Raw genomic sequence first — 144179 nt, forward strand, 5'->3', positions numbered from 1 at the left:
ATTCTTTTAATCTTTTTTTTTCTTCTTCTTTTATTTTCCTTGTTTTAATACCAGGAATCATCTTCACACTCTTCCCTCCTCTCTCCCTAGATGTTTTATGACGGGTGGATCATAAGATTCTTAACTTAGGTTCATCTTTCTACAACTTTTAAGTAGGTTACTATTTAATTCTTCTATTCTGTGATAGTACAAATTACTAATATATAATATTTTTAAAAAATACTGTGATAATAATCTTAATAAATTAATAACAATAATAATAATTTTCTTTATTACTCAAAACTTATGACTTAAGCTTTATTATTGGGCTTTATAAATTATTCTGAATCTTTAACCTTTTTAAAATATTTACATTCTTACCCCAACATATTTATAGTTTATTAAAATGTTAGTATATATATTATAATTACTAAAATAACCTTGAATCTTTTATAAAATATCTATTTTATCCTTGAACTTCTCAATTATTATCCAAAATACCCCAAACACATATATAATTACAAAACTAACTTCAATTTTTATTAAATTACTATTTCAATCTCAAATATAAATCTTAATTCCTTGATTATAACCGTATCAAAGGACTGAATCTCATTTCCAAAATTCTTCAAGTTTTTAGCTTGAGTTTTAAGTCCGTTTTTAAACTTCACTATTACTAATTTTTCACTGCTTTTTATTTAATCTCTCGGATATCAAACCTCATCAATTTTAGTCAATAATTCTCATTCACAACAGTCCCAAAATCATTAACTCCAGTTGTGCTGTTCTTCATGGTCAAACCACAATTCACAAGCAACAACAATAATTCAACAAAATTTCAACATAAAACTCAATCAAACTCAACAATAATCAATCAAACCAACATTTACTTATAAAATTCACACTTAATCATTATAAAGTTACCAAACCCTACCTCCGTATGAAATCAAACTAACGGGACCTCAGGAGAAGTTTTCTGACCGAGCTGTTGAAGAAGAAAACGTTAGGAATCGTTTGTGCCTCCTAGAACTCCGATTGGCCGAACTCAAGGAGAAGAGGAGCTACGACACCGTCAACTTCTACTGGACAAAAGTAATGCCAACGTGTAGCAGAAGAGAATACAAACACTTTTATCAGATTAGATTTTTTATTGGAGTTACAGATCTCAAGAAATCGAGTGCCGAAGGTTCATGGCTCATGAAGTTCCACATGGCCTTCTCTCTCCTTTTTTTCTTTCTTCTTGGTTCGGTTAAGGAGAGGAAATGAGATGTTGATAGTGAAGATTAATGAATAGGGGGGTTGTTTAGGTGTCAAGCTAGGCCACGTGTCAGTTTTTGAAGCTGCTGAGCCAGTGATTCAAGTTATAAATATGCTATACGAATAATTATGAAAATTGGATATATTAAAATACAAGTAATAATATATATGAGTTACTAATATAAATGACATTAGTAATATACGGTGAAGTATTAGCAAAGCTAAGTTCACCGAAGAGTACCGATATTTATCCATATCGGTGGATATCTAGCTCGATAATAAATTATTAACTAAACTTTACTTTTAAATTAAAAATATTAATTACTCAAATTAAAATATATATAATTTTTATTATTTATAAATTACTAAAATTATACTCTTAATTATGTAAAATATTTTATCATAATAAAAATATATATAAAAATCTGAATTTAATTGAGTTCAAATAGTTATAAAATTAATTTAATTACTTTTAATAAAATAATTTCTAAAAATAAGGAACTCCAATTAATAAAATAAATTATAACTTGTTTATATTTAGATTTTTAAAAAATGTGGGTCGTTACATTCTACCAACCTTACAAAAATTTTTGCCTAAAAAATTGATACAATAAAATAAATTCAAACTCTACTAAAAGAAAACAGGAATCACGAAGAATGATACAGGCAATGTCTAGAATGAATATTCGAAAAGATTCAAGTGAACATATACGATTATAATCAGGCAAAGATATACATGAATGATAAGGTATGGCTGAAAGAAACATTCAAATCACATTTTAAGGACAGAATATGAAACAAAGTATTCAAAATAAATCAATGAAAGAAGAGATGACACCAAGTCACACAACACAAATAAAGAGTATACGTCGAAACGAATCCTTAAAACTTAACTTCTAACGTTCCCAAATCCCGTAATTTGCGTTACCTATTGCTTCTATTTCGTCTATGATAATCCATTAGTGTTTTCATATATATATATATATATATATATATATATATATATGAATCATTAGTATTAAGTTGACCAGACCAAATACCATGAGGAATGCAATGGTCGACAAACAGCATTAATCAATAGACAGTCATACATCTAAAACTCAAACTCTTGTCATTAGGACAAGTCCTATTGCATGACAGACACTCAGAGTATGCAGGGAAGCATAGTCAGTCCATTCCCAAGGCTCTAACAGGAATGAACTGCTCTGATACCATAATGTAATACCCTAACTTTTAGCACCTCACGATCGTACTAAAGCTTAGGCGTTGCGTCATGTACCTCTAAAACTTTTTATTATATACTTCTTTATTTAATATTGAGCCTTCGAGAATACGAACTGATACTTTAATTAAGAAATCGAAAGGAGACTTTATTTTAAATCACCTAACCATAAAAGTATATATTCACATAGCTTTATATACATAGACTTATGTCAAAGAACCTTAATCACAAATTCTACCCCTCTAAAAACTAAAAACAATATAAGATGAGGGGAAAATAAATTCTAATAATTCAACCCGTGAATATAATCTGCTATGCTCTTGTAGCTCCACACTAAACCTTCACACCTGTAGCTGAAAGGGGTGGAAATAGGGGGTAAGAACTGGGGAGTTCTTAGTAGGGTCGGGGTTAGAAGTTAACTTTATTTTAATACCATAGCCGATAACAATGGGCAACAGAATATATTTAGACTTAACAAATAAAGGACACAAAAATCAAGCAATCATATAGCACACCCACAATCACAAGAAACACACTCACAAAAAAATATGCGCAAACAAGTATGATGCTTGTCTATCCCTAGTGCAGATAATGAGCTCATTTGTCAGTTTCGACCCACTCCCGACGTAACTTAGCAACCTTTGTCTGAGCTTGGTTTCCAGTGACATAACCTCTTGTTGAGTTAAGAAATTAGCTAATTATAATTGATGATGACAAACATTATTTTATTGGGTTAATCATCCAATTAGTTTTTAATTATATTTGATAAAGTGATGCAGGCCAAAATTAAAACAAACATCAGCCCAAATGCAAGAAATCAAAATAATTGCTGGTGGGTCTTTCTAACCGACGAAGCCATAGAAAATAATGCAATGAAAATAGTTGGGCTAAATAAAACAAATCCAACCCAAGCCTATGAAGACTCCATCAAGTTAAAGATCTCCAAAGCCAAAGTCACTTGTTTGCTTCACTAAAAGAACTAGAGAGAGAGAGAGAGAGAGAGAGAGAGAGAGAGAGAGAGAGAGAGAGAGAGAGAGAGAGAGAGAGAGAGAGAGAGAGCTTTGTTCCACTTGCTCATTTCATCAAAGAAGAAAGAAAGAGAAAGCTTAATCAAAGAAAGCAAATGTCTAATCACCCAAATCAAACTACAGTAAGCTAAGTCAAAAGTTAAAGGTGATTTATTTCCATTTGCATGCATGTTAATTTCTTCACTCCTTCTCCAACTTTCTATGATACCATCTTTGGTTAAATGTAGAAAGAAGTCTTTGATCTCTGCTGCTATAAATCAATGGTTCACAAAGTTTCTTGGAGCCAAAGAACATTCTTAATGGTTTGAATTTAGGTTTACCACTAAACAACTTTCTCTTTGCTATTCTGATGTCTTCGGTCAAGCAAAAAGAACTAACTTTGAAATCCCTAATTTGGGGGTTAATTGAAGGAAGTGAAATGACAAGCTTGGAAGCACACAGCTCGAGGAGTTGACTGAAAGAAAGCAACTCATCAACATGCAAGGAGATACAAAAAGAAAAATTTTCATCCTTCTAAAGGTAAGGAGAGAGAACCAGGGTTTGAAGTTTTTGTTCTGAGAAATTTTCTCTAAAGAGTTCATCAACTTCGGCAGTGCTCTTTAGTTTAAGAAACATTCCGCCAGAATGAGGAACTCAATCAGAGTCAAGTGAATCTGGTTCAACCTATAGCAACTGAGACTATTGAAGTATCAATCTCCTTCATGTGTTACAGATTGTAGTTTTATTTTCAATGTACATCTTTATGTAATTTCTTGAGTGGTAAAAGGCTGAAAGAGAGAGATTATGAAAAAGCCAATGAGTGATAAAAGGCTGAGTGATACTCTTGAGAGAAAAGCCTAGAGTGATTTCAGATTTCTTTAGGTTATTTCTTGTGTCTTGTATCTTGTACCAGTGAGGTACCCCTTTCTTAGTTAGGTAAGCACTAAGAGTGAAGAGTTAGGTATTAGCATAGCCAGGTCAAGTTAGGTTAGAACTTGAGAAGGAAAGGATTGTGTCAATCTTGTGGAATTGGTGTATGTAATACTTTAACTATAGTGAAAATTTCACCACTGTTGTGGTGGAGACTGGATGTAGGTTACATTGTACAAGAAAACTGAACCAGGATACATGATGGTGTCAGGTTCTCTCTTCCCTTCTCTGTTTTGTTTTCTAATATTCATGAGACAAAATAAAATGGTTTTATAAATTTTCCATTGCCGAGTTCAATCAGATTCAGATTGAATGTTTGTAATTAAAGGGTTATTTCATTAAAGAAAAAGAAAGCCATAGATTCAACACCCTCTTCTCTAAGCCTTCTACAACCTTCAATTGGTATCAAGAGCCTTGGTCTCAAGAATCAAGCTTCACCGCTTGGAGCAATGGTCCAATGGCGAACAACTTGGGCACAACCACAGTTGCCTACACTCTAACTGAAGGCCAGTCAAACAATAGGCTCCTCATCTTCAACGAGAAGAACTATGCCTACTGGAAAGAAAGGATGAGGATCTTCATCCAATCCATTGACTACGACATATGGAAGATTGTTGTAAGCGGTCCCAAGATTCCAAGAAAAACAAGTGCTGATGGAGTGGTGATTCTAAAAGAAGAAACTGAATGGAACGATGATGACAAGAAGAAAGTAGAGCTGAATGCTAAAGCCATCAACCTTCTTCACTGTGCTATCAGCTTTAAAAAGTACCGAAAGGTATCTAGATGCAAGACAGCTAAAGAAATCCGGGAGAAACTCCAAGTTACACATGAAGGCACTAAACAGGTCAAAGAAACGAGGATTGATATGCTGCGAAAAGATTACGAGATGTTCAAAATGAAGGATGGAGAAAGTATTGATGAAGTGTTTGAGAGATTCTCAATCATAATCAACAACCTCGATGCTATGGGTACAACCTACTCAGAACAAATCCTAGTGAGAAAACTACTTAGAAGCCTCACAAAGGAATGGAAAACAACAGCTACCATCCTAGCCAAGAGTAACAACCTAAGTCACATAACCTATGATGAGCTGAGAGGAAAACTCCTTGCCTATGAAGCAACACACACAAACCCGGACTCAAAGAAAAAGGGAATAACCATTAAGTCAAAAATAGAATCAAAAGAGAGTGAGTCTAGTGATGGTTTTTGAGATGATGAACTTGTATTTTTTGCTAGGAGACTTAGAAGTTTAATGAGGAACAAAGGCAAGTACAAAGGTTCAAGCTCAAAGGAGTACAAGAAGAACATGAGTAAAGTGATTTGCCACCATTGCAAGGAGGCTGGACATTTCAAGCACAATTGTCTGAAACTCAAAAAGGAGGATAAAGGAAAGAAAGAAAAGAAGAGAGTGCTCATGGCATCTTGGGAGGATCTTGAGAATGATTCGAATGAAGAAGAAGACTCCGAATGTGAAGATAAAATCTGCTTCATGGCTGGTGAGGATCAACTTGATGAGGTAAATTATTATGACTTGTCAATAGATGATTTACATGTTATCATTGATGATCTCACCCTCAACTCTAAAAAATTGTTGAATAAATATAATAAATGCAAATCTAAAAAAGAAATGCTTAAAGATGAAAATAATTTTTTGAGAGAAAAGGTGAAGGAAACTGAATGTGCTTTGGATATTATTGAAGAAAACAGATTTCTGAAATCTGAACTTGAAAAACTAAAAGGAAAGTACATTGTAGATCCTTCTCAAGAGCTTATTGCTGAAATAAAAGATTAAATGAAATGATTAAAAAGCTGAATGGTGATTTAGCAAAATTTGCTCAAAGATCTAGCAACTTGGATGAATTGCTTGCAAGTCAAAGACCATTATTTGAAAAATCTGGTCTAGGATATGTGACAAATGATGACGCTATTTTTGATAGATCTCCTACAATATTTCTGGCCTCTTCATAAAAAACTAAGTCCAACATGGACAAATCTGTTTTGGGACATGTTCCCATATATGAAGAGAAATTTGGAAGTTCCTTTTCAAATGAAAATGCTTTGTCTTCAAGAACCGAAACTGTTTCTAAAAAGTCGGGTATAGGCTATGTTCTAACCAATGAGGTTACATTAAAAAAACTAACATTTAACAATAGAACCTTATCTTCAAAAAGCCAAAACACTTTCGAAAATTCTGGTTGGAATGCGTTTACAAAAAGGAATAATCATAACAAAAATCATTATATCAAAAGAAATGCACCTCTTCCAAAAACTAGAAAATTTCAGTCCTTTAATCATTTTCAGCATCATAACTCACCTCAATTTCAGCAACATGCATAAGGAAATCATTGTTTTAATTGTAAGAAATTTGGTCACTCACACTCACAATGCTTCATTGAAAAAAGAATAGTAGGAAACCAAATTTACAATGTTGTCTGTGATTTCAATGCACTTGGGCAACCAAGGTGGATTAACTTCAAAGGATCCAAATTAATTTGGATACCTAAGGTTGATTGAAATCTCATGCAGATTTGCCTAGCATCCAAGAACAAGAAAGACATGTGGTATTTGGATAGTGGGTGTTCTAGGTACATGACTGGAAGGTCAACCTTCTTCATCAAACTAACAAGTATGATGGAGGTTTTGTGACCTTTGGAGATGATGGAAAAGGTAAAATTGTGGCTGTTGGAAAAGTAGATAATGATCATTCTACTTTCATTGATGATGTTTTTTTGGTTAATGGTTTAAGGCATAACTTGTTGAGCATAAGTCAATTGTGTGATTTGGATTATTTGGTGATATTTAAAAGATTGGAATGCTGTGTTGTAAATGAAAAGACCAATGAAGTATTGTTTATTGATAAGCGTTATAATAATGTGTATGGACTTAACCTTGATGAACTAAAGGATCAAAATGTAACTTGTTTTCATTCTAAAGAATCTGAAAAGTGGCTATGGCACAAGAGATTGGGCCATGCAAATATGTTTCAAATAAACAAGCTTGTCAAGAAAGGATTAGTAAGAGGCCTTCCTTTGATAAGGTTTGACAAAGACATCACTTGTGATGCTTGCCAAATGGGAAAACAAACAAAGAGTTCATTTAAATGAAAGGAAGATATCTCTACTAAAAGACCACTTGAATTACTACATATTGATTTATTTGATCTAACAAGAACTCAAAGCTTAGGTGGTAAACATTATGGTTTAGTAATTGTGGATGACTACTCTAGGTTTGGTTGGGTTTTATTTCTTGTACACAAAAATAAAGCCTTTTCGGCCTTTGAAATTTTTAGCAAGAAAGTTCAAAATGAAAAGGATTTAAAGATCTCTTCTATAAGAAGTGATCATGGAACTGAATTTGAAAACCAATTATTTGAATCCTTTTGTGAGGATTTTGGAATATCTCACAACTTCTCTTGTCCAAGGACACCATAACAAAATGGTGTCGTAGAAAGAAGAAATAGAAGTATTCATGAAATGACAAGAGCCATGCTTTGTGAGAGTAATGTTCCAAAATTCCTTTGGGCTGAAGCGGTTAACACAGCTTGCCACATTTTGAATAGAACTATCATAAAGAAATTTTTGAAGAAAACACCTTATGAACTTTGGAAAGGTCACCCACCGAATTTAAATTACTTGCATATCTTTGGATGCAAATATTTTGTTCTAAATAACAAAGATAATTTGGAAAAATTTGATCCAAAGGCATATGAGTATTTATTTGTAGGATATTTCACAACTAGTAAAGCATATAGAGTTTATCATCAAGATGCTAGAATAATTGAGGAGTCCATACATGTTATATTTTGTGATACTAACTTGGTTCAAAGTATTTTGGAGGACTATGATGCAGGAAATCAGGTTCAAAAGGACGATGAAAAAGCACAAAATCATGAAAATGAAAATTCTGGGCAAACTGAACTAGAAACTGCAGCTGCTGTAGATTCAGCAAGAGACAATTCTGTTTTATCTCATGAATATGGAGAAAATTCTGAAACCACCAGTTCCTTGAATCTCTTAGTGACTGAATCTGCGTCCAAGTCTACTAGACCTTATGAATGAAGATTCTTAAAGAATTATCCTGAGGAATTTGTCATTGAGGATGTCTCACATGGTTTCAAAACTCGTTTCTCTATTAGAAAGGCAAATGAATAATCTAACATTGCTTTTCTATCTCAAATGGAGCATTAAAATGTCAAGGAAGCCCTTGATGACCCCAAAAAGACAATGGAGGATGAGCTTCATAAGTTTAAGAAGAACCAAGTTTGGACATTGGTTCCAAAGCCAAGTGGAAAGAAAGTAACAGGCACCAAATGGATATTTCGGAACAAGCTTGGTGAAGATTGAAACATTGCTAGAAATAAAGCAAGATTGGTGGCACAAGGATATGACCAAGAAGAGGGAATAGATTTTGATGAATCCTTTGCCCCTGTTACCCGAATGGAAGCCATAAGACTTCTTCTAGCTTATGCTGCTTTTGTGGTTTTAAATTATTTCAAATGGATGTGAACTATGCATTCTTGAATGGTGTGTTAGATAGAGAAGTGTATGTGGCTCAGCCACCTGGTTTTGAAAATAAAAAATTTCCTAACCATATTTTGAAACTATCAAAAGCTCTCTATGGTTTAAGACAAGCTCCTAGAGCTTGGTATGAGAGACTTAGCTCTTTTCTTTTGAAAAATGGTTTTCAAAGAAGCACCACAGACACTACTCTATTTATTAAGAATTCTAATGATTCTTTCATTCTAGTCCAAATCTATGTTGATGACATTATTTTTGAATCATCCAATGAATCCCTTTGTATTGAATTTGGAAAACTCATGATAAGTGAATTTGACATGAGCATGATGGGTGAACTTAAATTTTTTTCTTGGACTTCAAATTAAGTAAACTGAAAATGGTATTTTTATTCATCAAGAGAAGTATGCCAAGGAACTAGTTAAGAAATTTGGTATGGAAAATGCCAAACTCATGGGAACTCCCATGCACCCTAATTCAAAATTAGAAAAGGGAGAAACTGAGAAAGATGTTGATGAGACTAGGTATAGAGGAATGATTGGATCTCTCATGTACCTAACTTCCTCTAGACCTGACATTGTTTAAAATGTTAGAATGTGTTCTAGATTCCAATCAAAACCAAAAGAATCACATCTTTTAGCAGTTAAGAGGATCATTAGATATGTTCATGGCACATCCAATTTTGGTCTATGGTATCCTAAGATTGATGATTTTTCTGCAGTTGGTTATTGTGATGCAGATTTTGCTGGAGATAGAGTTGATAGAAGAAGCACATCAGGCATTTGTTGCTTCCTTGGAAAGTCTCTAAACGTATGGTCAAGTAAGAAGTAGTCCACAGTGGCTTTATCCACTGCAGAGGCTGAGTATATAGCTGCTTCTTCTTGCTGTTCTCAGCTTATTTGGTTGAAAACTCAACTTGCTGATTATAAATTAAATGCTGAAAATATTCCTTTGATGTGTGACAATATGAGTGCCATTAATATTTCAAAAAATCCGGTTTTGCACTCTAGAACTAAACATATTGAAGTGAGATTTCACTCAATAAGAGAACATGTTCAAAAAGGAAATATTAGTATTCAATTTGTAAAATCAGAGGACCAATTAGCAGATATTTTCACCAAACCACTAGCTGAGGACATATTCTGCATGCTTAGAACTAATCTAAGGATTTTAAGTCATGATTAATTATTTACGCATTGCTAATGTGTTTGTTGAGGTTTTTGTCTCACAGGATGGGATGAGACAATTCTGGGCAAATGAAGAACCATCTTTCTGAACTTCATTTTTTGGGCTTTTATGCACGTGCTAAATCATCTGGGCCAACCTTAAAATTCAGATTCTGAGTGGTCCAACATGTTTCCTTAAACTAAACCCCTCTGGGCCCAAATGAGTGTTACATTATCCATATGTTATATCTTACTTTTGTCCTTTAGTCAAAAGTTTTCAATTTTAAAATAATTTTTGTTTTACATAATTTTTTAAATAAAATCAAATCACTTTTTGTGATGTCTAGTCTTTTCAATGTCTATTCACAGTGATGCAGTTGCATGGGAACAAGAAACCTCTTATTTTTGGTAGTTTCTAAACCTCTCTCATCATAAAGAGCCTTCCATAGACCCTTTTGCACACAAAGCTCACTTCATGACCTCCCACTCAAACTACAATCCTCATCGTTTTCGATCTGCCATGAATAATGATTTCTATGAGGTGTCATTGCTCACCGTACCTTATGTCCCACCTTTTTGGTTGATTTACCAAATATGAAAAAGAAAGGTTTTGAGTTTGTTGATAATCTTATTTTTCTGGACTGGAACCATCTTTTTAAAATAAAAAACCAGTTTACCCAGTGTTAGTCAAGGAATTTCATGCAAACATGAATTACCTTGAAGGGACTGATCATTCCTATGTAAAAGGCTGTGACATAATTCTGAATAATGAAACCATCAGTGATTCTCTGAAATACACTGATGTTGGTGCATGTGCCTATACATCGGATAAGTGGGATGAAGGGGTAGGTCTTTCTTTTCATGATTCTCTGGCCTTTGTATGTGAACATATTTCTTTGATTGATGGCATCACTTCAACTCACAAAGCCCTGGGTCACTCTCGTGCTCAGTTGCACCGCATAGTGAACCATATCATCCTTCCTCAAATTGGTTCATATCACAGGGTGTCGTACTGTGATACTCTTGTTTTGTATGCCATTCTCATAAAAACAGAAATATCTTTTGCATATTTAATGGTGAGATATATGTTTGATTGTATTAGAAGTGAGAAGAAGGATAAAGCTCTTCCTTATGGCATGTTCTTAACCTGTATTTTTGAGCATTTTGATGTTGACTTATCAAATGAGTCATATGAAAGTAGGCACTCATATCTAAAAGGAGGTGGTTTAGTGAAACAGCAGAAAAAGGGACCCACTCGTTCTGAAAGGGTGGTTCTTGATGATAATGACGATGATATCATTCTTGAGGAATCTCCTCCTCCATTCACCACGAGAACTTCAGCCTCCACTGGACACAAAACTATTCTGTATGAAATTGTTAAGGATGTGGTGCAGGAATTTGTTTCTCATCCATCTATCTGATTGCTATGAGCAAAGAAAAGAGGAAGCTTGCTGTGAAACATGAGAACTTCCTCAGAAAATCAAGAGATAGAGTGGCAGTTTTCATAAAGTTCATTGAAAATCTCCAAGAGGATGACAATACTGCCACTGATCCTGAAGAAGAGGCAGGTTCTGATGAAGGTGGTTCTGATGCCTAAAATTGTCTCATAAAGCTGCTACTCTTTGCTTTGTTTCTTGACTCATGAACACTATTGTTGTTTACTTTTGAAATTCTCTCTGTTTTGTTTCGGATGACTGTAATACCTTTAACAACTGTTGCACTTCATTTAAGTTACTTACTTGCTTTGAAATCTGAACTAACATTTTGTTGCAGATTTTTTGTTAACATTAAGTTTCACTTTTGTTATTTCAACCCTTGATGACAAAAGGGGGAGTAGTAGCATATGAATTTGAATTTGGGTTATTTTAATTTGGGTTATTTTGCTGCTGCTGTGATCATTGGCATGAGAATTTGAAATTGATGTTGCAGTTTTGCCATTGTTATATTAGTTTTTACTGCCGATATGGTTTTTCAGTTTTGGGATGGACATTTAGATGTCAATCTGTTCAAATACCAGCTGTTTGCTACATTTATGAATAACAGGTTGTGCATAGTCCAACTGTTGTGCTTCTTATGAGAATATCCAAACAGGAAACAAGAGAAGAATATAAATCTAGGGGGAACAACTCTTGAAAAGGAAAGGGGGAGCAACACAAAAGCAAGTGACATCACTTAAAAGGGAAGTTTCTTAACCTTATTTAAATTCAATCCCTTTGATTATTGTCACAATTATGTTTGTCATCAATTGGAAAATTGTTGGGTTAAGAAATTAACTAATTATAATTGATGATGACAAACTTTATTTTATTGGGTTAATCATCCAATTAGTTTTTAATTATGTTTGATAAAGTGATGCAGGCCAAAATTAAAATAAACAGCAGCCCAAATGCAAGAAATCAAAATCATTGCTGGTGGGTCTTTCTAACCAACGAAGCCCATAGAAAATAATGCAATAAAAATAGCTGGGCTAAATAAAACAAATCCAACCCAATCCCATGAAGACTCCATCAAGCTGAAGATCTCCAAAGCCAAAGTCACATGTTTGCTTCAATAAAAGAACCAGAAAGAAAAGAGAGAGAGAGAGAGAGAGAGAGAGAGAGAGAGAGAGAGAGCTTTGTTCCACTTGCTCATTTCATCAAAGAAGAAAGAAAGAGAAAGCTTAATCAAAGAAAGCAAATGTCTAATCACCCAAATCAAACCACAGTAAGCTAAGTCAAAAGTTAAAGGTGATTTATTTCCATTTGCATACATGTTAATTTCTTCACTCCTTCTCCAACTTTCTACGATACCATTTTTGGTTACATGAAGAAAGAAGTCTTTGATCTCTGCTACTGTAAATCAATGGTTCACAAAGTTTTTTGGAGCCAAAGCACATTCTTAATTGTTCGAATTTAGGTTTACCACTAAACAACTTTCTCTTTGCTACTCTGATGTCTTCGGTCAAGCAAAAAGAACCAGCTTTGAAATCCCTAATTTGGGGGTTAATTGAACAAAGTGAAATGACAAGCTTGGAAGCACACAGCTCGAAGAGTTGACTCTGAAAGAAAACAACTCAGCAACATGTAAGGAGATACAAAAAGAAAATTTTTCATCCTTCTGAAGGTAAGGAGAGAGAACCAGGGTTTGAAGTTTTTGTTCTAAGAAGTTTTCTGTGAAGAGTTCATCAACTTGGACAGTGCTCTCTAGTTAAAGAAGCATTCTGCCAGAATGAGAAACTCAATCAGAGTCAAGTGAATCCGGTTCAACCTATAGCAACTGAGGCTATTGAAGCATCAATCTCCTTCATGTGTTACAGATTGTAATTTTATTTTCAATGTATATCTTTATGTAATTTCTTGAGTGGTAAAAGGCTGAAAAAGAGAGATTATGAAAAAGCCAATGATTGATAAAAGGCTGAGTGATACATTTGAGTGAAAAGCCTTGAGTGATTTCAGATTTCTTTAGGTTATTTTTTGTGTCTTGTATCTTGTACCAGTGAGGTACCCCTTTCTTAGTTAGGTAAGCACTAAGAGTGAAGAGTTAGGTATTAGCATAGCCAAGTCAAGTTAGGTTAGAACTTGAGAAGGAAATGATTGTGTCAATCTTGGGAATTGGTGTATGTAATACTTTAACTATAGTGGAAATTCCACCACTGTTGTGGTGGAGACTGGATGTAGGTTGCAATGCACAAGGCAACTAAACCAAGATACATGATGGTGTCAGGTTCTCTCTTCCTTTCTCTATTTTGTTTTCTGATATTCATGAGAGAAAATGAAATTATCTCATAAATTTTCTGCTACTGAATTCAAACAGATTCAGATTGAAAGTTTGTAATTAAAGTGTTATTTCATTCAAGTAAAAGAAGGCCATAGATTCAACCCTCCCTTCTCTAAGCCTTCTACAACCTTCACCTCTGTAAGCAACATCTATCTTACAGGTGCGACTCTCTTGAGCCGATATATGCAAACATAACCTCTATAAGCAACCTCAGTTTTACAGGTGAGGCTCTCTCTAGCCAATGTATGTATCGATAACCTCTGTAAGTAACCTCTGTCTTACAGGTGCGACCATCCCCTGGATTGAACGATGTATCTCTGGAAAAGAATCTTAGTGGACTCACTACTATATCTCTGCTTGTTTTCAGCAGGTAAACAATCATCTCAGCTAGTTCTCAGTGCCAACCAATATCTCTGCTTATCTCCTTTTCTTTTTGTTCTTTCTTTCTTTTCTTTTCTTTTCTCTGCTCTCTTGTGGCAAAGGTTCTTTAGATTCTTTTAATCTTTTCTTTTCTTCTTCTTTTATTTTTCTTGTTTTAATACCACAAATCATCTTTATACTCTTCCCTCCTCTCTCTCTCTAGATGTTTTATGAAGAGTGAATCATAAGATTCTTAATTTAGATTCGTCTTTCTACAGCTTTTAAGCAGGTTACTATTTAACTCTTTTATTCTGTTATAGTACAAATTACTAATGTATAGTATATTTCAAAAATACTGTGATAATAATCTTAATAAATTAATAAGAATTATAATAATTTTTTTTATTACTGAAAACTTATAACTTAAGCTTTATTATTAAGCTTTATAAATTATTCTGAATCTTTGACCTTTTTAAAATATTTACATTCTTACCCCCAACATATTTTATAGTTTATTAAAATATTTGTATATATTATAATTACTAAAATAACCTTGAATATTTTATAAAATATCCATTATACCCTTGAACTTTTCAATTATTATCCAAAATACCCCCAAAACATATATAATTACAAAACTAACTTCAATTTTTATTAAATTACTATTTCAATCTCAAATATAAATCTTAATTCCTTGATTATAACTTTATCAAAAGACTGAATCTCATTTCGAAAATTATTCAAGTTTTCAGCTTGAGTTTTAAGTTCATTTTTTTTAACTTTACTATTACCAATTTTTTCACTGCTTTTCATTTAATCTCTCGGCCATCAAACCTCATCAATTTTAGTCAATAATTCTCATTCACAACAGTCCCAAAATCATCAAAATAACTCCAGTTGAGTTGTTCTTCATGGCCGAACCATAATTCACAAGCAACAACATAATTCAACAAAATTTCAACATAAACTCAATCAAACTCAACAATAATCAATCAAACCAACCAATATTTACTTATAAAATTCACACTTAATCATTATAAAGTTATCAAATCCTACCTCCGTACGAAATCAAACTAACGGGACCTCAGGAGAAGTTTTCTGACCAAGCTGCTAAAGAAGAAAATGTCAGGAATTGTCTATGCCTCCTAGAACTCCAATTGGCCGAACTCAAGGGACAAAAGTAATGTCAACATGTAGAGGAAGAGGATACAAACACTTTTACCGGATTAAATTTTTTATTGGAGTTACAGATCTCAAGAAATCAAGTGTCAAAGGTTCATGGCCCATGAAGTTCCACACGACCTTCTCTCTCCTTTTTTTTTTCTTTCTTCTTGGTTCGGTTAATGAGAGGAAATGAGATGTTGATGGTGAGGATTAATGGATAAGGGGGTGTTTAGGTGTCAAGCTAGGCCACTTGTCAATTTTTGAAGCTGTTGAGTTAGTGATTCAAGTTATAAATATCCTAAACGAATAATTATGAAAACTGAATATATTAAAACATAAGTAATAATATATATGAGTTACTAATATAAATGACATTAGTAACATAATGATAAAAGATATACGGAGAAGCATTAGCAAAGCTAAATTCACCAAAGAGTACCGATATTTATCCATATCGGCGGATATCTAGCTCGATAAGAAATTATTAACTAAACTTTATTTTTAAATTAAAAATATCAATTACTCAAATTAATATATATATATATATATATATATATATATATATATATATATAATTTTCATTATTTATAAATTACTAAAATTATACTTTTAATTATGTAAAATATTTCATCATAATAAAAATATATATAAGAATCTGAATTTAATTAAACTCAAATAGTTATAAAATTAATTTAATTACTTTTAATAAAATAATTTTTAAAAATAAGGAACTCCAATTAATAAAATAAATTATAACTTATTTATATTTATATTTTTCAAAATTGTGGGTCGATACATTTTCTTTATCTCTTCATTGCACATAATATCATGCCTCTTATTCTTTTATTTCTTCCATTTTTATTAATATTTTACACAAGTATTTGAAAAATTCGGTTGCTGACCACATTTTTTTTATTTGCTAAATATATGTATTAGGTAATAAATTTCTAAAACACTAGACTTGTAACACCTAGAACTTTTGAAAATCCTATTTTTAACTAATTTTAAATCATATATTTAATTTCAGTTTTAATTTCAGAAACTATTTTATTGAGAATAATCAAAGGCAATTTTGATTAATTGAATTTGAAATAAATTAAGGTTTTTATCCAAACCCTAATTCTATTAACACACACTTTTTTCCTATTCCTAAGTGAAACCCTAGCCATCCTTCCTCCTCACCATCACACATACACCAACACACACACAAGCCAACACACACACACCCCTTCAGCTGAAAAAAAAAAAGAAACAGAAAGGGAAGAGAGGAGGGGGATCCGCAAAGAAGAAAGGGAGAGGGAAAGAAGGAAAGGGGGAGGAAGAGAGGGAGATCCGAGGGTGAGGGAGGGCCGGAGCTGGTGGGCCTCACCGTCGCGTCGCCTTGGTCGTCGTCGGGGGAGCAAAGACGCGCGCAGGAGAGAAGCCATCACCTCCAGCCCGCGTCGCCGCCGTTCGCGCCGTCACCTGCAGCCCGCGTCGCCGTTGTTTGCGCGGTCACCTCCAGCCCGCGTGTAATACCCTCACTATCAGAAGTCACGCTTCCGGCTGCGTTACTCTGATAGCAAGAAGTATTACGACTACTTTACATACTAAATAATAAAATAGGAGCCTGTGACTCGACACTGTATCGCTGAATTCTTTGAAAACCAGAAATAAATACTTTATCTTAAGAAAAATACAAGCAGGCATAGATTCATATACTAGACTCCTTACATAATGACTCAATATATTATACATATAAAACATACAATTCTTATCCCTCTTACAAACTTGTAATAACAAAGACGAGGGAAGAAAATAATCTAATTAATACAGCAACATATATAAACTAAACGCAGTATAACTCTCCATAATGCTTCCTTATTCGGTTCCTGAAATGGTAAAGCTGTAGGGGGTGAGAACCTAACCACACGGTCTCACCATGGAATTTCAAAGTTGTCATAAAAATATATTTTATAAGAAAACTGTTCTCAAGCTCAGTGATTATCAATGCCTTATGAATCTTTTAAAAACCAATAGGAAATCGTTCAAAACCTTTTCAAAGAAACAATGTTTAATCTTTTAGAAATCTGAAACCTTTCATTTCTTATAAGAAAAATCTCAATCAGAAACTAACCACACAATCAAACAACACCATCATTAATTCAGCATCAAAGTTCATTCTCAAATGTAGTACACCAGGACAAACACAGGCAAGACAGACAAGGAAAGCACAAGTAGGTAGCAGTTACAGCAAATAGTTCAAGTAGCAGTTAAGGACAGTTTAGCAATTAGGCAAACCAAAACAAGTTCAAACCCAAACAAAACATACAAATGCATATGATGCATGCCTGTCCTATGGCTGATGAGGCTCATCTGTCGGTTATCCAGCCAACCCGACAAGTCTGAATTGTCCTTAGACTGTCCCCCGACGTGCATCCCCAAGAGTCTATGCATAGCTTTTTCTCAAATAATCAATATTGCTCAATGGGGGTAACATTCCGGGAATTTATGTAGTTCCCGGTCACACTTACGTCGTAGGGTCAACAGAGTATCGAGTTTTCAACCTGGTACACGTGGTGGCAAGCCACGACACTTAATCCAGGGAATCTCGTATCTCAGATATATCAAATTCATAAGCCATATGAATAATTCAAAGATCATATCTCAATATTCTCAACATCATAATCATTCATCAATCCAAATCTCATTTCCAAATTCATTCAAAAACCATATTTCAGAAAAAATTCTCAATCATCCTTTTTTCCATTCTGTTCACTAACAATTTCCAATCCAAAACATAACTCTTCCTTTGATAGATGAGGTAGTTTTAAATCATATAATACTTAAAACCTTTTTAAAATAACTACTTTCAATGAAACTTCTAATTTTATAAAATTTCGGCAGCATCTCCTCTAAAACTCGGATACTGCCACCCTTTTCGGGTCCCATCCAAACATTTCTCAAACCATTTCCAAATCTCAATCACTTTCCAAAATTCAACCAATTCCAGTATCAAATTATTTTCAAACCAGACCAATTCCAATAATAAAACTCTTTTTAAAGTCAAACCAGCTCAAGTATTAAATCATTTATAAAATCAGACCGACTCAAAATCAAACCGCTTTAACTTCAAACCAAGAAAAATCACTTTTCCTAATAATCAAGTAAATAACTTTTCAAATCCACTTCTTATCAACAACCGTACTTCACTCAAGCACCCAATAATCCAGTCCAACAAACCATCACATCTACAAGACAAATATAATCACAGAAATATATCTTTTTGCATCAATATCTATTTATCACAACTCTGTAATATAAAATAGATTTTAAGAAAAACCCTACCTCGATGTCCCAATCGCAGAATTTAACTCAATAATCCCCTTTATCCCCAATTCATGGCAGCAGTAGCGATCTTAGCAGCTCCATTATTAATTATGAATTTGCAATAGATAAATCGACAGTGGCTAAAATGGAAACATATTTCTGTAATTAGAGTAAGGGTAGCACAAGGAAACCAAATAGCAGTAGGATAAAGGCAGAAACATTATAAATTTTAGAATTAAAGGAGTTGAAATCAAAATAGGAAGAATAGTGCTACCGGAGACAACAACATTCAGTAGTTCCAAACAAGGGCGGCAGCACCGAGATATGACGATAGTGACTCTGGTAAATTAAACATATCAAAACTAGCTGCGTAAATAAAATGGCACAAAGAAGAATAAAAGTGATCTTACCCACGAACTTACCAAGATGAAAAGTAGTGGCTACAACGTCTCTCACTACAATCAATCAGCAGCAAGGACACAACCGGGTTCATCACCAAAAACGGTAGTAACTGCAAGCTCCGGAACACCGATAGTAACAGCAGTAGCAGCGGAGGTATCCATCACCACCTCCTTTCTTTTCTTGCTCGGACTCCTCCCTGCGGCGAACCCGACAGCAGCAACAACTCTCACGATAAAGGTAAACTTAACGGATGAAGTTGAAGCAGGGTTAGGGCTTACCAACAGATACAGGCTTGAAAGACGGTTTTCGGCGGCAACGTGGCGTGGTGCGGTGCAGTGGACGGTGGCGGATCTGCTGCGGTGAAAGGCGGTGGAGGCACGGCCGCTCGAACAGAAAACCCCTTCGTTGATCTTTCTCTCTCCTCAAGCTTCTCTCTCTTTGAATCTTGCCAGCGGCAACCATGGAGCTCGGTGACGGCAATAACACACGGCGGGACAGTTTTTACGCAGCGGGTCGCGCTTCTCCTCGCGGCGGTGGCCCGCGTCTTCTCCTTCCCCTATTCGTGATTCCAGCGGCGGCGGTAAGAACGGGTTCGGCGGCGGCAAGCTACTTCCTCCCCAACGCTCTCCCTCATCGGTTTGACACGGCGGCGCGGCAGCAAGAACGTCCGCCGGCGCCGTCCTTCTCTCCCCTTCTTTCCTTTTTCCCGCATCCCCCACTCCTCTCTTCCTTTTCTTCTTTTCTTTCTTTCCTTCTCTTGGGATTCTTTGTGGGTAAGTGAGGGTAGGGAAAGGGTGTGGCTGTGGGTGCATGTGGGCTGAGAGATGTGAGTGTGAGTGTTTATGAAATTAGGATTAGGGTTTTGTTTTAGCAATTTAGGGTTTAATTTGGATTTTGGTTATTTTTAATCAAATTAGGGTATAGAGTGTTAATTTGAAATCTAATTTAATCTTCAAAATTATTTTAAAATATTATTTGTTGTATTAAAATACTAATTGGTTTAAAATCAAAATCTCTAATTGAATTCAAAAAATAATAAGATTAATTTTCTTTATTCCTAAAATTTGAGGTATTAAATCATAAAAATATCAATTATTTTATTTAAGTCACATAAATATTCTTGTCATTTCGTAACTACTAATTTTGTAATTTAAATATAGAAAATAATTCAAAAATTATAATATTAGGTAAAATTCTAATTAATTATCAAAACCTGATTTAATTTTTGATTTAATTAGCTTTAATAAAATAATTTCTGAAGATAAAATTTCTAATGAATTAAATGAATTGAAATTAATTCATAATAAGATTTATTCGAAAATTCTGGGTCTTACATCGCGTCGTCGCTGTTCATGCTTGCTCTGCCGCCGTAGGGTGCGTCGCCGTCAAGAGCAAGAATGCGAGAGAAAAGGAGTTTGATTTTCCATACTTTACTAGACCACAACATGAAAGCAGTTACCTACGCGGTATAAATGATCATCATGTTCCAAGTATAGGTTCATTAAGTCTATGCTGAACCAATCAAATACTTTATACAGAACTAGACCTCAAACAAACCAATCACAGCCTTAGGCCCATCCATCCAACACGGGCTCCGACCCAAACAACTCAATCATCAACCAATTCATCACAAACCAACCAATCAAACACAATCACAATTAATGTAGTTCAAGCACAATCAAGAACAATTACAACAAGTATAACAGTTAGCAGTTAAAATAAGTATTCACATAAGCAAACCAGTTACAATATGCACACCCAAAAAATGTCACATAGATGCAAATGATGAATGCCTGTCCTACTGGATGTGATATCACATTTTCGGTTCAATTGCCAACCCGACACATTCCCATGAGAATGTCGCCTTTTGATCACGAATATAGATATGGGAACCCCCCACGGATATAGTGTCGGGCACACTCCTGTGATCCGAAAGGATGTGAGTGGGATTAACCACCGTCCTTACGCGGGCGCCGCAACCTCGACAAGTAGGATTAACCACCGTCCTTCCCAGGTGCAAGCGACTTATCAACAATCTCATCAATATCAAATCTCTCAGCATAAGCGAGACGAACCCGGCCTTTATGCCTACAACTCAGCGCAAGCGGGATAAACCTGGCCCTTACGCCTACCCAACAATATCTCATCAATACCAATAATATCAACAATCAATCAGGCTCAATATCTTTTTTTTTTAAATCATTCATCCTAAATCAGGATTTGGCCAAAAGATTCCTCAACAGAGTCTCAAGACTTTAGGAGAAAATAACCTAACTCATTATCTTAAATTCATTAAAAACCTCTAAAACCCCAGCTTCTTGATTTAAATAAGTAAAATAGAATTTAAACTAAAACCAAATTATGTATCCAAACATTTCAAACCAATTTCAAAACCAACTTACTTGCTTAAACCAAAACCAAATCCTTTTAAACCGAAAACCAATTTTCAATTTCATTCTTAAACCTGTTTCCAAAGGCTCAGAAATTGTTTCAGTTTTACTAAATCAAAGTTTTAGAGAATATTTCAAACTTTTCCTAAAACATCGTCAAGTGAAATTAGTTACTCAAAATTCAAGTTTCTTTTAAATCCACTAAAACTCCTTCGAATTTGTTTACTTAAATTAAATTCCAAAACATAAGAATTTTCTTCTTTAAATCGACTTTAAAACATAATTCTTTTCTTAAATAAATTACATTCAAAAGATAAAAATTTTCGTATTAAAATAAGTTCAAACATAAATCATTTATCAATAATTCAATTCAAAGCATAATTCATTATTTTTAAAATAACGTTTGAAATAAAGTCTCGAATTTTATAGAAATTTCGGCAGCATCTCCCTTGAAAGATGGACTTTGCTACCCTTTTTGGGTCCCAACCATACCAATCCTCAACTCTTTTCAACAGGTTCAAGACCAAATCAGTTTCCAATAAAACCAAATCCAGACTTTTAAATATAAAGATCATTTCAAATCAATCCAATCAGAAATATCAATTTTAACAAAATTAGACATTATTTAAATCAAACAGACAATCATATTCATCCAAGACAAATCAGACAATTCATAAGACTTACTTAATCACCAAAATTTACATTTTGCACATCATATCTATTTATCACAATTCTAATTTAAAATGAATTAGGTCCAGTTTGGGTAAGCAACTTAAATAAGCTCTTTTAGAAAAAGAGCTTAAAGTATAAGGACTTTTATTAATAGTAGCTTATAATTAAGTTATTTTGTATTTGGATTTTTAGTTATAGAAGTACTTATTTTAAAGTTGTAGCATTTTGATAAATAACTCAAAAAATACAATTTTTTTACACAAGAAAATAGAAATTAAAATAATGATGATAACAAATACTTTTCAGTATTGAACGTTGATTTTACATAACCTAATCACTAAGATTACAATCGTTTAGGCAATTAATTCTTTATTTGCTCTCTTATTAGTTTCATTTTCTAGATAATTGATTCTTTCCATCATTAGAAATTGGTTTTTCTACTTCACTTTAACCTATAACGGTGTTCTTGTATGTGGTAAATAGTAATAAAATTTTAATTCACAATCATCTTGATGGCAATGCCAAAGAAATTATTGTGTAGTTAGTGTTTACTGTTTTATTGTGTATGATATGGTAGGTGAAAATAAAAAATAAATATAAAATGTGTGTCAATGTATATTTTGTTGCTGTTTTTTATTTTTTATTTTTACTCCTATTTGCCTCCTCTTTTATTGGGATTAAGAACTTGTTATAACTTATAACTAACTATAAAAACAATAGAAAGCTATATAAAAATAAAATCACATGTGAAAAAAATAAAATTAAAACTAAAATTTTATACGACACACAATGTTAAATAAACAATTAATAATAAAAATAGAATGGTAAAATGATAAAAAAAAAATAACTGGAAAGAATATATGCAGTAGGTGGTTTAGATGGAACATTGTTTTAAAATAGTGGTGGAGGGTCAATACTTTCAGCAGATGAATCATTAGGTGAAAATGCTGGTGGAAGGCCAATACTTCCCGCAGATTGAACATTGCGTGAAAATAATGGTGGAAGGCCAATGCTTCTAACAGATGGAGCCTTGCGTAAAAATGGTGGTGGAGGACCAGTATTTCCAGTAGAAATAGGAAACATTTTTATAGAGCCAAAAATGAAAGTAGATCTTTTTTGTTTTGAAGTCAATTTTATTGGGAAGTGATAGAATAACTTATCGAGAAGGAGAAGTCTTATATTTCTACTTCTCCAAAAAGTTGTAAATTAACTTTTCAGGAATTTAAAAGCTTTTTTTTAAATGGTGCCAAACATGCGTATTGTGACTTTTCATAATTCAAAAGTAAAAAAAAAAAAGTAACTTCAGCGGTTTCCTAAACGGGCTCTTAGTTTTTATAAAATAAACCCTACCTCGACAAATCGAAACTATAACCCAAAACACGTCAACGGAACATTTTCTCTCAATCTGAAACCAACGGCAACCACAAACTTAGCCCTTGATCACTTTCGTAGCATTCACAGCAAATTAAAATCGACATGCAACGCTCAGAACACGACCCTACGTTACCAGAACCTCAGAGTTTATAATCGAACATAACAGAATACTAACGTAGGGATTTTTAAAACATAAACACTTACTGAAATAAGAAAAACGAAATAGCCACGGTCTTTGAATTGATCTGGCAGCAGCCCCGGCAGCCACCCCAAGCGGCAGCGGCGACCTGAACAACATGCAACGACAATGATGTTCCCGAAAACTCAACGGAAAGGAAAACCAACTTAAAACCTTTACCGGCAGTAGGTCTCGGTGGTAGCAGCGGCGTTTCCGGTGGCAGAGGCTCGGCCAAAAGCTTCGGCAGCAGCGGATCTAGCAGCTGTTCGGACGAAGATGGCGCTGGTGACAAGAACGGCGACTGGGCGCGACAGTTGGACGGGTCGTGGTCCTCCCTTCCTCGCGGATCTCTCTCCTCTGCTTCACCCGTGGACGATGGCGATGCTGGCTCCCTTCGGCGATGACGTCGGCGTGGACAGCTGCAGCAACGGCGACGGACTTCACGGCGAGGACGACGGCAGACATGACACGGCGGTGGTTCGCGAGGCTGGCGCGAGCTCCTTCCTCCTCCGCTGGCGCTCTCCTTCTCTCTCAGATCTCCTCTCTCCCTCTGTCAACAGCGGTAGCGACGGTGGCAGTGACACCCATCGCACTGCCTCCCTCTTCTTCTTCCCCCTCTCTTTCTCGGGGTCCCCCTTTTTTTCTTTCCCTTTCTTTCTTTCATTCTGTGAGCGTGAGTGTGGGGACTGGATGTGTGTGTTTGTGCTGAGTGTGGTGGCTAGGGTTTGGAATTTGGAAATAGGAAAAAAGTGTATATTAATAGAATTAGGGTTTGTATATAAAATTGGGATTTTTGGTTTAATTAGAATAAGGTCATTTTTAATAAAATTGGAGTATAGAATATAAATTTTGAAATCTAATTAAATCTCTAAAACTACTTTAAAATATTATTTCTTATATCAAAATACTAATTTGACTCTCAATCAAATACTTTAATCGAAAATATAAGATAATAGAATTAATTTTATTTAATTCCAAAACATAAGTTTTAAATTGTAAAAATATTAATTCTTTAGCAAAGATCATATAAAATTCTTATTATTTCATAATTATCAAATTTATAATTTAAATATAGAAAATAATCCAATAATTGTGAAATTAGATAAAATTATAATTTAAATTGCTAAACCTCGTTATTTTTTAACTTCGGAAACTTTAAATTGTAAATAGAAAAATAATCTATAATTATAGAGTTTGGATAAAAACCTTAACTAATTTCAAATCCAATTAATCAAAGCTGCCTTTGATTATCTTCAATAAAATAATTTTAAAAATTAAAACTTTAAATAAATATATAATTTGAAATTAGTTTATAATAAGACTTTTTAAAAGTTTTGGGTCTTTCACCGGGCATGCCCCTTTTACCGGTGAACGAAGCTGTTGTCGCCAATAGCTACTACCGGTAAGGGTTTTAAGTTGGTTTTCATTCCTTTTGAGTTTTCGGAAGCTTTATCATCGATGCATGTTTGTTACAATCGCCATTGCTGGAGTTCGGGTCGCCACTGTCACTTGGGATGTCTGTCAGGACTGCCACCAAACCGGTTCAGCGACCGCCGTTATTTTGTTTTCTTATTGCAGTAAGGGTTCATGTTTCGAAAATTCCTGTGTTAGTATTCTGTTATGTTTGGTTATAAATTTTGAAGTTCTGGTAACGTAGGATCATTTTGAGTGTTGCATGTCGCTTTTATGTTGCTGTGATTCCTGCGAAAATGATCAGGGGCTGAGGTTGCGGTTGCTATTAGTTTTGGATTGAGAGAAAAGGTTTCGTTGACGTGTTTTAGGTTATAGTTTCGACTTGTCGAGGTAGGGGTTTTTTATAAAAATTCAATTCATATAAATTGGAGTTGTTATAAATAGATATGATGTGCGAACTGTATTTCTGGTGATTATGCGAGTCTTATGAATTGTCTGAATTGTCTTGGATGAACATGGCTGTCTGTTGGATTGAAATAATGTCTGATTTTGTTAAAATGGAGATTTCTGATTGTTTTGAATTGAAATAATTTTAATATTTGAAAGTCTGAATTTTACTTATTGAAAATTGATTTGGTCTTGAATCCCTTGGAAAGGGTTGAGGATTGGTTTAGTTGGGATCCGAAAAGGGTGGCAAAGTCCAAGTTTTAGGGGAGGTGCTGCCGAATTTTCTATAAAATCTTAAACTTTGTTTGAAATGTTATTTAGAAAAGTTTTGAATATGAGAAATCGTATTATCTGATTTATTAAGAAAATGGTTATGTTTCGAATTTAATTTATTTGAGAACAAATATATAATGTCTTGAGTTCGATTTATTCAGAAAATGATTACTTTACGATTTTAAATTGTCTAAGAAAAGTATTATGTTCTAAGATCGATTTTATATTAAAAGGGATTATGTTTTGAGTTGGACTTAAGGATTTCATCCAGATGAGCTTTAATGAATTTACAAGAAATTGGACTTTGATTGAATGATACCGTTTTGTGATGTTTTGGAAAAAGTTGAAAGAATTGGTTTCAAGAATGAAATTGAGATCGGACCTTGGATTCTAAATTGGTTTGCAACTTTTAATTCGTATGATTTAGTTTTGATTTGGTTTAGAAATTTCCTTTGCATAATTCAAATTAAGAACACAATGAATTTTAAGAATTTTTATTGAATGTAAGAAAATAGGGTCAGTTGTTTTCTCCTAAAAAGTCTTGAGACTCTGCTAAGAAATTTTATGGCCATATCCTGATTTAGAATGAATGATTTTGAAGTTATTTGTGAGTTTCAGAAAGAGGTTGCTAAAAGTGGCTCTATTTTAAAAAGAAAATTTGATTTGAGAAAAATTGGTTCTTAGCGTGATGTGGACTGAATACGCTTATTATTTGAAAGTAAATGGGTCAAGAATGATTTTTTAAATAAGACATTGAGCCTGATTGATTGTGGATATTATCGAGATTGATGAGATATTGTTTGGTAGGCGTGAGGGTCGGGTTCGTCCCGCTTGTGCTGAGTTGTAGGCATAAATGTAAGCTAGCACGATATTGTCCGCTTTGACACACAAGGCCTCACGGTTTTGCCTTTGACGATATGGATGATAGCCGAAGCTCCCCACACTCGCTCGTCAAAACGCGTCATGCTAGGGAGAGGTATCCACACTCTTATAAGGCATGCTTCGTTCCCCTCCCCAACCAATGTGGGACCTTACAATCTACCCCCCTAAGGGAGTCCAGCGCCCTCGCTGGCACATTGATCCGGACTCCAGCTCTGATACCATCTGTAACAGCCCAGACCACCCGCTAGCACGATATTGTCCGCTTTGGCACACAATGCCTCACGGTTTTGCCTTTGACGATAGGGATGATAGCCGAAGCCCTCCACACTCACTCGTCAAAATGCGCCATGCTAGGGAGAGGTATCCACACACTTATAAGGCATGCTTTGTTCCCCTCCCCAACCGATGTGAGACCTTACAAGATAACAATATGGTATTTAGTTACCACATGAGTATTTTTATATATAGAATTATCAATCAATTATGTATGGCATCTGATGAAAATAATATATTCAACATAGATATTGTTTGTTAGGTAAAACATAACAGATTGACAAAGAAAATTAATTACAATAGGTATATTTATTTTAAAAAATATTTTTTTATATAATACTATAAAAAATAGCATGGTCACCCTGAATTACTACAGGTTCAACTTCTATCGACAGCGGTAGAATGCCTAAAATTGAGACATTTTCAGACTATAATATTTATCAAAAAAATAATTAATGAAACACTCATCCATATCTTCTTATTTTTAGTATATTTATACATAAAAAAAAGAGTTAAAATAGTAAAAATGATAAAAATAATGATTTTTTTAATTTTGTGTGGCTTTCTATATATAGAAGACTAGAAGACTATAATTATCTAACAAAATTAATTTTATTTATTGCATTCAATTTGAATAAGTAAAAAATCATCTTATTTTATTTTAGTCCTTAATTCACATGATTTAAATTTAGCTCAATATATATGATTTGATTTGATTTAATTATTAGTGAAAAATATATTAAGAACCTATTGTATGCATAGATTTGTTATTTTAATGATTAATTAATTAATCTAATTAATTAATTAATATAAATAATTAGTATAATTAATTTGATTTAATAAATTAAAAAAATAAATTAAAAATACTAACAAAACATTAAAAGAAATAAATTAAAAAGTACTACCAAATTAATTTGATATAAACTATAATAAATTATGTGATATTTAAATATCTAATCAAATCAATTAGTTGATATAGTTGATTTATCATAATAAATCGTATTTAATGAGTTAAAAGAAACAAATCGCTAAACACTCTCATAAGCATGTATGTCACGTCAACTCCATCATTAAGGGCAGAAACTTGATTTTTATATAATAGAATAGATAATAAATAGAATATATGAAAATAAGATATGAGACATATTTTAATTATGAAATTGGTATTATATAATAGATTTTTTCTAAATTTTTATTGCTTGTTCGTTGCTAATTTTTACGTAATTATTTAATAATTTTCGCCTATACAATTATCAACTACCTAATATTATGATTTAATTAATAAGAATGATGACATTAATATTTTTCATAATTAAGTCTTGTTATTATTTATAATTAGGAAATAGCCATAAATAAATTTATTTTCTTAATGAGTGTTAAATTTGTTGTCAAATTCTATATTACCTTTAAAATTTTAGCGTAATTGAGTCTAATTTCTACATTTTATATTCCCTTCGAGTTCTTACCAGGTTTGCTTAGATAGAAACGTAGAGCTCCGATTGACGAGCTGTTTGCGACCATGCGAAGCTCTCGTCGAGCTCTACGTTTCTATCTAAGCAAACCTGGTAAGAACTCAAAGCTCAACTCCCAGTTTACTGTCCTAAGTTTCTGCGCGTTTTGGGTTTAGTTTTTGAGCAAGTTTTGTAGTTTTACTTGTTTAGGTGATCTTTAGTAGCGGGTAATTGATGGATTTTACCCTTACTCTCGTTGGATAAGGTAAGGTTCCACTAAACCCTTGTGTTTAGTTGTTTTGTATATCTTAGGTTTTGATTTGGTATATGTATGTGGTGTTAAATTGAGTTTTGATGTTTGTTGGAGTTGGTTGAGGCTTTGGATCGAGCTTGGTGGCCTCTTTTTGATGTTTGGAATGTTTTGGGAATCGGCCAAGGTATGGTTTCGGTTTTCTTTATGTAATATGTAATGTTCATGGACACTTAGGCTAGTTGACCCTAAGATAGGATTGAATGTTATTGGTGTATGAATGATTATATATGAATTGATGTTAATGGTTGGTAGTATTGGATTATTGTGGTTGATGATGATTATTAGAAATTGTTGTTGTTAATGAGCATTGATAATTGGTATTGTTGATGTGGAAGGGTTGGTGTTGGAGTGGTGTTGTGTGGAAGGAATTGGAATAATAATGATAATGATTATATGATTTGAGGATGATTGTTGGCATTTTAATGATTATGAAGGTTGATAATGAATGTGAGATTTATTGTTATTGATGAGGGTCGGTTGATATGGTTGATGATTGATGATGAATATTAATGTTGTTGGTAATTGGAGATGAGTGTTTAAGGAGTTGATAAATTGAGATATTAAATGTTGATATTTGTTATGGTTGTTGAGAGTTGTTGGTATTGTTGATGATTATTGATGATGTTGATGTATGATGTGGGAATTGGAAAATGATGATTTTTGAGAATTGTTAATAATTGATGGGGTTTATTGATGTTGATAGAGTATGGTGGGATAATAGTTTGTGATGTAAATTGTTGAGATTTGAGTTTACAAGTAGAAATTAGTTTATGGAATTGATGATCATTATGTGTTGCTAAGTTATGGATTGAAGGGAAGGTATATGAATATGGTTTAGGTACCTTGAGACTATTTTGAATGTGGGATAAGTGATTTTGGATTGGAGTTGGTATGGTTTTGGTTTGATTTTGGTTAAAATATCTTGAAAGTTGAGGTTTGGCAAAATTCTGCATAATCTATTTTCTGGCAGCAGCTTTGGACGCTTTTTGGGAACAATCTAACCATCACAATTGAATGGGATTAATTTCTCTGGAATCTTTGTGATGTGTAGAAAAATCCTGAATATTTTTTGAAGTTTGTTACTTTAAAACTGATTTTTCTGCTGCTACATAATTAAACCAGCAACTTTCCAAGCCTATATCTCCCAATCCTGACCATAATTTTGAGTGGGACCAAAAGGACATTAATACTTGAACTATTTTTTTGTTTGTGTCAAAATTTTAGACTATTATAAATTTTGTAGAAGGAGTTGTGCTCGTTTTAAAAATAGAGCTCTTAGCTATTTTGACAGCAAAACTAGTTTTTGAAAGTAAATTTGTAACCAGTATAACTCTCTCCAGAAAAATAATTTTCCTATGAGACTTTGACTGATTTAAATCCCTATGAGTCTAGTTTAATTCTAAAAAATTTCATATACATCAAATGAAAATATGATTTTTGATGGATTTTCTAAGAACAGGGTAGCTTGCTGTCTTGGTGCAGAGATTTTAAACTTAAAATCAGTTTTCGCAAGAGAAATGGTTTTTCCTTTTTATTGTATTCAACTAAACTATTTTAACTGGGTTCGAATCCATAGGATACTTCCATTTGAGTCTAGAGATGGAGAATTAGGTTTGTAATCTTTTGTGACACCATTTTACGACTATTGGGCTTATTTTCGGGTATCAGAACATAGGAAAGGTCCTAGGAGGTTTAATTTGAGTTTTACTTTGAAAAGTTAGCATACGGAGGTTTAGGTTTCTGGTGTAATGAGGATGGGTTTGGTGGAGTGAGAAAGGAGAATGATACTGGAATTGAGGATTGATGAACTATGAGTTCGGAATGGAAATCATGAATTGATGATGGTTGTGATGAGTTGAGGACTTGAAAAGAAATGATGATTCTGGATGGATGTTGAGAGTATGCGGGGCATATATCCCCGGCGTAGCAGATTTTCTCTGCTGTATGACTGGTTGTTATTAAGAGTGTGCAGAGCCTATATCTCCGGCATGGCAGATGTTTCTGTCGCATGACTTGTTGAATGTTGAGAGTGTGCGGGGCCTATATCCCCGACGTAGCAGATTGTTCTACTGCATGATTTTGTTGTGGTTATTTCCTTCTCTACTGCATGAAGTGTGCGGGGCCTATATCCCTGGCTTAGTAGACTCCCTACTACATGAGTGTGCATGGCACTATATCCCTAGCCTAGCAGAAGAGCTGCTGCATGAGTGTGCAGGGAACTATATCCCTGGCATGGCAGAAAAGGCTACATTCGGGAGGATGTGTCGGGTTGGCATTTACGGACCGACAAGTGATATCACGAGCCAATAGGATAGGCATTCATCATATGCATTTCTTATGTGCTTGTTTGCTTTGACTACTTGGGTTTGACTAATTGTATAACATGTCTACTTGCTTCTTGAATTACCTGTTATATATATGAATATTACTTGTGATTTCCTTGCTTGCATTATCTGTGTTTGTTTGGCGCTGAGGAGGTTAGGTAGGCGGTGGCGATGGGATCGCACGGAGGGTAGGTTGGTGAAGGCTGTGGGATATAGCGGTGTGATTAGTTAGAAGAATTCCCCTAAGTTTAGATAACCCTGGTTTATGGTTTAAGTTCTTTTATCTATTTTGTTCTAAGCTTGAATATCCCTATGTGATGTGAAGTTCTAGGATTGCCTACGGCGTCCCGGAGCCTTACATCTTACATCATTGGGTACTGTTACCATACTGAGAACCTCCGGTTATCATTTCATACTTTGTTGTTATTTTTCAGATGCAGGTCGTAATCTACTTCGGTGAGATTGCGGATATGGTGACAGAGCGGAGTTGGGATTCCTCCTTGGTTTATTTTTATTTACTTTGTTATAGTTACTCTCACATCTCTTTGTATTTTATCCTTATGGCCTTAGAGGCTTATTTGAGAGAATAGTTGTATAAGCTATTTTTAACTCCAAAACTCTGTATGTCTGTATATATACTGGTCGGCTTAAACTCCGCAAGTTGCGACTAGTTTCCTATGGTTATTGTATTCTCATATTTATATATGTTTTATTCACTTGTATCTATACCTTGTATCTTGTGCGTTAGCTTCGTGTGAACGTTCCATGCTTTTGTAATTCTGTCTTTGAGTTTAATCCTTCATCGGGCTTCTAGAATATATTATTTTCTTCGATATAAATATGTATAAGCCTTAGAACTGTCATAACCTCTGATTAACCTTTGCTTTACGGCTAGAGGTAAAGCTTAGGGTAATTGGGGTGTTACAATAAAGGCCGGCTTCGTCCCGCTTATGCTTAGAAATGTGAGGTTTGTGGTAGAGTATCCTGCTCGCATCCTTTTGGAATCACAAGAGTGTGCCGAGGACTATATCCTTGGATCGTGTACCAAGAACGATATCCCTGGGGGTACCTATTTTATTCATGATTGAAAGGAGACATCCCGAGGGGATGTGTTGGGTTGGAAACTTGTATCGACAATGTGATATCACAATAGGATAGACATTCATCATTTGCATTTATGTGATATTGTTTGGGTGTGTATATTGTAATTGGTTTGCCTATGTGAATACTTATGTTAATTGTTAATTGTTATACTTGTTGTAATTGCTTTTGATTGTGCTTGAAATACATTAATTGTGATTGTGTTTGATTGGTTGGTTTGTGATGAATTTGTTGATGATTGAGTTGTTTGGGTCGGGTCCCGTGTTGGATTTGGATGGGCCTGAGGCCATGATTGGTATGTTTGAGGTCTAGTTCTGTATAAAGTATCTGACTGGTTCAGCATAGACTTAATGAACCTATACTTGGAATATGATGATCATTTATACCGCGTAGGTAACTGCTTTTATGTTGTGGTCTAGTAAAGTATGGAAAATCAAACTCTTACAGAATAGACTTAATTGAATCTATGCTTAAGACATGTTGGTCATTCATACTGTCTAGGAAAAACTATTGAGATTTTACAAGAAAGGAAAAAGGTTTTTTATTTTGAGAAATTTATCAAGTTCTTTTTAAAAAGGTTTTTTGGATTTTTGGATGTGAACCTAAGTGCTTTGAGAATATACATAAGACGAACAATGATCACTGTACTGTAAAAATAGTTTTATTTTACGTATCTTATTTTAGCAATTGTGTAACCCTATAGTGAGAACTAGCGAGGACGATGTTCTCACTCCCCTACAGGTTTTTCCTTTTCAGCATATGGACGACGAAGTTTCAAAGGAGTTTATTAGTTTTTCTGTTATTCGGTATTTTTGTATTATCTTAGTTATTATTTTTTCCTCGCCTTTATTTTTATCAATTTTTACCAAGAGAGATAGGAGTTTTGATATGTGAAGTTTGTACATTGGTATGATGTGTGTATATATATATATTATTTGTAAGTATTGTAATTTGTATTGTAAAGTATGGATGTATGTTTTGAAAATTCGGTTTAAGTTTTAAACAGGCTCATATTTTAGTATTAAATATTTTAAGAGTCGTTGTAATACCAGAGCTATCAGAGTAGTGCAGCCGAAAGTGTGACTTTTGATAGTTAGGGTGTTACAAGACTTTTATAATTTTTTTAGTTTTTTTTATTTTTGATCTAATTATATTCATTAATTATATCATCCATATATCATTTTTTTTTCTTCAATCATTTATATTTTTTAATACCATTTAGTTATAATATGTTAAAAATATATGGTACTATTGTGAGTCATGAAAAATAAAAATTAAAAAATTGAATGTTAATTTCAATTATATATCATGTTTTTTATAATTTTTATAATTTTTTTATTTTTAGTCTAACTGTATTTATTAATTATATCATTCATATATCACTTCTTTTTTCTTTCAACTATTTACATTTTTTAATATCATTTAGTTGTAATATGATTGAAAATATATAATATTATCGTTAGTCATAAAAAATAAAAATAGAAAATTAAATGTTAATTTTGACTATTAAAATATTACATTCAAAATTGTATTTCATCTAATAATTTTATATTTATATTATAATACATAAATTTAATCTAAAAAATAAATAAAAATGGCTACCTTAAAGAATAAAAATAAAGATAATAATATAAAATTAAATAAATAAATTTAAATGAAGTATTTTTATAATTTTACTTAAAGTGAAACTTATATATAAGTTTTTAATTATATAATATTAAATTTTAAATTAATCTATACATTATATACAATATATATCTATTTTATTTTTGCTCAAATCACAACCCTAAATCTAGTTACTTTATAATTGTCACATTTCATACATCAATATTGTATTGCCATGTCAACATTTTCGTATTAGTCATGAGGCATGGGTATAATTACAATATATTTAAAACACTATAACACAATTAAATGTTATATATAATTTTAAAATTATTCGAAAATATTGAAAACAAAAACATGTTTTATCTTTAAAATAATATCAGGTAACAGGTATGTCAAAATATGCAAGTTTTCTGTTAAGAAAATGTTGTTAGATTAAGGGCAATTTCCGAAATAAATTATTTAGAGAAGAATTTTATCTAAATACAACTTTTAAAATGGTAAGACACAAATACAATTTTTTACATCTTTATAGAAATCGCTACTGGTAGTAACAGTTTATAGAAATACATAAACTACTACTAGCAGCCGCAGTTTACGTGAAAAATGGCTTTGAATAGAAACTGCTATAGGCAGCAGCGGTTTCTATGGAAGGAGGTCTGGGCATAAGCCGCTACAAGCAGAGTTAGTATGTTAGTTATATTAGTTCATTATAATAAGGAAATACAAGTCTCATATTATTTAGAATAGTGAACTTTGTGTTATGTATTAGTCCCATATCGTCCAAGTTATGAAGGCCTTTCCTTCTCCCACTAATATAAATAACTCATGTACCTTTTATTTATGAAATAGAGTTGAAGTTGATTTGAATATGAAATAAGTTGTGTGCTTATTTTCCTCTAGGCTCTTTGAGAGTAAGAGTTATATCCTTGGCTTGGCTAACCAAGGTGGGTTTATGGCTATTTTCACCATAGTGGGGTTGTTAACCTCGCCAAGATTGGGCACGGTATCCTTGGCTTGGCCAACCAAGGTGGGTTTATGGCTATTTTCACCATAGTGGGGTTGTTAACCTCGCCAAGATTGGGTACGGTCTTTAGTGCAGTTTTCTTGTTGTTGGTACAAGTCGTCGTCAGTATGGATTGTCTGTTGCGAAGTTCCGGGTAATATTGTTCTTTTCTCTTCTTTTGGTGCATTTTCTGTTGGTGATTATCTTCGTTCATTATCATCATTGGTGCATCCCATCCATCATTATTGTGCATCATCATCATCATAACATCGACACCCAAGCATCAACCTCATTGCATAACAATGAAATATGGCTCCAAGCGTAGAACTACTCAAGAGATTGAAATGGAGGAGTTACACCGTCAAGTTTGAGTTGCAAGAGCAACTTGCAAAATATGAAGTTGCTCAAAATAATCATGACAAGCAGAGTGATGATAATTCTCTAGTGAAGAGGATAATGCAAATCCATTCCATTATTCTTCTTCGTTGGAAGATTTGTCCGCACGAAGAACACGACACAACATAACTCACAAAGCTAAAGACTTAGGAATCAAAATTGATATTCCTAAATTTGAAGGGAGACTCCAATCTGATGATTTTATCGACTGGATTTGCACAGTGAAAAGAGTGTTCGAGTTGAAAGACACTCCAGATGACAAGCGCGTGAAGCTTGTAGCAATCAAGTTGAAAAAGTATGTACCAGTATGATGGGAGAATCTCAAGCGTCAGCGAGAAAGAGAAGGAAGAAGAAAGATCAAGACATGGGATAAAATGCGTCGTAAGCTCAAACGCAAGTTCCTTTCTGAACATTACAGGCAAGACACATTCATCAAATTTCATAATTTGAGGCAAAAGACATTATCTGTAGAGGAATATACAATGGACTTCGAAGAGTTGCTTATGAAGTGTGACATTCAAAAGCCTGAAGAAGAAACAATTGCTCGTTATCTTGGAGGACTGAACACAGAAATTTTTGATATTATTCAGCTGCAACCATATTGGACCTTGGATGATTTCATTAGGCTGTCATTAAAGATTGAAAAGCAAATAATACAAAGGAATAACACTCGGTCGCCGAAGGACAAAGAAGTCATCCTTGATGTTCAACAAGAAATAAAGATGGGATCTTTTAAAAGCAACAAGGAATGTGGATCATCAGGTAAGAAATGCTTTAAATGTCAAGGTTTTGGGCATGTTGCTGCTGATTTTCCAAACAGAAGGGTTATCACTCTTGTCGAGGAAGAAGTTAATGAAGAACCAATTCAGGAGTAAAAGGAGGAAGGTGAGATTGACGATGCTATTGAAGAAGTTCCAGCCGATTGTGGAGAAGTTTTAGTAGTTTGTCGAAGCTTGAATACGGCAAGGGTAATAGAAGACGAGAGTTGGTGATGCCACAACATCTTTCACACAAGATGCACTGTTAATGAGAAGGTGTGCAAGGTCATCATAGATAGCGAAAGTTGTGAAAATATTGTCTCGAATTATATGGTAGACAAACTGAAGCTTCCAACCGAGTTACACCCTCGTCCTTGCAAGTTGCATTGGTTAAAAAAGGAAAATGAAGTTAAAGTCAAAGCGATGTTTAGTCCAATTTTCTATGGGAAGCAAATACAAGGATAAAGTGTGGTGTGACATCATCTCGATAGACGCGTGTCACTTACTGTTAGAACATTATTGGCAATATGATCGTCGAGCTATTCATGATGGTTTCAAAAATACATACTCTTTCATCAAAGATGGCAAGAAGATCATTTTAACTCCATTACGACATGTAGATGGTCAAAAGAATCAAGCTGAGCTATGAGCTATGCCTTTTCACATGCACTCACTAATGGAATCTTTCGCCAATACAAGATGAGCCTTTTTCAACCCAGGGAGGATAATGCATGAGCCCTTTTCAACCCAGGGAGAATGATGCAGGAGCATGTATCTTTATGTTTGTGTCGTTAGCTAAAGTAATCTAGTTTAGTATATATTATTATATTGTGTTATGAGTTCGTCCCACATCGCCCGAGTGATGAAGGTTTTGCGTCCCCTACTAGTATAAATATGCATATGTACCCTTTTTACTTATGAGTTGAATTGATTGAGTTATATATTTAAATAAGCTGTGTGCTTATTTTCCTCTGGACTTTTTGAGAGTAAGAGGTGCATTCTTGGCTTAGCCAACTAAGGTGGATTCTTGGCTATTTTCACCATAGTGGGGTTGTTAACCTCGCCAAGATTGGTGACTCAAGCGACGTCCCGGCAGCGTGAACATTAACTGTTGGAAATAGTAGCGGTTTACGTATAATGTATTCATATGGTGTTTGGCTATGTATGCCAATTCAAAGCGTTGTGGAGTGCTATTTATCACAAATAGATGGTGAAGAGAGTTTTTTAACTCTAGTACATTGCTCTGGAAAAATTAAGAAAATCAAAAGACACGGGTCAAATCTTAGTCTTTTTATTCGGTCATCAAGTACGTTGGCAGTTGATCGAGATAAAAAATAGAGTTGGGTGTGTGTGGGATAAGATTGTGTTCCATGTTTATTGTGATATTTTTTTTAAAGACAAAAAAATATTTTATTTCATTAAAAAGAAAATATAAAATTTAAAATTCAAAAAATAAAAAAATTTTAAATTTCATACTACAAGAATACAGAGAGTATGTACTTGTAATAAATGGCACTCCACTTATAAAAAATGGCACTCCACTACTATCTCAATGCTTTGGATGGACATACATAACCAAGCACTATACGCATATATTATACGTAAACCGCTACTGCCTCTAACAGTTTACGTTCATATTGCATTACGCATAACTGCTATTGCCTGTAAAGATTTATGTCTAGGCCTCCTTTCACAGAAACTATTGCTACTTGTAGCAGTTTTTATTCAAAGCCATCTTTTATGTAAATTACAGCTGTCAGTAGCGGTTTACGTGCTCTTCTAAACTATTACTGCCAATAATAATTTTTATAGTAATATAAAAAATTATATTTAAATAAATATGTTCTTCAAACAATTTATTTCAGTGAATTGGCCTTAGATTAATGTTTGAACAATTATGAAAGCCTTATTTATATTATTGGTTAGATGTAATGACCAAAAGAAGTTTAAATTTTAGACCTCGTGCCCCCTATTCAAATTACTTATATTACTATTAAACCAATTCTAATGACTTGGAAAGTAGAGAAGTTCAGCTTTATCTTATCTCTCTGTTGTTGTCAATCTGTCTTAATTAAACCTGGCGTGCTCTTTTAGTCTTTTCCTTCGCTTTTGCTTTTGCTTTTGCTTTTTTTTTTTTCTTTTTTATATTTTTGGTCTTCTAACCAATGTGTTTTAAGAAATCAGAAAAAACACGATTGGATATTTTGGTTTGAGTGGATTGAGAAACACATTGTAAATGAGGTATTTTTCTTAATTATCATAGGTTGTTGGTTCTATTCTATGCGGTCACTAAGCCAAGTATATTTATATGAACACTCGAGTAAGAGAGGTCTTATCAAAATATGAGTAAATAATTATTTTTTATTATAAAAAATTTAAATGTTGATAAAATTAACTACAAAAGAATTAAATAAATTTTATATTAATAAAAGATAGATTATGTTCAACAAAAATATCTAATTATTAATTTTTTGTTAATTTTATTTAAAAGATACGTTAAATTCCAAAATTAATTTTACTACCAATTATTTTCAACTTTCTACCTCCTACTCTAAGGCAGAACACACTTGTGTTATTACGCATTGATGCCAAACATGCTGGGTGGTGTCGCAGGTCAAAGATCAAAGAAACTGATGTTAGACGTAGTCAAAAAAAAAAAAAAAAACATATATATTAGAACAATTTGTGGAAATTTCTACCCAAACCCAAAGCTTGAAAAAAATTAATGAGTTAAATCTTAAAGTAGTCTCTAAAGTTATATTTGAGGTTTAAAGTGATCCCAAAAATTAATAATTACTAAAATTCGTCTTCGAAGTTACACTTTAGAATTTATAGTAGTCCCTAAGATAATTTCTGTTTATAATTTGCCACCGAAAAACTGAATTGGAGTGAAACCACATCGTTTTGTACTTAAAAAAACTCCTTCGAGTGCTCCCAACTCTACTCTCTCACACTCAGCACTTAACACTACTCTCTCACACTCAGCACTTAACACTACTCTCTCACTCACAACTAGAGGCAAGCTTTTCTCAACCCTCTCTGTCGCCGTCTCTCGTCAACCTCCGTCTCAATGCCGCACTACTCGCCCCTCCCCAGCCTAGTCTTTCGCACTCACCAATCTACTTTCCCTCACCACCACGAGATCGAGGTGTTCTTCAATCACGCCGTCCACTTTTTCACTGTTTTCAAGCACTCCTTCAACCGGCCCCCATTCCTCCGTCAACACCGTCATCACTCTCAAGCGTGCTGCACTTGCCGGCGACTCCAAGGCCCACCAACAGTTCCACAACATCGGCAGCTTTCCGTTCCTGGAGAATGTCTCTCACGGCCAGTTCCAAGCGCTCTCTATTGTCCTTGCTAACAACCCCTCCCTTTCTATTCGTTGCCGTCTGCGCTCTTCTCTTGTCTCCTCTCTATCTCCCTCTGCATCCTTCTTCTCTTCTCTGCGACTAAGGTGAGTTTTTTCTTTTAGTTATTTAATCATTATTGTTTAATATTTTGGGTGATTGTTGCTGCTACTGATTCTGTTTTAATGTAGCTGCAATGGTTATTTTTTGTTTTTTATTCAATAATTATTGCTAATTTTTTTATTGTTGCTATTTAGGTTGATTGATACTTGCTATTTAGGTTAATTGATATTTTTTTATTGTTGCTGGATTTTTTTTTTGTGATCTTTTGTGATTGTCGATTTTCTTAACTATGTGATTTTTGTTGGTTTAGATGATGTTGTTATTGCTATTAGGAAGTTAAAGAAGAAGAACAATGTGAAGAAGAGGATTAGTAAAGACAATTGGGGATTAGTTTTTTTTTATAAATATAAAACGACAATGTATTGGGAATTAGAATTTTTTTTATAAATGCAAAACGATGTCGTTTCAGTTCAACTCAGCTCTTCAATGATAAGGATGAACGAAAATTGTCTTAGAGACTACTATAAGTCTCAGAATGCAATTTCAAAAACGAATCTGAGTAATTATTAATTTTATGGATCACTTTAAAGTTCTAGTACAATTTTAAAGACTACTTTAAGACTTAACTCAGAAATCAATTCAAAGAATAGCGTCACAATCCCAATTCAATCCGTTTTTAGCAAAACCAAAAGTAAAAATAATCAACTATTTCCATCCCACTTTCTCAACTTCATCTCCCTCAACTTCTATTCAAACCAAAAAAGAAAGAAGAGAGGCTTCTATGTCAAGAAGAAAAAGACCCCTGCTTCTATTGAAGGTGCCAATGAAAAAATCTGTTCAAAAATTTTTTTTTTTAACTCTAGTGGACGTCAGATTCAAGCTTTTTTTTTATTCTGTGAACCTGCGACACCACAAACGTGTTTGGGCATCGATATGTGACCTTGCAAGTAGGGGTGTTTGCAGTGCGATTCGGTTCGATTTTTGAGAGAAAAGTCATCCAATCCAATCGTTTAATTAAAGTGCGGTTCGGTTTGGTTCGGTTTTTTTTCTCAAAGTCATTCGAACCAAACTAAACCAATTAAATTCGATTTGGTTTGGTTCGGTTTGTTCGATTTTTTCAATCAATTCAAAAAAATACTACCATACTATTTCACAAAGTCATAACATTGAAATCGACAAACACAAATACACAATAGCTAATAATAATAATAATAATAATAATAATAATAATAATAATAATAATATAGCACTAGTAGAAAAGCATTCTAATCTAGTTATACATTCTAATAGTTATACATCTATTCTTAATATATAAAAGTAGATACATAAGCATGCACCATATTACTTTTGAAACATTTCTTTTCTCCTACTAAAGCCATGTCAGCAATATTGCTTACTTGGCACAACTTTAGAATCAACCACTCAATTCTTGCCATATCAACTATTATTTTCAAATCAGCAAAAAAAATAAAATATACAAATAAAAAACTAAAAAATAGAATCCAATAACTTTGTAACCTCCAAATACATTGAATTCATATTCCTATATTTATTATATCTTACCATTATAAACAATACAATAAATATGTTTATTATTATAATTATGTTTATTATAATCATTTTAATTTTTGCCAATGAGTTATACCTCAAATGGCATAGTCTCCCATATTAGTCGCGTGTTCGAGTCTTTATATCTTTGGTAAAAAAAAATCATTTTAATTTTTAGAAGTAACACTAGGTACAAAGAACTATTATTGTAGTTTTTACTTATTATTAAAAACAAATTCTATTTTATTTTACCAATATAAATTTTGAAAAGAATATTTGAAACCTAAAAAAAAAACAAATTTATTAAAAGAGTATCAAAACAAAACCAAAAAATATAATATTAGACATACATTTTCATATTAGATACAAATAAAAAACTAAAAAATAGAATCCAATAAATTTGTAACCTCCAAATATATTGAATTTATATTCTTATATTTATTATATCTTACCGTTATAAACAATACAATAAATTTATAACCGCAACAATTAATTTATTAATTTTTATAAAAAATAGAATCTAATAAATTTGTAACCTCCAAATACATTGAATTTATATTCTTATATTTATTATATCTTACCGTTATAAACAATACAATAAATTTATAACCGCAACAATTAATTTATTAATTTTTATAAATAACTCACTAAAAGTAATAAACATCTATATTACAAATGTCATAATAATATTATTAATCGTAATAAATTTTACGTTATAAGTATTTAAATTCCATACTATTTAAACTACATATATAAGTCTCTTATCACTATTCCTTCACATAACATCAAATTTAGCACAAAAAATTTATTTCCGAACTGCAATGAGAATCTGATGATCAGGTATGACAAAAAAAAATCACAACATGCATCATACATTCATACTTACTCAAATACCATATACCTAATGATAACATAAATTGAATATTAGAATAGGAAAAGATCTTCACAATTTTAGCAACTATAAATGAAATTGATGACAAATTAGGATGGAACTATGTTAAATGTAAAAAGTGTCAGAAGAAAACATATATAAAAAAAGAAACAACTACATTTGTGGCACATGTAATCAAACACCACAATATCCAATAATAAGGTAACTCTATATACTTTTCATAATCTCATCTATCAAATTATTAGTTGCTAGCTCAATACTTATTTTAGGTTCAGAATTCAATTAAAGGTTTTAGATCAAAGTGTTACAACAACTTTTGTACTATTTGATGGCGACGCAAAAAACTTATTGGGCACAACTGCTTCAAATCTAATGACATTTCAGAAAAATAATGACATTGAAGCACCACCCCATTAAGAGATTAAGGAGAAAGAAAACCATACAAATTCAAGACACATTTTCGAAAGAAGAACATACATACAAAGATGGAACCAAATAACACAATAGAAAGTGTATCAAACTCAACAATTTATAAAGAATATGTCTTCGCAAGAATCTTTGACAAAAAGAAGAAAGCACCAACTCTAACAACCAACAAAAAAAAGGAGGACGAACGCCACATAAGATGACTAAGTTCATCAACTAAAACAAATGCAAAAATCAAACCACCAAATAAAAACACCTTTTAAATTTAGCTTCAATTTACACATATTTAATTTATTTCTACAAAATATAACAATTGTTAATATTTATTATATACTATCATTAATTTACCGTCCCGCGCATCGCGCAGGTCTCATTCTAGTTCTAATAATAAAGAGACATTGAGATGAATGGATTAATAGCAGGGTAACAATGTATCAGAATTGAATATATAGATATCATGAGTCAAGAGGAATGGAGTAAGTACAACAGACATTGAGATGAATGGATTAATAGTAGGGTAACAATGTATTAGAATTGAATAAAATCATGGGGATATTCATGTACAACTTTAATCAAACTTCTTTTCAATAACAGATTATAAATTAACCGTTCATATTTCTATCAATCCAACATTCCATCTCCTCTCACTGAAATTGTAAGCCTTAAAATTCATTAACCTGGTCACCATCCTTGATGCCATAATCTCTAAGATAAGTTGTTTCAATGAAAAGCTTACGTCCTCCATAACATAAGTAAAATTGCCCCCAAACATGAGCCCTACAATTTAAAAATCAATGAAAATATAATAAATCAGCTAACAGATTATGATAATCAGGTAAATTAACTACACCATAACACCACCTTCTTCTCAAAGAAGATATTATATTGGAACTTACACTTGACATCTAGTATAATTGAATAATTGAAGATCAGAGAGTGACTTGTTCCAACAATATTCCAGCATCATGGTCATTGTCATATCAGAATTCATCATAAATCACATAATACTTCACATCAGAATAATATATCAACTCTCAAGTCTTAACAGATTTAAAAATTATAACACAAGAAAGTAATTCAGTAATTCAACAGAATAACAACAATACCAGAACAACAATTCAGTAATTCAGTAATCCAGCAAGGCAGCAAGCCAGCAACAAAACCAACAATAAAATAATTCATCAAATCAATAATGCACCCACCAGTAAACAGCAAGTAGCAACAAATCAACAATGCACCAGTAAAGAGCAAATGATTCAAATTACCTGAATTGGTGGCTCGGGCTCCATATTGACTTGGGAGGAAGGCTGAGTGGGAGACTGGGAGGTGCTGGGAGTGGGTTGAACTGATGATCGTGGCGCTGAGTGGGAGAACCCAGAAACACTGCTAGCGCTGGGTGGTGGCGTCTCAATGGCGATGGCATGGTGCTGTGCTGCCCTGTTGAGTCAGTGGGCGATGGCGTCGTGCTGTACTCTCTCTTTTGGGTCAGTGCTGTGCTGCCTTCTGGGTCAGTGGGTGGCGTCTCCGCGAAGAGGAAGGCTTTGGCGTCGGGATTCGGAAGAGCGAGAGCGACTGAGTAGTGAGAGATTGGGGAGATTTGGGTGCAGGTGTGGAAATTTGGAGAAGAGAGAGCGAGAGCGACTGAGTAGTAGAGAGCGCAGGTTAGGGATTGGGGATTTGGGGGTTAGGGTCAGGGACGGCTGGGACGCTCAGTCTCACACTCGCGCAGCAGCTTTCATTCGTTTGGGGGGGGGGGTGGGGTTAGTCATTTTTAGGGTTTTTTCTAACCGGTTCGGTTAGGTTCAGTTAGGATTTTCATAGTCAAAATCGAAAACCGAACCGAACCGAACAAAAAATAGCAAAACAAGTTTTTTTCGGTTTTTTCGGTTTTCGGTTAATTCGATTTTCGGTTATTTCGATTCGGTTCGTCGGTTTAGTTTGGTTCAGATCGGTTTTGAACACCCCTACTCGCAAGTGTGTCCGGTTCAAAGTAAGATAAGAAGTTAAAGATCGAAGATAATTTGTGGTAGAATTAATTTTAGAACTTAATATATTTTTAAATAGAGTTTAATGATTAAATATTTTTAGAGAAAATTCCACTCTCCTTCCTTACGAGATGCTAAAATAATACTCCCATTCCTTCTATTTTATAAATGTACATTTTCTTTCCCTTCTAACTTTAAAAACCTCTTCTTTAATCCATTTTAAATTAATCCATGTTAATTTTTTTATTTAAATACATTCATATTATTTTTAAATTAAAAGAATATACTTATTTAAAATAATATCAATATATTTATTTAAATTTAAAAAATTTAAAAATAATAAGAGTATGTTTATTTAAAATATTAAAATTTAAAATTTTAAATAAATCTATTTATATTAATTTTAAATTTTATTTAAAATAATACGAATATGTTTATTTAAATTAAAAAATTAAAATAATAAGAGTACATTTATTTAAAAAAATTTAATTTAAAAATAATATAAGTGTATTTATTTGTTAGTTAAAAATTAAAACTGTTATTTTTTTAAAAAAATTGAATAAATATAATTAATCATATGAGTACAATAATACAAATACATATAATTTTATAAATTGTTAATTTAAATTATATCTATTTAAATTTTAAATTACAAACTAATACAAATTTTATAATTTAAAATTGTAATTATTTAAATAAAATTAAATTGATTAAAAAATAAAAATATACTAATACAATTCAAATCGTATTAAAATCTAAATAAGTTTGCTGAGTCCGTAAACAAACTTTACGTAAATAAATAAGTTTAGTCAATGTGATAGGTAAATTTTGTGCAAACTTTATGAAAACACAATAAAAAAATTAAATCCTATAAAATAACATGATTTTTTTTAGAATTAAATTTTTTTATATTTTATAATAAAAATAAAAAATTTTATTAACATTGAACTGGTCCAATATACTAGATAATTTTATTTTTTTAATGATTTTTAATTATAATTTTAGTTAAAAAAATTATATAATAAACAATTAACTACAATTTCTCAATTTAAATTAGTCAATTTATTTTTAAAATAAAATACGGTGAAAAATCTAACATCATAGCTATATCAATTGGTTTTTTAATTAAATCTTTTGTATAAAATAAACCGTTTTTTGTTTAAATCAAATGATAACACGTGTCATCCATCTAAAAACAACTTCATGTGAAGTCGATTGCAGGTAAGTTTTCACCTTTAAAAAATATATCATTACTCATTTTAAATAAAAAATTACAAAATAACTCAACTATAAGTAAGATAATAGCTAATTAAAATGTGATATATTATAAAAAATAACTTACATATTATTTTAGAGCAAATTAATAGAATTCACCTCTAAAAATATATTATTATAAAAAAGAGACTATTTTTTTCGGCCATAGTTTATGATTAATTTGGTCATCAGTTTAATATTTTATTATCAATTTGGTAGATTGAAGACAATGCGTTCCAGCTAAATAAAGAGAAACTTTGTAATATATTATGAAAATAATACATCTAATAAAGTTATTCCACTAATACGGCCGTATTTTAAAAGAAAAAAGAGAGTGCAAAGTTCATGTAATAATTAACATTACCTACCCTAGAACATAAATTTCAAAAGTAGCTTTAGCAAATCATCATGTGAACAAAATATAAAAAAAGAAATAATGCTATATAATATTAATTAAGATCAAGACTCCTGTTTCTCGTCATTTATTTAATTTATTTCATGTCTGCATACAATCAGCAGTTATGTAAGAATTGTTCGGGAGATAAGCATACATTAAAAAAAAGACCAAACAATTTTTTTCGTTTAAGCTAAATCATTGGGAGAAGAATTTAAATGACCTACAATACTTTTTAGAGTTAATATTTAAAATCATTCCTAAAAGATACCTTAATTTTTATTTTCGTCTCCAAAAGATAAAATTAATCAAAAGCATCCCTAAAAATTACTGAAGTGTGTAACGTTTACTGAACTGGAACGTTAAGTTTCAACATAGCACACTCCAGCATGACTAACCCTAATACTGAGCAGATATATTTGTTTTTTTTAGCTCAAATTAGTTCTAATGTAATAACCCTAACCTAATTCCAATCTGAAACATAAATGTATGTAATTCTCGTAGTAGATGGCCCTGTATGTTTGTTCAGTCACTGTTATGATGACATTAAAAACATACAGGGTCCTTTCACTACTAGCATTCTCTTTATCTTCCTTATCTAAGCTCAGAACCTCCCCATCAGAAGTTGCATCATCCTCGTCCTCGTCAATAGAAGTGGCATCACATTCAAGTGACGTTGATCCCCCCTTCTTGATTGGCAGAAAGAATAAATGTGTCTGAGTTCTTTATGGATCCAACTGGTCGGGCAGACACATGCCCTATCCCAAGACTACTGCTAGATGAACACTTTTTAGTTGTTCTTTGAAGTAAAATTTTACCAGATTTACAATCACTTAAGACAATTTCAATAAAGCCCAATAGAAACTTCAACCCTGGAAGCAAACTTTCATTGCCTACCAGTTTATCCATCAACACAATAGTCCTCTTCAAAAGCTATTTCATTAATGACTCTCCTCTTGAAATTTGAACAATGAAACTAAAATATGACTTTGCTGCAAGTATATCAAATTGCAAAAAAGCAGCACTAAGTGACAGCAACAAAGAATTAAAAATATGATGTTGCAACTCTTTGGTCCGTTCAGAGGTTGGTGATGGAAGGCACAGAATAAAATTCATTGTTGATTCCTGTAGAGAAATGGAGGTCCCCTTTGCACAGACGCCAGTATCTAATTTTATTATGCTTGCTAAGAGCCTCTTATCCAACTACTTAGACACCATATGTACATCTCTTCCAAGAAATTTCCTTTGTATTCTCAGCCTGAGATCAGGAAATTGCTCTCTAGATTAATGATCCACAAAGAAATCGAGAACCTTCACATTCACAGATTCAGAGTAACAGGTATCCAGTGAATCAATTAGCAGTAAATAGTCACCATTATGCAATCGCAAATGCCTACTGATCTGTCCAGACGCATTTTCAATACCAAGATAAAAGTGAAAAATAGCAGACTTTGAAGGGTCTTTCCTAGTGCCACTCAATAATTTTGCATAGTATCCATTCTTGGACACTGTCATGACATGATCTTCTCCCCTACAATCAATTTCTTTCAGAAACCCTTCCATTTTCTTCATTAGAATTAAGTCAGCATAACTTGATCATTCTAGTTCTGCACCTATGCTTTGATAAACAGCATCACATTTTCCATGAATACCTTCAAATATCCTATCATACTTGATAATCATTACAGCATCAAGAATTTGTCTAATAACTTCGATGTCCAAATCAACTTTTTTTTCTGCTGTTATTCTAAATAACCCATCTAGGACACAGATAATTCCTCTTATGCTAAGAGCACAAGAAAGCAAAGTAGCACTTGGAGTAGAAAGATGACAAGGAAACCCATGCAATATGCACTCCCAATAGGCCTTAGGAAGAACTCCTGAAGCTTTTTTATCAACAGCAGCATCCAACTGTGATAGGAGGCCAAGGACAGACTGAAGCTCACCTTCATTACAGCACTCCTCTCAAGTAGCTCATCCTGCAGGCTTTTGTCAATTCCAGTATGTTTCATGAGCAAGAATGGTGAAAAATCAGAAGCCGGCTTTTGTTAGTAACTAAGGCTACCAAGAAAAGCTTTCTGATGGGCTTTCAAGTACTTGTCCATCAAAGATAAGAGCGTGCTTATTAGACATGCAAATTTACCAAACTCCACCAGGGAGGAAATCATGCTCCCAGCCAGTTCAGCAGATTTCTTTTCCCCAAAAGCATTCTTAGTACCAAGTTGTTCACATCCATTTGTAGACCCAACAGAATGTGCAGTCTCAGAGAAAAGGTCTCCAAAAAGGGCCTCATCTTCATGGCATACTGCATTTTCTTGTTCAGATGCTCTAGAAACTTTTGAAAAACTAGAACATGACCTTTCAATTTTTGGCTTTAACTTCAACCCTTCAGAGTGAAGGAACAAAGCAAGTTGCATCAAGTTGCCAATCCATAAGCTTGATGCAGGAAATATAAGCTTCAAAAGCTCTTCAAACGTGTATTGCTTCAGCAGAGGAACTGACTCTTGATAGACAAGGTATGAAGGGGAGCCATTTTGTGAGAATCACGCACATTTATGTTTCAGATTGGGATTAGGTTAAGGTTGTAATATTAGGACTAATTTGAGCTCAATAAACAAACATATCTACTCAATATTAGGATTAGCCATGCTGGAGTGTGCCACATTGGAACTTAACGTTTCAGCTCAGCAAACGTTACACACCTCAGCAACTGAGATGACGGAAGGATGAACCCGATTAACGTCGGTAACTTTTGGGGACACTTTTGATTAATTTTATCTTTCGGAGACGAAAATGGAGATCGAGGTATCTTTCAAGGACGACTTTGACTATTAACTCATACTTTCTATGACAAATAAGGCATATATATCTCCTGGTTTAGCAAACGAAATAAAAACGGAGCCGAAAAGAAAAGAAAAAAAATACACAACCATATATTATAACTGGAGTTTTTTTAGTGAAAAAAGTATTTTTAAGATTTTTATAGTCTAAAATTCTCTATAAATCATAGTCATTAAATTTTTGAACCAATGACTCAAATTTAAAATTTTTATTAATAATATAATAATTATATATACGTTTAAATATTTTTATAAATACTTCTATTTTAAAATTATATTTTTATCTTTTCTTTTTATCTTTTTTCCATTATCTCTTCTTGCCGTTGAAAGGAGGAACACGACCGCTACAAGGAGTCGCCGTCGTCGTCATCTTTTTTAGAGGTGTTAAAATATTTTTTTATTTATAAAAAATATATATTTTTATAATTTTTAAAAAACTTTTTTTAAATTTATTTTAAATTTTTTGTATTGATTAACGTTAATTTTATCTATTTTTTTAAAAAATTTTCACAAAATTTTATTTTTTTGTGATTAAGTTTTGTTTATCAAAATAACTTTTAATAAATTGTTTTTTTATTGATTAAATTATATTTTTATTAAATTTTTTTTTAAAAATAATAATTAAATTACTTTTTTCAAAAACACAAATGAGAGTCACTTTTGTTTTTGAAGGTTGTCCTTGAAAGATTCATATTTCTCTTTCTTCATATGGTTTTTTTTTCAGATTTTTTTAAATTTTTCAAAAAATATTTTGATATAAATACAATTTAATCAATAAAAAAATAATTTGTTAATGTGTATTTTAAAAAGCAAAATTTAATTATAAAAAAATAAATTTTTTATTAAAGAGTTTTTGTAAAAAATAATTTTTTTTAAAATAGATAAAATTAACATTAGTTACCACAAAAAAATTAAAATAGATTAAAAATAAAATTTTTTAAAAATTATAAGAAAAAGAAATATATATATATATATATATATATATATATATATTACAAATAGAATGAGGAGAGTATTATTTTAATATCTCTCAAAAGAGAAAAATAAAATTTTCTCATTAAAAAAAGACCAAACAATTATTTTAAGATGACTTTACAAGTCGTTTGAGCTAAATCATTAGGAGAAGAATTTAAATGACCTATGATACTTTCTATGAAAACTAAGGCATATATATAGGAAGCTTTTCACCTGTTCTAGTGTATTTTCTGAAATATGATTATTCTATTGTTTGCAACCAACGAGATTTAATATAAAAAAAATACAAATATCTAGATTTAAGAAAAACTAGTGTATGTTCCCATGTCCTATATGGGATAGTATATAAAATTATATAAAAAATTTTATTAAAATTTAATTAAATAAAAAATATACATAGTAATTATTATTATAAATATTTTATAACTTAAAAATATTAAAAATAATTAATATTTATTTTAATCAATTTAAATTTATTGAATGGTCATTTTATTTGCCCGCTTAAGCAAGTATTTGAAATTCGAATCTCGCCTTGTGTGTATCACAATCCATTAGTTAGCGACAAACCTTTAATAAATAGAACATCAATATGTGGTTGATTAATTCTCGACTTGCCAAGTTAGGAAATCCGTAGAAAAAAATTGTATTTGTCTTTAAAATAGATTAATTTTTCATTAATAGAAATACTTATGAATTTTGTCTTTGTTGAAATTTTGTTGGGACAATTTTATTTATTGCTATCGTATTCATTCTTGAAATCAAAACAATATGATCAACATTGTTACTTGTTAAAACTTCACATTTTATGAAATAATTTTTAAATTTTCAAATTCATAAACTTATGTCATTACAAAAGTTATTAGATCAATTAATATTTTTTGGTAATATGGTGTATCGAAACACCATCGTTGAGTATTAGTTAGTATAAAAAGAAACCGATAACAACTTTTGTTATTCAATATATAATTTATTCTATTGAAAAATAAATTAATATTTTCTAAACTTGTAAATACATTTTCTTCTAATTTCTTACACCATTTTATTTGACAATATTTACCATTAAAAAATAGCAAATGACCATACTATTTTACAATATATATATAATGTACAAAGTAATTTCTTATCTTAAAATTAATTTTGGTTAGTGAAATAAAATTTAAAATATTTTTTTATTTTTTTTATCACATTTAAATTTAAATTTAGAATTGATTAACAACTCATCATTTTTTAAATTTTAATAAAAAATAAATTAGTTAGATGCAAAATATTCATCATTTAATAATTTTAAACATTTAAATTTTAATTACCAAAAATTGGATTAAAAATTAATTATAAACTTAATAATCGATAATATATATATATATTAGTACGTAAATAATAATATCCAATGTATTGATTATTTATTTTTTTTAACAAAATTAATGTATAATTTATTGAGGATTGATTTATTATCCAAAATTTTTTTATAAACTTTGTAATATGTGAAAATAGTAATCTTATTTTTATTATTATTTAAGAAATTCTTCATAATTTTTTAGTTATGTAATTAACTTAATTAATAATCTTTATTATTGCTTTTATACTAAAAAAATGTCAATTTATACTATTTATATATTTTTTCACTACTAATAAATAAATAAATATTTGCACTATTATACTTATTGTTTTAGATGATAACTTAAGTTATTTATTTTGTATGTTAAATTTATTAAATGTTAAGATGAAAAATTAAAATTGTTCAATAAATTATATAAATAGTCATTACAGAAAAGAAAAAAAATTATATATCATATATAATAATCCTTGATATATATAGTGTCATGTATATATTAAGATTCTCTATTTTAACTATGTGAGTGATTATTGTTATTTTCACTTTTTTGTTACATTAGAAAATAATATTTAAAACTAAAAAAGAGATAATTAATTTTTTTAATTTGAATTAAAAAATGTCTTGCAAATATATCTAACTTTTATATATACTAAGGTAGCGTTTGGTGGAGAGACAGAGACGGAAAGACTGAGACTGAGAGACAGAGACTAAGAGACAGGGATTGAAATAAATCTCAGTATTCTGTTTGGTGCAAAATGGGAGACAGGAATTGAAACAAGAATAAAACTCTAATTTAATTTGCACAAAGGGTAAAATTGGAATTAATTAATTGAAATGAAAGTATTTTAGGTATAAAATGTTATTAAAGTTTCAGTCTCCATCTCTAAAAATTTCAGTCCCCTGTGTCCCTACTTTTTGGAGGTACTGAAATACTGAAATTTTAGAGACAGAGACAGAAATTTTAGTACCAGTCTCTGAACTAACAAACACGATACTGAGTCACAGTCTCTCAGTCTCTGTCTCAGTACCTCAAAACAAACGCTACCTAAGTGTTATAATATTAAATAGTATAGTATTTGCTATAACAATGAATCAAAATATTAATTTAAGATATATTTGAGTCTGGTAAGATCTCAATGAAAGCAAGATCAACTAAAATCTATTGTTAGGGTCCCAAATATGACTTAGGTTCATTACCTTAAACACCCAATGCAAATGAAGTCCATGTGTTCCCTCTTAAATCGAGTCAAATTGTATTTCCGTTGCTAGTTAGATATGGTAATGAGGACTCACGGGAGCGTGAGAAACCCACTTTTCATCCCTCATTCCTATTTAAAAAAATGTCACTGTTCTTTCTCCGTCATTGCAAGTTCCTATTTAATTACCCCTCAGAGAACGTAGATCTCTTCGAGTATCTACGAATATTCTTTGAAAATTTTTTAAAAAATTAACACAAAAAATATAATATAATAAGTTATAAAATAATCAATTCAATATAATTCAACACAATTTATAACATATTCGTTATGAAAAATAACATTTCAAAAGGAGAAAATATAAAAAAATAATCCAACATAATAACATAACATAATTTTTTAGGACGACACTGAGCGACGTAGTGACGGACTTGATGAGAGGTGGTGAAAGTGAGTTAGAGAGAGAGAGGATCAAGGTTGAGAATGAGTCTGGAAGAAAAAGGAAAATTTCGAATTGGAGGCAGAAATTAAGGTTACTAAATTCAAAAAATGGATTTACGTATATATAAAATAGGATAAATTAATAATTTTATATTCACGTATATTTAATAAGTTTCATGGGGCGGGTACTTATGTCCGTTCCCCTGTTAGGAGTGGCAAACGGGAAAGTCCGCCCTGTCTCGCCAAAAGCTCGCCCCGCCTAATGGTAGGCTAGCGAGATCTCCTTTTTTTCATAAACCATTAAATATTAAACAATATATATAATTTCACAACAATTTCAATAAATTTATAATTTCTAAAAACATAAAAAATTATAATTTTTAAATTCACGCACATTAACGTCTTTATAATTATAAATATGTAATAAATATACTTATAAATCAATTTTTTTTAAACAAAATAATAAAACCAGCATTGTCCAAAGCAAAAAAAATATTATCTAAAATATATAATTAAACATCTTCAAGTTTATAATCAATCAAACATAAAACATAATTCAAAATATAACTTAAAACTTCTTCAATTATCATCTTCATCCTCTTGTAGATCAATAACATTATAAAAATTTGTAAAAAAAATGGCTCTACCAAAATAAAAGCTTGACCCAGCAGAAAAGCCTGCCCTGTCCCGCCGAAACCCGCCAAATCCCGTGGATTAGGCGGTGCAGGGTAGGCAGAATTTTTAAGTTTGGTGGTCATAAATTTCCAGCCCAACCCGCATTTTTTGGCGGATTATGCGACCAGCTCGACAGGTTTCGACCCGTTTGCCACCCCTAGTCCCCATCCATTTTCGCATGGCAGGTCGTGAAGATTTCAGGAGTCCCCATCTAACTCCAAAACGCGAGTAATTCTTACAAATACCCGTTTCGGCTGTTTTTGTGATCATCCTTATTGCTAGCATTCATTGGTTCGTGACGTGGAGCTATTCTAACCACTCAATAAATTCTCAGATAATCAAAGTTTAGGTTATATCATTTTTATAAAGTTATATGTATCCTTATTATAACAATATTAATAAAAGATAAATAGATAAACACTAAACTATTGTTTGGATATAAGATAAAAAATATGAGGAAAGAAAATGGAAAGAAAATCATATTTTTTTTGTGTGCAGTTTAGATGAAAAAAAATGAATGAAAAGAAAATAGAGGAAAAAATTTCTTTTGCTTGAATGGAAGGAAAAGTAAGAAGAGAAAAAATCATAATAGAGAAAAATTATATTAATGTTTTTATATATTATATATAAATTATAATTCAAATGATAACTCTGTATTTTTATCCATGTTTGCACTTCTGAATCAGTTTTCTTCGCAATTTTGAAGAGAAAAGATTTATGTGAGCTTCATATACACTTTTATGTTTTTCATTCAATTTCTTTGTTGAACCAAATAATGAAAAATTGGTTTTTTCATCCATTTTCTTCTCCAGCATGTTATTTCTCTACAAATTCTTCTAATCTAAACAATGCATAAATATGTCATCTATTCTATTATATATAACAATAATTAATATCACATATTAGGCTAATTTACGTTGATAAACCAAAGTCACCCTAAAATTACCTGAATCCCCTAAACCTAATAACGTTACCTAGTTGTCTCCATTTACATTTCCATATAAATCGAATTTAATGAATTCGAATTAGGGTAATAAGTAGTAAATCTAATTTATATTTAATAATTTACCTCTAACTTATGGTAAAAATGTAAGATATGATACCAAAAAAAAAAAAAAAAAACTAAAGCGACATAAATTTTTTACTAACAAAAAAATATATTTTTTTTATTTTTTAGACACGTATCTATCTTTTTAAGTTATACATTTTGATTTATATAAATTAATGATAATTAAATGTAAAAAAAAAATACTAATTAATAAAGAAATAAAATTTAAAATAAACATGTCCTGAACAAATTGAAATAAAATAAAGACTTTTAATTATGATCATTAATTATAATTACATATATTTACTTCAAGATTTATAATTCGAAAACACAGTATATTAATATTTTGTATTTTTATTTTTTAATTTTATACTATCACAAACATTAGTTAATCTCCAATAATGACAATACTTTTAAAAAAATAAACATAACTAAATGATCTTAAAATTATATAATAATTTTCAACATAACAAAAAAATATATACAATTACCTAAAATATAATATTTGTGTAGTAAATGAAATTTAATTGTCAATATAAAGTAATATATAATATTATTTTGTAATCAAATAAGTGTTTAATCAAAGAATTTAATATTTATACAATAATATGACAAAATAAATTAAAGTTTGAGTTTAATCATAGCAAGCGTTCAAGTTTAAATTTTTATAAATTAATTTATTTGTGTTAAAGTGAATTGCGTAATAAAAAATTCATAAAAATTTTATATATTGAAGTAGACAACAATTTATTTATAAAGACAAAAAGTGTATTGAATAAGTAAGAAATTATTTTATTTTAATTTGGTCCATAATTCACATGATTCGAATTTAGCTCAATATATATGATTTGATTTAATTTAATTATTAGTTGAAAATATCTCAATTATATATTTTATTCATAGATTTATTATTTTAATGACTAATAAATTAATCAAATTAAATAATTAGTACACACAATAAATTTGGGTTAATAAATTAAAAGAAATAAATTAAAAATACTAACAGAATATTAAAATAAATAAATTAGAAAATACTACCAAATCAAATTGATATAAATTATAATAAATTATATAATATTTAAATATTTAATCAAATTAATTAGTTGATATAGTTAATTTATCGTAATAACTTACAGTTAATGAGTTAAAAGAAATAAATCGGAAAACATTCTCAGAAACATGCTACGTCAGCTTCATCATTAAGTACAAAAATCCGATTTTTATATAATAGAATAGATAAATTTAAATGCGTAATATTATTCTTATTAAAATTATTTAATTATATTTATGCAACTTAAACTTTTAGAGAAGATTATTAATGACATCTTATTGGTCAAAAAACTTATTAATGACTCTAGAGTCTAGATAACTTGATGTGAATTTCTTTTTATTTTTTACATTAACTTTAGATAAAAAAATTAGTTCTGACATATAATTGAAAACTTAAAATGTAATTAATAAAAAAAATTTATCTATAATTATTAATGAGATGTAATCTAGATATAATGAGAAATAAATCATATAAATAGAGATTTTGCATAATAGATAGAATTAAATTCAAAGATAACGATGTTTTTTAATTAATTTTTTAATTTATTCAATAATAATAATAATAATAATAATAATAATAATAATAATAATAATAATAATATATTTGTCTAACTTAATTTAACTTTCTCGTAGACAATTCTTAATATATTTTGTATTCATCTACATTAAAAAAAAAGAAAAAAATGAAGGATATACAATCTTTAACACGGTACTCTTTTAGGTATTTAGAAATCTAGAACAAAAAAAAAAGCCTTGAAAAACTAAATAATTACCTAACTTTTCTTGCCCTCAATTCTGTGACCTTACTCACAAAAACTCAGAAGAATAGAATATTGCTTGACTTGCTTTCGAATGCAATAGAGAAGAACATGCAACTTCCATCTCGTCGCCGTTATTTCACCTGTCCAGTCACTACTGTTGTCGTGTCTGCTCCGCCGTCGTGTACGTTGCTATGCGTCATCCAATTTAATAAATTTAATTAGAATAAATAATAAATTATTTATTTTATTTTAGACTTCATAAATGAAAAAACCAATTCACTGATACAATGAATTACAATTAACGTAGTCTAATTAATTAAGTAATATAAATTATAATAAATTATATTAATATTTAAATATCTAATCAAATCAGTTAGTTAATATAATTAAGTCATTGTAATAAATTGTATTGAATGAGTTAAAATAATTAAATCGGGAAACACTCTTAGGAGCATGCTACGTCAATTCCATCATTAAGTGTAGAAACCCAATTTTTATATAATAGAATAGATAAATAGAATAAATAAGTAAGTAAGTATTTGCATTATTATACTTCTTGTTTTACATGATGACTTAAGATATTTGTTTTGTATGTTAAATAATATAAATAATATTTTGTATCTTATATTCATAAAATATTGATATTAAGAGGAGAAATTATGTAATAAATTTTATAAATAGCAATTATAAAAAATAAATAATTATTTATTATATATTTGGTATACATAGGATCATGTATATATTAGGATATCTATTTTAATTATGTGAGTAATCATTATTATTTTTACTTTTTTATTATATTAGTAAATAATATTTAAAATTAAAAGAAAGAAAAATAACTAAAAAATTTTCTTAATTTGAATAAAAACTCTCTTATAAATATAGTAAAAATATAAGATGTGATGTAGAAAAAAAGCTAAAGCAACATAAATGTTTACTAAAAATAAAAATTTTTTTGTTCATTTTTTTTAGACACATAACTATTTTATTCAAGGTATAAATTTTAATTGATATAAATTAATGATAATTAAGTATACCAAAAAAAAAGCAATCAATAAAAAAATAAAACTTAAATAAGGCAAATATATTTTAGAATAAAATAAAAACTCCAATTGTAACCATTAATCATAATCATATATATTTATTTTAAGATTTATACTTCGAAAATTTAGAATATTAATATTTTTTATTTAATATTTTTTTTAATTTTAGACTATTATAAATATTAGTTGTTCTCTAATAATAGCAATCCTTTTAAAAGAATAAACATAATTAAATAATTTTAAAAATATATAATAATTTTTAAAATAACAAAAAATGTACAATTACCTAAAATATATTATTATTTTTGTGTAGCAATTGAAATTTAATTGCCAATATAAAAGTTATATATATATAATATCCTATCATAAACAAATAAGTGTTTAATCAAAGAATTTATTATTTATATAATATAAAAACTAAATTAAAATTTGAGCTTACTCATAGTAAACACTCAATTTTAAATTTTTATAAATCAAATTTTATCATTTTTTTCTCGAAGTAACTTATACAATGAAAAATTCCTAACGCATTATTGATACTCATAATAGAAATAATATATTAATAAATAAAAAATATTATTAAAAGTTAAATATACAGATAAAAAATTATAACTTACAAAAATATCTCTAGAATTTATGTATTAAATATTAAAAGTCATGTATTTATATAAATTAAATTATATTAAATTATAAGATATTTAGATATTTAATTAAATTTAAAAATAAATAGTATGCCAATTCAAATAATTTAGATTGGAGATAAAAAAGATATATAATCAAATTATATCATATAACATAACATTTCTATAAGTTTCTTTTATAAGAGATTTAATACAAAAATATTTATCATCATCTGTTTAACGTAACAATTTAAATTTAGGTGAATTGTTCCAAAAAATACCTTTTTCGAATTATTTATTGTTAATATCAGGTCAATTTCATAACATTCAATAATGACATAAATGATTATATTTGAACTACAAAGGTAACCTAAAATAAAATATAGAAATTGATGAGAACAAAATATTAAGACAAAAAATGATTAGAAGCGTAAAAATAGAAAAAAATATCAAATTTAAATAATGTCAAAAAGAATCTAATATATAAAGATGTGAATTGTAAACATAGAGGGATACATATATAAAGAAGAATAGCATGCATGCATAAATGTTTCTTCACTATATCATAATTTGCTCCAGCTATACAATGAATTCAGCGGCAGTCGACAGCTCCAAAAGTTTGGATCAGTGCACCTCGAACACATGACCTGATTTCTTAAGCCGCAAGTATGCTGAGCACATTGTCATCCAATTCCATCAGCAACGGTAATGCTTAAATTGAGACATTTTCAAGTTATAAACAAACAATCAACGAAACATTATTCATCCATACCTTTTCATTTATCCATAAAAGAAATTTTACATAAAGAAAAAAAAAGAAGAAAATAAGAGTAGAAATAGCAAGAACGATAAAAATAATGATTCTTATCATTTTGTTTGGCCGTCCATATATAGAAGATCAGAAAATCATGATTATCTAACAAAATTAATTTGTATTTATTGCATTTAATTTGAATAAGTAAGAAATGATCATATTTTAGTTTAGTATTTAATTCACATGATTTGAATTTGACTCAATACATATAATTTAATTTGATTTAATTATTAGTTAAAAATATCTCAATTGCTTATTTTATTTATAGATTTATTATTTTAATTATTAATAATTTAATCAAATCAATTAATTAATATACATAATTTATACCTAATTTGATTTAATAAATTAAAATTACTACCAGAATATTAAAAGAAATAAATTAGGAAATACTATTAAAATAAATTGATATAAATTATAATAATTATGTAATATTTAAATATCTAATCAAATCAATTAGTTGATATAATTAATCTCATAATAAATTATATTTAATGAGTTAAAAGAAATAAATCGAGAAACACTCTCAAAAGAAAAAGCATGTCACGTAAGCTCCACCATTAAGTGTAGAAATCCGATTTTTATATAATAGAATAGACGTTAATTCATATATAGTATATAAACAAATTTAATTAGGATAAATAACAATTTATTTATTTTATTTTAGACTTTATAAATGAAAAGACTAATTCACTAATATAATGAATTATAATTAATGTAGTGTAATTAATTAAGTAATATAAATTATAATAAATTATATTAAGAAAAAAATATTTAAATATCTAATCAAATCAATTAGTTGATATAATTAAGTCAATGTAATAAATTGTATTGAATGAGTTAAAACAATTAAATCAAAAAACACTCTCTGAAGTATGTCACATCAGCTTTATCATTAAGTGCAGACATCCGATTTTTATATAATCGAATAGATAAAATTTTGTGGATATTCACAAAGAAAGTATATGATGGACATGCAACCGTTATATCTTTTGGACACTTTATTTGACTTGAAAATGTCTTTTTTTATCCAAATTAGTTTCAAACTAGTTTAATTAATAGATATATATGAACTAAAGTTGTATCATTGGGTTAAATTTTCAAGGATAATATAGAATTTCACAATAAATGAATTTTATCTGATATTTATTAATTAAAAAAATAAATTTATTAAAAAAAATTTAATTAATTAATTAATAATAAACCTTAGAAAAAAACTAATCTCATCATGTTAACTAAATTATGATATAGAATATATAGTGATTGATAGTTTTATGAGCAGGACTTATCAAAATAATAAAATTATGAAAGAATAAGAAAAGAAAAGATGAAAAATTTTTATTGTAAGTTGTTGTTTCTTATGAGATAGAGAACAATGCTACCTATTTATACTAATTACTAAACTGGATTTGAATTTTAAAATAAGTTAAACCAATCAAAATCTCTAGATAACTCTGTTAGAGAAAGATAAGCATAACTAACTTAGAAAAATATAAGATAAGAAATAAAAATAAAATAAAAATTTAATATGCCCCCACAAACTGGTGGATGGAAGATGTCAAGAATCTAAACTTGGATAAGTTCCGATGAAATGGTTGAGAAAGATGCATGCAGTACGGTGATGCAGAAACATAGAAGGAGATGTTGTATGTGCTTGAGTGAGAAAGAGCAAGCAGCGATCTTCAGAGTGTGCGTAGAGCGCAATAAGAGTAATTTTTAGAGGGCGTGTAAGAGTGATCACGTAGAGCGCGATAAGAGAGGTCGTGCGGCACGGTGATACAGAAACATAGAAGGAGATGCTGTACTTGAGAGAGAAAGAGCAAGCAGCGATCTTCAGAGACCGCGATAAGAGTGGTCTTCAGAAGGTGCGTAGAGCGCAGTAAGAGTGCAGACAGAACTGCCAGAAAAGAGAAGCGCAGACGGAACTGCAAGAAAAAAGAATCGCCGAAAAAAACACAGACGGAACTGCCAGAAAAAAAAAAGAAGCGCAGATGAAATTGCCAAAAAAAAATCGCAGACGGAACTGTTGGAAAAAGGAGGCACAGACAGAACTGCAGGAAGGAGGCCCAGACGAAATCGCCAGAAGAAGGCGCAGATAGAATTACCGAAAGGAGGCGCAGACGGAACTGCTGGAAGGAACTGCCGGAGAAGGAAGCCCAATAAGAGAGAGGGCGCATAGAGTGCGGTAATTTGGGTCCATTAGAATCGAAAGGATAAGACGAAAATGAGAGATTATTTGGTGAGGTGAGAAAGTATCAAATCAGTAGGAAGAACGAAATTATTTTTATCGATAAAAAAAAGTATGGTGATTTATCACTGGAAAGATGATAGCTTATGTATCCTTCTTAAGGAGGATACCATGATAAAACTATGAAAAAATAAAAAATGAAAAAATGAAAAAAATTTTATTGTATGTTGTTGTTTCTTAGGAGAGAACAATGTTACCTATTTATACTAATTATTAAACTAATTTTGAATTTTAAAATAAGCTAAATCAACCAGAATTTCTAAATAATTCAGTTAGAGAGAAAGATAAACATAACTAACTTAAAAAAAATAAGATAACAAATAAAAATAAAATAAGCATTTAATATAAAAAATAACTTATAAATTGACAATGGATAAATAATAAGGGATTGATAAAAAAAAGTAAATAATAAATTTTGTGCATCGTTAACATTATTGGTAAAAAAATATTTATTTAAAAATTAAAATATTAAGTCATTAACTAACATCTTTAAGTAAAAGATATATGCAGTTAAATTAAAAAAAAAGAATTATAGACTCGCAAATTTTGTAAAACTATAATGAATTAATTTTTTTATATAAGAAACCATTTAATAAAAAAAGTTTTAAAATTAATATTAAATCTATTTTCGTTAAATTATATTAACTAATTGCTTACACTTGTAAGTTAAGAATAACCACTTATACTACTTATAATTTATTATTAGATGAAAAATTTTAGAATTATAATGATGCTAAATTAATATTCTTTTGTTTGAGTATTTTTTCCTATTTTATTTTATGATAAAATTTAGTTTAATATTTTAAAAAATAATGATAATTTTTATCAAAGAAATAAATTAGCACATATGAACTTTTTTGTTATGATTTTTTAGAATGTATTTAGAATAATCATCCTTTAATTTAGATTTTAATAAGTATTATTATTTATAATGATAATTCTTATCAAAGAAATAAATTAGCATATATGAACTTTTTTTTATTTAATTAAGGAAAGTAAATGAAATGAAATGAAAAAGATCTTAATATTAGTAAATTGAAAATGGATGAAGAAAATATTAAATGGAGAAAAATATGTCAACTTGACCATTAAGATGTATGTTGTGCAATATTTTTTACTTATATTATGTCATTATGTGTTAGTTTTTTAAGATGATAATATTTAGTTTCACTTTTAATATATTATAAATAAGTAGATAAATAAAAACAAAAAAAAACAGAAAATAAAAAAAGAATGAGAAAAAAATAAAAAAAAAGAGAAAAATTCTTTTTAATTATAAAGATCTATTTAATATTTATCACCAGTTTTTTTTTTTATTTTATTTCTCTTTGTTTTTCTTATTTAAAATAATATAGTATGTAAAAGACAAATCTCAATAATATATTATAAAAATATTTTTAAAATGATATATTTATGCTATATTTAAATACTATTATATAAGAAAGAAGTCATTATATGCAAGGCAAGTATGATTGTCTTTTTAGTTCATTTATATTTATTAAAGAGAAATAATATTAACATTAAATACGTTGAATAACCTAAAGAAAAACAAGTATTTATTTGGATTGGAATTTTTTGTGAAAAACACCTTTTAAAATAATAAATTATTTTTATTAAATTTTAAATATATTTAGATACATTTAAGAGAAAAAATTTTACTAAAAAAAATAAATCATTTGATTTTTCTAAAAATTAATAATACTTTGATTTTAAAAAAATAGAAGTAAAATAAGTTTTACTTATTTTTTTTTAGTAGGCATATCATTTATCATAATTAATAATTACAATTTATACCTTTAAAAATAAAAAATAAATGACTTAAATTGTATAATTTTATTTGAGCAATGAAGAAGTAAATTGTAGCAACATAATGTTATCATGTTTGCAAATATTAAATTTAAGTCTTTATAAATTTAATAATTTGTCATGTATCATGTATGAGATAAGATTAAAGTTTATAATTTCAATTCTGCTAGAGAACTAAGAGGGGTTCAGCCAACACTTGCTAACTTTTTAATGGGTTAGACCTCGAAACTCATCTTAATAAAAATAAGTTAATATACATGAATGTTTCTTCTGCTAAGTATCAGAATGTTTCTTTTTCATACTAAACGGATGTTCTTTTATATATTTTTTGATTTTTTTGTATTGCAAATATGAATATCTCTATTTCTTTAAGAATTTCATAGTTTTTTTTTAAATCCTATAGATATGAAATATAACTGGATATTTCTTTTGTTAAGCATTAGGATTTTTTTTTCATATTAAATGAATTTTTTGTTTTATATTTCTATAATTGTTTAAGAACAACTCGTGCTCCACCACTCTTTCCTTAAACAATTCCTGAAGCAGAACCAAGTGTAAGGTAGAGATCAATTGAATGTGATGGAATCGTGATTTGACCGATTCAAAGACCTGTGCCACTTGCTACAGGAGATGCTACAGAGGATCAATGCATGAGTGGATTCCATGGAGCAGGGCACCCCGATCCGTCACAAATGGAGTTCTCTGGTGTCGCATCAGGCCGCCAGTGGCTCGCAGGGGAGTAGAACCGCGCTGGAGCAGTGGAGAAAATTGGAACTCCAATTTTTCGCGGTGAGGATGGGATGACTTGGATTGAGCGTCTGGAGCAGCAGTTCTTACTCAGAGCGGTGCCAGAAGATGAGTGGATCGTGGTGACGATGTTCGCCATGGAAGGCCGCGTTCACGTGATTCCGACGTTGACGGTGAAAGAGAGAGGTATGTGTGTGTGTGGTTGTTGGAGGTGGGTAGATTAATGTGGGAGAGAAGAGGAAAGTTTTTATAAACTTTAATTAGGTTTACTTAATCAGTTTTAAATTTTTTAAATTTTGAATTTAAAAAATTTAAAATTAATTATTAATAATTATAATTAATTGAGTTGTTCAATTCTTGGCTAATTAGGAGTTGGTTGCATATACTTTTCCTTATAATTTTAATTTTTTTCAATTAAAAGCAATGTGTCAAACGACTGTCAATCAATTATATAAACTATAACTTCTCAAATTTAAAAATAATATATAAAATAGATACATAATTATTTAATCAATATAAGATAACATGATATATATAATTTTTGGAATATAAAAAAGTGTTGTTTCTTTTAATAAATTTGTTATTTTTTAACGTTTACCTCAAATTACAGCAAGTAATTTTAGTTTTAAGCATTTTCTAAACAAAATTTTCTTTTTTTTTAATGAGACTTCACAAATAATATAACTTATAATAAATAAAGAACTGTACATGATTTTATTGTCCAGATTTCTTCAAACTAAGTGTGTTACCTTTTTATCTTTTTTTCCTTTGTAATTGAAGGGCTATTTTTGTCTTTTCATAAATAGCTACAAGACAAAAGATCAACTTAAGTTTACTCTTGTGATGTCTTTTCCCACAACACTTATATAAATATCCACTTTCGTAGCAAATTGCTGCTTGAAACATCATTCCACAAGTGTAGGCTATTTGATTCCCTCTTTTCCACAACTTCGTTTTCATATGGATCTTAATTCTTTCAAGTGATTGAAAGAAGCCTCTGTTGCCTTTGTCTTTTCACTTCACTTCTCTTTCTCTCACTTTTTTTCTTTTCTTTTCTTTTAATTTCCTGGTCTTGCATGCAACACATTAATGTTTTCACGTCTTTTTTATAAACCCAATTCTCACTGAAAAAGAAAAAAAAAAAAAAACAAAACAAAAAAAACTTCTTTTGAATTGACTAGACAATCAGGGCTTTTATTTTTTATTATGGTTGTTTGCTGTCTTCGTTCTGGTTATGGACTAATCGCAACATGATGTATCCTGTTTGAAGTGGAGGTTTGTCTCTTATTTCATCATCTACTTTCTTCAGATTTTTGTATCTTTCTTGCGTTTATATATCATGTTAGGGCAGATGTTAAAGATTATAAAATAAAGAAGTTTTAATTGAAAATATAAAAAATTTAAACTTTTAATATATTTATTTTGTATTTATGAAAATATTTAAAATTTTTTATTAATAATGCAGAAGATTGGAAAAGGATGCCCTATTAAAGGGAAGGTGATTGACTTGAAGATTGATATAGTATTCCAATTTTAGAGATGACACCACAAAAAATACGGTAAATATTTATCATAATTTTTTTTTCTTATTTCTATTTCATCTTAAGATATGAAAATTAATATCATATTCAGAGTTTTAAATTAATCTTATCTACGCATCCTAATAAAAAGTATGACATAATTTTATTTTACTACTAATTCTGTTGAACCGATCAAATGTATAAAAGATAAAGTAAAACATTTAAAATTGTAACTCTATCAATACAAAAATGAGAAAAGAAAAATACAAACATTTTGCCAGACTGTCAGATAAAGTGTGATGAACTGAGAACTAACTTTTATTTATTTTATTTTGTGAAGAGTACGTGAACTCAAATTTAAAATGCTCTCTTATTGGAAGTTATTGGGAGGAGGGCACATATTTTTCTCTCATGAATCCTTTATTCATAATCTACCTTTTATGAATTAAGCTGATAGATCTTTTATTCAGATCTAGAAAACAGATGAGTGATATCCAATCCATATAGTCAAACCCCACATAAGATGTATAACATCCTAAAAATTAAGATATAATCCTTAAGTCATAATATTTTAATTATAATTATTTATTTGACCTCATTTATTTTTAATGTAATATATATATATATATCTTTTTAATTTGTGATAATAATAATAATAATAATAATTTGTATGAAAAATCCTGATAAATTTATTCTTCTTGCAAGACAAAGAAATAATTAATCATGAAAAAAAAAGTAAGAAATTATATCATTCACACATCAAGAAAAATATAAAACACAACAGACTCATAAAGTCATTATAAACATCTATAATTCACTAACAGAGTATTATCACAAGCATGAGTCATGACACTAAGGCAGCATTTGATGGAAAGACAGAGACTGAAAGACTGAGACTGAGAGACAGAGATTAAGGTAGTGTTTATTTTGAGGTACTGAGACAGAAACTGAGAGACTGAAACTCAGTATCATGTTTGTTGATTCAGAGACTAGTACTAAAATTTCTGTCTCTGTCTCCAAAATTTCAGTACCTCAAAAAAGTGGGGACACATGGGACTAAAATTTTTAGAGATGGAGACTGAAACTTTAATAACATTTTATACCTAAAATACCCTCATTTCAATTAATTAATTCCAATTTTACTCTTTGTGCAAATTAAATTAGAGTTTCATTCTTGTTTCAATTTTTATCTCCCATTTTGCACCAAACAGAATACTGAGATTTATTTCAGTCTCTGTCTCTTAGTCTCTGTCTCTCAGTCTCTGTCTTTCTATCTTTGTCTCTCCACCAAATGCTACCTAAAGTACGAAAAAGAAGAGACATGAAAATAAATAGACATAGTTAAACAAAAGAATAATGTTACACATTTAAGTATTTTTATTAATTAAATTTAATTAAGTTGGTCTAATATTAATAAAATCAATTATAAAAAGTATTATTCTAAATTTTTGTTTAACTTAATTGTACTTATTTCATAAAATTATTTCATAAAAAAATTTAGATGTATAACATTAGTGTATTACTCATAACAAAGATACTAAGAAAAAAAAAGGTAAGAATTATATCTAGGCTAAGCAAAATAAAATCCAAGCGAACTTAAAACAAAATTGCCATTCCTACATAAATAATTTTTTACAAATGGAAAAAAACCTACATTCTTGCTACTCATAAGTTAGCAGGATAAAATAATGGTTTAATTATTCTGCTCGTCTTTATAATTTTGTAAAATTTTTAATTAGGTTCTTATATATATATATATATATATATTTTAATTGGATTCTTGTACTAACCTTTTTTTTTTAATTAGGTTTCTCTTGACAGTAATTGACTTAATTTTATAGAAATCCAACTAAAAAAAATTGGTACAAAGATCCAAATAAAAAAATGTACGAATCCAATTAAAAAAATATTTTTATGTAAGAACTCAATTAAAAGAAAAAAAAAAAGTATAGGGACCTAATTAAAAATTTTGTGACACTATAAAAATTAATAGAATAATTAAACTTAAAATAATCATCCTCACTAGCTATCATTCACACCATTCATTAAACATACAAGATAATAAATCACAATCTATTGTGCAATCTTTGAATCTTGTGAAAGATCATATTATCATTCTTGATGTGATAACTTCAAGCTTTTCTTTTATAATTTTCAAAGACAATTTCATTTCTTTCATTAATGATGCTTAAAATGCATAATCACATTATATTGTTTAAAGTCTCTGTTATCGAATTTATATAGTTTAGTTTCAGTAAGTACACCGTACCGGTTCACAAGTAATAAGAAAATGATTAAAAAAAGATTGTCTTTTTTCTCGAAAATTAATTCAATAAAATACAGTTCAATTGAATCTATCACTATTTAGACCATTCAAAACTCAAAAGATGATTAACTAAAAAATGACAAAATAGCAAAAATAAAAAACGTTAAAAAATAAGAAATAATGAATTCATACTAGATGTTTAGATTCAACTTCACTTGATGTTTTAAACTCTCTAGTAATTGTTTATGGCATGTTGGTATATGTAAGAGTCAAAGGATTGCAAAAATCTGAGGAGGAAAAAATTAGCATAAAATAAAATAAAATAAAATAAATCTACATCGAAAAGAACTAAGAAGAAAGATCAGAGAAATTGAGCAAGCACAAGAAAGTTGAACCAAAGTATAGGCACTCTTGAAAAGTCGAGCAAAATTCTTTAGTAACTTGGCCATTGTCATATTCTATTATCTTAACTTTTTAGAGGCGATTTTATCCTCTACTTACTTGTTAGTTGGATAAAATCTAGAGGAGTACTAGAAAGACAGTAAATTTGTTATTAATTAGTCATTATTAATATTTTTAAGAGAAAATTTTATTCTTTTTTTTTACAAGATATTAAAATGACACTCTTCTCCCCTTTATTTATAAAATGTATATTTTCTTTCCTTATAACTTTTAAAAAACCTCCTCTTTAATCTATTTTAAATTTTTTGTGTTAATTAATGTTAACTTTATCTATTTTTTTTAAAAAAATATTTTTTACAAAAATATCCTTTAGTAAAAATTTTATTTTTTTATTATTAAATTTTGCTTACCAAAATAATATTTAATAAATTATTTTTTATTTATTAAATTGTATTTTTACTAAAATATTTTTTAAAAAATTTAATAATTAAATTATTTTTTTCTAAAATACCTTTCAATAATTTTTTAATTATTAAATTATGATTTTACTAAAATATTTGTTAATAATTTTTTATATTTTACTATTAATTTTTCAATATCAATATATATTATTTTAACATTAAATAAAAAATTCTTACCATTATTAATATGTATAACAATTAATATATATTGATATCAAAAAATTAATAATAAAATATAAAAAAGTTGTTAACAAAAATTTTGGTAAAATTATAGTTAATAATTAAAAAATTATTGAAGGGTATCTTAGAAAAAATAATTTAATTATTAAATTTTTTAAAATATTTTGATAAAAATAAAATTTAATCAATAAAAAAATAATTTATTAAAGGGTATTTTGGTAAGTAAAATTAGTGTCAAAAAATAAAATTTTTGTTAAAGGGTATTTTTGTAAAAAAAATAATTTATATTTTCTTAAAAAATGGATAAAGTTAAAATTAGTTAACAAAAAAAAAATTAAAATGGATTAAAGAGGAGGTTTTTTAAAAGTTATAAGGGAGGGAAATGTACATTTTATAAATAGAAAGGAGGAGAGTATCATTTTAGCATCTTGCAGGGGAGAGGAGTAAAATTTATGGTGTAAAATTTTATTCAATGGTATAAAATTACTTAATGATTAAGTATTGATGACCAGATTTTAATAAAAATACTAACCCTTAAATTTTTCCTAAAATCTAATGAAAATCTTTTTAGTAAACTCTTTCAAAAAAAAAAGGAGAAAGTCTAACTACTTCTTTGTTTTTAAGAAAAAACTTGTGTTAATATTTCGTTGAACCACATAAATTATAAAGGTCTTCATCCAGAGAATTTCTATTGAGAAGGTGGATGAATTCAACTTTAAATCTTTTTTAATTGTGATTTTTGATCCCTAAATAATTAATGAATTCTTTGGAAAAATGATTTGGCACAAATAAAATTCATGTTTCACTCCTATTTGATCAATTAAAAATTGCAACACAACTTTGGGAGTTTGATGCATTCCCTTCATTGTAGCTAGCAAGTCGGTTGAACTTCCCTCCTCTATGAAATTTTCTTAAACTCTTTCTTAGGGTATTTCTCCTCCGTGCCTAAGAATTATTATTCTTTATATCCTTGGTCATATCATCATGGCACTCTTTGCAGAGGGAAATTGACCCTATTAGACTTAGCAGTAATAACATGAGAATAAACCACTCTACCACACTTCTTAGTTGAAATTTCTATTTATTAAGTAAAACGGATAACTCTGCTTATGTTACACCTGCAGTAGATAGTCGGTCCGAAGTCCGAATAAAGGAGGAGGGTTGTGTTAAGCTTTCGACAGCTTATATAAAAACTTAGTCGAATTTTCATGACATGAATTAAAAACGTTATTGCACTAAAATTAGGTCGTTGCCCGGAAGTGACGTATTGTATGGCTCACGTACAGTGTCAACTGAAAAAGAACCGTTGCATCAGTGTTCGGGTGTAGTGTTAAATGAGAAAGGTTTCCCGCGTTTTCGTGAACGGACGAGGGTAAATAAGCTAGTTCACAAAGAAAAAGATAAAAGTAAAGGTCAGAACGACAGAAGATTGAGATTTGGGACATGAAACATAAACACTCTAACAGAAAAATCTATGGAGGTGGTGGATACCATGACAAAGAAAAAGATTAACATCATGTGCCTACAAGAAACAAAATTGGTCGGCGTGAAGGCTAGGGAGTTGGATACCTTCGGGTTCAAACTTTGGTATACAGGAAAGGTGAAGAATAGGAATATGGTAAGTATTATCGTGGATAAGCAATGAAAGAAGGACGTAGTGAATGTTAAAAGGGTGAGTGATCGGATCATCTCTATCAAACTTGTGGTGGAATGAGGTACTTTTCATGTGATTAGCAACTATGCACCACAAGTGAGTTCGAATGAGCAACAAAAGATTTTGAGAGGATCTAGAGAGTTTGATCCAAGACATACCTTCAAGAGATAAGATTTTCTTAGGAGGAGATTTAAATAGTCATGTTGAAAGAGAAGTGACTGGGTATGAAAGTATTCACGGAGGTCATGATTTTGGGGTGGTCAATACCGAGAGTAAAACGACTATTTTGCACTTTTCCTCAACTTTTGACCTTCCCATCGCAAATACATGTTTTAAAAAGAAAGACAAAGATTTTATAACCTATAGGAGTCGCATGACAAGCTCTCAAATCAACTTTTTCTTGTTGAGGAGAGTTGACAAAAAATTTTGCATTAATTGTAGAATTATTCCGAAAAAGAGTTTAATAACACAACATAGGATACTCGTCATGAATTTTTGCATTGAGCAAAAATTGAGAAAAAGACATCATACGAAGAACCTAAAGACGAAGTGGTGGCAGATGAAAAGTGAAGAGCAAAGAAACTTCCTAAAAAGGGTAGGAAAAGAGGCAAAATGGAAAGATGATAGAAGCGTGGTGGAGATGTGGAGAGATGGTAGAAGTTATTAGACGAATAGTAAAAGAAAATTTTGATAAATATAGAGGGGTAGGATCAAGAGACAACGAGAGTCCTGGTAGTGAAATATGAGTGTACAAGAAAAGATAAAGCCGAAAAGAGTGTTTTAAAGAATGGTTTTTATGCCACAATGCAAATAATTGAAAAAAATATAAGGCGGCTAAGAAAGAGACAAAAGTGATTGTAAATGAAGCAAGAACAGTAGCATATGAAGGTCTCTACTAGTCTTTAGGTACAAAGAAAAGAGAAAAAGATATATATAGAATCGCAAAGAATCGTAAAAGAAGAACGAGAGACTTGAATCAGGTTAACTGCATAAAGGATAAAGACGGAGAGGTGTTGGCTCAGGAGGAAAAGATCAATGAAAGGTGGAAGAGCTACTTCTACGAGTTATTTAATGAAGGACAGAAGACTCTTCCGAGTCTTGGTCGGTTATGCACAAGAAAAAAAGATCAAAACTTTGACTACTATCGAAAGATTCGAGACTTTGAGGTGAAAGAGGCTCTAAAACGGATGAAAAATGGCAGGACAGTAGGACTCAATAATATTTTGATTGAAGTTTGGAAGGGCCTTGGAGAGAAAAGCATCAGTTGGTTAACCAAGCTTTTTAATAAAATTTTAAAGTCAAAGAAGATGCCAGATGAGTGGAGAAAGGGAATATAGAGAGTTGCGAAAACTATAGAGGGATCAAACTCATGAGTCATACCATAAAGTTATGGAAAAGGGTGACAGAACGGAGGTTGAGACAAGAGACACAAGTAACAGAAAATTAATTTAGTTTTATACTAGACAGATCCACTACTGAAGCTACATACCTATTAAGAAGGATGATGAAGAGGTATCGTAGTAATAAAAAAGACCTACATGTTGTGTTTATTGATTTGGAAAAAGCATACGATATGGTGCAAAGGGAAGTCTTATGGAAAGTTTTGGAAATGAAGAGAGTAAGGATCACATATATTTGTGCAATTAAAAATATGTATGATGGGGTTATAACTAGTATAAAAATTCAAGGTGGTGTGACAGAAGAATTTTCTATTCATATAGGATTACACAAGGGATCATCTTTAAGTTCATACCTTTTTATATTAGTCTTGAAAATACTCACAGAGCATATCCAAGAGCTTGTGCTATAGTGCATCATTCTTATGAGAGAGTAAAGAGAATACCTAAATAAGAAGTTGGATTTATGGAGAGAAGCTCTAGAAGTGTATGGTTTGTGCATAAGCCGTAACAAGACGGAATATATGGAATGTAAGTTCGGCCATCGAAGAAAAAACTCTAATACAGAGGTGAAGATTGGAGAAAACATCCTACAAAAAGTTAAAAGTTTTAAGTATCTTGGGTGTATCATATAGAATAATGGAGAGATCGACCAGGATGTAAATCATAGGATCAAGCAGGTTGGTCAAAATGACAGAGTGCGTCTGGTTTTATAAGTGACAAAAAAATGTTTTTAAAACTTAAAGGTAAATTCTATCGCACTCCTATCAGATCGGTTATGCTTTATGGTACAGAGTGTTAGGCAGGCAAATGGGAGCACGAACATAAATTAAGTGTGGTAGAGATGAAGATGTTGAAATGGATGAGTGGTCATACGCAATTGGATAAAATAAGGAATGAAGATATAAGAGAGGAGTTGGAGTAGCACCTATTGTGAAAAATATGGTAGAATCGCGTCTCAGGTGATTTGGACATAAGAGAAAAAGACCGACAAAGCACCCAGTTAGAAGGGTAGATGAGATGGAAGATGGATAATGGGTGAAAAGGAGAGGAAGACTTAAGAAAACCATCCGTGAGATAGTCAAACAAGATTTACATGTAAACGGTCTCTTTGTAAATATGATACATGATAAAACTCAATAGCGTCGTTTGATTTATGTAACCGACTCTATTTAATAGAACAAGACTTTATTGTTGTTATTGTTGTGGTTATTGTTGAGTAAGTAAAACGGATGAATCATAAACAATGAATATAATTACAAAGATTTTAATGTTTTTGAATATAAAAATATAATTTTTTTATACCTTTAGAAATTAAAAAAAAATATATAATTCTATTTTATCTTTTAAAAATATAATTTTTATAATTACAAAGACTTTAATATTTTTGAATATAAAAAAATATAATTTTTTATATCTTTAGAAATTATAAATTTATTAATATGGTTGTAAAATTATATATATTACTTAATAGTTAATAATAATAAAAAAAAACTTTGGCTGAATTAGCCCACCAATTCGCAGTTAAATGAAGTGGGATAAATTTCTAAAACCACCTCACTAGACGGGGTGGGGCGGACTTCCCCGTTTGCCACCCCTATAAACATGGTCTTTAGGTTGTGTATTTTTTGTATTTTTCTTAATTTTAGTAGTTTTTTTTTAAATTAAAAATTAATTCTATTTTATCTTTTAAATTTTCGTTATCCACAACTGGAGAATCTAATTGCACTTTAAAAACAAGAGTTATAAAATTATTAATTTTTTAATTTATTTATGGATACTATATTTATATATATATATATATATATATATATATATATATATATCAATTATAATTATATATTAAATAACTTATATAACGGTAATCTTATTTATTATTATAAATACTAAATTAAATAAGTTATTTTTTTATTTAAAATTAAATAAAAATAAAATAAAAATATATTATTTTATTTAAATTTTAAATTTTAATAAATATGACAAATATAAATAATAATTTCAGAATTTTGATTCTCTAACTTCAAGTTTTACAAAACATTATATAGATGGATCAAAAATCAAAATCTATATCTTGATGTCCTTTTAATTTCGTTAGGTTGTCACGCACCAAGCTCAATCCACTTTCTAATTTTTCAAACCAACCGATTTTAACCAAAACCTAAACCTAGGATTTTCTATAAATTGGGAAGCGGAGATTAAAAGGTTTTCTCACCTTTGCACCAAAAAGTTCACAGCAGAAATCTCCCACAACTTGTATTAAAACTCTTTGTAAGAATTATATTTATTAACATTAATTTTGGAAAAAGCCTAACAAAAAATTACCAAGATACTATGAAGAGAGGGGATTTTTAGAATTTGTTATTTTTTGATAGGATTTTTGTGTTCTTAAAATTTCGTTGTATTGTTTTGACAAAATTTTTTGTTGTACCGAACAAAATTACTATGATGCTGAATTAAATGATTTATTAATTTGGAATATTAGGGTTAGGAATAGGTAGGATAAGATTTTAGACTTCATCCTAATTCTATCCGTGAGTTTGACTTCTCTCTAAAACTCAATTTTACCTTATCTGGAGGTAAGTCTCAAAGTGGTCCCTGAATTTACCCTCAAGTCTCATAGTGATCTCTGAAGTTAAAAATTACTCATATTCATCCTTGAAGTTGCACTCCGGGATTCAAACTTGTCCTTCCGGCCAATTTCGTCCAGCTGGCACAACCAGAAAGCTGAGTTGGAGTCGTTGGTGACACGCTGTCAGCACAACAGCTAGATGACGTGGTGGCATAAACTGTTTTGATTCAATTTGGTCCCTAAATTGAGGTTAAAAACCCTAATTCTCAATTGAGTCTCTTCTCCTCTCTTTTTCATTGCACTAGAGGTGACTCTCTTCTATTGCTTCACCTACAGTGTCTTCTCCATCTTCAAAAACCACACGGAAGAGAGTCACCTCTGGTGTGATGGAAAAGAGAGGAGAAGAGACTCAACTGGGGATTAGGGTTTTTAACCTCAATTTAGGGACCAAATTGAATCAAATCAGTTTATGTCGCCACGTCAGCTAGCCGTTGTGCTGACAGCGTGTCACCAACGAGTCCAACTCAGTTTTTCGGTTGCGCCAGCTGGACGAAATTGGCCAGAATAAGGACGAGTCTGAGTCCCGGAGTGCAACTTCAGGGATGAATATGAGTAATTTTTAACTTCAGGGATCACTATGAGACTCGAGGATAACTTCAGAGACCACTTTGAGACTTACCTCACCTTATCTGTGAGTTGAAAATTTCTCAACCCTAATCCTATTCGCACTCTAAAGTTTTACATCCACCCTTACCTGACCCGATCCACAACAAATCAAATATTTTAATCAAACATAATATTCAATCATTCTATAGTTCATAGACATATTAATAAAAAAAAAGTTCATATTAAAATTAAAAGTAATAAAAATTATAATAAAATTATTGTTGAAATTATTAGAGCATTTGGGTTCAATCTCCATCAACTTCATTATATATGTATAATAATTTTTTATTATATACTATAATATATTAAGAGAGCGGATTAGTCGAATAATTGAGTTAAGCATAAATTCACACCCGATCCTATCCGCAGATCAACTCGCTCTACTCTCAACCCGATCACTGCGGATCGAGTTGCCAACCCTACTCAAACGGACTGAATCGAATTGGATATCTGCGAATAGGATTAATATTGCCAGTCCTATGGAATACATTCTTGATATAATAACATAGAAAATAGTACAAAAAATCACACAATTATATAAAATAGCAAAACAACAGAAAAAATTTAACAAATTTATGTTTAGTTTGGTAAAACAATTTTAAAAGATGTTTCTGCTTTTAAAAAATATAAGCTCATTATTTTGTATGTAATAAATAAAAAAAACTATGTACTTGTAATTTTTAAATCAAAAAATAGAAATGTTTCTAAAAACACTTAAATAGAGTTTTTTTAAATTCACTTATACTTATTAAAATTAAAAAAATTAATATAATTTTATATATTAATTAATTTTTAAATTTAATTCATATATTTGTATCTATTGTAGTTTTTTTAAATTTAAAAATTATTTCATTAAATATAATTATTGTTATTTATATTTATTGAAAATTATTTTTAGTTTAGTTTGCTAAAAATATTTTTCAAAAACTAGTTTTTATAAATTATTTTTCAAAAGTAAAAATTTTATCCAACTAAGACCTAAAAGCATTGCCAGATGTTTGCAAATTAATCCATGCAGGGATATAACACAAAATTAGTATAAAACACTAGAAAATAATAGCAAAATAGCACAGTTGTTTTTTTTTTTTTTTTTTTTTTTTTTATTATTCTTGTTTGTTTAAAAATATGTTACTTGAAACTGTTGAAAGTAACAAGGAAAAGGATAGACATGGGGAGTGGAGATCGGAATTTGAGAATATAGAAGTTCGTTTGAATGGTTCTATCCAGCCAACTCCTTTAGTTTAGAAGAAAATCTTCTATTAATCAAGGACTTGAGCATCAAAAAAAAATGAAGCAGAATTGCGACTCAAAATCTGTTATTGGAAGATCACAGAGTAGGGAGGCGCAGACCATCTATTGAAGGAGAGAGTATGAACTGAAAAATACACAAATTAGGTTAGAGTTAGAATTAATAAAAAGATACATAACATGGGAATCAAAATAACGGTTTGGGATGTGAGACTTGTTTGAAATTTGGCTGAAATAACACTTGTTCACGTCGTATTCCGAAAGATGATGACTAATTTTTTAAACTTCTTTTAGTTAAGAACTATGTTGTTCATAGAAAAAATTGTGAAAAATTAATTTGAAGTATCATTTAAAAAAAAAAAAAGATAATGTGCATATTCTAAGAGCATACTTTTGAAAAATTGAGCATTTTTATATTGTTAAAAAAATCGAAATAGATTCTTAAATAAAAAGTACCTTGTTCAAATTTTGATACAGAAGAGAAAGTTATGGAATATTGTACAAATGTTGAAAAATTGAAAGAAATGTTAAATTTTTGGCGTTTACTCTGCAATATTTATATGTCAAATATTTTGAAAGAAATTTGACAAAATACGCGATAATTCTTTGGGTGAATTCAGTGCATCGCTTCTATAAATAGCAAGATTTGCTTCATTTCAATTTGAACCAAAAGAGTGGGGGAAAATCTAGCGAGAGAATATGTGACGGTTGAGTTATATATTAACAGATATTTTTTCTATGATAAAAGTAAAAGGTGTTTGTTGTGTTTAAAAATTATAAGGTATGGTAAAATAGTTTTAGAAATAACACTCTATTATATTCTTTGGTATAGAAATATGTAATCAAAGCAAAATACTATGTAATTATTTTGCGTAGGAGTATAGAAATAATACTATGTAATTAATCTGAATGTTAAAAAAAAAAAATCTAAAGTTAGTTTGTGATTTATATCCAATTTTAAAATTTTCATGTTAAATAATGGTATAAGTGGCCTTCATATAATAGTTCCTTTATAATATTTTTAACCCGTACATATATAGTATATATATATATATGAATTGTTGACATATACATAGTATTATACTTATATATGTATACAATATATATATGAATTGTTTACATTTCCCATATGTTCTTATTATTAATTGTTTTCATGTATATATATGCATGCATGCAGAAAGAAGATGTAAGTCAACAAGAGGAAGGATAAAAGCATGTGTAATCCGATTCCTGATTTTATACTAGAATGTATTTTCGACTCCCTAAAGGAGATAGTTGTAGTTGGATGGAAGAAGTATGCAAGCAATCCGGTGGACTATGTGTTGAACAACAAGAAGAAACTTAAGGAGCTAGAGAAAGCCATAAATGATCTCCAGGAGGATAGAAACAGGGTATGTGGAAAAGCCGACGAGGATGAAGTGCGATTCGGGAGAGAAGTATATCATGTTAAGGCATGGTTGCGTCAGGTACAAGACATAATCGATGAATATCGTAAGTTGGAAGAAGATAGGAAAAAACACTTTGTGGCGTCCTACCTAAATCCAATTCAAAGGTATGGCTGGAGCAAAACAGCACAAGAGATTAAAGGGACGGTTGGAGAGCTACAAAATGAAAAGTGTGATATTATTATATCTTCTTGGCAAGATCTATCATCCATTGGTGTTGCAACTTCTGAATTTGATTATGTGAGTTTCTAGAATGCTTTGTTTCTAAATGTTTTATATTTATGATTATTTTTCTAATAAAAGATTTGTATTCCAGATACCTTTAAAATCAAGAGAAACAACCAAGAAAAAGATCAAGGAATCGCTAGAAGACCCTAATGCAAGATTGATCGGTGTTTTTGGGGCAACTGGTGTGGGAAAGACCACTTTGGTAAAAAGTGCTACTGCTCTGTTGGAAAAGCCGAACGAGTTCGATGTGGTGATAACGGTTAAAGTGACAAAATGTCCTGATATAAAAAGGATACAAGGCCAAATCGCTGACATGCTGGGAGTGAAGTTTGAAGGGGAAAGTGAGCATGCAAGAGCAATCACCATACAAGACAAGCTTAAGAATGAGAAGGACAACATCCTTATAATCCTAGATGATCTATGTGCAAAAATAGATCTAAATTCATTGGGGATTCCATCACCAACCGATGATCTTGGTCCTCTTCTCTTGACAAAAGGTGAATCTTCTGCTGACAAACAAACTGATGGAGCAGATAAGGAGAAACAAACTTCCACACAAGATAACAGGGAAAGAGCTCACACAGAAACTAACAAGCAAAAAGCTCAGACAAGCAAGTTGAAAACAGAAGAGGGTAGCAGGGGGTATAAGATTTTGTTGATTTCTGATCTGAGACAAGTATTGACTGAAATGGATGTGAAGCTAGACCTTATTATCCATGTGAAACTCTTAACTCGTAAGGACGGAGAGACACTGTTCAAGGAGATGGCTGGAATAGGAGCCAACAATTCTGAAATTGAAACATTAGCAGCAGAAATAGCCAACAAGTGTCAAGGTTTGCCGATGTCAATAATTACAACTGCAAAGGCATTGAAAAATCAGAGCCACTTAGTTTGGAAGGATACTCATCGAGCGCTTGAAAAGCTTGAAGAGGAAAACCAATTAGCAGCACCTGAGTATTCTACAAAGTTGAGTTATAGCCTTCTAGAAAATGAGGAGCTCAAGCTTACCTTCTTGCTTTGTGCCCGTATGGAACATGACGCATTGGTTGCCGATTTGGTGCGATATTGCATTGGTTTGGGTTTTCTTCAAGGCGTCTACTCAGTTTGGGAAGCCAGAGACAGAGTACAAATGTTGCTCGTCAAGTTAAAAGAGTCAGGTTTGTTGTCTAATAGTTATTCAAGTGATCGTTTCACCATGCAAAATCTTGTTCGTAATGCCGCTTTGTCAATATCATCCGAAGAGAGGCGTGTGTTCATGATGGCCGAAGAAAAACTAGATGAATGGCCTGATGAGGATCTACTTAAAGAGTACACTGTTATTTCCTTACAACGTTGTAATTTCATTGAGAGATTTCCTGTGAACATGTGTTGTCCTAGGCTTAGAGTCTTTCATATTGAAAATAATGATCCATCTTTACAAATACCAGATAATTTCTTTAAAAAAATGAGAGAACTTAGGGTGTTGATTTTGGTTGGGTTCAACCTTTCATCATTGCCTTCCTCAATTAGATACCTAAAAAAACTAAGAATGCTTTGTTTTGAGAAATGCATTTTAGGTGAACGTAAGCAATTAGGTGTCTTGGGAGAATTAATTAATTTAAGAATACTTAGCTTTTCAGGATCTGATGTCAAAGCTTTGCCTGATGAGCTAAAGCATTTATCTAAGCTTCAAATCTTTGACATCAGTAACTGTTACAAGCTTAGAGAGTTTCCACATGATGTAATGAAAAGTTTGACTAGGCTTGAGGAGTTGTATGTGAGAAACACTCGCATTCAATGGAAGGCAATTAATGACAGTGTTCTATCTGTGTTGGGTGATCTGAATCAATTAACAAATCTAGACCTGCAAATCCCAAGTGTTGAGCATCTACCCAAGAATTTGTTCTTTGACAAGTTGTACAGTTACAAGATTATCATTGGCTCTTTAAATAGATATTTAGAGGCTGATTTCAAGATTCCAGATAAGTATGACCTGTCAAGATGTTTGGCATTATGCCAAAAGGATGGCTTTGACATTCATTCCCAGGAGGCAATCAAAATGTTGTTTGAAAGGGTTGAAATCTTGTTGCTGCAAAACTTGAACGGTGTCCAAGATGTTTTTTATGAGTTGAATCTAAATGGATTTCCTTATCTTAAACGTTTATCCATTGCAAGCAACAAGAGTGTTCGCTCTCTCATTAGTCAGCAGAGGCAGCGTTCTGATCAGGTGGTTTTTCCCAAATTGGAGTCATTGTATCTCTATAAGCTTAGGAAAATGGAGCAAATTTTCTCTTGTCAGCCACTCTTAGAAGGTTCCTTTGGTAACTTGAAAATGATCAAGATCAAACTCTGTGGTTGCTTGAAGAATGTTTTCTTAATGTCTATGGTTGAACTTCTAATTGCTCTTGAGACAATTGAAATTTCAGAATGTAACTCTTTGGAGACTATTGTTGGAGAAACAATTAATCATAATGAAACAGAGCCTACTCTTAAGTTTCTCAAACTTCGTTCTTTATCGCTGCAATCTTTATCCAAGTTTACTGGGCTCTATCCAATTTCATCTGAAGAAGATAGCAGATCACTGTTTGATGGCAAGGTATGCTCATAACTACTTTTCAGATTTGATTCTCTTGTACATTTTGAACTTTGTTTCATAATAGGAAGAAAGCTTGTATATGTACTAAAAAAAGTGACAAAAGAAAATAATTTGAGAAAATTATATTCAACTACTTTTGGAATCAGCATTAGTTGTTTATATTGCTTGGCAGATTGAATTTCCGGAGCTAGAGAGAATTGAGTTGTCTATGCTCCAAATCAAACACATATGGAGTGATCAAATATTGGCTTGTCATACCGTTGACCAAAGAACTTTTCCTTTTCATCAAAAGTTGACGAGATACTTTGGCAAGAAGCGCCACACTATCAAACAAACTTATTCTTCCTTTCAAAATTTGATGCACCTCGATGTGAATGGTTGCTGGAATTTAGAAAGCCTATGGTCTTTCTCTGTTGCTAGACATTTGGTGAATCTTCAAAGCCTTTTTGTTACTGATTGTAAGATGACCCACATCTTCCCCCATGATCAAGGTGATAGTGAGGCTAAAACGAAAAAGGTATGTAACTAATTCATTAACATTACATTAGATTTGTTTAATTAATTAGTTCTTGATAAAAAAAATTCAAGTGCCTCTAGAAAAAATTATAGATTGGTTTTAATCTATTTATTACATGACATATTATTTATTAGATCCATATATCCATATATTAATATAAACAATAACAATAATATCAAATAATATCATTATGTCTCATCATGTGATGTCTCTTGTGAGATTGTTCATAGAGACCTTGTTTAACCATCTCATACAAAATCTTTTTAGATTTTCTTTTGCTTCTAACTACTATAGGTCTATCTTTTATCAAATCTGTCGTCGTCTTTGTTGTATGATTCATTCTTTTATTATTGTATTTAATTAGTATTTGATATTTTAATTGAATAATAATAAATAAAAATTTTTTGTTTTAATTTTTTAAAAATATTTTACTAAAAGGTGATTGGCTGATTTTTATTTTTTGTCAAGTCATTAGAATTGGTGACATGATATCATTAGAAAAAACAAAAGATGACTTAAACTCATTATAAAGAATGTTAGTATCAACTTATATGTTATAAATAGATAAATAGAGACTTTTAGCAAATAACAAGTTGTAAGCCAAATTTAGGCTAACAAATTTACATTACAAATTAGGCCTATTAACAGTGAAGCTTGGCCTAGCCTTACTTGTCTCCACCCTTAATGCTCAGTTCTGAAATTAATATGAAAAGATGAAGACTTAGAGATGAACCTGTTGGAATAAATTAATTTTATTAACCCAGATCATCCATATCGAATCATCAAAAATATAACATAACATAATGCGGAAGCGTACCTGGATTCATGAACATGAATCATACGATCGGAAGAGTTTGGATCTTGTAGTTCTTTCGATCTTCCTCAACCAAAGCCTTCTGTATTTCTAGGAGGCTGAACTGCAACTCTTTTGATGGGGAAAGAGCAACAAAGGCGGCTTTGGTATATTGGGGACCGAAACCCTGAAGGTCTATTTATATTTGAGCATGACACCCATTAAACCCTTAAGCCCAAATAAAATAGTATCTAAAGCCCAAAAGATAATATATCTAAAATCCAAAAGGATAATTATCTAAGGAACAAAAGATAATATCTGGTTTTATTCTCATTTAATTCCAAATCAAAAGTAATAATGACTTATTCAATTTAGCATTTATAACAATAAATAAGATCACCATTATATAAGTCATTTAATTTGAAATAGCATAATTTGTGATTATAATTAATATATATATTGCCTACAAATAAGTTAGGAAATCAAAATAATTTCCTAACAATCTCCCACTTGGGCTATACATATATTCTTTCTTGACATAATCACATCTTATAAATTTTATGCGCGCATCTGAATGCTATTTCTCTCATTACTTTAACAATCTGGTCCGTCTCATACATTAGATATGGAACTACCGCAGCTTTTATCACATTAAATACCGTGACTAAACCACGCCAATCACCATCCTAATATACTTAACGACATAGATCAAATTTGGATGAGTAATATGGAAATTACATGCCAAGTGATCTCATGCATGTCTATTTCCAGCTGGTCCAACTTTATTGAGATCAAACACAATACAAATATTGCAAAATGAATATTTCACATAACATGAAATAAACCATCAACTTAATTCTGCAGAAAAATAACTCAATATCTGTCATAGGACATACAGCATAAACTCCACTAAACCAAGACATCACAACTATTGACACCCATCCAAGCAGTGTGCTCATAAAAAAACTTTAGGGGTCAATCCCTTGGTAATGGGTCTGCTAGCATATACTCTGTTCCTATATGTCCTATGGAAATCTGGTTTTTCTTAAACTTTCTCCTTAACAACTAAGAACTTAATGTCTGTATGCTTCGATTTTGTCAAGCTCTTATTGTTATTGGAGTATAGTACTGCTGACTTATTGTCACAAAATATCTTTAATGGCCTTTTAATGTCATCTACTATATGAAGCTTAGTGACAAAGTTTCACAACCATATGCCATGAAATCGGAATCAGAGTACCTAATGATCTCCAAATTTTCTGATCTCCGATAAATAAGCATGTAATCCTTTGTTCTCTTTAAACAACGCATTACGCGTTTAACAGCTATCCAATGATCCGTGTCCGGATTGCTCAAGTATCTACCCAACACTCCCACTATAAATGATATATCGGGATGTATGTAGACTTGAGCATACATTAAATTCCCTAGTGCTGATGCATAAGGTTTATCATGCATTGTTGTCTTCTTAAGATCATTTTGGGGCATTACTTGAGACTGAACTTGTCTCCTTTAGTTACGGGTGTGTCCATTGGTCTACAACTTTCTATGCCATATCTACTTAAAAAATCTTTTCGATATTGTTCTTTTGTGATAATCCAAGAATACCTTGAGAGCGATCTCTTAGTATCTCGATTCCTAATACAAAAGAGGCATCACCAAGATCTTTCATTTCAAATTTGTTCGATAGAAATTTCTTAGTTTCATGCAACAAGCCTATATCGCTACTGGCAAGTAGAATGTCATCAACATGTAAGACCAAAAGGATGTATTTACTCCCACTGAACTTGCGGTATACATATTCATCTATAATATTTACCTCAAAACCATGAGGTAATGAGTTAATTAAACTTGTGATACCATTAACGGGAAGCTTGTTTGAGACCATAGATGGATTTTCTCCTTTTTCTATTGGATCTCCTTAATGACACTTCTTGAGGTTGTTGAGCTTGCTGTATGGGTTGGGGTTGATGAGGATTCTCATCATTTTCTTGTACTGTAGCAGTATCTCGAGCAACAACAATATTCTCATTGTTCTCTTGTACTGTAACTGGATCTACAGTAGAATTCTCATTTTGCTCTTGTACTATAACTATATCTTGAACAACAATAGGCACAAAAACCTGATCATTGTCAGCTACAGAATCCTCATCAAAAGCAACATTCCTAATATTTCCTTCCCCCCAAACTCAACATCCTCAAGAAATCTCGCATTTCCCGTCTCAAAAATAGACCTTGATGCATGTTTGTAAAACTTGTACCCCCGTGAACGCTCAGCGTAACCAACAAAGTAGCAACTGATTGTCCTTGAGTCCAATTTTCTTTCATGCGGCCTATAAGGTCGCGCCTCAACTGGACATCCCCAAATATGCAAATGCTTTATACTGGGCCTTTTCCCAGTCCAAATTTCATATGGGGTTTTGTTAATTGCTTTGCTTGGCACCCTATTAAGGATGTACACTGCGGTCTTTAAGGCTTCTCCCCAGAGTGATTCAGGCAAAGAAGAATGACTAATCATACTTCTCACCATGTCTTTAAGAGTTCGGTTCCTTCGCTCTGCAACACCATTCATGCTAGGTTTGCCTGGCATGGTGTATTGCGGAACAATACCACACTCCTCTAGGAAAAAAGCAAAAGGCCCGGGACGTTGCTCACCTGTACCATCATATCTTCCGTAGTATTCACCACCACGATAAGATTTGACAGCTTTAATTTTCTTTCCAAGTTGAAGTTCAACTTCAGCTTTGAAAGACTTGAAAACATCCAAGGCTTGGGACTTTTCGTGAATTAAATATGGATACCTGTAACGAGAGTAATCATCTATGAACGTAATATAGTACCATTGTCCATTCCAAGAGACAGTAGGGAATGGGCCACATATATCGGTATGTATCAGTTTTAAGACATCTTTAGTTCTCTCGGCACCTAATTTCCTTTCGTTTGTCCTTTTTCCCTTTATGCACTCAATGCAGACTTCAAAGTCCGCCAAATTTAGGGGTCCAAGAATTCCATCCGACATGAGCCTTTGAATTCTCTGTTTAGATATGTGACCTAGGCATTTGTGCCATAATGATGCCGAATTCTCATTTAGTTTTCGTTTTGTACTCGTTTGCAGTATTTCATTATTATAGGAATTAAAGTCAAGCCTATATAGATTATCCACCAAATGACCAGAGCAAATATTATTCGAATTATAGAAGAGACTGACTTTATTGTCTCCGAACGAACAAAAATAACCTGATTTGTCCAAACGAGAAACAGAAACCAAATTTCGTCTAAATGACGGTACATAAAATGTCTCTAATAAATCCAAGTAAAATCCACTCGTGGAACATAATCTAAAGGTTCCTATAGCTTCAACTGCAACTATATTGCCGTTTGCCACATAGATGTATCTTTCAGCATCACTTGGCGGTCGGCTCCACAGGCAACCCTGCATAATAACACTTACATGAGTAGAAGTAACAGAATCTACCCACCAAGTATCAACAGGTGCATAACTTAAACTAGCCTCAGAACAAACGAAAGTAAGAATTATACCCTTCTTTACACGCCAGGTGGCATATTTGGTACAATCCTTCTTCATGTGTCCCACCTTCTTACAGAAGAAACAAGTTGAAACTTGATCTTGTTTCTTAGCCTTTTTCTGCTGAGAAGGCACATCCGCAGTAGTATCACGCTTTCTTTTATACTGAGAAGATGAAGTCATGTGAGCACTTTCAGTCTTATCTTGCTGCAGCCTCTCTTCTTCTTGCACACAGTGAGATATAAGCTCATTTAAGGACTAAGTGTCCTTCAGAGTGTTATAACTCACTTTGAATTGCCCAAAGTGTGCAGGAAGGGAAATCAAAATGAAATGCACGAGAAGTCTTCAGACAACTCTAACTTTAGTGCTTTCAATTTTGAAGCAAGATGAGACATTTCCATAATGTACTCCCTTATATTTCCTTTACCTTTATACCTCATGGAGACAAGTTTGCTCAAAAGGCTACTTGCCTCTGCCTTTTCATTCTTAGTAAAGAATTTTTCAACATCTTTCAGGAACTGTTTGGCATCTTTATCCTCAGTAATTGAGCCCCGAAACGCCTCAGGAATTGAGCGTTTCATGATCATAATGCTCATTCGATTGGATCTCTCCCACTTCTCTATTTTAACCTCATTGAGGTTTTCCGGAGTGGAAGTGAGTTTCTCCTCTCGAAGAGCTATATCTAGATCCATACAACCGAGGACAATCTCCACGGTATCTTTCCAAACTTTAAAGTTTGAACCATTCAACATAGGAATACTGCTAATTTGCGCAGAAACATTGGTAGCTAAAGCCATAGTTTCTGTATTAGAACAAAAGAACATGCAGTAAATATTAGTTAATTAATGGGTAAAAATCCATATTGAGATATCCAGCACAACATTAATTTTCAATCTTTGGATAGAAAAATTAACTGTAAGTGATACTCTCATTGCAGTAATCAAATATTGTCAAAATTCTTGTCACACATTAAGCCTTTCTTTGGACCGACTTAATGCGCACATGGAAACTTAAACTTCGCAACCTATTTATTACCGCATATATTTTCTATTAATTGGCCAAACAATAACCTTCCTATGGGCCGATTATTGACCGCATAATTAATAGAAAATAAACAAAAGTGTGCAATGCTTATTATTTGGCCAAACAATAAACTTCCTTTGGGCCGATTATTGTTCGCATAAATAATAAGCATTACTTTATTTTTAATTTGTTATCCAAACATGTATTTATTTTCAATATGTGTATGTAATTCGGCTAAATATAGACCTTCCTTTAGGCCGACCAATATTCGCATGAATTACATAACACCATATTCCTAATGTTTTAAAATAAATTAATTTTCACAAAAGAGGCTACTTTGACAGCATAATGTTCAATCAATTTATTTTAAAACCAAATCTTTATAAAATGAATGGGTATACTAATCCAAATTGTTACTAGTTTCTTTATGTAACAATTAAATAATATTTTTTATTATTCAAATATTATTAATATGTATACATAACTTGGCCAAATATAAATCTCTTTTTAGATGGATTAATATTCATATAAGTGACATATACATATTAATCCTTATATCCTAAAAGGATAATCAATTAACTTTATACCAAATTAATAGTACACCCAATTAAATATGAGATAATTATAATTTAATAATGTTCTATATATTTTTTAAAATAAAACATTTGTTTATTACGTAATTAAATGCCAAATCGATCTCATATATATATATATATATATATACCTTAATGTATTATCCGAATAATATATATAAATATTCATAATGATAATACACGTACATATATAGAAAATTACAATCACAACATTAGCATAAAAAAAAAATGTTAACCTTTAAAGTGATTATATATCCTATACGAAAGGTTATATATGTATACAGTGCCGTTTGCGTTGCCCCTTTATAAATATTTATACGTATATTGAGCACATACATAAGGGGAACAATTTCGTGCAACAATTTCGGATGCAACGTAAACAACGCATATATATATATTGATCTAATAAAATAAAATCGAATATTTTTTATGATTAAATTATGGATGGCTCTGATACCACTTATTGGAATAAATTAATTTTATTAACCCAGATCATCCATATCGAATCATCAAAAATATAACATAACATAATGCGGAAGCGTACCTGGATTCATGAACATGAATCATACGATCGGAAGAGTTTGGATCTTGTAGTTCTTTCGATCTTCCTCAACCAAAGCCTTCTGTATTTCTAGGAGGCTGAACTGCAACTCTTTTGATGGGGAAAGAGCAACAAACCCTGGAGGTCTATTTATATTTGAGCATGACACCCATTAAACCCTTAAGCCCAAATAAAATAGTATCTAAAGCCCAAAAGATAATATATCTAAAATCCAAAAGGATAATTATCTAAGGAACAAAAGATAATATCTGGTTTTATTCTCATTTAATTCCAAATCAAAAGTAATAATGACTTATTCAATTTAGCATTTATAACAATAAATAAGATCACCATTATATAAGTCATTTAATTTGAAATAGCATAATTTGTGATTATAATTAATATATATATTGCCTACAAATAAGTTAGGAAATCAAAATAATTTCCTAACAGAACCTTTTTGTAACTTTACATCAATTAAATTTTTAAACTAGATGTAACTCATTCTAATGCCCTTAATTGCAAAAATATATATGATATTTACTCTCTTTTTATCCAAAACTTTACATGTAAATCGTTTTAGTATCCTGTACTGTTATATACATTTTTTAAGTCAATAAATATCATATATAAATCTTTTTTAGTACTCTAATACATTTCCAACATTCTCCTTAGTATTTATAAAACTTCTGTAATAAATCTATTTGCCATAAATCAAACTATTTCTCCAAAATTTAAGCCTCTTGTCTCAAAATAATATATAATGGCATATTTCTCGTAAAAAAACCAAATATGAATGAAATTGTAATTGACTTTGAAAGAACCTAAGAGTTTGCCATAAGTTTTCCATTTGCACCATCACTTATATATATCTAATTTAGGAGCTTTCAAAGTCAAGTACAGCAGTTTCATATATATATATATATATATATATATATATATATATATATATATATATATAAAATAAAGATTAACTATACTAAATTTTACTAAAATTGGAGATTAATAAACATGCGATCAATGTGCAACCAATTTTGATTTATATGCATTTTGAACATATATTACATTAATTTTTAAATATACACGTTATCAAGTAGTTTTCAACCCACTTACAATTTTGTAGACATAAATTATAGGATATATAAATTTATGTTCAATACTTAGATTTTTATTAAAAAAAAAAAAACACCTACCTTATTGAAGAGTTATCCAATTATATAACAATTGTTTAAATTTTCACCAATCATTATTTTATTCTAATTCCATATATCTACGACAAGTGTTAAATACAAGTGTTAATGCGCTGCCAGAAAGTTAGGATTAATACTCTTTAAATTTTAAATTCTAAATTTTTAATATTAAATTTTAAATTATAAATCTTAAATTTTAAATCGTAAACGCTGAACCTAACCCTATATTTTAAATTCTAAACTTAATTTCTAAATTCAAAATTTGAGTCATTGATGTAAAATATCATAAATAAAGAGTTAAAATTTATTTAATTGGCAAGAAGTACAATAAACCTTACTTAATAATAAGAAATGTTTAGGGATTAAATTATAGATACACACATAAAATAATCAAAGTAAAATTCATATAATATGCAGAAAGGTAAATTAATTATACTATATATGTTTTTTATAAGTGTTATATTATTTAAAAATTAATTAAATAATATTAAACTAATGTTAAATTTGTATATAATTTCATATAACTTTTTTGAACTATTTTATATTAAAAATATTTTGCAGAATATTTATTTGATAATATGTATATAATTTTATATAATTATTTAACTAAAATGTAATATAAATTATATAGTTTATTATTTTAAAAATTTGAATTCTATTATTCTAAAAAAAACATAGACCTTTTATATTAGAGTTAAACAAAGTTACATCTTTATTTATTTTTTCTATTTAAACATAGGCTTTTTATAAAAAAGTTAAAAAAATATATAATATAAAATTATAAATTAATTTTATAATCATGATATATTTGAATATATTTAATAACTAGTAAAAAGATGTACTAAATTTAAATTTACTTGGGTTAGAAAAAAATGAATGAGAATGAAAAATACAAAAAATATAATAAAAAAATTATGAATTAATTTTATAATTATGATATATTTGAATGCATCTAATAAAAGAGATGTGCCAAATTTAAACTTACTTAAAGAAATTTTTATCAATTGGAATGAGAGATTAAAAAATAAAAGATAATATAAATCTTATATAGTATATATAAATAGACCCAAATAGTATAATAGTAAAATTGTAAAATTTTTAACATGTATAAATTATAGAATTTTAATATTTATAACTGAAAGTCTTTATAATTATTATTATGATATTTTATTATATTTAATTAATATTTTATGTTTTAATTAAATAATAATAAATAAATTTTTTTTTAATTTAAAAAATTATTAAAAAATAATTGGCTAATTTTATCTTTTGCTAAGTTATTAAATTTCTGATGTAATATAATTAACAAGATAAAAATGATTTAAATTTATTATAAAAAAAATTGATATAAACTTTTATATATTATAAATAGATAGATTTTAGTTTGAGAACCTACAACACTTTTTTTTTATATATACAGAGAAATAATATTCATTCTCATATATATTGTCGGTAAATGATTGACGATGACACTCCTAAAATATATAACATTGTTACTGTAGAATATAATAACACTAATAATAATAAAGAATACCAAAGAGTTCTTTATAGTCAAATATGAAGAAAATCAAATAAATTTAAAATTGATTTATAGTTAATTCTATCTAATTTAATCAAATTCTAACTAATAATAAAATTAAAAAATATAAGAATTAGCAAAATTTATTATTTTTATCAATATTTTTAATTATTAATCTAATTTTTTAGTTTAATAATAATAATTTAATTATATCTTTAATCCATACTTTTAAATATTGCTTATTAATTATTGACCAAAAATATAAATTTTGTCTATTCTTTAACATTCTTTTAGTAAAATTAACATTTAAATATTTCATAACAAATTCAACTTTAGTGGCTTTTTATTATTTAGCTATAACAAAAATTCTGTTAGACTCTTAAACATTAAAAAATATAGAATAAGTGATCTCATTTTCAAAAGTTGGTGAACATTTGACATTCAAAAAAAATAATGTCATGTTTTAGAAGATCCTGAAGCCTAATGCTATTGCTCATAAGCCGCTCTGAATCTCGTGCTTCCTTTGTTACACTGTCTTGGAGTAAAACTGTAAAAGAATGAACAGGGCTTTTAGTTCTCCTTCCTTTGAATCACATTCATATTCCTTATTTACCTTTCTATATACACCCATGCACCATCACATGAATTTCTATACCGCTTCATTCAATCACCCATTTTGAATGCAATACAAGTATTTAGTATAGTTGCTAATTTTGATTAGCTTGCTTTTGTATGTAAACCAAAAGCAGGATGCCATTTTTCCAAACCTGAAGACCGTCAAGCTGAGTAGCATGAAGAGATTGTGTAAGATATGGAATTCTGATGAAGCTCTTGAAAATTCCTTTGGCAAGCTGAACACTCTGATCATTGATAATTGTGATGAACTGGTCAATGTAATTCCTCGTAATATGGCTCGAAGATTGTCTAGTTTAAGTTGCTTGAGGGTTACGAACTGCGCATCAATCAAAGTTATATTTGAAGAAGCTGATGATGATGATAAAAGACAAGATGCTATGCATAATATCAAGTTGCAAGATATTCATTTAGAAGCACTCCCGAAACTGGAGCATGTATTCAAATGGAAGAAAGAAGTAAAATGGAGTGATCTCAAATTGCAAAAGATATCTGTGCATGATTGTGAAAGATTGGAAAACATATTTTCAGTTTCTGTAGTCAAGAATGTTAAAATAAGCCTTGAAAGCCTTGAAAGCCTTGTGGTATCAGATTGCTCTCAACTCAGAGAAATAGTGGGCAACAAGAGAGAAGACGATGCTGTCATCAACAAAAGTTGTGCTGTTAAATTCAACTTGTCTAAATTGAGAAAAATACTGTGCAAGGGAGAAGATGCTGCCATCAACACAAATAGTTCTATTCAATTTGAGTTTCCTAAATTGACTACTGTGAAGTTTTTTGGATTATCAAAATTCAAGAGCTTCTATTCATCAGGATCTTATGAATTAAGTTGTCCAACATTAAAAGACCTATCTATTAAAAGTTGTGACTTGTTGGAACTATTTGAAGAAACCTCATCACATGCAGAATTAAAGAATGTTCTTTTTCCAGAAAATTCTAAAACTGGTGAAAGAGAAGGAGAAGGAAAAGTAAAGGAGGTAATACTAGCAAGTCTTTTAACTCTGCATAAATTCTAGCTTGCTAGTAGTAAAATGGAATAAAGTTTATGGCATAAGAAAAATTAGACAAATTAATTAAAATAGAATAGAACAGTCAATAGCAATGTTGTATATAAACATATTTTAACATATCTAGATTCTACAATATATAATTTATTGATTTTAATTATTTATTTCATATAGGTAATCCATAACAAGTTAAAGTCCATGCACATTGAATCACGACATCTAGTCGGGTCATCAAGGGATAGCTTAGAAGAGCTTCAGTTGTCTAGATTGGAGAATACTGATATTATATATTGTTTCCTTCATTGCAATCCTAACCTCAAGAGCTTACACTTGGATGATTGTGACTTTGAAGAATTGAAGCCTGGTGGAACAAGAAGGCCCGCTATTGGGGTTGTGCCAAAGTTGAAAAGCTTGAATTTAACAAACATGTCTTATCTTAAGAAGATTTGCTTTGAACAAGATGCAGTTCTTCAAAAGATAGAGTCATTGGTTATAAACAAATGTTCAAGTTTGCACACCATAGCACCTTCGTCTGTGTCTCTTGCTCACTTGACAATTCTAGAAGTGGTTGAATGTGACGAATTAAAATATGTGATGTCACCATCAACTGCCAAAAGCTTGAATCAACTCAAAACCATGAAGGTAATCAATTGTGAATATCTAGAGGAAATTGTTTCAGAGAAAACACAAGAAGGACAGGAAGAAAAAGAAAATGTAGGCACGAAGGTTCCCATCATTTTCAAACAATTGACAACTCTTGAGCTTGTGTCATTGGTGAGCCTTAATAGTTTCTGCAGCTCCAAAAATTATGCCTTTATATTCCCATCGCTGGAGAATTTTATTGTGAGTGCATGCCCCAAAATGAAAGTTTTCTCTGCAAAAGAAGTGGACTGTGGGCCAAATTTGCAAAAGATATATTATGTGCATGACAAAGAGAAAAAGAGATGGTGTTGGCACGAAGACAATATAGGATCTACAATAAAATACATATTTGATAATAAGGTAAGTCTTTTATGAAATTTCATTTTCCTTTTAATTAGCGATTCCTTTTTCATTTCCTCATTTAATTAATAATTAAGACATAAACATCATTTCATTTTATTTTATTCTGTAACTTATTTTATTTTATTCGAACATGATTTTGTTTGAATTATTTGGACAACACCTTTATAATTAACATTTTTATTTACACGGTTCATTATTAAATAAAATATTCGAATAATGTAACAAGTATACTTCAATTTATTTTTTTTTGTTCTAGTAAATTTTCGAGTTGCATTTTTTGTTAGTGGTTGGTTGCACTTATATCTCTAGCTATTTGACTTAGAGCTAATAGGAAAAACATTTTGATAATAGTCATGCATTTGGTTTGCATGAAATAAATTATAATTGTGATAACTAATTTTGCATTATTCACAGAAATTTTTTGAAGGCATGAATGAGCTATGGGTTTCCGAATATGATAAAGATCTTAAACCAATCTGGCGAAATAAAGAAGGTCCCCGAAAAGATTGGTTTTCTGGTTTAAAAACTCTGACGCTATTTTACTGGGATGCATCTAATGCGCATGCAATTCCATCAAATGTCCTCTGTTGTTTGAAGAGCTTACAAGAACTTGAAGTGTGGAGATGCGAGAGCATAGAAAGCATTTTTGAGATGGATGACACTAAGAGCTGGGAATCATCATTCAAACTGAAGAAGCTAAGTTTAAAGCATCTACCAAGTCTGAAGAGTGTGTGGCAACATGACAAAGGAGAAATCCTTCTAGGCTTTCAAAATCTGCAGCAGGTCACTATCAATGGTTGTAGTAAACTGACAAGTGTGTTTCCTACTGTCTTGGCCAGAGATCTTAAAAAGCTCGAGGAACTCGATGTAAGAGATTGCTCTGAGTTGCAAGAACTTGTTGAAGACGTGGAAGGATCAGAAACGTTTAAGTTTCCTCGTTTAACCACACTGAGACTATCAAAGTTGCCACAACTAAATGACTTAAACTCTGGAAGATTGAGTCTAGAGTGCCCCGAGTTAAAGCAGCTGCACCTGTATCCGAAGCAACAACAAAAATATCCGGAGGTAATAAGCAAGTGCATGGGGTCTATATACATTTTTTCGTCTCTTATATATTTTGTTTCTTATCATTTGCTTTGCCTTAATTAATTATTAGGGCGGTATTTCCAAGGTGGAGAAGTTGTGGCTCGGTCCAAGTCACACTTTGGCGAAGCAGTTTCTGAATCAAGGCGGCTTTCATCACTCTTTAAATGAACTTCACCTTGCGTATTTCCCTGATTACAATGATGATGGAGAGAACTCTACTTCACCATTTGAGATACTTGCTGACAAGATGCTTCCCAAATTAGAGATTATTGAAATAGCAAGTAACAATTGCAAAACCATCAATATTCCCAAAGAAGCGGGTGAGAGGATTCTTCACTTGAAAGAATTGAAGTTGTCGTCACTACATGAGCTGAACTCCATTAGTGGGCTAGAGTACTTGTTAAAGCTGCGGCTATTGGAGGTTTCTTCTTGTCCAAAATTGACAACAGTATTAGTACTACATTCATACTCCAATCTGAAAGAATTGCATATAATTGATTGTGGTGGATTGGAGTGTTTATTGGCATCCTCAGCAGCAAAAATGCTAATACACCTTGAGGAGTTGAAAGTTAAGAGGTGTGAGTCATTGAAAGAAATAGTGGGAAAAGAAGAAGAAAGTGGGAGGGAAGACATTATTGAATTTAAGCGCCTACACAGGATAACTCTTGTATCTATGAATAGCTTGGAATGCTTTTATTCAGGGAATGCCACACTGAATTTGCCCTCTTTAATTCGAGTGGACATAGTAGGGTGCCCCAAGATGAAATTTTTTTCTCAAACAGAAACACATGTGAAACTACCATTGTTTCAAGTATTTTACTCCTCTTATGAAGCTGAAAGATTGTTCCTCCCTGATCTAAACGTAGCTGTTGCATGCCAGTTTCTACAACAGGTAAAAACTTCTGAATTTATTTCCATCAAAGTTTCTTTTTTTTTTTTTTAATATTCAAGTTTTGTTTTCTTTCCAAGTCTAGCCAATAACCATGGCTTCGATAATAATAATAATAATAATAACAATAATAATAATAATAATAATAATAATTGTTTGACTTTAACTTTGAATACTACTACAAGTCTACAACTCAAAACATTTTATGTTTCTTACATGGTCAAAAAGACTAGCTAGATTCTTGAGTTCATGACGTATTTAACATATAGGACAAAGATATATAACTTTTTAAAAAACCTTATGCATATGGTTTTCTTTTTTAATCTGTAAGACGATCTTATACTATATAGCGATGTTAAACAATTTATATATGGCGCTAATTTTCCATTTTCATTTTGTATATAAGATAACCGTACCATATTATGTAGAAAATTATTACTTTTCATGATGTTATCTTTCCTAGCTAAATGTTTTGTATACATATAAGTATGTATAAGTACCTATGGCTATTCCTATTTCTCAATGTATGTTAAATGTAAATTAATTAAAAAATTATAGCACATATAAATTAATGATAGGTTAAAATTAAAATATGTTTTCTTTGAATAATGACTTTCAAACTAATTTTAATATTTGTCTTAATAAAAGTCACTTTGGTTATATACAATATAAATTTGGTCATTATTATTTATCACGCTCAACTAATTTAACTTAATCCTAGTTAATCTATTATATATCTATTACTTATTATAAATTTATCTAATGTAAAATATAAAAAAGGCATATACAAGAGTAGTGAAATGGGTGAGGTAGGTGACGTCAAAAGAAATTTATTAATAAAATAAAAATTTTAAATATAAATAAAAAGACAAACATGAGGATATGAAGATAGTAAGGGAAAGGTTGAGGTGTGAAATTACCAAAATAAAAAAAGGTGGTAAGTGGCATAAAAAGAAACTTTTCAACCAAATTTAAGATTTACTAAAATTTTTTGTTTGGCGAATGAAATAGAAATAATAAGATGAATTTATATAAAAATAAAAAATATTTGATATTTTTCTGATATGCCATTAAATAAAATTTTCCAATAAAATTTAATATTTATAAAAATATATTCTGAGAAAGATTTAGAAATAAACAATAATATATAATATTTTGTATATTCAGTTATTTAAGAGTACTTTTATTTAATAATTTAAATTTAAACGTTAATAAGATTTATTTTTATATTAATATACATTCTTTTTGTTTTGAAATTATCGTAAAACAAAGAGATTACATTATAGTATATAAGTGTATATACATACTCCATTATATTGTTACTTTATTGTTAATTACTTTAACTTTTTCTTTCTTTTATTTTGTTTCATACTATTTTTCATTCTCATTTTTCTATCCTAATATATAACTAAATTCTTCATTAATAATTTCATTCAGAATTATTCAACTACTATCTTTCTTTTTTTACTAATTAAATGTTATTTAGTAATTTTTTTAGATTGATTTTAAGTTTCCTAATAACCTGACATCTAGCCAAAGTAAGAGATAAAAAAGAATAAGTGAAGCGTATTTTTGAAAACAAAAATACTATTAATACATAAGAAAACAAAACATCAAAACAAAATAAAAAGAAAACATATATTAATTGTTAACAAAATGCAAATATCAAAATGATATTTACTCTAACTCTCTAAGGCTATATGTAAGGCTATATGTATGACGGTGTTTTGATAAATTTTTATATGTTCAATCTTAAAAGTATATTCATGTTATTACAACTATTTATTTTTAGTTTTGTACTATTTTTTATATTATAAATGCCTTTAAAATATGTATTAAATATGACATACTGACAAGAACGGTACAAGATATATCCAACTAAAAAATGAACCACCTATTTTTATACAGTTTATATTGATATAAATTCTAGAAAAGAAATTTTTTTTTTTGACAAAACTATTAATACAAGCATATAAATGTTTAATTTGTATATAGGTATCTCGTAAGGAGATTAGTATATACATGATATTAACCACGTATTATACGTGTAATTCAAGTATAAAAAATTTTATTATGTGCGAGTTTGAAATATTTTCTGTAGAAAGTTAAATACTTGATTATTTTTAACTAATTGATGAATAGTTTTATTTTGCAGTAATTTCAATATTGAGGGATAGTATGAAAAAAAAAAGAAATTAAATAGAGAAATAAGAGAAACCGTAAAATAGATTAATCAGAATTTTAGTAACAAGATACTCTTTTTTAACAAATAATAAGGCTCATTCTTAAACACTCAAGTAAAAGTATTATATTCTCTTTTAACTAAATAAATTTTAGTGTTTTATTTATTATTATTTACATTAATAGTTTAAATTTAAAATTTTGAATTTAAAATTCAAAATTTAGGATTTACAATTCAAAAAATATTGCATTCTTTTTTTTTTTTTTTTTGGAGTTCATTAGAATTCGTCGATAATAACTAAATTTTTAAGTGTGTATTACATTGAAAAACATTATGTGTTGTTTATTGTCAATAATCACTTGTCATTCTCTAATTAATAATAACAACAACATCAACAAAGTCTTTTACTTTTCACAAATAATTTTACCAAATTAACTTTTGAAAGATATATTTGTAAAAATTATAACATATATATTTGGTAAACTAAATTAAAAATAACTTTTAATAATACAAATAATAATTATTATATTTAATAAAATAATTTTTAAAATTTAAAATGATCATAATATATATAAAAATAAAGAGAATTTTGATTGTAAATAAAATTTGGTATCAATAATTTAATCAAGAATAAATATAAATATTTATTAATATAAAATTATAATTTTAATAAATACAAATTAATTTTAAAAAACACTTCAAAAAATGTCTCCAATTTTTTAAAATTAAAAGTATAAATATATAATCATTTTGATTTACCAAATACAAAATAAAATACTGTGGCTTTTTAAAAAGTTTAACAAAGCAAGTTAACATCACTCTTCTATATTATGTTAATGTACAATATTTTTTGGTAGCATATCTCATATATTCAACTAAAAAAATTATAAATACTTTTAATTTGGGGTGTTGGATACCAAATTAAAGAAATAGAATAATGCAACTAAAATACTATAATTATTTTTAGATAATAATACAATATGAAAAGCCAAACATAAAGAAGTGCAAGAGGTGATGTATGATGAAAATACCTTTAACAAATTTTCAATTTGGATTTATATTAATAGAAAAATGTTTTAATTTAATAAAAATTTTAGTTAGAAAATGAGATAAAAATAAAAATAAGAAATAAGAAATAAAAAGATATATCATAAAAATTTAATTGAGTTAACTAAATAATTATTATTTAAGTATGTTCAATTATTTAAAAGTATTTTTATTTACCTATTATTTTAAGCATTATTAAATTATATTCATTTTTATGTTTTTTTATTTAGATAATTATTTTTATTAAAATTTTTGTTCCATAATATCTCTTACTTTTAACTTTCTAGGCTAATATATGTTTTTTATTTTTTGAACAAGTATATTAAAATAAATATATGACGTATCTGTTTATAATCTATTTATTTCTTTTTTTTTCACCACTTTAAAACTTTTTTCATGATATCACTCTCACTTTTCTAAACGCCATTAAATTATCATCAGTTGTATTTTTATTAATCAATAAATGCATTTATTTAGAGTAATATATAAAAAGGATGCATCGAGTATAATTTTTTTAAAATCGACGAAGATAAACTTTTATATGCTTTTAACAATGCATTTGATTTATGCTATCACAACTATATATATATATATATATATATATATATATATATATATATATATATATATATATATATAATATGTATGTGTGTGTTTTCCGTACTGCTTTTTTATAATATAAATTAATATAAGTGGCTATAAATGTCTCCAAAATTACGTTAAACATGCTAAGATCTTAGTACAAAATTCACCAGTTAAGAAATTGATCATATATCCTTTTAATATATATTGATATAAATCTTAGAAATGAAATGAAAATGGGAAATATATTATTTTTTTGTTAGTATTGTTTTATGGTCACGCCAAAAGAGATATAATTAATTAAAATAATTTTGACAATAAATCAATGTGGAATGCATATAAATAATTTTGTCCATTAAATTTGATAAGATGATTAGTCGTCTTTCCAATTAAAAAACTCAGAATATATCTGTTATTTTTTTGTAATTAATTATATTTACCATTACTGTTATTTCTGATAGAAAATTTGAAATGTTTAAAGTTCTAATTAATCTTTTTTATTATATCTATTTTCCCGACATAACAAAATTCAGAGAAGTCTTGATCTTGGCTATCACCCAGAGCTAAAAGATTTATGGCTTGATAAAGTACATATCCCAGCTGAGGCCTTCTCCTCTGGTTTCAATTTGGAAAGTTTGATGGTGAAAGGGTGTGATGAATTCTTTACAACCGCAATACTACCTTCTCATTTACTTCCTTTCCTCCGTCGATTACAAGAGTTGGTGGTGCGGGGATGCAATTCTGCTGAGGCCATATTTGAAGTCAAAGATACACCAACAAATATTGTTATTCCTTTGAAGAAATTGACTTTGGAGAAACTTCCAAATCTGAGGCATATTTGGAACAAGGATTCTGAAGGAAAGCTCAGTCTTCCCAAACTGGAGGAGGTTATTGTTGATGAATGTGCAAACATAAAATCGGTGTGTCCAGAATCAGTTGACAAGGGTAACATACAAAGGTTAAAAGTGAAACAGGTTAGCATCTTCTCCACGCTATCTTGTCTGAAGCTGTGGAATTTGCCAAATTTCGAGTGTCCATTACTACTATCGCATTTGCTACCTTCCCTTCATAAATTAAAAGAGTTGGTGGTTGGAAAATGTGGTTCCTTGAAGACTATATTTGATGTGAAAGATGCACCAACAAATGAAGAGGATACAAACATGATTACTGATATTCCTTTGAAGAAATTGACTTTGGAGCATCTACCAACTCTAAGCCATATTTGGAACAAGGATCCTAAAGGAAGTAGTCTCAGCTTTCTATGTCTGGAAGAAGTGGTTGTGAATGGATGTAAATGCCTCACAAGCTTGTTCCCAGCATCAGTGGCCATGTCTAACATAAAAAAGTTAGATGTGAGAAACTGCGAGGAATTGGTTGAAATTGTTACAAAAGATGAAATAGACAATGAAAAAACTACAAATAAGGAGCTTATTGTGTTCCCTAAGCTAACATTATTGACTCTGCATAATTTACCAAATCTTACATGCATTTATGTTGGAATGCAAATTTCAAATTTGCCCGAGTTAATAGAATTTGATGTTTCTCATTGTAACCTGATAAAAAAATTCGCAGATTCCGCTCCAAAGGTATGAAAGCTCTTGTCTTAAAAGTATTCATAACTTTTTAGTCTTGTTAATTTTATATATGGTATACTTATTTCTCCATAAAATATGCATTTTTGAGGAGCCTTCACTTTATTTATCATAATAAGCAGCTCATTCATATTTTATTTCTTCATATAGCTATAGTGTATCAATTCAAACACTTTAGATAATGGAATTCTTGTACATTCATAACGAACCTAATGCATGCAGTATCTAATGTGAGAAGCTTGCCACCTTTAGAAAATATGACCATTGTTACATGAATGAAGCACATCTAAGATAGCTATATATATGCATTGTTATTAAATTTAAAAATTGCATTGTTACATTAATGAAGGTAAATTATGTTGTCATGTGATGATGATCGTGTGTTGTCCTTCTTATTAAGTTTGAATCCAATGGAGCAGGTTGTTACCCCTCACTTAGAGGGGCTGTCAATAGACAAGGAAGGTGTGATGATGCTTGAGAAAGGACTACTTCATTTGGACCTCCAAAACATAAAATATCTGACATTGCAAGGCTTTAATGATATTCATGACTCAGATGCCGCATCTGTCTTTGATTTCTTTCCAAAGGTTCCACTTCCCAATCTTCTGATGCTTGTGGTGGTCGACAGTGCTTTCAAAGAGATATTCCCCTAAAAAATGCCTGAGATACTTCATTCACAGCTGCTTGTTCGAGCATTGGAACTGAGGAATCTGCACAAGCTTGAATCCATTGGGTTACAGCACACCTGGGTGGCCTCCTCTAATCTCGCATCGCTGAAAGTTGAGGGTTGTGCATCTTTGAAGTATTTGTTCACTTCTTCAGCCGCCAAATGTCTTGTTCAACTTCAACAGTTGCAAGTATCCAACTGTGAAGCACTGGAAAGTTTAATGGTGGATTATCAACCACATGATGATGATCATGATGTCATCATATTCAAAAAGCTTAAGAAACTGTCTCTTAGCCAGATACCAAAACTTGAGAGCTTCTACAAAGGAAAGTCAACTTTGAATTTTCCATCTCTGAAGGAAGTCGAGGTTACTGAATGCAACAGATTGGAGTATCTGTTCACATTCTCAACTGCCAAATGCTTGCAAAGTTTGCATGAGATGAAGATTTCCAAATGTGAGTCATTGGAAACATTAGTATTGGCAACACAAGAAGTGGACAAATCACATGAAGATCTCATCACATTCTCAGATCTTGAGAATCTGTCTTTTAGCCAGTTACCAAAACTTGAGAGCTTCTACAAAGGAAACTCAACTTTGAATTTTCCATCTCTGAAGGAAGTCGAGGTTACTGAATGCAACAGATTGGAGTACATGTTCACATTCTCAACTGCCAAAAGCTTGCATAAATTGTGGTACATGAAGATTTCCAAATGTGAGTCATTGAAAACAGTAGTATTAGCAGAGGCGGACGAGCCACATGAGCTCACATTCTCAAAACTCTGGAAGCTGTCTCTGAGCGAATCACCAAAACTTGGAAGCTTTTTCACGGGAAAGTCAACTCTGAAATTCCAAGCATACTTGTACATTGAGATCAGTCAATGCAAGATCATGAAAACTTTCTCACATGGTGATGTGGAAGCACCTAAATTACAGATGGTGAAGATAGATGGAGCGAGTTGCTGGATAGATAATGTAAATGCTGCAGTCAGCCAACAATTTGAGAAACGATCTAAGCAGCATTGATGAGTTAATTAGTACAATTATAATTTAACATGTAAGTTAGTTCCTCTATCTGCTAAATTTGCATCATCTTTTACTTTTCATGTTACGCAATGCACCAAAACAATGGAAAAAGTTTTTGTTTGGAATGTCATTTGATTTGCTCCCTCCATATTCGGTTATATTAATTTTTGATATTGCTCATTTTATTATCCAATTCTTGTCCTTTGTGAGAATTTAATAAATTAAAGAACGGTATAGTTAATGTAACTTGAGTTAACTAGCTCTTGTATATAAATGCTTGCAGGAAATTTGTTGCTTGCTAAGGGAAGCTTATTTTCAATGCATTTGTTACCACTTACCAGTTAGCCTTGCAAAACTAGTAGTCTAATCAAGGAGCAATGGACAAATAAATAAGGATGGTTGGTAAGTTTTTTATTTTATTTTGAGAAAATAAATAAAATGATGCTGTTACATATTTCTTTTTGCTACAGGAAAGTTTTACTCTAATAAGTTTGGGTAACATTGTAACAATCATTCAACTCAAATTTTGAAGAGTTTGTTTTTTTCAACCTATAATTTTTTTAACTTCAACCAATATCTAACACAATTGTTTTATGAACTTCTATTTTTAAGGTTCTATGGGACACCAATTGCAGCAATTAAGAGGATATAAGTGGATCCCATCATGGCAACAAATATTTATTTCTGTTTGAGTAGTGTGGTGTGGTGTGCATGATATGAATAAGTTCCCTGTATCACTATGCAGGAAGAAGTGTGTGATTGCCTTTTAAGTGGCATAGTTATAAACTAAGTGTGTTTTATCAATAAAATTATATCTTGTATTTTATACAAGATATAATGTGTGTATGCTTTGTAATTTATTGAGAACACTAGTTTATTTTTATGTATGATAGTGAATTGTGGGTGGGAGTGGATCCTTTTCCGAAAAAAAACTAGATGCTGTGAAGTGTTGAATCTAACCCTTCATTGTTTTCTCTCTCTTATTTAATTTTGATCCCACTTATAAAATTAAAGGTGAGAGATCACACTTTATTCTCTCAAGTATTTTTTTTTACTAGAGATGATCCATTTCCATTGTGGGTATATCTAAATGAGCACAATAATTATGTGCTTATTGGATATGCCATACTTATATAGACCATTAGATTTTATTAAATAAAAATCAAATGCTAATATGAAAGAAGAGTATTGATGGACTCTAATAAATACAAAATATCCTAATACTAAATAAATACTTTAAATGACAATACTTTAATACATAATATTTTAAATGACAACAAAATCTTTTATTCTTAAATAATTAAATAAAAAACATATAAATACAAAAATATGAGTATTCTTTATTTAATAAGATTATTTATTATGCAAAAAACTTTTATAATAGTAAAAATTATATTAAAACAAAATTTTAAATTGTAACATAAAAATATAAAATAATTAAAATTTTATTTTATATTAATTGACAAATAATTATATTATTATATTCAAAATTTATTATATAATATAATAAATATTTTATTATATAATATAATTTTTTATTAAAATATTTCAAAAATATAATTTATTTAAAATATTATATATAATATAGGGCAAAAAACTAAAATAAGCCAAGGTGAGTATTTATTTACACAAATCCGCGAAAGCCAAATCTGATTCATGTATCAACCAAAACACGTTTATATGTCAGGTAAGTTCGAACTGCATTTACATATAACACAATTGCACACTCATACTAATTCGAATCAACCTGATTCGAATTACACCCATGCACGCGTTTTCAAGTAATTCGAATTGGATTGATTCGAATTATTCATGGTATAATTTGAATTATACTGTTAAAAAATTAATAATTTATTAAAAAAATTTATTAAAAAAATTACTAAAAAATTAAAAAAATATATATTTTATTTCATACATTAAAAAAAAGCTATCAAAATATTTAATTACGAATCTTCTTTAAAATATTAATGAGCTATCAATTCGAATTTCATACAATACTCTTTTGTTCATTAATAGCTCAGGAATATTTTTTTAAATTTTTTTTAAATAAATTTATTTAAATTATACTACAAAAAATATTTTATTCTATGCAAAATAATTTTTTAAAAATGGCTTAAAAAATGTTAGGAGTACTATAAAAATTTGTAATGTTCTAATGACTTAAGTAAATACATGCATGTACTCAAATTTTAAATAAAATACTCTAGATAGTCAATAATAATTTAGAAATTAAAGAAAATATTTTATTCCATACGAAACAATTAAAAAATATATTTTATTCTATACAGAATAATTTCAAAAAAATGGCTTAAAAGATGTTATGAGTATTATAAAAGTTTGTAATATTCTAGTAATTTAAGTAAATACATGATAAAAATATATTTTCTTTAATTTCTAAATTATTATTAACTATGTAGAGTATTTCTTTAATGTCCTACGTCATTAGGACATTACAAATTTTTATAGTACTCCTAACATCTTTTAAGCCACTTTTTAAATAAATTTATTAAAAAATATTCATGAACTATCAACAATAGGCAGAAGAGAATATTGTATAGAATTCGAATTGCTCACCATATAATTTGAATAAAAGTGATTTGAACTTCCCCATGGTAATTCGAATCATGTAATATCTCACCATATAATTTAAATAATTTTATTAGAAAATCATCATGAATATTTTTTAATAAATTTATTTAAATTATACCACAAAAAAATATTTTATTCTATGCAAAATAATTTAAATCATGGCTTAAAAGATGTTAGGAGTGCTATAAAAATTTGTAATGTCCTAATGACTTAGGACATTAAAGAAATACTCTACATAGTCAATAATAATTTAGAAATTAAAAAAAAATATTTTTATCGTGTATTTACTTAAATCACTAGAATATTACAAACTTTTATAATATTCATAACATCTTTTAAGTCATTTATTTAAAATTATTCTGTATAGAATAAAATATATTTTTTAATTATTTTGTATGGAATAAAATATTTTTTTTAATTTCTAAATTATTATTGACTATCTAGAGTATTTTATTTAAAATTTGAGTACATACATGTATTTACCTAAGTCATTAGAACATTAAAAATTTTTATAGTACTCCTAATATTTTTAAGCCATTTTTTTAAAAATTATTTTGCATAGAATAAAATATTTTTTGTAGTATAATTTAAATAAATTTATTAAAAAAAATTTTTAAAAAATATTTCTGAGCTATTAAAAATGGACAAAAGAGTATTGTATGGAATTCGAATTGATAGCTCATTAATATTTTAAAGAAGTCTCGTAATTAAATATTTTGTTAGCTTTTTTTAATGTATGAAATAAAATATATATTTTTTAATTTTTTAGTAATTTTTTTAATAAATTATTATTTTTTTAATAAATTATTAATTTTTTAACAGCATAATTCAAATTATACCATGAATAATTCGAATCAGTCCAATTCGAATTACTTGAGAACGCGTGCATGGGCGTGCATGGGTGTAATTCGAATCAGGTTGATTCGAATTAGTGTGAGTGTGCAACTGTGTATAATTCGAATCAACATGATTCGAATTATATGTAAATGCAGTTCGAACTTACTTGATTCAAACTATATATAAACGTGTTTTGGTTGATACATGAACTAGATTTGATTTTGACGAATTTGTGTAAATAAATACTCATCTTGCCTTATTTTAGTTTTTTGCCCTATAATATATGAAACTATTAACCTTTTCATTTTTTCAATTTTTTTAGAAAAATAGAATAAATAATATAATTTTAAATATATACCTATCACATTATATATTTACTTATATTAGTAAGACTAAACTAATCAAATTTACGTAATTAAAAATATAAAATATATAAATATAAAAAATAAATATTTTTTATTTATTAAAATTAATTATTATGCAAAAATTTTTTTACAATATTTAAAAATTATATTAAAATAATATTTTAAACTACAACTTAAAAATATAAAATAATTAAATTTTATTTTATATTAGTTGATAAATAATTAGATTATTATATTCAATACTTATTAGCTAATTATTTTTGTTAAAAATATTATTATATAATATAATTTTTTTTTTATCAAATATTTGTCAAAATATAGTTTATTTAAAATATTATATATAATACATAAGAATATTATTTTTTTAATTTTTAAAAAAAAACTGAATAAATAATATATATCAACTGCGTATATGTATCATATGTGTGTATATAATAGTGACTGATATAGAATTGGTATATATTCTTTTATTCTTTAGCCTTTCTAATATATATGCTACCTCATTATTCTCTCTTCTAGTCATTCTTATTCATATTTATTTTGTGAAAATATTATGTAGATAATAATTTAAAATTATTTTTTAAATTTAACATTTATAATTTCATATATAAAATATTTAAAATTATATATTTATAATAATATTATTTTTTATTTTTATTATTTTCAAGTATTTTTTTATTGTTTTAGTTAAATTTTTTATTCTCTAATTTGACCAGGTTTATATATATATATTAAAAATTTAGAGAATAAAAATAAAAATACTTGAAAATAATAAAAATAAAAAATATCTTATTATAAATATATACTTTTAAATATTATATATATGAAACTATAATTGTTAAATTTAAAAAATAATTTTAAATTATTATCTACTTAATATTACTATACAAAATAAATATGAATAAGAAAGACCAGAGGAGAGAGCCATGAGGTGGCATATATATTAGAGAGTCTAAAGAATAAAAGAATATATATCAATCTTATATCAGTCACTATTATATACACACATATAATACATATACGTAGTTGATATATATTATTTATTCAGTTTTTCTTAAAAAAATAGAAAAAATATTTTCATGTATTATATATAATATTTTAAATAAAAATAGTTAGTTAATAAATATTGAATATAATAATCTAATTATTTATCAAGTAATATAAAATAAAATATAATTATTTTATATTTTATGTTGTATTTTAAAATATTATTTTAATATAATTTTTTAATATTATAAAATAATTTGAATAATAATTAATTTTACATAATAATTTTTTATATTTTATATTTTTAATTACGTAAGTTTGATTAGTTTAGGTCTTACTAATATAAGTAAATATATAATGTGATAGGTATGTATTTAAAATTATATTATTTATTCCATTTTCTTTAAATTAAAAAATAAAAAGGTTAATATTTTCATGTATTATATATAATATTTTAAATAAATTATATTTTTAAAATATTTTGATGAAAATTTATATTATATAATAATTTTTTTTTACCAAAATAGAAAGACTCGAATCCGCGACCTCTTAGATAAGTATGGAGAGATTATGCCATTTGAGTTATAACTCATTGACATATTATATAATAATATATTTAACAAAATGAGTTAGTTAATAAATTTTAAATATAATAATTTAATTATTTTTTAATTAATATAAAATAAAATTTTATTTATCTTATATTTTTATGTTACTATTTAAAATTTTATTTTAATATAATTTTTAATATTATAAAAATTTCTTATATAATAAATAATTATATTGAATAAAGAATACTCATATTTTTGTATTTATAAGTTTTTTATTTAATTATTAAAGAATAAAAGATTCTGTTGTCAGTATTGTGTATTAAAGTATTGTCATTTAAAACATTTATTTATATACTAGAATATTTGATATTTATTAAAGTCCATTAATACTCTTCTTTTATATTAGCCTTTAATTTTTATCTAATAAAATCTAATGGTTTATATAAATGTGATGCATCCAATAAACACAAAATTGTTGTGCTTATTTTAGATTACCCTTGTAATAATTTGATACGATTGAAGAACTGTGGTTTATATTAAAGTCGTAAAAAGAGAATGCTCTGAAAATAAAGCTGAGAATGATACGTAGATATATTTTTACATAAGATCGTTTTCATGCATTAAGTTGATCCTATCTTTCAATAAAAATTTAACACGTGTATCCCTTTTTTGCACAAAATGTGCTTCTGTAATAACGATGTATATTTTTTATTTTTAAAAAATGTGATTGTTAGATAAGATCTGATGTATTAGTTACGAGTATAGAGATAATAAGTATCTTGGTAATCTATTTCAATATAATTATTAGAGCATGCATGATATCGTGATTTTAAATTAATAAAAAAATGTGAAATATAGTTTTTGCGCCTATATTTTTTTTAGTTTAAAAAATATAATATTTATTTTGTTTTACTTTTTCTCTAATTTTTTTTATAATTGATTCAAGACTCTCAATCTTACTTAGAGAAAAATAAGCAACGAGTACGTACAAACTACCATAAAAATCTATTTCCAACTTGAATCACAGGCAAAATATAGTAACTCCTAATACTAAAGCTAAAACTTGGATAATAGTTTTTCAAAACAACACTATCTAAATAGCTTAGCTAAGAAGACAACCAAATATCAAACACCCAACTCTCTCAAACATATTAACAACATCCAAGAAACACACCATAATCTTCTATTACCATCACTCGAATATACTGTCCGCTAAGTTTGGACACTTTTCTTTGCTACTATGGATTAAGAATTTTTACACACAACATTATACAACCCACTCTTCTATACTCTCCAAAATTCAACCACAAAGAAAACAAGATCATTGCAATAAGTTAGTATCATCAACCTGACTAAAACTAGTTCTTTTTCTTCCTCTGAACCTTAGCTTGTTTTTATGCTGACTTTCTCTAGAGCTTTTCTTTCACTTATAATTGTCCTCCGAAATTGTTCTAAAATTGCATTCCCATCACTACAATACATCATAAGTTGGGTCCAATCCTCTAAGTGTTGATTGTTTTTCCTGCTATGTCTTCTATATAACTGTTATTTTTATTCTCATGCCCATAATCTACTTCGTTCTTTAGACTTTTCAAATTTTCTCTAACTCTTTCCTAGTTAGTTTTTTTGCTTTTGTGACTATCTTTTTTTTATTCTTACGTCACTACTAAAAATAGGTTATTAGCTACGGATTTTTCTGCAAATTTTTATCGAAATTAGCAAATAATTTTGTTTGCTGCGATTTTTACTGCAAAATTTGCAGCATATGAGCTCACGGATAACTATTGCTGCGAATTTTTAAATTTGCAGGTAACTTATCTGCGAATTTTGTCGCGAAAAATCTATAAAATTCGCAAATAATTTCATGATAAATTAGACAATTTGTTGAATTTCATTTTAAATTTAACTTCAAATCTTTCATGTGTACCAAATTCGTAACAAAATTCATAGGTTCATGTGGCAACAACTTTCACAAATAATACATCCACAGCAAAATTCATAATTAATTTTTGCAATAAACTCTGCAGGTAACAAAATTTGCAACAAAAATCACCACTCACCTTTGTAAAAAATTTTGCAAATAATCAATTTGCGACAAAATTCGTAGCTAATCTTTACAGCAAACTCCACAAGTAACAAAATTCACAGCAAAAATCATAGCTAAATTTGTTCTGTTTTTTGTTTATTTTATTTTTATCTTACATATATTTTTCTAATTTGTCCCCTTTTCTCTCTCCTTTGTTGCTAATTCTTTTTATGTGGATCTTTCTTCCCTTTTGTCTTGCCTGTTCAAGCTAAGATTGAGCCACTGTCTTTTTAATAGTGTCTACGAAGCCAGGTGGATATAGAGGTGTTGAGATCAACTTGTTATCCTTCTCTCTTCTTGTGCCAATTTTCTTGTTCTATCACGCACACCATCTGTTTCATAACATGTGCCTCCTTGTAAGTCCAATTGGGTTTCTTGAATCACTTCTTTAGTGTTCCTAACTATATTATCTTAAAAATATATATAGGTCAATTTGAATTTTCAGAGAGGTTTAAGTTCTCCATGTATTGTACATCTAAGAACTTCTCTCCATCTTCCTGAGTCTCCACTTCTCTGTGGAGTAGTATTTAGCTAGATATCATTTATTGTCTCCACATTTCATTGGTTTTTTGGGAATCTTCTCTTCATCCTACACGTCATACTCTTTTACTCGTGGTTTTGTATGTGTTCTTTTGTATTTCTTGACCTTTCAAAATCATTTCTAACTTCTTCATTGACCATTCTCAAATCAGCTATGACATTTTTATCCAACCATGTTTCCCTCACATAAATATCAAACTTTTCTCCATTTAGATCCATCTGAATCCTGTCATTGATTATTGGCACCCAAGTAGTGTCCATCGTCATTTTGACTGAGTCGAAATTTCTTCTTTGAATCAAGCTTTTATCCACTCTTAAAACGGTTCCCCATATATACCACCGCTATGATAAGAAAGTGTTCTTCATTCTATGCATGTAGAGGCATGCCAAAAATTTCAATCTAAACTTTTCTTATCCTGTATGTTTCTCCTGCAATCCATCTCCTTATCTCTCCAAAATAATTTAGTAAAAATGATGATTGCAGAACTTCAATCATATTCCCTATCATGTCAAAAGTTAAGATAATATTGCGTTTTTGGTCGTAACCTCTTCTCACTGTCATTCACCTCCCATCTTTGGTTTTCTCTCATCATAATATTTCCACAAGTGAACCAAAAGCTTTGTAATAATCTAACATACAGGTTGTAAATATGGAGTTCGAATTGCTCACCAACATAGAAGGACCCAGAGGAGACGCAAGTTTGTAGGGATAGTGCACAGGCGCGGCAGAAAAAATTAAAGCGTCAAAAATAATTTTAAATTTTCTCAGAAAATTTTTTGCCCAAAAAATCATAATTATAATTAACTAAATGAATCAGGAGTTCGTATACAAATACCCTGACTTGATTACTAAATTCACCTTATAATAGATTTTCTTAATCGAAAAATAATATTATGCCAAAATATAGTGGAGAATTCCTAAGCATCATCAACATCAGCAAAAATGAAGATGGTTGCAAAGCGGCAAATTCAAAGTCACGAGACATGAAGATTTTGAATTTCAACTTGCAATGTTCTAAGTTTTTTTTCAACATTGGATAGTTCCTCTTGAATCTCTAGAAGCATGTTAAGTCTATTCTGTGCTTGATCTTGGTAAGGCTTACCAAGGATTTTCACATAATTGTTCAAATTTTCCATGGCTTCATCGAAATCTTTCTTCATGGCCTCTTCAAGCTCAGATGACAACTTCTCTGCTGTTGCTTTCACTTTATCTATCACACTCTGTCTGCGCCTTGGGAAATTTGATATAGCAAGATACCTGACAAAAATATATGTCAACCAAATTTCAGCAACAAGTCATCAGCATGATCATAAATTAAACCAATTAAATCCTTAGTCACATACCAATCTACATTTATTTATAAAATATGAATCTAAAGGGGCGTATTCTTTAGGTTACATGATAACAACTCTTTCCGTAAAAGTGCAATATGTTTCTTTAAAGATTTAAGATTTTGAAATATAATCTTGAGCAACAAGAAAGGAAGCCAAATTATAAGTAAAAATTAGAAAATCATAATAGCCGCCAGCAGAACAAATGGCAAGAGCAAGAAGATGTTCCAGTGTTGTTGGTAATACAGATGTCAGTAGCGAAGCAGATAGACCAGCCACACCCACTCCACCAAAAGTCGATAAAAACTAAAATTTAAAAAATTTCAGATATATTGACATTATAACAACTATAATTTTAAGTAACATAAAAATAAATAAATAAATAATGATGTCAAACCTCAATATACAAAAGGAAAACGATAATGAGAACATTTACTACTGAAGAATTAGTGCAGAGGTTGCAAGGGTCAACAACAAAGGGCAGCCTAATACTCAAGTTTGCTGAGAGTAGCTTATTTGCGATGCATTTCTAACCAGTTAGCCTTGCAAAACTAGTAGTCTAATCAAGGACTGTTGGTGAGGTTTTTTTATTTTTTATTTTTGAAAAAATAAATAAAATTGGAAACGGTTATGGTTTCATTGTGATTTTGTATGGATATAATCTCATAATTATGACAACCAGAGTTATGAAATTAGGCCGCATGTAACAAATTAGCTAAAAAAACATACTAGTTAATTTAATACAGTTATATATTTATATTTGATATGGGAAAGTTTTACTTTTAGTTAACAATCATTCAACTCAAATCATATGGAGAGTTTTATTTGCATTTTTCAATCTCAAAACCTTTTTAACTTTAGCCAATATCTAATACAATTGTTTATGAAATTTTAATTTTAAGGTTCTATGGGAGACTAAATGCACCAAGAGGAGATAAGTGGATCGCATCATGGCAACAAATATTCATTTCTCTGAGTGTGGTGTGGCGTGCATAATATGAATAAGTTCATGTATTACTATGTAGGAAGAAGTGTGTGATTGTCTTTTAAGTGGCATAGCTATAAAATAAGTGTATGTGTTTTATGAATAAATTATATCTTGTATTTTTATACAAGATGTAAGATGTCTCTGGTTAAGTTATTGAGAGTACCAGCTTATTTTTGTATATGAAAGTTAATGTATTATCTATGTATTAAAACAGAGCTAAAGATAGTTTTTAGGGGCTGAGATCACATCAGCTTAAGTCTCTCTACCATGATGTTATGTTAGCTTAAATAGTAAAATTACTTTTTAGTTCTTTTATTTTTAATTAAAATACTTCTCAATCCTTTTAATTCTTTTCTTATCTAATGAATTAGTACTATTAGTATTAGTAAGAGTAATTAAATTTTATAATTATCTTTTATATGTCACTTTAACGGTCATAAATAATAAAGAATAACATAAATATGTGTATACCTAAATATATATATATATATATATATATATATATATATATATATATATATATATATATATATATATATATCTAATTATAAAATATCTATTTACATTCATAGTATAATTATTCTAAAAAAAAATTAAATTTTTATAATATATTAAAACAGAATTTAAAATAGTCTCCTAATAAAAATTATTTTTAATCTTTTTATTTTTAATAAAATTATTTTTTAATCCTTTGCCTTCTACTTCTCATGTGTCTCATTATTGTAACTTAGAATTTTTTTTTTCTTCTCACTTTTATAGTATTTATTTTTCTTTAGGTTACTCTATGTTTTTCATATTCTATTATTCTTTATTTTTATATAGGATACTATATGGTTTGAATGGTAATGTTAATTATCTTTAATAGGTATAAATTGAATAATAAAACATAATTCATGCTGTTTTTTTATACTCATTCTTTTTTATATTTATTATATAAATCAACATTCATTTTACACCTCTTTTTATCCTTCTTTTCACATAATCTCATGCCTCTTATTCTTTTTCCTCAGTTCTTTTAATGATGTACATAAGTATTTGAAGAATTTGATTGAAGACCACAACTCTTCTTTTTAGTTAACTAATTAATTATGTGTATTAGGTAATAAATTCCTAAAACACTAGACTTTTACAATTTTTTTTAGTTTTTTTATTTTTAGGTCTAATTATATTCATTAATTATATTATTTATATAGTGATTCAGAGTTCTTCAACTTATCTGTTAGGATTGGCTCATTAGTAACTTGATAAAGAATAGAGAGTGGGCCATATGTCTTGGTGTTACAATCTCATCTCTTTAGTATAGGCGCAACAAATAAGTCTTTAAAAGAGCCGATTTACATTCAGTAACTATCTATGAGTTGGTTAAAATAAGAACAGAAGAGATGCTCAATGAAGAAATTCAAAATTACAAGGAGGAGCCAAGAGTGTTGTAAACCTCGCTAAAATCGGTAAATAATTAGTCAATAAATTGAATTTTAATTAAAAAAATTAAAAATGCAAAACTAATATCAAAATAGGATAGAGCTCTTCAAAACGAGAATTTTGATACCAATTTCAAAAAATTTGACCAAAAATTAGACCGAAAAGATCGAACCGGTTGAACTAGGCCCCAAACTGGGCCCGTGGGTCCAATCGGACCATAACATAAAAAAAGCAGCAGCTTCTTCTTCTCCATTTTGCATCACAAACGCTGAACAGCGTTTGAGAGAAAGGGAGTTTCCCTAACCCTCATCAACCCTTTGATCCACCATAACTTTTCCATTCTAGCTCCAATCGCCACACTGTTTGCAGCCACGCGTCCAGCGCGTCGAACTCTACATTTCTGTCGGATCAATTTTACCGGTAAGCTCCATTTTTGTTTCAGAATCTCTACCCCCTTTCTTATGGTGAAATTAAAACCCTTGTGATGAAATCTTGCCCAATTTAGTGTTTTAGGTTCGATTTAGCTTCCGGAGCTTATTGGGCTTGAGTTATTATGAAGAAGTTGAATTTGGAGTATATATGTGAATTAGGTGTGAATTAAACTTATATACATATATTGGAATTAGAAAGTGAACATTTGGAGGCTTGGTGGTGAATAAAGCTAAGATTGTGTCTGGATCTTTGAAGCGAAGTAGTTTCTGGGTGTATTTTGGGTTTCTGCTTGTATATATGTATATATGTATTTAGTTTTCTCTCCAAGAAACGTGTTTATTTTGCTCCTCTTAGAGGCTACAGGAGAGTTAGGGGCTTGATTTTGTATCTTGAGTATTTTGGGATACCTGCCTATATATATATATATATATATATATATATATATATATATATATATATATATATATTCTCCAACCAGCCTTGGCTTTGCGGGCTGGGTCAGGAGCTAGTTATGATGTATTTTTGGCTTTCTTTACTCTTTCGCTTATTCTTATCCTTATCTTCTAGGTTTCTTAGCATGCAAGTAATCCTATTCCTTGAGCATTGCGCTTTTTATTTTGCGATTTTTGTTTACCCGTTTTTTTTTTTCAAGGCTCTTAGTATATTATCTCTTTTCACTATTATATGTACCTATTTTATTGCTTAGAGGTCCGTAACACCACACTACCTCTACTCTACGACTTAAGTGTAAAACTCTGCGTAGTAGGGTGTTACATTATGGTATCAGAGTAGTTCGTTCCTATAGAGCCTGAGGACGGACTGACTATGCTTCTGTGCATTCTCTGTGTATGTGTCTATGTGCTAGTAGGATATCTAACTGATATATGTGGCATAAACGTTCGTGAGTATGCATTTGGGACTTAAAGCACTAGACTTGCGATATTGAGACTGATCAACTTGATATCACTTGTTTGGTGTATAGGGACCAGATGTCGACTCGCGGACGTGGACACGGGCGAGGTAGAGGCAGAAATAGGCAATGCTATGCCTGAAGCGTCAGGGAATACTCCTAATCCTGTAGACTTCATGGCCGCCTTAGGTAATATGGCAGTAGCAATGCAAGCGACAGCTGAAGCCCTGAGGAACCAAATAAATAATGGAAATAATGGCAATTATGGTGATAATGGTCCTATGTTACTTTCTTCCTTCCTGAAGGTTCATCCTCCGACTTTTAGAGGAACTTCGAACCCTACTGATGCGGATAACTGGATACAAGCTATTGAGCGGGCATTATAGACCCAGCAGGTTCCTGATGAACAGTAGGTTGAGTTTAGAATCTACCAGCTGCACGGTGAAGCTCAGCATTGGTGGCAGGGCATGAGGCGCATTCTGCAGCCTGATGGGGTTGTGATCTCTTGGGAATTGTTCTGAGAGGAATTCTATAAGAAATATTTTCCCAACTCAGTTAGAAATGCCAAAGAACTTGAACTGCTTCAGCTGAAACAGGGCTAGATGATCATTACTGAGTACACAAGCAAATTTGAAGAACTGTGCCACTTTTCACGCATCTGTCAAGGAGCTCCTGAGGACTTTGCTGAGTGGAAGTGTATCAAGTTTGAGGGAGGTCTCCGGAGCGACATTCAGAGCTTTGTAGCACCTATGGAGATTTGGGTGTTCTCAGAGCTTGTGAAAAAGAGCAGAGTGGCTGAGGAGTGTGTGAAGAAGGCTGCAGCAGAAAAGGGAAGCATGAGGATGCCATTTCAGAGGACTACAGGGAGAAATTTTGCACCTAGAGGCAGATAGTTCAAGCGGAGAGGCTTTGTCCCTCAGAATAATCAGGGGCAGGGCAACCTTAGGAGGCCAAATGCCAATGCCAATCAGGGAAGAAGACAAGGAAAACAGCCGCAGCAGGACTTGAGTTGCCACAGATGTGGGAAGTATCATTCAGGGCCATGTAGGTTTGGGACTGAAGTCTGTTATTCCTGTGGACAGCCTGGACACTTGGCAAATAGCTGCCCAGAGAAGAAGAGGTATGTAACAAGCAGAGTGCAGCAACCAGGGAGAGTATACACTACTTCTTCGGTAGGTGCTGAGGGGTCAGAGACATTGATTAGAGGTAACTGTGAGAGGGCTGGTAAAACTTTGAATGCCTTGTTTGATTCTGGAGCTTCACATTCTTTTATTACATTTGAGAAGGCTGATGAGTTAGGATTGAAAATAGTAGTACTGGGGTATGATTTAAAGGTGTATAATGCCACCCACGAGGCTATGGTGACTAGGTTAGGGTGCCCCCAAGTTTCCTTTCGAATACAACAGCGTGACTTCGTGCATAACTTAATTTGTTTGCCGATGACTGGCCTTGATCTCATTCTGGGATTGGATTGGTTATCCAACAACCATGTTCTGCTCGAGTGCTCTGCAAAAACAGTGTATTTTATGCCTGAAGACACAAAAGGGCTGGTTGTGGTGAATAACTACTACCTGAATTCCATGACAGTGAACTGTTATAAGGCCGAATGTCAGGGGATATTGTTGTTAGCTGCAGGTGTTTCGGGCGATGTTCAAAGCTTGGAGCAAATCCCGGTTGTGTGAGAGTTTTTAGAGGTGTTTTCTGATGATATTGAGGAATTTCTACCTAACCGAGAAGTTGAGTTTGCCATTGAGTTAGTACCTGGGACCGGAACAATCTCAAGTGCTCCTTATAGGATGTCACCTTTAGAAATGGCCGAATTGAAGTCTCAACTAGAAGACCTGTTGGGTAAGAACTTTATCCGACCAAGTGTCTCTCTGTAGGGTGCGCCAGTGTTACTGGTGAAGAAGAAAGATGGGAGTATGCGTTTATGTGTTGATTATCGGCAGCTGAATAAGATTATTGTGAAGAATAAATACCCATTGCCGAGGATTAATGATCTGATGGACCAGTTACAGGGAGTCGGTGTGTTCTCTAAAATTGACCTACGATTCGGATACCATCAGATAAGGGTCAGAGATGAGGATATTCCTAAAACTGCTTTCAGAACGCGCTATGGCCACTATGAATACACAGTGATGTCCTTCGGACTTACTAATGCTCTAGCAATATTCATGGACTACATGAATAGGATTTTCCATCCATATCTGGATAAGTTTGTTATTGTGTTTATCGACGACATTCTTATCTACTCTTGCGAACAGTGGTACAAATCCTGAAGGATAGGAAGTTATATGCCAAGCTATCCAAGTGTGACTTTTGGAAGTCTGAAGTGAAATTCCTTGGTCATGTGGTGAGTAAGCAAGGAATAGCAATGGATCCTGCTAAAGTTGATGCAGTGATGAATTGGGAGCAATCAAGTTCAGTGACGGAGATCAGGAGTTTCTTAGGCTTAGCGGGTTATTATCGGAGGTTCATTAGAGAGTTTTCACAGCTCGCCTTGCCTTTGACCAAGTTGACCAGGAAGGATGTTCCTTTTGAATGGACTCATGAGTGCGAGGAGAGTTTCCTTGCGTTGAAGCAGAGATTGACTACTGCACCTGTATTGGTGTTGCTTGAACCGAGAGAACCATTTGAGGTATACTATGATGCATCCCTGAAGGGTTTAGGATGCGTGTTGATGACACATCATAAAGCTGTAGCTTATGCCTCGCGCCAATTAAGGCCGTATGAAAGAAACTACCCAACTCATGATTTGGAGCTTGCTGTGGTGGTTTTTGCTTTGAAGATTTGGAGGCATTACCTCTATGGTGTGAAGTTTCAAGTTTTCTCGGACCATAAGAGCTTGAAGTACCTATTTGAACAAAAAGAGTTGAATATGCATCAGAGGAGGTGGATAGAACTCCTAAAGGATTATGACTTCGAGCTAAACTACCATCCGGAAAGGCGAATGTGGTGGCAGACGCCTTGAGTAGAAAATCCCTGTGTACCGCTTGGATGATGCTAAGAGAGGAAAAATTATTGAGAGCATTCCAAGGATTGAAACTGGGAATCAAAGAAGAGTTTGGGACTTTATGCCTAAGTCTGTTACAGATTTCAAGCGACTTCAAGGCTGAACTACTAAAGGCTCATCAGAATGACCAAGAATTGTATAAGATGTTGCCGGCAATTGAGAAAGGCAAGCAGTAGAGAGTGTCAGAAGACAAAGATGGGTTGTGGAGGTTCAAGGGTCGGATAATTGTGCCAGATGTCGGGGATTTGCGACAGAGCATATTGGAGGAAGCTCACAAGAGCGGGTTCTCCGTTCATCCTGGAAGCACCAAGATGTACCAAGACCTAAAGACGATGTTCTGGTGGCCATGAATGAAAAATGATGTGGGGTTGCATGTTTCCAAATGCCTTACTTGTCAGAAAGTCAAAATTGAACACCAAACACCAGCAGGAACCCTTCAAACTTTGGAGATTCCATAGTAGAAATGGGAGAGCATTGCTATGGACTTTGTGTTGGGTTTACCAAGGACTCGGATGGGTTGTGATGCCATTTGGGTGGTTGTAGATCGACTGACCAAGTCAGCTCATTTTTTGCCTATCCGGATAAGTTGTACTATGGAGGAGTTGGCGCGGTTATATATAAAGGAGATTGTGAGGTTACATGGCGTACCTTCCACCATTGTATCTGATAGAGATCCTCGCTTCACATCACGGTTCTGGGGTGCTTTTCAGCGAGCTTTTAGCAATCAATTAAGCCTAAGTACTGCATATCATCCTCAGACAGATGACCAATCAGAAAGAACAATCCAAACCTTGGAAGACATGCTACGAGCTTGTGTTTTGGACCAGCCGGCGAGCTGGGATCGATATATGCCTCTGGTGGAATTTGCTTATAACAACAGCTATCGTGCGAGTATTAGAATGGCTCCATATGAGGCTTTGTATGGAAGAAAATGCCAGTCTTCGTTATGTTGGTAGGAAGTAGGAGAAAAGAGCCTGATAGGACCTGAAATGATAAGTGAAACCACTAAGCAAATAAAGAAAATCCGTAGTCGAATGCTTGAGGGTCAAAGCCATCAAAAAAGCTATGCTGACCAAAGGCGGAAGCCTTTAGAGTTTGAGGAAGGAGAACACGTTTTTCTGAAGGTTACTCCGACCACTGGAATATGAAGATCCATCAAAACTAAGAAGTTAAATCCTCGTTACATTGGGCCATTTGAAATCCTAAAGAGAATTGGAACAGTGGCATATAGGATCTCTTTGCCACCACATCTTTTGAACCTGCATGACGTGTTTCACGTATCACAGCTTCGTAAGTACACTTTTGATCCTAGTCATGTCCTAGAGCCGGAATCAGTTCAAGTGAGAGAATATCTGACGCTTCCAGTAACTCCGGTTAGAATTGATGACACCAGCATTAAGCGCTTACGCGGGAAAGAGGTTTCTTTGGTAAAAGTTGCTTGGAGTCGGGCTGGTATTGAAGAACATACCTAGGAGCTTGAGTCAGAGATGCGGAAGGACTACCCACACCTCTTTTCAGGTAACTTACTCTGAATTTTGAGGACAAAATTCTTAATTAGGTGGGTAGGATGTAAACCCCGCTAAAATCGGTAAATAATTAGTCAATAAATTGACTTTTTAATTAGGAAAATTAAAAATACAAAACTAATATCAAAATAGGATAGAGCTCTTCAAAACGAGAATTTTGATACTAATTTCAAAAAATTTGATAAAAAATTGGACTGGAAGAGCCGAACCGGTTGAACCGGAGTCCAAACTGGACTCGTGGGTCCAACCGGACCCATAACTTAAAAGAAGCAGCAGCTTCTTCTTCTCCATTTTGCATCATAAGCGCTGAACAGCGTTAGAGAGAAAGGGAGTTTCCCTAACCCTCATCAACCCTTTGATCCACCATAATTTTTCTGTTCGAACTCCGATCGCCGCACCGTTTGCGGCCACGCGTCTAGTGCGTCGAGCTCTACATTTTTGTCGAATCAATTTCACCGGTAAGCTCCATTTTCATTTCAGAATCTCTACCCCCTTTCTTATGGTGAAATTGAAACCCTTGTGATGAAATCTTGCCCAATTTGGTGTTTTAGGTTCGATTTAGCTTCCAGAGCTTATTGGGCTTGAGTTATTATGCGTATGAGTACGGTAAGAACAACCTAAACCCTAGTCAATTTTGATTTTATTATGAAGAAGCTGAATTTAGAGTATATATGTGAATTAGGTGTGAATTAAGCTTATATACATATATTGGAATTGGAAAGTGAGCATTTGGAGGCTTGGTGGTGAATAAAGCTAAGATTGTGTCTGAATCTTTGAAGCGAAGTAGTTCCTGGGTGTATTTTGGGTTTCTGCTTGTATATATGTATTTAGTTTGCTCTCCAAGAAACTTGTTTGTTTTGCTCCTCTTAGAGGCTACAGGAGAGTTAGGGGCTTGATTTTGTATCTTGAGTATTTTGGGATACCTGCCTATGTATATATATATATTCTCCGGCCAGCCTTGACTTCGCAGGCTGAGTCAGGAGCTAGTTATAATGTATTTTTGGCTTTCTTTATTCTTTCGCTTATTCTTATCCTTATCTTCTAGGTTTCTTAGCACACAAGTAATCCTATTCCTTGAGCGTTGCGCTTTTTATTTTGAGATTTTTGTTTACCCGTTTTTTTTCAAGGCTCTTAGTATATTATCTCTTTTCACTATTATATGTACCTATTTTATTGTTTAGAGGTCCGTAACACCACACTACCTCTGCTCTACGACTTAAGCGTAAAACTCTGCGTAGTAGGGTGTTACAAGTGTCTTATTAGATAGATATCTCCTCAGAAGCAATTTATTAAGCTTAACACAGATGGATCCTTTTATGCACATAACAATAATGCAATATGTAAATGCTTATTCCGAGATCACTTGGGTAGGCTCATTTCGGCTTTTTCTTGCAACCTTAGAAGTTGTTCATTTATGCATACAGAATTATGGGATATTATTAAAAGGCTTCAGATAGTTATCACTAAAGCGATGCAACATATTGTCTTTGAGTCTGATTCACTTATGGCTATAAAATTTTGTAAAGAATGGTGCTCTTTCACTCATGCTTGCAGTACTTTGATGGAAGACATTAAAATTCTGCCAAGAAGAATTCATAGTGTAAAGCCAATTATGTAGTAAACCATTTAATAAAAAAGGACAAAAACTTTCCTTTAGGTTATATATTTTAGACTCTGCCTCCATGTAAATGTTGTCTTTTAATTTGTTTGGATCCCTCAAAAATTTGTTTGGATCCCTCAAATTAAGAGGGTCTTGAGTTTCTTTGTTTTGTTTCTTATTCTTTTGGGGTCTATGACCCCTTTGATTCACCAAAAAACAAAATTATATTATTCATATATTATTTTTTTATTAATTTATATTTTTTAATATCATTTAATTGTAATATTATTAAAAATACATGATATTATTGTGAGTCATAAAAATAAAATTTAAAAATTAAATATTAATTTTAACTATGTATCATGTCCTTTATAATTTTATTTTATTTTTTATTTTTAATCTAATTGTGCTCATTAATTATATCATCGATATATATATTTTTTTCTTTTCAATAATTTATATATTTTAATATCATTTAGTTTTAATATTGTTCAAAATATTTGATATTATCATGAGCCATAAAAATAATATTAAAAAATTAAATATTAATTTTAATTATTAAAATATTATATTTAAATATGTATTTTATCTAATAATTTTATATTTATACTATAATATTTAAATATAATTTAAAAAAATAAATTATAATGACTACTCAAAAAATAAAAATAATAATATGAAATCAAATAAGTAAATTTGAATTAAATATTTTTATAATTTTATTTAAAATCTAATTCATGAATACTTCTTTTAATTTTATAATTATTAAATTTTAAATTAATTTATACATTTTACATAATATATATCTATTTTATTGTCGCGTAATACGTGGGCCTAAATCGAGTTGTAATAATTTTACAATATTAAAAGAATGTGGTTTTTATTGAAGTTATAAAAAATTGTTTTAAGAATAGATTGACGATGGCACATAGATATATTTTTACATAACTCCGTTTTAGTGCATAAAATGTGCTGTTATGATAATGATGATGTAAATTGTTTTCTTTCTCAAAAATTGTGATTGGATAAAATCCGCTTCATTTACTAGGATTGCTACTTTGCTAGCACAGGATAGAGGTCAGTGTTTCAGTAATCTAATTCGATATAATTATTAGAGTAAGTGATATAATTTGATAGTATAATAATGTAATATATTTAAAATTTGGTCCATTGACCCCTTCACTATAAAAAAAAAAGATATATTTAAAATTTAGTACATCTAATATTTTGTTCAATACATGACATTATTACCTTAAATTAATAAAAGAACCATAATTATAGTTAACAAAATGAAACAGTAGCGGTTCAACTAGGTATCCTTTAAAAATCGTACAATATTCAGCCTTTTATTACAATAATTAAAAAAAATTAAAACAAACACAACTAAAAATTATGAATAGATTTATTATCTTTTTAAAATTAAATACACATTCAAAATACAATCTAAAAAAACTAAAATTTAAAATTTAAATTTTAAATTTTTGTTTCAGATTTAATATATTTAATTATTAATATATTATAATTTAAATACATATCTAAAAATCAAATTATTCAAAATTCAAAATTTTGATTTTAAAAATATAAAATAAACCTTAAACTATCAAATTATTAATTAAACTCGTACAAAACACTCAAAGAAGCAGAGAAGTCACGTTTGCGCCATGTCAAAAATTCAGAGGCGCACATGGAAAACTCAGAGGTGCACATCGAGAAGTCATCCTCCGCTGTCGTTCATCCTCTTCCGCTCATCCTCAACGCTGCCTTTCTCCTTTTCGGCGCTCATTTACAACGCTGTCTTTTTAATGTTTAAATTTAAATTTTAGATTTATGATTTTGGATGTGTTTTAAAAATATTTTCTGTATAACATCATAATTTTAGATGTGTTACAATTAATTTTTAATGTTTAAATTTAGATTTTAGATTTATGATTTTGGATGTATTTCAAAAATATTTTCTGTATAACTTCATAATTTTAGATGTGTTACAATTATTTTTTAATGTTTAAATTTAGATTTTAGATTTATGATTTTATATTTTCTGTATAACTTCATAATTTTAGATGTGTTACAATTATTTTTTAATGTTTAAATTTAAATTTTAGATTTATGATTTTGGATGTGTTTTAAAATTATTTTTTGTATAACTTAATATTTTAGATGTGTTACAATTGAAAAAGAAACTACAATTGAAAATATTTTAGTTTATGTATATAATTATATTCGACCATTCATAATTGTATTATTAACATTTATATTGTATTATTAAAGTTGACTGATTTTAGACGTGTTTTAAAAATATTTTGTATAAAATATCATCCTATCAGATGTATTATAATCAAAAAATAACAACACAGTTTTAAATTAATATTTGATTATATACTTTATTTGCAACAACTTTATTAATAAAATTAAATAAGATCAACCTTGTTCCAATTAAATCAGCAGATTGTTTTTATGTTTAAATTAAAATATAATTAAAAATGTTGAACATGATATTTCTTAACAAATTACATAAACACATGGGTGGAAAATAATGATACCTTTCACCAATGCAAAATGAGAGAGTGCTTCAACTTGAAGGTGGTGATGGTCTTCACCAATGAAGATGAGATGGAGAATTCAGCTGGCAGCGTCCTTTTTGGTTTGGGATTCACTAATGCGTGTGAATATGCCGTAGAATAAAGAATTTAAAAAACTGTATCTGTTACGTGAAGTTACGAAAGTAAAGCAAAGTCACCGTAACCACCAATGAAGTGGGTGGGTTTTAAAATTTAAATTTAAATTAAAATCTAATTATAGATATGTATCTACAAAATAGGAACATGTTACACTAAAAAAATAATTAAATATTATTTAAATCTGATTAAAGACTGATTAAAGGCTGATTAATATTGTACAACTACAACTAGCATTTTCCAAGCAATAGTTAGTACAAAAATACTCTGATTTTATTAATTTAAACATGAATTCACCTCAATAGATTTTCTTATTCCAAAAATAATACAATGCCAAAACAGTTTATTCTAAGTTATAACGATTATGGATGCAAAACTGCATAATCAGTCATGAAATATGAAGATTTTGGATTTCAATGCTGTGTTTTAAGTTTTTTCTCAACATTTGATGATTCATCTAGAATCTCTAAAAAGCATCTCAAGTCTATTTTATTCTTTGCTTGATCTTGCTAAGGTTTGTCGAGGACTTTCACGTAATTGTCCAAATTTTCCATGACTTATTAAATTTTTTTACGTACAAATATTTCTTATAATTAAGTCCAACCAACAAGTTGATTTAGTTATTGAATTGATTGGTCCAACAAAAATCATCAAAACAAAAAATGCGTGAATGATACATTTCTTCTTTTTCTGCTGTTGTTACATTTATCTTCTACTTTTTTTTTCTTCTTTAATTTCTTCTCTATTTGATATTTTTATTAATTTTTCCACTTTTCGTTTTCTTAGAGAAAGGAACAAAAGAAAATAAGAGAAATACAAAAAATTGTGTTATTATTTTTAAAGTTATGTATTTTTTTTAAGGTTTCTCTGTTTATTGTCAAATAGGAGAAACAAAAAAATTATGAAACAAAGAGTTATAAAATTCTGTAAATAATTAAAAACCACAAAAAATTATAAAAGTAGACCCAAAAATTTTTAAAGTTGAACACAAAATAATTACATAGACAAAATATAAAAACAGAAAAAAACATGAAACAAAAGGTTATAGAATTTTGTAAAAAATATAAAACACAGAATTATGAAGCCGAACGGCAAACCTTGGTGAAGTTGACTCCCCTACAAACATAATAATAAAGGAGAAAAGTCAAATAACAATAAATCTAATGAACAAATAACACTGCATATTGCATAAGGTGCAGCAGGGGTTCATTTGGGCCGAGCCAATCCACGTAAGTATGATGAGTTTTAATATTATCTTTTGCTAATAGACATGTTATCAAATTTTCTGCTCTTTGAACAAACGAACAGTTGAAATTACGGTCGACTGTTTTTTGTTTTTGCAATTCAATACCACGTCTTTTTCGTCAAATGTTACCTTTTTATTGATAATTACCTTCTTTGATTTTAAATTGTATAATTTATATGCTTTTGAATTTGTGCTGTAGTCGATAAAAATACATTTTTTATCTTTGTTATCTAACTTTTTTTTTAATTGATCTGGAATATGGGTATAAATAATACACTCAAAAACTCTGAAATGATGAAGAGAAGACCGCTTCCCACTCCAAATTTCTTTTAAAGTCTTATCACGAACACTCTTTATTGGACACCTGTTCAAAATATGAACTGTTGTTACGTCTGTTTCTGTCCAAAACTCTTTAGACATATATTTTGACTTGAGCATACATCTGACCATATTCATGATGGTTCTGTTCTTTCTTTCAGTAGTTTTATTTTGTTGAAGAGTATATCTGGTTGTTAACTGATATTGAACTCTATGTTGCTTAAAGTAATCTGAACATGCAAGATATTCTGTACATCTGTCTGTTCTGAGAATTTTAATTTTATAGCCACTTTGTTTTTCAACAAACGCCTTGAATGTCTTAAAAACATCACATGCTTCTTATTTCTGCTTCTGAAAGTATACCCATATATATCTATTAAAATCATCAATAAAAGTGATAAAATACTTACTACCACCATTACTTGGAATTTCAACAGAACAAAGATCTGAATGCACACTTTCAAGTAATCTTCTAACTCTCCATGACTTTCCTGTAGGAATTGGATCTCTGTGTTTCTTTTTCAGTTGATAAATTTCACAAACGCAATTAGGAATATGAATCCATGGTAGACTAGAAACAAGTTCTTTTCTTGACAGGTAGTTTAGGCCAGAAAAATGAAAATGTCCAAGCCACATATGCCATAACCAACTATCATCAAGTATTACAGAATTCATGCAACAGGGATTAACATGTTGAATTTTTAATGGAAACATTATGTTTGAATTTATCTTTGCTTTATCTATGAACCTTCTGTTGTTATCAAATACAATACAATATCCACAATATGTTATCATCTTATATCCTTTCTCAGATAACTGTCTCATACTTAGTAAATTGTAATCAAGTTCAGAAGCATAAAAAATATCAGAAACATAACTCAGAGAATCATCTTTTAATTTAATTGGTAGTAGCCCATTTTCCTTCAATAGGGATCTTTGTACTATTACCAAACTTCAATAAGAGTTTAACTTAATCATCAAGTGAAGAAAATAACTCTTTTCTATCAAACATATAATTACTAAAAGCATTATCTAAGTACCATATATTTTTGTCTTTATCACATGAATTACTTGTAAAAAATAAAGTTTGAGTACCCAGATTATCATCAGTATTTTGATACTAATTTTCTGCAACGTGTACTTGATTGTTATTCATCATTTTGAATCTGCAATCTGTTGCTTTGTATCCATACTTTTTACAATGAAAGCAATTGAAATTGGTTCTTTCTTGATAAAGATTGCCTCGACCTTTTCTTCAGTTAGCATGTCTGAAATTTGTTCCACCTCTTCCTTGATTAGGCGTTGTAAAATTATTATAGCTTCCTTGGTTGTAATTGCCACGACCTCTGCCTCTGAAATTTTCTCTACCTCTACTTTAAAAATTAAAACCACAACCTCGTCCTTTTTGTGTACAGCTTGATTCTGCAATATTATTTTAATTTACCCGGCTTTTCAAGACTTCTCAGTTGATTTTTCTTACTTCTCCAGTATTCTACTAATGTGACTTTTCATGGTTTCTTGCAACTCTGCAATCGTTATGGTATCCATATCGTAGAACTCTAGTTGTAGTCACCACATAGTCATACTTCATTGGCATGGTACAGAGAATTTTCTCCACCACTTTACTATTGGGCATATCTTCTCTATAGACTCTCATCTTATTGACAAGATCTGTAGCACGAGTAAAATATCGCTAAAAAATGCTAGACATCACGTACCTCTCATATTTTCTTCTCAAAGACTATAGCTTTGCTTTCTGAGCTTTATCTACGCATTTGTATGACAGTTTCAACGTGTTCCATGCTTCTTTTGCACTTTGAAATTTGTTATTTTACCAAACACCGTATATCTACACCTTGATGAATTTGAGATAGCGCCAATTGATCTCTCCTCTGTTGGGTAGCATCTGCTCCTTCTTGCGAATCTGGTTCAATAAAATTTTTGACATTTTTTACGGGCTCGCGTACGCGAGTGCACACACGATGTGACCGTTTGGTTCTATCCAGACATGTCCTCGTACACGGGAGTGTGCCGCGTACGCGAGAGGCAAAAATTATATGCTCGCGTACGCAGACAAGTGCCACGTGACGCGAGCTAATTGTTCGGTCTAAGGGGGCTCTCGTATGTGGACAGGGGTCGCGTACGTGAGTGAGGGAAATGACACCCCACGTACGCGCAACATGGCATGCATACACGAGACCCTGTTTTTCAGCAACATTGTGTTTGTGATTTAGACATGATTTCATACTTCTAAACCTCTATTTTTACTCTCTAAGACCCTGAAACTTAGTTTTAATCATAGTGAGGAGGTTGAACCTTGAGGGGGTATTAACTTGGAAGTGAAAAAAGATTGTGAAGTGGTGATCTAAGCTTTAGAAGTGTCGAAACACTGAATACGTAATGAAGGAGAGCTAAGACGAAAAAGACTAATTGAACTTGAATGAATATGATACATGAGGATGATTGATGATGAAATGTTAATGAATTATAATTGATGATTGACTTGAGATTGAATGAATTTTTGGTCGAGATACCTGGGCAGTAACAAGGATTGTGGTTCGTCCCACTTGTTCCAGGTTAGAGATTGTGACACCTAGGTAGTAGTAGCAGTAGTGGATTAATCCACTTGCTTTAAGTTGAGCTTGTAAACACCCACCTGAGTAGTAGCAGCAATAGTGGTTACTCCACTTGCTCTGAGTTAAGCGGGTAGTAGCAAGAGGGTTGTGGCTTAGTCCCGCTTGCTTCGCGAAGGGCGTGTTTCTGTCCACGGTTAGCTATCAGAACATGTCGAGTTTGGCTACATAACCGACAGATGATATCATCAGTCATAGGACAGGCATTCATCATGTGTATTTATTTATTTTGTTTGAGTTTGCATTACTTGGGTTTGCCTATTTGAATTACTATGTCTACTTGCTATATGCTTTACCTGCTGTAACTGTATCTTATTTGTGTTTTTCTTTGCCTGTATTTTGTTTGTCTGTGTACCTGAGATGTCCCTTGTCTAGCGGAGGAATGACGAGGACAGTTTCACCGGTGTTTTAGAGGATTGGAGGAAATGAGTGAATTTTTTGGGGGTTAAGTTAGAAATTGGATTAGAACCTAAGTGTCCTAGATAGATTATCCTGTTATGGTTTTAAATTATAATTTTAAGCTTTAAATCTGAGTGTCTGAGTTCTAGGATCGCCTCTAACTTTCCTAGGACCTTATATATTATGTATGTGGGCACTATTACCATGTTGAGAACCTCCGATTCTCATTCCATACAAATATTATTGTTTTCAAATACAGGTCGAGAGACACCTCGCTGAGCGTCTGTAGTTATAAGCAAGCGAAGTCTAGTTTTTGGGTTGTTATATTTTGGGCTATTGTTATGTATTTAAGTTTGTAGAATCTCCTCTCTATTTTGGCATACTTGGGCGATATATCTATACTTATGTATGTAAATATTTTTCGGCTGGCCTTGGCTTCGCAAGTCGAGTCTGGAGCTTGATATTCTGTTATTTTAGTACTCTATAATTTATATATTTCATGTCTTATCCTTATCTGTTTACTGGTTTACGTTTTTGAGTGTGATGCGCTTTTCTTTTTGCGATTTTTGCTTAAACTTTTCTTCAAGACTCCTCCAGTATTATATTCTTTCAATTATATTATGTATGTATATTTTATTTTGGAGGTCATAATATCACAGCACCTCTATTTTACGGCTTAAGCGTAAAACTCTGTGTGATAGGGTATTACACATGTAATTTCTATAGTCTTCTAAGTTAGGTTGCAACTTGGTTCCAATTCCAATTCAATTTGACTTCAAATTTTTTCAATGTTCTAAAATATTGTATTTATACTATTCTTAAATTTCTTAATTTAATTATCTAACAGGATACTCTACCTTTAATTATATCAATGACATCATTAAAAGTCACTATGGTCTCTGTCATGGCCTAGCCAGACTCCAAGATACTTCCCATGTTATTAATAAATCTAACAGCTGACAAACTTGTAAAGATATCTCTTCGTTGGTGGAAAATATTATGGGAATACATAGCTTTCATCCGAAAATTATAGAAAACAGGTTCAAGATCTACACACCTACAAACTTGGGTTTCTTGTGCTTTACAGAATAAAATTAGATCTTCCGCAAACATAAAGCAAAAATCTGCAAGAATACTTGCCTCCTTGGGAGATCAAAACATGCTCCCACCACCCAGCCTCAACCTGTTTAAAAATAAGGCACCCAACACATTATACAAAGAACAACAAAATATAAAAATAGCAACTCCTTTATGGAAGTTCTCTAAATGAATTGAAATGTTATAATGTTTTAAAAAGTGTTGTTAAAATTAAAGTAATATTTTTTTATTATTAAATAATATTTTTTAAAAAAATATTATCGAAATGTTAAAAAAAATGTGTCTTTAATTTTAACAACACTTATATTATCACTATAACCACTATAGTATAGTCATATTAGAATTTATCAAAATTTATTGTAAAAATAAAAAATTTAATATTGATGTGGAGAATTTAGTTGATGGTGTTAGAAAATACTCGACCCCGTAAGTTAGTACATGACCCATGTGTGTTAGCTCAATCCATGTGCTAACTGAAAAATTGAAAGCTCAACCCCAAAACATAGACTGTGGGTATGATTAATAACAAAAGTATTAATTGATAAAAAAAAATTATAATGCACCACAACGGCCTCAGAGTACCCATAAGAAAAAAGATTGTGACACAAACACAAGTTATTAGTTGATGTTTTTGTGTGAATTCTATAAAGTTTGTTATTGAATTTTTGGGTTAACTTCTAAAAAAGATTTTGCATTTTGAATTATTTTTTTTAAAAGATTTTTTAGAAAAATAAGTAATTTTATATTTCAATATCTCAATTAAAAAAATATTTTTATCTATTAATTAAATTTAGGTACAATAATATAAAAATATTTTTTTGTTTATTTATTATGTGAAAAATATTTTTTAAAAAAAGATCTTTTAAAAAAATAAAAATTATAACTTTTCAAAAATAATTTTTTTTAATAATTTTATTTTTACTATTAAAAATTTATCAAACACAAAAAAATTATTAAAAAAATAAAAAAAAAGATTTTTTATTAACTTTTTTTTATATATATTTTCTATCAACTTAATAATACCTAAACAAATTCATTATTTACTAAAATTGATTTTGAATTTGAATCCATTCTAATAGTTACGTTGTGGTAGTTTGCTAGTAGTTTTTGATAATAAGTTAATAGATTTATCAACTAACTGATGCTATGGTATAAAATTTGTAAAATTTTATTTTATTTTGTTGCAAACAAAAATTTGTGTACACCTGATAAGATTGAAAAATATACATCATATGTATGTATGTATTCTTGTTTTATTTTAGTATAAACTACGAAAATGTCCTAAATTATGAAATTATTGACAAAAGTACAATCCAATTTTTTTTAAAAAAATATCCTCAAAATAATTTAAAATAGGACAAGAATCCTTAGTCGTTAAATATATATTATTTATAAGCACTTTAGATATATAATCTTGATGTAATTTTTTGTAAATATAATAAAAAAATCATATATAAAAATTAATGGTTTTACGCTAAGTGGGTATTTTTTTATTTTTAATAAATAGCTAAAAATATTTAAAAATTAAAAAATGAGAGATCAAATTTTAGTACATTTTTTGCATCCATTTTTTAAATAATTAACCAAATATTTTCATAAAATTTTGAATAAAATATACAAGCAGTTTGGTAAATATAAAAGTCATTTGTTACTTATAAAAAAAATTGTCTGATTTGGTTATTTTTATCATTAACAAATTTAGAGAATATTTCTATCAACGATTTGATAATTTAAGAGCATTTTTTGCGATATATTCTATGTTTTATTTTCTTTCGTTTTTTCTTTTTCGAGTAAACTACACAAAATATTAAATATCTTTAAAATATTTAGTCACTAACAAAAATAATTTTAAAATAAATAAAAATGATAAACTTAAAAGATTTAAAATTATCACAATACAACCCGGCCATGGCTAGCAGCGCTTAAAAAGTTGTTCCCAACAAGTCTTAGAAATAAATTTCATAGAAAAAGAATCAAATAGAGTTTTCTACAATATTATCAGCACATATTCAGATATCAAGTATAAGTATAACTCAAATTCGTAAAAAATACAGGAAGTTCTAGTGTTAGATTTACAACAAAACATAATCTAATAATTTCATATAACTTTCAAATTACTAAGATTATATATATGAATGTTTACAAAACAAACTCTCAAAATTGTGGTCGGACCTTCCTGTGACGTATGGAGCACTTTAACAAATCTAAATACTTATCAAGATATTTGCACAAGACATCGTGTCCTTGAACAATAAGGACCCACCAACTTAAGGAAACTAGAGTGAAACTGATGGAACAAAATTACGATCAAAGCTCTTATTAAAAAAAGAAAAGAACAAACAGAGTGAGTTTTGCAATTAAGTGGTAAACAAAGCATCCATAGCCCACACGAGACAATTGTACAAATATTACTACTTGGTTAAAGTAAATCTATTACACTAATAGTGAATAAAATATATTCAAAAACACAAACAAATCCACTATAATAATAGTGATAGAAATATATTCCAACACATAGATGATTAATTTTTGATATTAAACATTCAAGCTTTCAAGATTCTTTTATGCAAAAATAAGTGGAAGGTTATCTAATCCAAAAAAATTCTCAGAACAATAGACAAAAATCACACTTAGGTGATGTTTTCTTTGTGTGAATTTGAAACAGACATGTTCTACTGATTTGGTGAAGATGAAACAGACATGTTCTACTGGTTTGGTGAACATGAAACAGACAAGTACTATTTCATTTCATATGGTCCTGAAAATGTGTTTATATTCAATCAAAGTTCACCAAGTCTAGTGCCTACTACTGTTAACAACAGTTTCTGTCATAGAACCTTCCAAATTCTCTTTTATGCATACAAAATATAATTAGGCTAATAGTTGTCAAACAATTCAAAAATGCAACATCAATCAAGTACTTTTATATATATATAAGAATCTTGTCCAAATTTAAACTAAAATTTCATCCAAAATACAATTACAAAAGAAAATATCTACTTGTAACTAAACTATTCATTGTTAAATTCGATTAATTTCAAAGCAAAACATTAGGTGTCATGTGAAAATTTGTTTTATAAAATAACTAATATAAATAGCGCAGTAATCATTAATTTATTAATTAATCAAGTAATAATTGATTTTGAAATTAACTTTTTATGATCATAAGAATTATAAGATATTAAAATTTAACTACAAATGCAGAGTTTACTCACAATTTAATCCCAAGAAATCGAAGACCAACAACAAAATACCATCAAATTAGACATTAAAGTTAGAGTCTAAGTGGTTGAAGAGGTTTAAAAGGGCTTTAGACTGAAGTAATTTCTAGCGAGCAAGGCAAAACCATAAAGCAGTGATGGAATATAGCATATTTGAGGTCGATGGAGCATAATATAACAGAATGCGTAGTACAACTAAAATGACAACAGGGCAACTCCAGCCAGCATTAACAACCACGACTCTGAACAACACCAATAGTGACGGCATGAGCGAAGTAGGTCCAGAATGGCAGCTTCCTTTATGACGACGAAAGATGGTAGCAACTCTTTAACCACTACAAGAAATAATAAATCAATTTATAGTACATGTTTTAAAAAATGAGAAATTTCATTCACTTTTTTAAAAATAATATGATAAAGGAATCAAATTATCTAAAATTTGAAAAGAGAAGAAATTGATTTGTCTTTTTGTAATGTTTAAAACTCATTTATCTAATAAAATGTCATGAACTAATTAATATTTTAATATTTATTTATTAAGTACTAATTTGTTTGAGGCATAATTATTAAAGAAGTATTTGGAGTATTATTTGTTCATGCACGCTCATCTTCTAGTTAAAATAAAGTAAATTTAGTTAATATTTGTACTGGAACGCTCTGGTATGAGTTGAGAGATGGATCGAGAACTTGCGGGTTGAGGTGGACGTCGGATTGTCTGGCTGGAACAATGAGGGGTGGTACCTGCAAAGATACTCTGACGCTCAAGTTAGAATATATCTGAGAGGTATAAGGTATGTGGAGTGAAATGACGTACCTGAGGGGGCTTGGGGCTCCCTTTTTATATTGTGAGGGGACGCTTGGGCTGCTTTCCATTTTTACCCCTTCATGCTTTGTTAATTTTTTGGGGTATTTTTGTCCTTTTGCCATTCGAAACCGTTTTGGCTTTTGCCTTTCTTCCCTCGTTCGTTTCATTTCTTAGTTCTTTTTGTTTCTGTTTGCCTTGTGAACCTTCTTTCTTCTTCCTCATTCTGGTGCTTTCTGTGTCTTTCATTCGTTGCTTTCGTGCTCTTACTTCCTGTTTTAGCACTTTTCAAATTCACGCTCAACTCATCAGGTTGGTGTTCTTTTTCCTTTACCCTTGTAATCTGTGTTGCTTGCTTCCTGTGTTTCTGTTTATTTTTGTTTGCTACTTTTTGGTGTTGCACTTCGGGTAAAGGTAGTGGGTTTGTTTTTGGAGGGACTGAGCACCACTGCGTGGAATGTAGTGAGCAGTAGGTTTTTAGCCATCTTTTCTGCTTTTGTGTAGTTGCTCATGGTTCAGAGTGAAAACTAGGATTCTGGCAAACTGTAAATTTTGGGATGAGATGGTATAGAAGAGAAGTTTCTTTTTCCCTTTTATATTTAATCCTAATTAATTAAAAATCTATTTTTTATAACTAAATAATATCTTTTCTTATTTTTTTAAATAAAAATAAAGTTTAAATCAGAATTAATTAAGGTAATCCGCGCGTCTTCAATTGATGAATGGGGGCCACTTGATTCCTTAATAATCCACGCCTAATTTGAGAAATCTCAAGTTAGGCGCAGCCTTGGCCGAATTGATGGAGAAGAAGTATGGACTATTATATATCGTTAGAAATCTCTAGAAGTTAGCTTTTCAACACCACTAGAATCACATCAATTGAACTTCTGTAGCTTGAGTTATTTAGGTTTGAGTGCAGAGAGGTCAAGGTTGACAGCATCATTCGCCTTCTTCTCTTTTTCTACGGAAACTCCATCAAATCCATCCGAATGCTACCTAAAATTAACAGAATTGCACAAGACTCAAAGTAGCATCTATAGTGGCTAAAATATAATTAATTCTTGATTAAACTCAACAAATTAAATACAAATTCACTAGAAAAAGGTAGGAAAGATGCTCACGCATCACAACACCAAACTTGAATTGTTGCTTGCCCTCAAGCAACCAAAATTAGTACATGATTAAGATGTAAATTTGTATGAGAGGTGAGAGTTCAGTTATGCTCATGTCTCTTCTTAAAGTGGGGTTTATCTATTATAATTCTGAACAGCTTTGTCATCTCACTTTCCTTTGAATCAGAGGAATGTCACTGTCATTCGGAATTAGAATCCGGATCATATTATGAATTCTCTGCTCTTTGTACTCTAGTTTAATCCTTGAACAGAGCATACATCCTTTACTTCTCAATGAATTGGTGCTTTGCACCTTGAGTCTAGCCGTGACTTTAAATATTTTGTCTCAAGCTTCACTTGACACAAAAACACCACAAGCACTTGACTGGGGAACTCTCTTTAAGTTCTGATTTTTATTTTAGTTACTCCCAGACAGTGGTGCTCAAAGTCTTTGGCATACTCTGCTAAATGTATTTGGCCTCGACTCTAGATATTCTGTCTCAAGGATTACTTGACACAAGAACACCACAAGCATATGACTAAGGAAACAACTCTTTGAGCTTTTAATCATGTCTAACCTCCTTAGTCATTGATGCTCAGAGCCTTGGACCTTGCTTTTATTTTTCTTTTGCTTCAAGGATTAAGGTTTCACTAATTTCAGAGAAGTCATAATAGTTCTCTAAAGTCTTGTTCCTTATACATCAACATCCTTTGATTCAAATTCAAATATGCATTGTTCTTGTCATTCATTCAGAATCACAAATAATACCACCACATTTAAGTAAACAAGACTAATCTTAAATATAAACTCAATTTCTCATGCAATACATCACTTCTTTTCTTTTCTTTTTAGATTCAAGTTCAGTGAGTGGTACATGAAACATTTTTTTTTTACTAAAAGCAAATGACAGAATGAAATTAAATCTAAGAATTGAAAGTACTAAAGATCATGCAGGCAATCAAAGCAACAGAAAATAGAAGACAACAAAATAAGAACGGAAGAAAAATAGAATGAAAGGAACTCAACCACCTCAGTTATGTTGGTGGCCATCTCATTCCTCCATAAAGAACATTCATCTCCCTTTGGTGCTATTAAAATAAACAAAAAAGGCCAAAAGCGAAGCGACAACACCAAACTTAAAAGTTTGCTTGTCCTCAAGCAAAGAAAAGTTGAAAACAGGGTGTCAAAAATTCTTCTTAATTGCTCATGTTCATGTTCTAAAAATTCTACATGATCAAGCATACGTAAAACAAAGGAAAACAGTAAAAACTCAATAAAAATCAAACAAATAAGATAATTAACGCAAATGAAAAATAGCTAAGGATACGAAATTATCGGGTTGCCTCTCGACAAGCGCTTCTTTACCGTCACTAGCTTGACGGTCAGCTCCTCTAAGGAGTAGGATCATAGGGGCTCAGCTCTTCACCCCTTACTTTGAATTTTTTCCTGTGTCTCCATAAAGTAGCTCAATATGCTCCAGAGAGAGGATTCTATTTACTGTATAAATCCACATTGGATTGCTAGTCAACACCATTTTCATTCCTGGGAAGAAACCTTCAGTGGGGATCTTTTTGTTTTTCCATCTCCTGGGTACTTTCTTCTTTTTGGGAACCTCCTCCTTTGTGGATGATGCATTCCCAACACCAAACTTAAGTTTGATGTCAGGAAGAAGTTTGTTGATTGTCACCAAGGGAGGTTTGAGCTGCAGATTCTGTGGTACATCATCAAGGGTTTTTGAAGGTTTGGATCAATAAGCTCAGTCTGCATGCATCTCTCTTCTTCACCTGCTGAATGTATATCTTTGAAGACATGAAAGACTAGTTTCTCATTATACACTCTAAGCACTAATTCACCTTCTTTCACATCAATCAGAGCTCTTCCAGTGGCTAGGCGTGATTTTTCTAGGATTTTAGAGGCATTCTCATCCTCCCCCGTGTCAAGAATCACAAAATCTGCTGGGAGGAAGAACTTACCTACTTTGACCAATACATTCTCCACTAATCCATATGCAGACTTTATAGATTTGTCTGCCATCTGTAATGCTATCCTTGTGGGTTATGCCTCTTGGATTTGCAGCTTTTTCATCACAAACAAGGACATTAAATTGATGCTTGCTCCCAGATCACATAACGCTTTTTCAAAGGTTGTGCTCCCAATGGTACATGGAATATGAAAGCTCCCTGGATCTGGCATCTTTCTTGGCAAGTTATTCTGAATGATGGCACTGTATTCCTTAGTCAGGACCACTGTCTCATCTCCCTTTAAGGGCTTCTTCTTTGATAATAGCTCCTTCATAAACTTGACATAGAGAGGCATTTGCTCCAAAACCTCAGCAAAAGGAATATTGATTTGCAACTTTGTGAAGACTTCCAAGAACTTTGAAAATTGCTTGTCCTTGGTCTCCTTTTGAAGTCTCTGAGGATATGGCATTTTAGGCTTGTACTCAGGAGCCTTTGGCAATGTAGGATAAGTGTCAAGAAAGTCTGAAAATAGGTTGTCCGCATGCTTTGGAGGGACGTGCTCTACTTCTTCCTTCTTCTCTTCTGGAGCTTCTTTTTCAACTGGCTCCTCATTAACTTGTGCTTTCGTACTTGTCACTTGTCCACTTATCAAGGTGATAGCCTTGCATTCCTCTCTTGGATTTGGAATTGTGTTACCAGGAAGGCTATTAGTGGTCTTCTGATCAATTTCATTAACTTTTGTGACTAATTGACCCATCTGAATCTCTAAGTTCTTGATTAATGCTCTGGTTTCCCATCTAAAACTTGCCAATATTGCTTCCAAATCATTGTTCTGCTGGAGTTGAAAAGTTGCTTGCTGAGATGACTGAAACTGGTGGTTATTAAAATTATTCTGTTGAAAACCACCCTGAGAATTATTATTAAAATTTTGTAGCCTCTGAGATTGCTCTCTCCACCCCTGATTGTAGGTCTCAAAATAGGGATCGTTATTGGGATTTCTATGAGCATTCCCCATGTAATTGACCTTTCAGAAGAAGATTGAGCATAATCATAATTTTCATTTTGCATAAAATTACCTGTCATGTCATAAGGGACTTCTTGATATGCATTCTGAGTGTTGACAGCTAAAACTTGCATTTCACTCAACTGTTGATTAATTAGATTTAGTTGTTGAGTCAAAAGCTTGTTCTGAGTAAGAATGGCATCAACAGCTTCCACTTCCAAAACACCTCTCCTCTGAGGAGTCTTAGAGTTCACAAGATTTCTGTTAGATGAGTATAAATATTGGTTGCTAGCAACCAACTCAATAAACTCAATAGTTTCTTCCGATGTCTTCTTCATGTGCAATGAACCACCTGCAGAGTTATCTAAGCACCTCTTGGACATTTCACCCAAGCCTTCATAAAAGATATCTAGTTGGGTCTATTTGGAGAACATGTCCGAAGGGCATTGCCTAATCAGTAGCTTGTATCTCTCCCAAGCTTCATAAAGAGTCTCTCCATCCTTCTGTCTGAAGGTCTGAACCTCCACCCTAAGCTTAGTCAGCTTCTTAGGTGGGAAAAATTTAGTCAGAAATCCAGTGACAACCTTGTTCCAAGTATCCAAACTCTCCTTAGGTTGGGAATCTAGTCATAGCTTTGCTCTATCCCTCAGAGCAAACGGGAAGAGCATGAGTTTGTACACCTCAGGGTTCACTCCATTTGTCTTCACAGTATTACAAATCTGCAGAAAATTAGAAATAAATTGATTTGGGTCTTCTTAGGGAAGACCATGATATTGGCAATTTTGTTGCACCAGGGTGACCAATTGTGGCTTCAATTCAAAGTTGTTTGCAGCTATAAGAGGCACCGCAATGCTTTTTCCATAAAGATTTGCAGTAGGAGCAGTGTAAGAGCCAAGCACTCTCCTAGGCTGTTCATTCCTATTCGGATTTGCCATATTGGCATTATCAGCATTATTAGGATCCATAGTGGATTCTGCAGCCTTGTAAAGTCTTGCTTATTGCAAGTGCCGCCTGAAAGTCCTTTTAGGTTCAGGATCAAAGTCTAACAGAGGTTTCTTGTCCCTATTCTTGCTCCTAAACAGACAGAAGACAAGAAAAGAAGGAACTCTCTACGTCAGAGTGCAGAGAATTTCCAATGAGGTAACCTGTGTAAACAAATAAAATAAAAAATACTAAATAAATAAAGCAAACAGTTCGAAAATTATAAATAAAATTAAAGTAAAAATTTCGAATTTTTTTTCTTTTTTTTTTAAAAAAATTGAACATAAAAATTAAAATAAAAATAATTAGATAACACCAAACATAATTTCAGAACTTAAGAAAAAACTAATTGATAGAAAACTTGAAAATTAAAGTCAAGAAACAAATAAAACTAATAAAATAAAAAATAAAAAATAAAAAATAATGCAAGGAGTAAATAAAACTAAAATGAAATATAAATAAAAAATAAAAAAAATAAAAAAAGCTACGAAAATAAAAGACAAATAAACTAAACACAATAACTAAATAATTATGAAAACTAATAGACAAAAATAAAAATTGAAAAGGGAAGTAAAAAAAACGAAAACAGGGGCTGGGTCCTGGGTGAATGAAAAGCACGGAAGAAAGAAAAAAAAGGAAAAAAAAATAAAAAATAAAAATTGATAATATTAAAATAAAACTAATTAAAAGAAAAATATCTAATCTAAGAAATCAAACAACGAGTAGTTGTCAATTACAATCAATCTCTGGCAACGGCACCAAAAACTTGGTACGGAATTTATAACCACAAACTAATCGACAATTGTATCGGGTCGTACCAAGTAGTATCTCAAGTGAATGAGGGTCGATCCCATGAGAATTGATGGATCAAGCAACAATAGTCAAGTGATTTGCTTAGTTGGACAAACAGAAAATGGTGTTTGAGAGTTCAAAATGCATTAAACAGTAAACTCAGAATATCAGAAGACAGGCCGTAAATAAGTTGAGAATAATATATGGAGAAACAGTTAAGGCTTCAGAGTTATCTATTTTTCGGATTGACTTTTGTTACTAACTATTTTAATCATGCAAGATTCAATTCCTGGTAAACTATATATGACTAACCCCTAATTTCTTAGACCTTTTTAGTCTCCTCTAAAATTCATCAACCGCCAATTCATTGGTCAATTAATTCCAATTAGAAGGTGAAGTTCATTTCCAGTTATACGCCATAGAAATCCTAATTACCCAAATATAAGAGGATTATATGTCACGTATCCCGTTAAATCCAGATAATTAGAAATTTAGGAGAAAATGTTTTCAAGCTGTTGTTCAAGTAAAGAGCTTTTCCAAATTATATAAGAACTCAATTAGAAAGAGGGTCATACTTCCGTTCCACCCAATTTCATAAAATAAGAACGAAAACAATTCTTGAATTATATGAATCAACACATAAATTAAAATAAAAAAAATAATAGAATCAATCCATACAATAGACAGAGGTCCTAACCTTAACAGCGGAGGTTTAGTTGCTCCTGGTTTAGAGTGAAAACTAGAATTCCGGCAAACTGTAAATTTTGGGATGAGATGGTATAGAAGAGAAGTTTCTTTTTCCCTTTTATATCTAATCCTAATTAATTAAAAATCTATTTTTTTAAACTAAATAATATATTTTTCTTTTTTTTAAATAAAAATAAAGTTTAAATCAGAATTAATTAAAGCAATATGTGCGTCTTCAATTGATGAATGGGAGCCACTTGATTCCTTAATAATCCACGCCTCAAGTTAGGCGCAGCTTTGGCCAAATTGATGGAGAAGAAGTATGGACTATTATATATCGTTGGAAAGCTCTGAAAGTTAGCTTTCCAACGCCACTAGAATCACATCAATTGAACTTCTGTAGCTTGAGTTATTCAGGTTTGAGTGCAGAGAGGTCAAGGTTGACAACATCATTCGCCTTCTTCTCTTTTTCTGTGGAAACTTCATCAAATCCATCAAAGTAGTATCCATAGTGGCTAAAAGATAATTAATTTTTGATTAAACTCAACAAATTAAATGCAAATTTATTAGGAAAAGGTAGGAAAGATGCTCACGCATCAACCTCATCAGCGTATATTCGGGTTGTTTGAGGATTCCTTCCATGGGTTTAAGAGGGAGTGCTTTAAGGTGCGTCCTGCCCGGGTCACCATTCCTTCTGGTTGACGTTAGAGGAGGAGCAATGATTTCCGACTTATTGGAACTTCGGTGTCGGGCCGTCAATTTTAACGAAGGTTACCTTTGATGGCCTGTCCCCTGAAGATAAGGATATCGCGAGCGTCCTTTGGCATCTCTTCGGGGAGCGTCCTTTGAACCCTCGGGATGTTATGGGGGATCCTGTGGCCTACCGAGCTTATATTGGTGTGTGTCTTTATTTGCTTATGTATTGTCTGTTATCCCGAGTTTGGTACATATGCTTTCTTTTTTCCTTTTTCAGTTGAGATGGCTGGTGGTTTGACGTCTTAGGTGAGGTTGAAGGTTTCCATGGATCGGGAGGAAGCGTCGTCGACTTCTCCTTCCACCCTTTCATCCCATCCTGCCGTGGACTCTCCAGTTGTTTCGCACAAGGTGGTCTCGGTGGGGGCCGGGGGCGGTGTCCATGCTTCGCCGGGTCCGATGCTTTCTCCCGAGGAGGAGGTGATCATGGTCTCGGCCGCCGAGGCTTCTCGGAATCGGAGAAGGCCTGAGGAGATTAGCAGCGAGAATCTGGAGGGGGAAGGTGCTGTGCCTTCCTTAATGGATCAGCGCTTCGATGCTTCAGCCTTCATTGACCAGCATTTGATACCCGGTACTGAGGGGTATTTTGACGATTGCGATGTGGGTTTTCAGGCCAAATCGGTGCATCATTCCCTTCTCCGGTCTGCGGTTATAGTTCGGAAGGCTGAGCTTGTGATGGCCCAGGTTGGCCTTTTAGACAAGAAGTTGCGCCACTCTCAGTCCGAGGTGGTCAAGCTAAAGGAGCAGTTCAAAGCGTCTGAGACAGCGAGAGAGAAGGCCGGGAAGGCGTCTGAGGATGCTGGGGTCGAGTTGCTTCGTCTTGCCGAGGTCAAAACTTCGCTTCTGTCCCAGCTGGGGGGGGGGGAGAGAAGGAAGGCCTCGGACGCTGAATCCTAGGCCGCCGTGCTACTTGCAGAGGTGGGTACTCTGAGGGCCGAGATGGCTGCCTCGAAGGCTGAGATTGAGGGGCTAAAGAAGGAGAAGGCGAAGTTGCTGGCCGACGTGAAGGATGCGATTTCGGCGATCGAGGAGACGATGAGGGCTCAGGCTCAGGTTCTTGCGCCAGAGGCTGATGTGTCCGTTATGGGTGCATTCAAGACCGTCCGAGATGGTCACATCGTCAACCTCGAGTAGGGTTCTTATATATTTTTTGGTTGTACTATGATATGTTGTGCCGACTTTGGAACTTTGTAATTTTTGTTTTGGCTAGGTGTTTCGAGCCGTCTAGCCATACTTGGTAACTTTGGATTTTTATCCGTATTTATGTTTGGGCTTTTTGGGCCGTTTTACCTATTTCGGGTTTTCGAGTTTCGAGGTTTACATTTGGGCCGTTCGGGCCTTTCTTTTTTTTTAATCCACTTGTTTTGACTTTGTCTAGTTGTTCTCGAGTCGTTGTTATGACTCATGGTGCTCGGGCCGTTTTGGAGGGGGCCGTTGTTAGGTCGTTTCATGGTAGTTTGTGGATATCTATTTCTAGGCCTTGGGAGTGATCAGTCCCTGGTGGTGGCCGCTTGCTCTTTTGGCCTTTTTTTTTGCGTTCCACGACGGCATTCTGTTGCGGACGATAAGGACATGAGAATTGGTGCAAGACTCCCCGTTGCTGCAGGAATGCATCGAGAGCAAGTTCTTTGGCATTATCCAACCTGAAACACTTAATTCTTTGGCCAAATTGAGTTTCAACCAGGGCAAAAAAATTCTTTAAGCAGTCTGTGGCCTCAGACTTGTGAGTTAGCATATAAATCCAGCAAAAACGAGATGCATCATCAACAATTGTCAAGAAGAAACGTTTTCCATTATAAGTTGGGATATGGTAAGGTCCCCAAACATCACAATGTATAAGGTCAAAAGCATTAGAGGACATGTTATTATGTGATTCGAAAGGAAGTCTTTTGAATTTCGCTAAGTGACAAACTTCACAAGTGTGATGGCCTGACTTATTTGGTAATTGCAAGATATTATCTAAATGCTGTAAAATACTAGAAGGAGCATGTCCTAAACGTGCATGCCATAATTGGGATTTGCACAAATTTATTTGATTAAAACTGGTATGAAAAGCCGGATTAGACTAAGTAGAGACATATGATGATGACTTGGTTGGGGTGTCAGCTCTCAGGATATAAAGTCCTTGCTGCAGGCTACCCTTCCCAATCCTCTTCGAACACTTGTTGTCCTGAATAATGAAGTGAGTGTATCCAATAGTCACAGTGAGTGAAGAATTGGAAAGTAAGGCGGACACTGATAGTAAATTGACTCGAAATTCAAGCACATAAAGCACATTGTAGAGTGTAATATTCTTATTGATGAAAACTGACCCTATGAAATTTGCAGAAAAGATGGCACCATTTGGTAAGGAAACTGAAAACTTTTTAGAGGTATAAATGGACTCAAAAAGTGATAAATCACAAGCAATATGTATAGTGGCTCCACTATCTAAGTGATGAACGGATTTTTGACGGTTTAGAAATTCACTAATGAAATCTCGTTGTAAAGTATAGTTTCTAAACCAAGCAATAATCCTTTCCTACAAAAAGTTGTTTGTCACTAGTACAAACCCCTAAAATTTATAAACCGAAGTATTGGACCTCGGGTCGTTCTCCCTAGGAATTACAATAAAGTGTCTTGTTATTGGTTATGAGTTATTTTGGGGTTTTGGATAAGAAGCATGAAAAGTAAATGGCAATGAAAATAAACTAACAACTATAAAAGGCTCTTGGCAAGGTATGAAAATTAGAAGTCCTATCCTAGTTATCCTTCTCAATTGTGATGAGAATTGTTCATTGCTACCACTTAGTTAACCCTTACTAATTAAAGGAAAGTCAAGTGGATGAATTAACTTGAGCCACAAGTCCTAGCCAACTCCCAAGGAAAGACTAGCTTTAGTGCACTCCAAACCAATTAGCAATCTCTCCAATTATCAATCAACAAAGGAATTAGATAACTCAAGTGTCACTAATTACTCTACCTAGGCCAAGAGGAACAAAATCTACACTAAAACTAAAAGAGACATTTCAACAAACACATAGAGTGCAATAGAAGTAAACATTATTAAATGCAAGAATTAAAGGAATCTACAACTACAAAGGCAAGAGATCAACAATAGAAAAGCAAAGAAGAACAATTATTATGAATTACCTCTTATTGAATTGGAAGAATGTAGAAGGAACAATACTAGATCTACAACAAAATATAAGAACAACATAAAGGAAATTACAACAAAAGAATAGAAGAAGATTGAATGTAGAAACAAAGAATTGAGAGATAGAAGTGGAAGAAAGCAAAGATTAAAGCCTAGATCTAAGAACTAAACCTAATCCTAATCCTAATTCTAGAGAGAAGAGAGAGCTTCTCTCTCTAGAAACTAACTCTAAACTAATCCTAATGAGTGTGTATGATTGGAATCCCCATTGCTCTTCAATCCTTGGCTTTAAATATCATGGCGCCAAAGTTGGTTGGGATTGGGCCCCACAACCCTTGAGAATTCGTTGGTCACGTTTTCATTAAAAAATCATAAACCAGCACCGACGCGTACGCGCACAGCACACGTACGCGTCCATGGGGTGATTCGCAGGTGTGCGCAAGCGCCAAGTGCGCGCGCGCGTCCATGGGCGAGTTCAACTTCTTTGACTTTTCATGATTTCTCCACTTTGCATGCTTTCCTCTTCACTCCTTTGATCCATTCCTAGCCTTTTCAATCTGAAATCACTAACAAACATATCAAAGTATCTAGTGGAATCAAAGGGAGATTAAAACCATCAAATTAAGGGTCTAAAAGCATGTTTTCACATTTAAGCACAAATAAGGAGACAATCACAAAACCATGCTATTTCATTGAATAAATGCGGGTAAAAGGTGATAAAATCTCTT

The 144179-nt window shown here is 30.7% G+C and overlaps 1 protein-coding gene across 2 annotated transcripts; it reads left to right on the plus strand.

Annotated features, from left to right (window-relative positions):
* Window positions 1-64280: 64280 nt before the first annotated feature.
* On the plus strand, window positions 64281-102509 carry LOC112726854 (uncharacterized). 2 transcript variants are annotated; one of them, XM_025776398.2, is made up of 13 exons: window positions 64281-64703; window positions 64894-64987; window positions 76969-77476; window positions 77553-80039; window positions 80212-80556; window positions 90488-91351; window positions 91556-92383; window positions 92801-93451; window positions 93543-94364; window positions 98706-99758; window positions 100184-101486; window positions 101739-101857; window positions 102068-102509. In XM_025776398.2, the coding sequence occupies exons 3-11, from the start codon at window positions 77006-77008 to the stop codon at window positions 100415-100417; spliced, it is 7755 nt and encodes a 2584-aa protein (XP_025632183.1). In that variant the 5' UTR covers window positions 64281-64703; window positions 64894-64987; window positions 76969-77005; the 3' UTR covers window positions 100418-101486; window positions 101739-101857; window positions 102068-102509. The 2 variants fall into 2 exon arrangements, with proteins under 2 accessions (XP_025632183.1, XP_025632184.1); XM_025776399.2 differs by having other exon boundaries at window positions 90491-91351.
* Window positions 102510-144179: the final 41670 nt, after the last annotated feature.

Source organism: Arachis hypogaea, chromosome 12 (assembly GCF_003086295.3).
Source record: "Arachis hypogaea cultivar Tifrunner chromosome 12, arahy.Tifrunner.gnm2.J5K5, whole genome shotgun sequence".
NCBI lineage: Eukaryota > Viridiplantae > Streptophyta > Magnoliopsida > Fabales > Fabaceae > Arachis > Arachis hypogaea.

Coding starts and splice junctions, on each gene's coding strand:
- LOC112726854 (XM_025776398.2), top strand. CDS start 77,006: ATGTGTAATCCGATTCCTGATTTTATACTAGAATGTATTTTCGACTCC. Junction 80,040..80,211: donor GATCACTGTTTGATGGCAAG/GTATGCTCATAA, acceptor ATTGCTTGGCAG/ATTGAATTTCCGGAGCTAGA. Junction 92,384..92,800: donor AATACATATTTGATAATAAG/GTAAGTCTTTTA, acceptor CATTATTCACAG/AAATTTTTTGAAGGCATGAA.